The 143701-nt window shown below is 39.6% G+C and overlaps 4 protein-coding genes across 10 annotated transcripts; 3 read left to right on the forward strand and 1 right to left on the reverse strand.

Moving 5' to 3' along the window:
• Nucleotides 1-20747: 20747 nt before the first annotated feature.
• On the reverse strand, nt 20748-50272 carry SEPSECS (Sep (O-phosphoserine) tRNA:Sec (selenocysteine) tRNA synthase). The gene is made up of 11 exons (XM_075023936.1): nt 50025-50272; nt 48528-48682; nt 46112-46230; nt 45866-46024; nt 43160-43313; nt 39068-39170; nt 36673-36802; nt 36428-36519; nt 28177-28270; nt 27438-27528; nt 20748-25429 (listed from the first exon to the last, which is right to left on the reverse strand). The coding sequence occupies exons 1-11, from the start codon at nt 50136-50138 to the stop codon at nt 25180-25182; spliced, it is 1461 nt and encodes a 486-aa protein (XP_074880037.1). The 5' UTR covers nt 50139-50272; the 3' UTR covers nt 20748-25179.
• Nucleotides 50273-53609: 3337 nt separating this feature from the next.
• Nucleotides 53610-75146, forward strand: PI4K2B (phosphatidylinositol 4-kinase type 2 beta). 2 transcript variants are annotated; one of them, XM_075023949.1, is made up of 10 exons: nt 53610-54016; nt 58303-58451; nt 63607-63807; nt 64301-64432; nt 65812-65965; nt 68123-68190; nt 68699-68798; nt 69841-69974; nt 71027-71086; nt 73686-75146. In XM_075023949.1, the coding sequence occupies exons 1-10, from the start codon at nt 53737-53739 to the stop codon at nt 73857-73859; spliced, it is 1452 nt and encodes a 483-aa protein (XP_074880050.1). In that variant the 5' UTR covers nt 53610-53736; the 3' UTR covers nt 73860-75146. The 2 variants fall into 2 exon arrangements, with proteins under 2 accessions (XP_074880050.1, XP_074880056.1); XM_075023955.1 differs by having other exon boundaries at nt 53610-53902.
• Nucleotides 75147-75556: 410 nt separating this feature from the next.
• Nucleotides 75557-89512, forward strand: ZCCHC4 (zinc finger CCHC-type containing 4). 2 transcript variants are annotated; one of them, XM_075023967.1, is made up of 13 exons: nt 75557-75691; nt 76007-76125; nt 77493-77575; nt 78266-78541; nt 79044-79124; nt 79439-79511; nt 81124-81274; nt 81685-81785; nt 85234-85355; nt 85981-86056; nt 86572-86623; nt 87380-87524; nt 89196-89512. In XM_075023967.1, exons 1-13 carry the CDS (start codon nt 75580-75582, stop codon nt 89338-89340), a joined length of 1536 nt encoding a protein of 511 aa, XP_074880068.1. In that variant the 5' UTR covers nt 75557-75579; the 3' UTR covers nt 89341-89512. The 2 variants fall into 2 exon arrangements, with proteins under 2 accessions (XP_074880068.1, XP_074880078.1); XM_075023977.1 differs by lacking the exons at nt 85234-85355; nt 85981-86056; nt 86572-86623; nt 87380-87524; nt 89196-89512 and adding an exon at nt 83346-85221.
• Nucleotides 89513-90425: 913 nt separating this feature from the next.
• Nucleotides 90426-111470, forward strand: ANAPC4 (anaphase promoting complex subunit 4). Of its 5 annotated transcripts, none has more exons than XM_075024011.1 (29): nt 90426-90619; nt 91296-91401; nt 92464-92596; nt 93877-93951; nt 94093-94119; nt 94222-94266; nt 95931-96015; nt 96421-96531; nt 97105-97188; nt 97447-97533; nt 98244-98308; nt 98402-98444; nt 98555-98631; nt 99074-99174; nt 99256-99307; nt 99614-99669; nt 100919-100968; nt 101898-101954; nt 102115-102171; nt 102722-102815; nt 104474-104571; nt 105078-105139; nt 105223-105261; nt 105349-105450; nt 106603-106680; nt 107451-107621; nt 108846-108969; nt 109355-109587; nt 110426-111470. In XM_075024011.1, exons 1-28 carry the CDS (start codon nt 90512-90514, stop codon nt 109568-109570), a joined length of 2403 nt encoding a protein of 800 aa, XP_074880112.1. In that variant the 5' UTR covers nt 90426-90511; the 3' UTR covers nt 109571-109587; nt 110426-111470. The 5 variants fall into 5 exon arrangements, with proteins under 5 accessions (XP_074880112.1, XP_074880103.1, XP_074880094.1 ...); XM_075024002.1 differs by having other exon boundaries at nt 109939-111469; XM_075024032.1 differs by adding an exon at nt 90889-90955 and having other exon boundaries at nt 90508-90619; nt 109355-111464.
• Nucleotides 111471-143701: the final 32231 nt, after the last annotated feature.

A 143701-nucleotide genomic window follows, 5' to 3' on the forward strand; every position in this document is an offset into this window, starting at 1 on the left:
GGGAAGTGGTCACAGCACCAAGCCTGTCAGAGTTCGAGGAGCATCTGGACGACACTCTTAGTCCTATGGTTTAGTCTTAGGTAGTCCTGCAAGAAGCAGGGAGTTGGACTCGATGATCCTTATGGGTCCCTTCCAACTCAAGATATTCTATGATTCTATGAAAAAAAAAAAGGCACAACAATAGTTTCCCCAAACAGCAGCAAAGTTGTGATGTTCCCATGAACCAGACATTTCTCCATGAAGCACGGCTGCTGTGGCCATCCAGGGTTGCCACTTTGGGAAGCCTTTGAAGTGTCCACCCTTTCCAAGTGGCACTCAACACACTGTCAGGAAACACAATTTCAGGGTTTGATATTGCTACAGGGTTTTAAATGTCTACAAATGCCATATTGGTATGCAAAGCACCTTCTCTAAAAGATACACACCTGTTTCACTCCAAAGAGTTTAGGACCCCAGTTCCACAACTCAATTTGGCGGCTTTCACTCATGAGAAGCCATTTCATGCAGACCTCTCAGACTCCCAGGACACTTCAGAAGGCAAACCTGTATACCTGCCATCACTGCCCACAATTAATTTTGCAGACAAGGTGTTTTCTGATTGAACTAATTTAAATGCACTTTATTTGGCGATCGTCTCCCCCTCTCCAGGGAAGAGGAAAGAGAATTTTCTCCCACTGTCCCCACCTGGGGTGTTTTGTGCAGCTTTGTCTGCAGCAGCCCTGCTTCGCTCAGTGAGGGGCTGCCGGGCACGGACCACCCTCTCTGGGGGTCTTGGAGGTGTCAGGGAGCCTTCCTCGTGAGACAGAGGAGGATGAGGTGGAAGGAGGGGCAGGTGCAGCGGGGCCGGGGTACTGCGCAGGAGGGAGCCGGTAGGGAGAGTGGAGGCTTTGTCAGAGGCTGAGGAAAGAGCCTGGAGCGCCAGCAGGACGCAGCAGACGGCCCTGTCTCGCTGAAATTAAAAATGAATGATTGCTTTGGAACATTCACATGACAGAAAACAGGTGTGTGGGGGGGTTAGAAATATAAATATGCATATACATATGCACATATAAATTTCCTTAAAAGAACATTAAAAAATTGCTTGCTCTAAAAAGCGATGTCTACTGTATCCGTACAGTAGCCCTGCAAAAAAATGAAATCCTCTCTCTTCTTTGAGAAAAAAAAAAAATGTTGAAGTAGAGTGCCAAAGAACGAGAAATAACACTGAAATGTGCATTCTGTTGCTTTCCTTCAATTCCAGTTTATAGGCTCAGGTGATTTTTTATGTAGCCTTGCAGGTGCATCCATTTAAGTCATGCCACAAATAAATGCAGTCAACTGCATATGAATGATTGTGCTATCAGATACCCATAGATAAAATGGCATTTCAAATGGGTAACACAATCAAAGAAGCACTCAGACAGCATGTCAATGGGCATGATATAAAAATCTGAACAGATTCGTGAGGTGCAAAGGATATGCCATGTCTTTAAACAGTCACCGTAACCGAGTGTGTAGGGGATCGTGCAGGTCCCCTGGGACACCGCATGTACCCCAGTGCAGACACGTACAACGGTGCACATGATCCTCCAAGTGGACGTTAAATGGAAAATATTCTGATTCCCAGGTGAGTACGGTTCAGATGTCTTGTCATTTTGATGCATCATGTTATCACCGTCATTTCTGCTAACACGACGACTCTTTCTCTTTTCCAAGATCTCGGATATTTATCTTGAATTGCAAAGAGAAATGGAATCAGATGAACATTTAGGAGCATATAAATATTAAAATAAATACCCTGATGTGAAAGTTGTCAGCTCTGTTTCTTCAAGATCAGGAAGGTATTTCTCACACGTTCTCATTTTCGCTTCTCAATCCCTTTTTCATAAACCTCTGCTTTATTGAGTAAATATTAACATAAATGCTTTCACTGCATTTTTTTCCTGCAGCTTGACAGAAGTGGACAGTAGTGGACAGAAAGCTGCTGATCAGCTCACCCCATACAAAATGAGAAGAATAGAAGGGAAGAACACTTCAACCTTTTGTCTGAGAAGATTTAATTTCTAGGTTAATTTGCAAATAAAAATGAGTTTTGTTGGATCACAACCTACCACCTGCCCAAAGTAAGAAATTTGAAAAAAATTGTGGGTGAGAGGAAAGTATGTCAGTGGAAGTGTTCCCACTATGAGGACTCTTAATTGCTTGTGACCCTGCTGTGGGAGGCGGTATGGGAAAATTAATGCTCTGAGCAATATTCATCTTGCTGAGTGTTTTCCTTTCTTTCTTCACTCATGGTTGATGTGACCTTTTTGGACTCCAACTGCTAGAGGAGATGTACTGCAACATGCAGAGTACATTATTATTATCTTGAATGTTCTCCAGCTTTCGTACCAAATGTTTAGTCTGCTTGGTCAGGATTAAATGTCCTTTGCTTTTGACTTCTGAAGGTTTCTGGTCCAGATCGCACACCTGGTACGTTACCACAGTTTTCCTTTATAGACACACAAAGGCAGTTTTCTTTGCTGAAACGCAGCACTACAAGATAGGCTTTTATGAAAACTGTTTTTAAAAAAATATTCTCAGAAATCAAACAAAAGTACAGCTTGCCAAATCCTACTTTGGGAGAGCTGGCCAGTCCTGTGCAGCGACACCCTGCTCACCAGCCCCGGTCTCTTACACCAGAGGTGTGCTGTGTGCCATGTGTGGTGGAGGTGGTTATTCACATTACACCGGAAAAAGAAGACTTGGTCACATGTACTGTCCTTGCTTTCATGTTTTCCAAACAGCCCCTAAAGAGGGATTCACGTTGGCTCCAAACCCTCAGATCTGGAAAGGACTCACTGTAGAAAAAGGGTCAGGCAGAACAAGTTGGGGCGCCCCAGAGGTTTTCACACGTAGCTTCGCCTACGGTCCTATCCTGCAATAAGTCTTCTTGAGAAAAGGTACTAGTAGTATATTAGCACCATGTATGGAATAAAAACTTAATGGACGTAACAAAAGAAGTACCTCCAGCTGGTGCAGTACCCTGGGTGTGCCGAACCCAGCTGCCACCAAGCGCTGGGTACTGCAAAGGGTGAGCAGGACGAGGAGCGACCGAGCGCTCCTTGCCTGCCCCTCAGCTCTTCTTCCCACCAGCTGTCAGTGGGAACTCAGGATCTCTGTGTCCTCCGTCCTTCTCTCCAAACTGGTTCAAACCGAATGAGCTCAAAACTGTCAAAGGGTTCTGGCAAACAGACACAAATGCAAACAGACAGTGCAATAACAGAAGTCTCATTTCTTTAGGACACCAGGCAAAAGAAAAACCCCATAGACAGGATGACAATTCTATGAGAAAAAAGAAATTTTCATATTTGCAGGATGACTGTATTTCATTATTTTGCTATGTGAAATTTGCTATGCTATTTGACCACCTAGCATCCCCCAAAACCAAGAAGGAGTTCTAATTTTTCTGTTTCCACCTTAAACATGGAAAAAAACCCCACCTAAATTAGACTTATAAATGAAAGTAAAATTCACCCTTTATACTCTTAAGGACAGAATATCCATAGCATATGCTACAGAAAAAGTGGTCTACTTGTGGGTGAATTATGTCCTTTGAAAACAATGAAACAGAATTACTGTATTTTTTTCTATATATGGCTAAAGCTCAGATAACCTACAGTCCCTCAAAAGCATAGGCACTTGAAAATAAAACCTTAGATAATCCATAATTTCAGTTAACCCACAAAAAGAGACAGGGAGACTGTGGGAGAAGGAAAGAAGGCTTTGTGGGAATCATGGCAGGGGACTATTAAGATACAGAAGGCTAGATTTTGCCTTGTATATACCCATTTACTGACAAAATGTACAATCAGCTAATAAATTTTAATGCCATTTGATCAACTGCAGTTCCCTGACCATTTCACCCCAATTCCGCTTATTGATTACATGTGCACTGAACCACTTCAAACCTTGCCATTCAAACTAGGATTGCTGGGTACAGCACCCTTACAGAACGAACAGTCACTACATTTTAGAAGAGGACCCAGTTCTCTGCAGTCCCAATTTCCCTGAAAATGACCCCAAATTGGCTTCTGCACATTTGAGATGAAGCTAAAGATAATGTCCGTCACACAACAGACATTGCTCAGCTTGGAGGTTGTGAACACCAGGTTGTAAACACCAGTCAGACTTAATCTGACACAGCTTTTTTTATGCTAGAAAGTGCTATGATATTTTCTGAATCTCAGGAAAGTCAAACCCCATTTTCTCAGCAAAGGAGGACGGACAGAACAGTCCAAGATTACCCAAAGAGATGCGGAGCAGCTTGGGTGTTTTGGCAGCATAGCATTTGGTGTCATCTTTGCTAGATTTTACTCATCTTCCTTCTCATTTCTATGTGGTTTGGGTCTGTTGTGCAGCCTGGGCAGGCTAAATGCTTCTGGAAGTGTGAAGGGGCAGTGCTGACCGAAGGGTAAGGGGCCTTGTGAAGCTCTGCCTGCTCCTTTCTCTCCCTTGCAAGTCTGTCCTGCTCCGTTTCCACTACAGAATTTATACACTGAAATACTTGTAGATGTTTCTGCTCTCTCACCAGCTCTTTCTTCATAAAGCGACTACCTGAAGGTGGTTTGCTCGTTGCGGGATGCCCTCCCACTTGCCGTGCCCGTGTGGAGAGCGTCAGGATGGAAGGAGGCTCCTCCGTTGCTGTTTATACTTAATTCCATGTGAGAGTTCCTCCCTTCATTTTCTCTTATCCCGCTCCCATGAAAATCATGTGTGGTAACCGCTGTGCTACAGGGTGTAAGTAGTATTTTCACTATGTTCTGTGCTTAATGATGTTACGTTATGTTAAAATATGTTTTGTATTTATAAAATACTTTTATATTTTACTACAACATACACCTAATCCAATGCACTGAAAAGCTTATCCCAATGTACAATAGGCAGCAAAGAAGGCAGGTTTAAAACTGCAAGTATGAAGTAGCTGGAAATCATGATATGGAGACCACTAGCTTACAACAATCATAACATCATTTTGCCTTATTTGGCAAACTATATCACAGACTAAAGTTTAATTTAAGCAAAGGATAAAATTGCCAAGTCCATCCATATTACCTATGTCAAACAACTGAGCGAGACTCATTTAAACTGATTTGAGACAGTACAAACATTCCCCTGTAACAAGCTCAGGCTTATCCACATGTAGCGGCGCATGCATGGAGAGCGCTGAGGAGCTCAGCGCTTACATTGCTGTTCCCCTCTGAATGCAACGCGAAGTCCGCGTTCAGGCTTTGAGCGGGTAAAAGCTAAAACTGACTTAGGTGATGCCTTCAGGTGTGTAACTCCAAGTGCACTTTTCCCACCCCTCCTCTGCCCATGGCTAATTACCCAACTCAGGAAAGCTTCCCGCCATTGTCCAATAAGTTTTTTAAAAGCTGTCCAGGTTTTTCACCCAAAGTGGTCTTGACAAAATTTGAATTTTTCCTCTTGGCTCTCGGACAAGGCTGTTCCCTTGCCAGCAAAGGGACCCTGCCCTCTCAGTTTACCCCCCCACCACAATGTGCCAGGAGTTACCTCAATCTGCTTACTCCTCCCTTTGCTCCAACAAACTGAATCCAGACCAGCCCTGGCACTTCCCAGTTGCCACCATCATGCCAGGCCTCAGCGTTGAGTGGCAGGGTTGGAGGAGGAGATGACAGCGGTAGGTGAGGACCGAGTCGGAGATTTCAAGAGAACTCAGCCCGTAGGTGTCCATGGGACCTGACGGGCTGCATCCAAGGCTGCTCACAGCGCTGGCTGCTGCCCTTGTGAGGCCACTCTGCCACCTTTGAAAGGTCTTGGGGAGCAGGAGAGGTCCCCAGGAACTGGAAGAAGGCAAATCTTGCACCTGTCTTTGGAAGAGGCCAAAAGCACAACGAGGGGAACACAAGCCAGTCAGCCTAACTTTGGTCCCTGGGACCTGTCTGGTTTAACACCTTTATCAATGACACCATGAGTGCGGTCTCATCAAGTTCACGGATGACACCAAACCGGGGGGACCAGTCAGTACACTGGACGGCAGGTCTGCCATCCAGAGACACCTGGGCAGGCTGGAGGAATGGGCCAGCAGGCATCTCCTGAAATTCAACAAGGACAAATGCCACATGCTGCGCTTGGGAAGGAAGAGTCCCCTGCAAGGACACAACTGGGGCCGATCTGGGCTCGAGCCGGCTGTGCGCCCTAGAAGCGACAGCGGCCAAGAGCAACCAGGGATGTACTAACAGGAGCACGGCCAGGAGGTCCGAGAGAGTAACTAAACCCCTTCACTCAGCGGTAGCGAGGCACATCTGCAGTCCGTTGTCCAGTTTTGCTCCCCTCAAATAGAAGAAAGAGGATGATCAGCTGGGGTGAGTTCAGTAGAGGGTCCCCAGGCTGGCCAGGGGCTGGAGCACTTCCCTGGGAGGAGAGGCTGAGGGAGCTGCGCTTGTCCAGCCTGGGGAAGAGACGGCTTTAGGGGCATCTAACAGCAGCCCCCCAGCATCTACAGGGACGTCACCGAGGAGGCAGGGCCAGGCTCTTCACTCACAGAGATGCAAGGTAGGAGAATGAGAGAGAACAGATGATGAAGATGGTGAAAGAGGAGAGTTTCAGACTGGATCTACGGAAAAAGTTTTTCCCCAGGAGGACAATCAGACGGTGGGACAGCTGTCCTGGGAGGCTGTGCAGTCTCCATCCTTGGGGGTTTCAAGAAACAACTGCCTCAAGCCCTGAGCAATCTGGTCTGACCTCAGAGCTGTCCCTGCTCTGAGCAGATGTTAGACTAGCGACCTCCTGAGGTTTCTTCCAACCTGAATCACCCTGCGATCGTGTGAACCTGTGGTAATGGAGCCTTGTTTATAGACTCCATAAACAAGGAGCCTGGATGTAGGTGGTGTCACTGAGAATAAGAAATGCAACTCTGATTTTTTTTGCCTTCCCTATATTTAAATTCTCATTAAAAATGATGGATTATTTCACGTTTTTTTCGTTTTACATCACCCAGATATATTTATACACATGCACGTCCTTATATATAGAAACAGAGAGCGCCTGTGCATTTTCCTCTGTGTATTTATCCACTAAATGCATGTTTTATAATCCTCGGTGTTTTGCAAGACTACAGGGTAATCTGCTTCATTCAGTAGTTACTCTTGCTCAGGAAATGCACAACAGTCACAAATGCTCCACAGCTTGGTTTCTGGGTAAACGGTAGCTCATTTGTATTCAGCACCCTGCGTAAAAGTGATAAGAAGCCAAATACTCCTAGGAAACAGCACAAATGAAATACAGCACGCAGGAGGCGAAGTATTTATAGAAACAAAATATCAGCATTTTCCACACATTTACACAAAGCAATTTCAGTCTTTTCATAGGAAAAAAAGAACATCTCTGGCACTCATTTACTCATTTCCCTGCAGTCATATATTTTGGCCAAAAAGCACTGACTACATAGAAAACCTTCAGGTCACAGCAAATTAAAGATCAATGACAACCTAAAATAGACGCTGTCATATTTTAACTCCTAACGTGTCTTTGTAATAAGAGCATTGTTTTAGTAAGTAAATAACGTGACATTTCTGCTTGAATGGGATTTTAGCCTCTTGGCTGAACCCTGCCCGCAGATCCCCAGCCTGCTGTGAGAGGAAGAACTACATCTGCGTTTAACTCCTTGGGACTTCTGGATTGATTAGCTGAAGTCCGTCAAGTGCAAGACAGAGGCTTGCTGGTCGGAAAAGCAGCTGGCCACATCCTCCCTCGTGCGCGCCCCTCAGCCGTGTCTCTGTTCGGGACGGTGAAGCCTCGCTGCCTTCGGGTGCGATGCCCACCTGCACCCCCGGGGACAAGCCCCCTGCCCCACAGCAGGCGCTGGACCGGCTCCGGCTGAGGGCGCTCCCAGCGATTGGGCCAAAATGCTTCAGCCTAGCTCAAGGAAAGCGAGGGGAGGACCGCGACAGCCTTCTGAAGGACTGAACGTTTGCATCCCGCTTGTGTCGAACCGGCTACGCTGGCAGGGGGAGAAGCGGGCCATGCCGAGCCCCCGCCGCCTGCCCGTGTCCGGTGGGTGCTGCTGGCACTTGCCCACCCATCCCCTCCCCAAGGCACGGAGCGCAGCACCCGCGCCCCTGCCTCCGGCGCCCAGCTGGCAGAGCAGCCTGCCCTCTGTCTCTGAATGAATAAGTAGGAATAGAGAACTATTTTTAAAGCCCGGGCGGTTGATTCTTAAATCTAACGGTGATATTTTAAGACTCCGATTTCGTTACGTGTCCTCGGCCCTCCTTGTGCGTGTGGCTCATATAGTCTTATGAGTAGCATTAAGCCTATGCAATAACAGGGACCGGAGCAAAAATACGGTTGTTTAGTCATTCCACAGTAAAGTAATAGAATAGATAACAATTTTTGCAGGAAGCTTACAAAATAAGCACCTATGCAGCTAAGTCCGAGTATTATTCCCATTTGGCTAATAATGTGAGTAAAGGCTGCGAGACACCATCAGCCGTACCTTCTGCTATGAACCCTAAACTTAAATCACTACTTCCTGTTTGTGGATTTTGGGCGTGGGGATTTACGAATGCATGAAAAATATATGAAAAAATCCCAGCTGAAGAGTGAATTTATCTTTTATTGCTGTAGTTTTTATTAGGAACGTTGAGAAATAGGGAAAACAAGACAAAATGTTCAAACCTTCTAATACAAAGCAAAGAAATAGAACAGTGAATAAAAGAAAGCACCTGAACTAGGAAACAGCAGAAAGACATAAAAATGGCTTTTCTTGCTGCCATAGCCTACAACTCAGTCAAAAATATGTTAGACAGAAATTGTCTTATCTATTAGTAGAAAAGACAAGAAATTCAATGGTACTAAGTAATCTTTTGCACACCTCTATTTTAACCTTTCTCTTGAATCTCTTGACAGGGTTAAATAAGTGACTAAACACGTAGCGGTCAGTACATGCCAGTGATAGACAAACAGCGAAAGGTAGGCTCGGTCACCAGTGGACGCTGTGCGGCAGGAGCCGTGTGGTGCTGGTGGCTGCACGTAGTTCAACAAGGTATTTTCTTGAATCCGTTTTCTGTCTGTATCTACACTCACAGTGTGTGCAGGTAAAGCAAATAAATAAATAAAAAAAATCATTCCTGCAGCACAGGTTTCTTGCTCAACAGGACAGCAACCTGCAAAGCTTCAAATCTGTTCCTACCTGGCAGAGGAGTGACAATATGTACCAGCCATAGACAAGCCTGATAAAATGGAATAAACTGGGGGAAAAAAGGATGCAGTTATAAAATGTTTAAAAACCTGATCCTAAGGCAGCTGCAAAACAGCAAATCAAAGACTCTTTCTGGCCAAAAATGTGGAGGCCTTGCAAGTTACCATGGTTAGGAGAAATTGATGCAATGCTGTTTCTCACAAAATTTCTGAGCACTGTTCCTTCAGGCATTGGAGGGATTAAGAAAACAGAGGCAGTTTCTTGTGCTTCTACCAAGTCTCTTCCAGACAGCATATTTCCAAACCTGCCCCTCTGGGCTTTTTTCTCAGGGTCACGCTTATTTAGGGTAGTTCTGACTTTCTGCTCAGTTCTGTGTTTTTTTCTTCCCTTGCATCTATAGTCAAGCATCAGAAAAGTTCCTCTTCCCTGATGATTCAGTTTCTTCAGTGAATTTACAGATGTCTTATACTGTGCCTGGTGCAGATACTAAGTGAAAGATGGTTGCTTCACCAACTTATAGAACTTCGGTAACACAGCTGGATTAGTATAAAACCTATTGGAGACAAAGATGAATATTCAAGCTTAGGACATCTGTTTCACCCTTCAAGACACTTACTGATTTACTGAGGTCTTTAAAATTAATGCGACACTCCATTATATTTTTGATCATATGGTTAACCTGATCCGATTTCTCCAGAGCTGTAACAAGGACATTAGTGTTTCCAATTTGTGTACCCAAACAGCATCTCTTTTCCTCATATCAGGTTTCTACCTCCCTTGCTAGGATCCTTGTCTACATTTCAATACTCATAAATCATACTGATGCAACAAAATAATTTCTTTTATTGTGAAGTGTCTTACAGGGTCAGCAAAATCTTATCTAGAGCACTGCACACATGTCAAAAGCTGCAGTTTAGGAGTTGTACCTTTCAGTTAAAGAAAAAAAGACAAGCTAGGAAGGTAAGCCAATAGCTCTCTGTACAAGCTCTAGGTGCAGAACACTGAAACCTCAGCAAAGTATCAGATGGACCTTGAAGGCCACATGAGGGAGGGCACAAGACTCTTCCCTCCCACTGGCAGGAGGATGGATCAGTAACAGCAGCTAACTCAGGGTAGGCTGGAGGGGAAAAAAAGGAAAACTTGATGTAGAGGTGCTAGATTAAATGATTGAGGCATCCGTTCTTGTGCCTTGACCTTTCAGAGAAGAATGATTCCATCTGAAGTCAAGCAGGCTGCATAGCTTGGGAATTTGAGCATCACCCACAGAACACGGTTTTCAGTAGTGAGGTGGCACCTCTCAAACAGCTTGTTGCCTCATTCTGTTGGGTCCTAAGTTCAAAAGGTGTCCATGCCCAAAACTGCCCAAGACTTAGGGCTCCAGTTCAGGCATACTTAAATTCAAAGGAGACGCAGAAACAGGGAATTTCTTTGCCTCTGTCCCCATGAAAGCCTTGAGCCACTGTTTTCTTAGAGCACCTGAACATCCCATGGGATCAAGGCCTTCACGAAATACAGTTCCAGCCACCACTTTTAAAATATTATTATAAGTGCCACCTTCCCTGAACAGCTTTCTGATCACCATTTGTCAAGGAAATGACAAACCTATTCTCAGTTTTGCCCCAGGTGATTCTCTAAGCCTCGAAGGAAGAGTCTTAGCCTGAGGCTTACAGTCTCCTCTGGAAGAAGAGGAGGGATGTACTTCATCCTTCCAGGTGTGCCAAGGAGGGAAAAAAAAATCCCCTCAATGTTCATTAAACTGAGCAGGAGGAACAAATAAGTTGGTGACCTGTAGCCCCACGACTCGGGAAGGAGGGGGCAGCGCTCCAAGAGTGCCACTGCTCTTCGAGTGGTGTAGGTGTCGGTGCCCCAGCTGAGGTCTGTCCGGGGAGATCCCGGGGCTGCCCGCACCTCCGAGTGAGGCACCCTGGTCCTTCAGACGTATCATAGGGCTCAGGGTGTCTGTATTTTCAGGTCAAAAAGACTTCTGGTAGCTTCTTTATAAACACTATGGGGGCTGTGGATGCCATTCAAAGGGGTTAGGGAGCGCAGCATCGCACTTCAAGGTACCCGTGTCTTTTTCTGTTTCTGACTGTTAGGAAACAAGCCCCCAGGGAGGCAGTCTCTTTCCAAAAGCATTCTGGCCTAGACATACCCTCCAGCAGGAATCAAGAGGCAGCTGAGGGATGTGGCCTGGCCATACTGTACCTCAGAGGCGCTGGAGATGGCAGCTTTCCTCCTCTCATAGGTTACGCCCTACTCCAGACCCAGGCTGGTAGACACAAGCCAGAAGTACCCCAGTTAGCACATTCTCAGTGTTAACTCTATTGCTTTTTATAGACAGCACCGGAAAAAAGAGGCTTAGCAAAGCCATTACAAATGCAAACACGTACCCTGAGTATCACAGCCACAAAAGGAGGTATGCCGATCTCCGGTGTGGAGGCTTGGCTCGTGCAGTCCCTCTCTGGTCCAGCAGTCCCTGGCACTTCTTGGCTCCTGCACAGGGCTTAGGACCACGTAATCTGCAATGCTGACAGCTGAATAGTGGCGAGCCTGGTTCTCCCCATCAATGCAAATTTAACTTCATGACTTGCATCGGGAGAATTAGCACTACAATGTCTGCTAGCTGGACTACCGGGATATTGCTCTGAACCAGACAGTCACTGAAAACAGAAAACATCTATCAGTTTGAATTCTGAATCAATGAGCTAAAAGAATACCCTTGCTTAAGATAAAAGACTGAAGTCATCAGAGTTATTCTATACCATTCGACTGACTTTGCTTTCTATTTGTACGACCTTTTCCTTTCTTTACATTTTCCCTTTTGCTTTCAAAAGCAGAATTTTAAAAAAGTTGTATTAAAGATGAGTGTGAGTGAAAATGATTTATTTGTTTTGGAGCAATGTTAAGACCCATTTCCAGAAAGAATGGAAAAATACAGTCAAGATCAAAGAAGCGTGAACAAAGACAAAGGTAAGCTCTTCGGCAGTGCAGACAAAGCTCTGGGTGCAGGAATCACCGCTCCCAGAAGTCCCTGCTTGACAGTTGGCTGCAGCCAACTGGAGCATCGGGAAAACCCAAAGACCAGCATGCAAGAGCGACTAAAGGTCATAGCAGCAAAGAAGGAGTATGAAAAGATGAGATTAATCCATCGGGAACTGCATACATATCAAGAAAAGGCTTTGAGGAAGATCTGCCAGGAAGTTGAGGCAGGCAGGAGAACTTGCTTGAGGAACAAACGGGAAGAACCTTGTATTGAATTTGGAAATAGCTAGCATGACCTATCGGTGACCATTTTAGGTGAGAAAATGCTGGCATATTCCCAAGTACGCTTATGCAGATAAAAGAGAAAAGCCTTTGCTACTGTGATGTTTGCTTTTAGAACAGACACTTGAAATATTTATAAACATGGGATTTTTAGTTGCAGTTCTTGTGACATACTTGAGGTTGATTCTCAATAATGCCCTAAGTACTTGGAAAATACATAGGTTTAAGCTTAACAAGATATGATAAGGCCAGCATTAGATCTGACCTCATTTCAATTAAAATAAGAGAAAATCCACTGAAAAGCCTTTCCCATGTCTCTCGCACCTATTAGCATTTAAAAATACACGCAAAAAACTCCATATGCACTAACAAGCAGGAGAGTGGAAAAGACTACAAGATAAATATCTGTAATAAAGAACTTGGTGCCTTCTCTCCAAAGCTGGTCTAATCAATCAAAATGTATTTTGCTCTGCATATTTGCCTATTATATTTGCTGACCTGTGTGAGTAAAGCTTACAAATATTGGCAGTCTTGTGCTTTTCCGGAAAGGAGATTTCAAGTAAGGCACCATCCATCATAGCATCAGCACTCTTAGGAGTTGTTTAGAAATAAGCTAGGACTTCTTGGGTTGTTCTGGGGCTTTTAGTTAAAAATTGTCACTGTTATAGGAGTGGTTACCAACAAGCAAGCTATCACTATAACGGCACATGTAACTTGGAGATGGAGTGACACAGTTGCTGCCCTAGTAAGCCTACAATTCAAGTGCATTAATTTGTCTATTTCCCGCGCTCATCTTCTTTTATTTGCCTTTTTTTGTTTGTTTATTTGGGCTTGTTGTTAGTTTGTTTGTTTGTTTTCTTTTATTGCTAGCCTGTTAGCTAGAAACCTCCACTCGGAGGAATCAGACTTGTCTGCAGTTTAAACAGGTGAAACATTATTGGGAAAAGCCTATGTGGAGGGAGCTGATTAAGTTCCACCAGGAGCGGCGGTCGTTGCCCAGGATGGTGCCAAGTACCAGCGAGAGCCTCAGCTTTCCCTGAATTTCATTTGCCGGTTGTCAACAGCCGGTAGGATCAGGCCCTTCTCCTGCAAGCTCTATTAACATATAATTGGATTTGTTCAAAGGCTTCCCAAACAGCGCTGTTTTATCTCATGCCTTGGTTATCTTTCTCGCATTTAACAGTCGGTTAAATAAAGGGCACAGGCAAGAGCGAACAATTCTGCTGGGACCTGCCGGTGCTTGGCCCAGCTGCGTGGTGGCGATCAATAACCTACTGATGTTCCAGCCCTCGCACAAACACAAGTTGGCTTGAAACGCAGAGCGCACAGCTTATGTCTCTGTCTACTGCCCGTGCATGTTACTTAGAAGGAAAAGCAACTTAATTTCCTTATGTTTGACATTTCTGAACGCAGTTGTTATTTCTATTAATTATTAAAATTATCTGGATTTCACAAAAATCTTGGAAAGGTATTTGTGTACTGAAAGCATTCATGTAAAATGTGAAATCATAAGGGAAATTTTGTGTAGGTATGGATTAAGTGTGGCTTAAGTGAACAGATTTATGGCAGCTATTTTTTACCGAGAGAATAAAGTAAATTATTACAATTTAAAAAAGAATGTCTCAGAAATGATCGATTTTGTTAATTTTTGCCTTTAATTTCAGGTATTTTTGTATGCCTTCTATTTATTTTATTATTGAGACTTTGCAGTAAAATTGAAAGCAGAGCTCAGCAATGCCCTAAGTTTGGACAGAAATTATAACCTCATTGGAAAACAAACCATATCTCTGTGTAGATGCAGGGTATGCTGCTGCTGTTCTGCACTCTCTATCTGTTAAAATTCAAAGAAAAAGATCTACTCTGAGATAGAACCAGAAAGAGAATGTTTCCAACTAACTGATAGTGCTGAATTTTTTGCTGCCAAAACCTTATTTTAGACACATTGTTTTCTGGAAACCTACAAGTAACACCTTTAAAAAAAAAAAAAAAAGTTTTATAATATGACCAGGCTTCCATTGCATGTGGATAAGTTATTTACTTAACTTTAAGTACACAGTATTAAACTTACCTAAAGCCTTAGACTTCAAAGGTAGGATTGGCAGTGTGCAAGAGGCTATGTAACTATCATTGTTGAGGTACTTCAAATACTTAAGAAAAATATCTGTTGACAGGCCTGAAAACTGGCATTTTCTGGCAGTGCATATTCAGTGCGCTGAGAGCTATAGAAACGGTGATGGCTCAGTGTCACTTCCTTGCTCCTCCACTGTACCTCTGGAAGGAAATCAGAGGTCTTTGTATTTTCTAAGCTCCTTTTATCTTAGGCCCTTTGAAATTATCAAAGGAGCTAGCTAGTCAAAACCAGCCTGGAAAGTGGGAGCTGCTGATTTTACCCCCATACATGCCGTAATGTGGTATTTAGTCTCATGAATCCTATAGCAAACCTTATTCAGGCAAAAATGTATTTACCCTTGTTTAAGTAGAAAACAGTTAAAAACAGAGGAGTTGAAGTCATCTGCACCTTAAAGAGAGAGACACAAGGACAGGGACAGCATGTGTCCTGAGCTACCTGTCTCGGGCATCAGACTTTGACCTGCTACTTCACGCTTTCTGAGACAGAACCTAAGGGCATAAGCAGCATCAAACGGCACAGCTACACAAAATGCAATCAGCACTCGGAGGTGATCATTCTGCCTTTACTTTCTTACCTAGAAATGGGAAGGATACTCACTTAGCTCCATCTCACAGAATGATGGAGAAATCCATGCTTTCCATTTCAGGCTTTGTAGACCTCTGGCAAAACTAAAAACACACACAAGTGTTGTACAACCAAGGTCATAAAATAAAGAATGAAACTGAATTTTCAAATGAAAAGATTTAGGGGGGTTTTGAATGTGTAACGGTTTCTTGAGATCAGCTTTTTTCCCCTTTTTATGCCAGCTGCTAGTTTCTACTGGTCTTTTTGGAAGGCCTGGAAGCAAGTCTTTCATGACGTATGTGCTTTTAGCCTGAACCAGTGACACGATCAATCTTCTGAGCCACCGTCATCCCCTGCACTTTCATGACACAGTGCTTACACTGCTATATTTTACTGAGGAAATGAGGTCACCCAAGACTCACAGACTCCTAAATACAAATGCCTGTTACTGTAGAGCGAGGCAGAAAAACAGGAGCAACCTCAACCCCGGCGTGACTGGAGAGCAAGGCAGCCTGAACAGCCCTGTCACGCAGGACATACGATCAGGATATACTTGTGCATGGGGCCACCTAGCAAGACCCATAGCACAGGATTTCTGCCAAGGAAATCCGCTTCTCTCCATCCAGCATAGGGATGAGGAAGAGAGAGAAGAGCTGCAGGACTACCCCGTACATGCAAATAACGTCAGCACTGCTGTGGAGGAACAACAAAACTGGAGCAAACAGTGGGGAGGGGAAAGTTGAAGCCACCTTATCATTTAATAAACTCATGCCTAATCAATAAAGAAGCAAAAGCAAATGCAAAACCCCTGGAGTCCCGCCTGGGGCTTGAAGTAGGGCTAGCCCCTTCACAAGCTCTGGAGCTCTAGCCCACACCGAGTTTCAGACCCATTTAAACTTCCGAGCAATTCCGATCGGCACTTCACGGACACCAGCTGGAGCCGTGCTCACTCCAGCCGGGGAGGCAGCACCGCCTGCGCCTCCTCCGGGGACGGGCCCCACCTCGACGGAAGGTGGGATGCAGCGGAAGGTGGGATGCAGAAGGCGGGTGCAGCCACAGAAATACAAAGCAGCAGCATGCAGAAGAATAAACCCGTAAGGTAAAAGTCCGAAGGAGAACACACAGCCACTGTAAGAAAAAAGGCAGGGGGTGACAGCAACCTGGTAAGCTAACAAAGGAGGAGGAAGGAGGAACTGTTAGAAGGGCAAGAAGGTTTATCATTAAAAAAATACCCTGCTCTTCCCGATGTGTTTATTTTGGGAACGCATTCATTGTGTATGTGCAGCTTATCTCTGTAGCTCAGAGAAAAGTATAGATCAGCTCTCCGCTGTCACCTCAACTGACAGACAGCTGCTGCTGCAGCGGAGTGACAGCTGAAAAGCTGTGCGATTGATTCCAATACCGTCTTGCTCCATTGCAGCTAACGAGAGGCTTGTGTTCATTCTGCTTTTATTGAAGTGATTTCTTCTAATTGCCTATTTAACACGTTAAAAAATACCGTGAGATACAGGTCAGTGGTCCAGTGAGCTGATGCTCGGGCAATGTTTTCCAGGTACAAATGAAGATTTGCTTATGCTCAACACAAAGGCTGCAGAGAAAAAAATTAATGATCTTATCAGGTAAAGCAGGTGTTGTGGTCACACCACCAAGGTCACTAGCATTAACAAAACACTCTGAAAACAGAATTGTGGCATGTTCCCAGCAAGGTGCTGGAGTGTTGTAGAGATAATGTGCTCAGCCTCGAGGGGAAAAAAATATGATGCGCTAACACTCACTAACAGCTGTTAATGGCAGAGTATTGTGGACAGGAGAAGGATGTTTGACCTACCAGTCCTTTGGAGGAAGATGTAAACAACTGGCTTGATTCCCTGCTGCCTTGCCCCTGCTATGGCCTTCTATGCTTGTGCCAAGTAAATGCGGCATATATGCTAAATGCTCTCACATCGAAAAAGCTAAGTTTTACCACCACTTGCACGGATGTAAAAATCTACTGAAAGTGCAAGGTAGGGGAAAATTAGGGCCTGGAAATGCAGGAAGAGAAGCTTATGCTAGTACAAAGTGAACAGGGAGACTCAGAAATGCAGTTATATAGCGACCAAATGAAAACAGCATCTTTTAACTCCGCTAAGTGGTGCCCCAGAAGCCTTGTGAGTCACAGCTACTTGCTTCCATGACGAAAATACATTGTTATTGCCTCTCTTTCCTGAGCCTGCTGCAGAGCCCTTGCATCTAGAAAAGAGATAACACAACTCCCTTCTGGATCAGCAGACCGAATAACCCAAGGCCAGCTGCACAGTTCACTTCTGCCGAGCTTACACCCGCAGAAGGGTCGCCGCAGCCCCTGCCTCACTTGGCAGTGAACGGCATTTCATTACACGGAGCACAAGGCATACCGTCACTGGAGCTGGGACACCCTTAGCCCTGCTCCACTCCGTTAACAAATCCACACGTGCCTTACAGCCTTGCTGAAGGCGGCAGTAGTGTTTCACCCACCACAACTTCCACAACTTTAATACTGATAAGGGTGTACAAGCAATAGAGACGCGTTTGTCCTGGCCATCTCGGTGTGAAAAGAGATCAAAAACTATTTACCTGTAAATGAGCACATGGATCCAGAGGTCCCTGCATGAAGTCACCACAAGGTCTTATCAATTAATATGTATAATATGACTGAAATAACCAAGGAGCTGCTGAAGTCCTGTGTACAGGCCCCATCAGTTAATATGTAAAATAGGGAGAGCTTAGGAACTAACTACTAGACAGTGGGACTTTGTAAATAAGTAGGATGTTTAAATCAGAAAAGGTAAAGGATTGTGGTCTGGTCAATAAATCTTGAAGAACTGCCCGGAACTGCCAAGATTAGGGAAGAAGTAGGTAAAAGGCAATTCCTACAGGGGGAGATCATGACCGCTGACTCATTGACCACCTACTCAAATGATACCACCTACTCAAAAGAAGACAATGAAGGAAGAAGACAGAGTCTGCGCACTAATTTACATGAGGGGCGAAGAAGAACGAACCAATCGTTAAGGAAAATAACAATGAATATGTATTAGTTAAGTGTATAATTATGAGGATTTTTGAAACAAGGGTCTGCTGTCTTGAGACAGGCACCCATTCATATGCATCAATGAAATTAGTTTGAAAATACCTCCACACTGTGTGTTATTGGCTTGCACATTGGGTAAACAAACCCTGTTTGTGGGACAACAAAGGCACTGTGAAGAATGTATGTAGCCTACAAAGACCTCCAGCAGCCACAACAGATTCTTTCTGAAGACACAGAGTCACTGAGAAATATCCCACTTCAAAAGGCCTTGGAGCCAATGAGGCTGAAATTCCTAAGCATGACTTCAGAGAGGGGAGAGGAGCTGTGTGGGGCCTGACAAAACCAACTACTGCTAGAAGATCAACATGGTGTGCATCTTTTCTGAAACCCAAAGTGCTGCCCTGACACAGATTTAACATTCAGCTGAAATTTTTAGAAACAAAACAGAAGAGAAAACCAGAGCGTGACAGTTTGTGCCATCTGCATGGAATATGAGCTTGAGTTTTAATAGCATCAGTTATATCATTATTAAAAAAATATTTTTATATTCAAATCCATTTACTGATTATAAACCCTTGAACAAAAAAAGCTAGCGGCACGTGCATTTGCACCTGCTGCCTTTGTGTGCTCCAGCTGACTTCTTGCATATGAAGTTCTGCATCAGTGGGGATGGCAATACCCTGGTAGGCATCCTTCCCCCTTTCCCCATCCTTTTTCTGATGCACTAGTACAGCAGAGTCTGCTAAAAAAAACCACCCAGAAATACTCAGAGGGGTGAGGGGAGAATAGAGTACTAGAAATTAATACTAGTAGAGGGCAGGCTACTATTGTGATGCAATGAGAGCTGTATTTTGACAGTATCCTCTGGCGCTTGCACTGTGCAGCCAGTCAAGACTTTACTACGCATACTCAGATCTTGCTGGAGACTCACTACCCCCTCAGCTGCACAGCCAGTATTTCAGGCTATTTCTATTTTTATAAACTTCCTAGACACTTTCCTCATCTTGCATTTAAAAATGTTATCTTTAACTGTATCCCAAGCCCCTCCACCTACTAAGCCATTTGCAATTCCTCTACCAGTATTGAAATAAATGCTGTATAGAATCACAAGTCAGAATCTGCATTACAGCTTCATTACAGAGAGAACCAGAAGGACTAGAGTAGTAAGACAACTTGTATTTAATCAAGAGTTTATACAATATGTTGCAGGTTTTTTCCCTTTAGTTACATTTGATAGATTCTTCTTCCCTCCATAGCTACATTCCTGTTCGACATATTACAGACCAAGCTAAGCACTCTTTCCATCTGCAGTTCCTCAGGCTCCAGAAAGACTAGTTACAGGATTAACTAACTGCTCAACAGTATTTGCATCTGCAAACTAGTTCTACTTGTCACATCTGCTTGGCAGCCCAACATCAAAGCAAAGCGGGAACGCTTTCCCCTGTTGGGCACCGAATTCTCCTCCTGCAGCCAGACCTCGCGGCTGCATTAGAGCGCGATGGGTCAGCTGCGGTGCCGGAGCAGCGTGCCCTGCCCCACCGCCTACGGAGGTGTCACTGCACTGAATTCAGTGCAGAAACACTTTAGGTAAGGCGTGAGAACGGCTGCAAATAATTTTTCAAGAGTTTAGACAGCAATAGGAGCTTTACACATAGCAAAAGCCAAACACGCATAACCAATCTATAAACCTTCCAAAAACGTTGGAGACCTTGTTCCTTTTTTCCTGTATTTTGGCCATGTGCTCCTCTGGTACCCTTCGATCACAAGAAATGCACCCGAGAAACAGCTTTTTGAGAGAACGGATCAATAGAAGCACTACGCGTTGCTCTTGAATTCCAAATGAAGTGATGTGTTCCTACTTGGGATGCCTAGAGAAAGATTAATAATGCACACACCTCTGTTGCTGTCACGTTATTTGTACAAGACTAGTTTCCCTGCTCCCCCCCCGCAACCAGCAGTAAGTATAAGATGGTAGCCTAATGTTTGCAGCTCTCTGAGAACAAGTAATAGGAAAGGTAGCACCCAGCTGAAACCACTGTATTCTTTCTATTCACATTAGGTTAAAATAAAGCAGTTTTGCAATAGCTGACTCAGCCTGGATTTGAATCCAGGATCTAAAGGCAAATTAAATTTCACCATACATGTTAAGAAAGCAATTCAGCTTCTGAACTGGATCAGCTTTGAAGCCGCACTAAAGAATTTAGTTGAAATACGGTATGATGAAAGACTCCTGTTCAGCAGTAGATATAATTATCACACTGATCTTAATTAGATCATGAACTTGACTTTAGGATTCCCAAAGTAGTACTGAAAGCTTGGTCCAGTTACACTGAACTTGGTCCAGAACACTGAAGCTTATCCATCAAGATAAATATATTACTAGTTCTTTGATATGACAGATGCTTGACGAGTGACAGAGCAAATGCCTTTTTAACTATGATTTTTAAAAAGAATTCTTAAACTGCACTAAAGTGTATGCTGTTATCTTTGAGGAAAAAAGTATAATACATGAAAAGATTATTACAGAGCACAGAGAGCACAGTTTTTCAAGCACTGGTTTCAGAATTAAAAACATTTGAACACAGGTTCTCTCTGTGGAGAGTCACTTTGTAACCAATTCAAGCCTTTAAATAGCTATTGTTTTAAAAAATTGTCAGCTACAGAAATTGTTTTTCCTTCAGATTCCAAATCCTGTCAGGCCAGGTTGATTAAAACATTGCATTTAAAAAAAAGGGGGGAAGGGAGGCAATCTAATCACCCCTTATAAAAGTGAAAACAGCAACTCAATTTTTAAAGCATCATGAACAAAAGGCCCATCTATCATTCACATATGGATTCATGTAATGATTCTTCAATTAGAATTATTATCTATACAGCAGCTGAAGACTGAGAACTGCTGATACACTGCAGATGAGAACATTTGCTAGTCTCTGGGCTCCAGCCTTTCTTAAAAAATGATGATCGCACAATATAGATTGCTCGGTTTATATGTGTATTAAGCTGCAATGCCAGCATTTACATTTGCAACATTACAATTTTGCTTTCTTAGGCTCAAGAGAATTTGCTGCATCTGGTAGATTTTATTTGCTTTGTATCTTAGGCAATCGTTATGAACAAAGTGTGAAAAGACGGGATTATTGCTCAAGCAGTCCTTTGTTTTGTTCATTATCTCAGATACTACAAAAGAAGTAAACTAAGAGTGGGCCTGTGAGATGGGTCATTCAGTGTCAGTTTGCTTGCACTATATTATCCCAGTGCTATTTTTATAAGGCAAGTCCATCTGCTCCTTCATTCCTTTCACCTATATAGATCCACATAGCATAAGTTGTAATATCAGAGGGAAAGAAAAGCATCTTGCAGAACAGTTAGAGGCACCATAAGGGAGGAAAGTCACTTTGGCGATTCAAACTTCAGCAATCTGAGGGGTCTCTGCCTAACCACATACCCTGCCCCATTGCCAAATGCTACTGTCTTCAGAAGCAGGTATCAACAGAATATATGTTCCGAAGAAGCAGAACGGGAAACGTGCTAGCTCTACAGCCACCGTTTTTCATACCTGCAATGCTCAAACACACCTCAGTTTCAGTATTTGTTAATACACTGTATGAACTGTGGCAGCTTCTGAGCAGACAGACAGATCACTTTGCTATGTCTGCTACAGGGCAGTAACTTTTGACAGAGCAGCAGACTAGGTAGCAAGAATGGTAACCTCCTGAATTTCTCTTTCTGAATCCTCAGCTCTTCTGGAATATTTCAAGTGCTTGCCCATTCCTATTTCACAGCTGGTAATCACATGGTGTGACCTAGAAGATGACAGAGATAGGTAGCTACATAAATAGTAGCTGTGAGATAGCTGTACTAAATGGGCATGTGTTCTTGGTGCTTCTACGGAGTCTTGCTGTCTGAACCCCAAGTATGTTCTGAAGCCCAGGGAGCCTTCCTAGAAGTCTCACTAGTAACATGGACGCTGGAGACAGCAAGTTGGCTTTTGCAGATTTTTGAGGTATGCGGAAACCTTTAGTGACATGTGCCTATGTAGAGATTAGGAAAAGGACTGCAGTTAATCAAGAAGCTTCTTACTTCACTGTACAATCTTAGAAAAGTCTTCATAGAAGGCAAATATTGTCAATGTATTCGTTTTACTCTGCATAGTTTGACAAACCTATGCCCATCCTATGACCATCTTTCACAGTACTACTTTTAGTGGGCGAGACGTGCCATAGCCATGAGAGCTCCCCATATCTCTTATACAAAGGAAATGAAAACTCTGCTAATGGCTGTATGTTCCAATATTATTTCACTACTTTATTATAGCTATTAGTGAATAGAGAATAAGTGATTTATACTCTTTCTTGGAAAATACTTTTTATCTACTGAATCTCCTAAATAACCAATTCTTCTCCATTTACTTGAAAGTATATTGCCATTTGAATTACTTAAAACTTCATTATATTTATAGTGACATTATATAATGTTTCCATCTCTAAAAAAATACATTTAAGGGTCAAAGCAAGCAAACAAAACTGAAAACTGGTACACCAGCTTACCAAACTTAACATAACACAAATATTTAATTCAAGAGTTTATACACATGATGGGGCACATTTCTCAAAGTATTTTACATTTCCTGACTTCAGGTGGCACCACTAAGATTTGCGAAGTGATGTAATGACACACAAATTAAAAACACGGGTCTTTTTTTTTTTTCAATTAAAGCCATCATCTTAAAATTTTATTTTAAAGTAAAAAAAGGTTTAAAAGGTCAAAATCAGAACAAACCACTTAATTATTTCCCTGGATACTTGTTTATAAAGCTTTGTTGAAATTTTCAGCTTGATTTCAAATGGGAAACATTTTGAAGACAGGAGAAACACTACCTGAGAAAGCAGTTCAATCTATAGTAGAAGTGAGTGAATTATTTGCAGCAGATAATTTATTATGAGAACATAAAAAGTAGAGGTTTATTCCTCTCAGAGAAGGCAACTGCTGTTTTCTTTATTCAGTTTCAGGATATTATTCATCAAATGCTTATTTTAGCTGCCACCATAACTATACACCTCCCTAAACTCTCGTAACAATAGTTCTAATGTTCGCATTATGTGACTGGTCACTTAAATCAGTAATTTACACTCATTCAGGCACTGAACAACAACATCAAAAACCAGGAAGAAAGGTATCACTAAGGCCTTGTGGTTTTCACTGGCTGCTCCAATATACTGAATACTGAGGCAGTGAGCTGCAGAGTTTTGGCTCCCAAGCTTGCGGATGAGCTTTACTGACTGGAAAAACTGACATATAGCATACTCTTGATAAAAAAAAAAAACAAAGGGGGGGGGGGCAGGGAGGAAGAGAGAGAGTGGGAGACAAAGAAAAGAAATTTACATCTCCTTATAGCCACAAGGACTCAGTGGCCAAGTTATATTACATTTCTCCTAGGATGTGTTTGTACAGCAAATAACAACTGTGACTGTAGTCGGGGGAGCCATACCTTCACAAGCATTAATCAATCTAACATGTAACTGTAGCAATAACAACGTAGAAGCAGCAGTTCAATTTAAGCTTAAGATACAATGGACCTCACTAAATGAAAGCACCTTCATGATGATTAGCATACTAATAACTTCAGCATATTAACACCACCTCTTGTATCAATTCATTTGAACATGCTGGATAGACAATCCTTTCAAAAACACCACTATTTTGATTAAGCAATTTACACAGGGCTCTGAAGGATACATGTCTCAGATCCCACCAAACAAAGTAAATAGAGTATTTCCTGACATTTAGAACTCATTAATTGTGGTATCCCCAGTATTACTACATTACAGACAGACAAAGAAAACGTCTTTGAACATTAAGCTCACTTTGAACAGTAAATGACATAAAAACTACATACAATGTAGTAATTGCATTTAATAACTAAAAGTTTTGCAACCTACAGGACTGTCACTGTAGTGATATGGAACCTTTGTTTTATGAACAGACTCTGAATCTATTGTTTGCTTAATGAATTCAAATCAGCAACTGCACACAGCCACAGAAGCAACAGTGCCAATGGCAACAGACACTTCAGAAATGGAGTCTATAAATTTTAACAACAATGGACTAAAAATGCCAAAATACCCTCAGGTCTCACTGGCTCTTGAAACTGCTGCATTAATCCCACAAGGCATTCCTCCTTTTCAGTGGGTCTCTGACCTGACAGCCCTATCAAAGAAAAGATGAAATGGAAAAAAAGACAAAAAAGATGACAAAAAAAAAAAAAAGACAACTGTACCTCTCCACTCCACAACCTCTTGCCTTCATTATTAAGTTTTCTTTGGGTTGCTGAACTATGCAAATAGTTTCCAAGAGCTGAGTACTGACAGGATGTGAAGTATTCTAGGTTTTCCTTTGCCACTGGGGGCTGGTTTGCTCTAGGCAGTTCATGAGAGGCAAGAACACCTGAAAAACACTACTATTCCAATTATCATTTCCTCATGGAGTTTCAACACTGTATTTAGTAAGGGCTATCCCAGCACTTATATAGATCTTCAAAAAGAAATGAGAAGTGGCAAGTATGCTGATGGGAAATGAGATATTTTGAGAGCACTGAAACATTTCTTGCTGGATGGTCCATACCTAGGAAGGAATTCAATCACTGCCACAGAAAATCTTCTTAATTAAAAACATGTGAATACGCATTCTGTGATTTGCTGAACACTGGTCCAAATAGTCACCCAGAGACTGAAAGGAGAGCTTTATGAATGTAAAGCTTTACTTTGGCAGATATTAAGCACATTTATATGCTGCAAAAAACTTGTGTCTGGGCCTCTGTCTTGGAAAGAGTATCACCTACTTTCTCTAAAGCTGAATTGTGCCCAACTTTTTTTTTTTGTTTTCAGATCAGGAACAAATTTTCTGCACTGCAGATTCACAATGCTAACCCAATACAAACCTGACATACTTCAACCAAAACCGTATCTCCCTTTATTACTAAATCTGTATCTTCTAGTCCTCAAGTTGTTCTGTGCCTGTATTAGAATTACTTATTTCATTTACACTTTTTTCTTTCTTTGCTTCTTTTCTAGAAGTCTTCAAACACTTGTCGAGTCTTTTCAGGAATACATCTACATCTTGCTTTTTAATTCCAATTGCTGAGGCAGCATTGAGGTAAGCACAGGGATAGTCATTTGCATGTGACATAAAGCCTTTAAAAGTGTAGTTATTCACTGTTTGTACAGACCCACAGGGAACAACCCTGAAACAAACAAACAAAATTGTGATTCAGTTAAAGATGCCTTGGATATTTTATGTGATACCCTACGATTAACACATTTACACAAGTTCCTATACAGTGTAGTATCTGCTTACTCTAAACAAATTAATATAAGGCAGCTGAGATCAGGCATTCTCCAAGGTAGTGCCCAGGCATCACTATGAGTGACAGTAGTAGCAGATCCTGAATTAGCTCAAGTCTGTGTGCATATGCATATGTCCCTCCCCCCTTCAGTTAAATTATTAAGGTATTTACCACTGGTATTTATGAACTCCCTAGTGTGGGGGGACAAGACACCTGCAGCAAACTTTCTGATTCTATAACAAGTCCTAACTATCTGACCTGCTCTGTCTCTGACCTGGGTCAGTTCACCCCTCCCTAGGCAACCTGATGACCCTGATCTCCCCGGGATCACCGTATTGGCAGCAGCCTTAGTGCAGACATTTGCTTGGCATAGTGTACTGCAGTCCAAAATGTCTGGGTTCAAGTGACTCAGAGGGCTCAGAATCCCAACTTTTCCCACCCTGCCCCTTCCTCTATACTGTATCTTCCTTTTCCTCCCATCCTATGATCTTAACTTCATATTTATTCCCTCCTTGTAGTGGATACTTTTTGCCACCGCTTTCACCTCTTTCTCATACTAACAGCCCCTACCTATTACACCCTATTTCTCAACACTTTCAGTACATACCCATTCCCTGAAATCAAGACCCTAATCCACATCCTTACTTGTTAAAGGAACAACTTGCCTTGTGGCTATAGTTAAAGCCTACAAGAGCAGTTGACACCAATCAATTGATAAGAATTTACTACCTCTATAGAGACATTCCCTGCAGTTTGTAAAAGAAACTGCATTCAAGTACCACTAGGATTAGCATATCCTTCCACTGTCCAAGTGCTCTGACCACAGGTTTTGCAAAAGGCAGTAGGCTACTGAAGTAGGGAGTTGCTATTCCTACCACTGACGTTCAGCACTAGCATAACATTTAAAATCTGTTGAAATGCCGAGTCAAACAGTGTATATGCTAAAAATTAATTACTCGCTTATGTAAAAAAAGGAAAAACCTGATACCTTTATATCAGGCAAAGAAGTGGAGAGTTTTAACTTCAAAAATTGAACCTCTTGAATCATTTCAGCCAAAGATGGCTGAAATTGCAGGACAAGCCAAGGTTAGGACAGGGAAATTAAAAAGAGCATCTAACTACAGTACATACAGATTTACTGTCATTCATCTGTGCAGGAAGTGGAATAATCCAAGCTAATGAAGCATACCTTCTGATGTGGAAACATTCAACTCTGCTACAAAAAAATGACATTAAGTCTATGGCAGAAGTTAGCATGGCAGCAGTAATATTCAGATTAAGGAATCCTGCCAAAACAAATTTTAAATCATTTTCTTCTTCTAAATGGTTTGAACCAAAATCATTAAAAATTATTTGGCTTGCATTTCCATGTACCAGTGTCTCTAAGAATAAATTCAGCTCAGATGGGCTCGGGTTGTAGATTTTAAATTATTATTTTTTTTTTTTGTAAACACAGTTAGTTCCGGGAAGCAGGATTTCCTTCCATGTGACAAAAGGCTACGTGGGGTATTAAAAGCTTATTCCTCTGACATCCAGCACAACCATATTTGTGCTGCAATAAACAAAACAAAGATCTGCCCTAAGTAGCTTACAACTTAAGATCAGACAACAGCTGGAAACTAAATGAAACCAAGGGATACTAGGGAATATTGACACTAAATTAAATGGGCATAGATTATCTATTTAGCCTACCAAAGCTAACAAAGGGGGCCTCATTGCTAACTCGGGCAGGTTGACATTATTAGCACATAACAGTGAAGAAGGCGGGTGTATTACTCTCTGACTCGTTATTGTCAGACTGTAATCTATAATCATGAAACAATTGGTACAAAACAAATATTATAGGATTTCATAAAATATATGCTAATACAACCCCCCAAATTTTTCAACTTCATATAATCCTCACCTCGCTCCAGAAACTTGTCTTGTGAAAAGCATAGATCCAAGCTGTGTAACAGCAGCATCATTATTTTCATCTAGATTCTTCAGTGACATGGCTAAAGTAACAAAAGGTCAAGTTAAAACTACTACAAAGTTTCTTTTTCTCCAAAGAAGAACCACAGAGGACGAGCTGTTTCCCAACAATAAAAATCTAGCCAAATGTTTGTGTTCAGATACAAAGAAAAAAACAAATATGAATACTACATTTCATAATTTTTAGTTTTCCCACAAGCTGCCACAGATTACTTCTTTGGTTAGACTGTATGTAAGGTAGATTCTGTACAGGTAGGCAATATTACCTTGGTGTTCAGCAGAATTTTTGGTTAGAACAAATACCTTGAGTAGAAATTCCATAATCTCTTCTACAGCACTATAAGATGATGGGCAAAATAATTATAACCTAACTGATTTTTAAATCTACTTTTTTATAAAGTATTACTGCATGCTAACACCTTCTGCCTGTCTTGATTACAATAAATATGTTGGACAGGAGCAGTTCTGTAAAAAAAATAAAGGGCCCAAGTCACTACTCTTACTTTTATAGTAGGTTACCTTATTGGGTTCAACGGTTCCATATCAGCCTAAGAACAATTTAATGGAGTGTAGTGAACAATGTTTAATATATAGGAACTGTATGTGAAAGTGCATTATGAATGCACAGTATATTGGAATTTTTAAAAAAAAAGATAAAAAACAACAATTACCTAAGGAAATGGGATTATGTGGTGTGTCTAACAGTCTCTCATTGTGGTTATCTGCCAGCTTCTTCAGCTCACTTGAAAGATAGGAAAACATCTCCTGGAAAAAAAGATGCAATATTTTTGTTATTAGCCATCAAACAGAGAAAATAGTACCTATTTCACAAAACTGTTAAGCCTCCATTATAACCTACAGGTGCCCAGCTGATCCTCTTTTCATGTGTACCAAGTAAGTGGACCAGGCAATTCTCTGAAATCATTCTATAAAGAAACAGCTCCATTTCCTGAACACTGTTATTCCCCCTCAAGCTGGTACAAAGCTCTCTATCTGCTCTACTTGGGATGTCAGTCATTCTCTCCGTAGTCCTGAAACCTAGGAACCTTGAAGAGATTCCCACTGCACAGCAGGTCTTACCCCACCCCGCTCCCGCAGGAGCTTTCCCCCACCCTAGCCCCCTAAGCCACAGAGAACAAATTTACCATCACAGATGGCCACATTATGGCAAATTACTCCTTACTTTGTTTTCCCTCTATTAATACATTCCAGACTAAGTAGTGCATTTTGTTACCATGTATCACACAACCATAATTACCACTAGTGCATAGACTTTTTCTGTATGAGAAGGGCAAGACAGTCTCTTAAGGAGATGGCTATGAGTACACATTTGAATGTATTTTGTTTCACACAATATATACTCTCCTGAATATTTAGCTCTATTGTGTAGCCAGTCCTCTTCCTGGGACCAACCCCTCCTGTTCAAGCCTACTAAAAGAATGGAGATATCTGAATTTCTACTATCACTTAGTTATATTGCACCTTTATTGTGAAAGTGTCATAAAACTGAGATTTATAAATCACTTGGCTCAGATACAAGTCACACTGCACATAAAAGGCTGCTTCTCTTACTTTATCCATATTTTATTTCCCCCTTTTTCCCCAGTAGTAATCTATGATAATTGCTCATGCTCTTCCTCAGTTTAATATCTTCCTCTTCACCTATCAGCTCAGAATACTTCTGGACAGAGTGAGAATAAACACTATTCTTCTTACTATATTCTTTGGCTTCTCCATTCTTTTTAATGCTTAGTCTCTCATAAAAACTAGCAGAAAGATACAGACACTGGGTGGTCTTTTTGAAAGATACTAAACACCAGATTTTTCCTCTTTCTGGCCATAAAGATTGTGCTGCTCATCTGCTTCAATGTGACTGCCTGTTTAAGCATCCTCATCAATTTCTGGACCTGACAAGTGATTTTTCATTCTTTAAATAGTATTGCCTCTTCTGTTTGTAGACCAGTATCCTGTTCTGACCTGTGGACTCTGACAGATACAAATTACAGCTTGTGATCAAAATTATGTTTTTGAGCAGAACCTCCCAAAGGTCTTATGAAACCAAATGAGCTTTGTGGTAGCTAAGTTAAAAGAATGTTACAGCTGCTTTTCTTGAGCCACTGCAGTGAACCCAGTCTCACTTCATGAGTGACCAAGTGAACACAGCTCTTTACCTGTTCTTCCTAATACCACAGAATGAATTCAGTCAGAGAGGAAAAAGTACCATCTTACTGTCTAAACAAATTAGGCTATTGATTCAACAAGAGAATAAAACTTCTGCAATACTTGGAACAACAACAAAAATTTTGGGAGGCATCTATGGTTAATTATCAGAAGTTGAAATTTGTGAAAAATCATTCTTATTTTTCAGAGGTGTTTGTAAATCAAGTGATTTTATGGTTTCAATTCAGAGTTTATTTACAGTTCACCCCGTGAAGCTGAAGAACATTTATGTTTCAAATGTTCAGACATTTTTGCCTTCTTTCTGGTCCCTCACTGAATATAAACACATTACTCATTTCTTATTTGCTTTCCACAATAAACATCACCAATGTGTTAGCCATTTTATTAGTATTTTTTTGGAATCCAAATCATAAATTAATTTGTGCTCCCTCTGCTGGCTATTTACTTCTACAACTGAAGCAAAGTATTACAGAAATACACATAAATTGCGTCAACTATGGAGATATTCGTGAAATTAGTACTGAGAAAAACCTGTACTGGAACAGGAAAAAATTGCCAAGTAATTAATTTTTGTGTGGTACCTCTGATGCATCTCTTACAGTATTTATTACTGAAAGCACTGCAAGTTGGTATAACCAGTTACCCACTGTATAGATGTATTAAATTAACTTAAGATTAAATACCTGGGTCACAGGGTGAGCCTTTACATACATAGGAATTTGTTAAAACAAGGGAGAATGGAGAGACAGCAAAAAAACCCCACACCCCAAGTATGTATTTTCATCAGTTTGACTGAAGCCACCTGAAGACAAATCCAAAACTTCCTATTTTTATGAACGACACTATTTTTCATCTTTCCATTGGAAGCCCTCTAGATATTTTATAGTTTCAGAAGTTAAGCAGTTTGTTGCAAAACAGATTAACGGCCTTTCCAAAAAAAAAGGAAAAAAGCAGTATTTTTGTGAGGTCAAATCTATAACCAACCTCTATTATAAAATATTTCTGTTACATGGAAAATTTATAAGCACCCTAAGCAATTATATAAAAATGAGCTCTTACATAATTGATTTTCTGTGGTAGGCACTCAAGTTTTCTCCAATGAAGCTATTATGCTAAAGTTGCATTGAACAACCCAAGCACTAAATGTCAGTTAAGTTTCATTATTTAACTCACTCTTTCCCCTTAGAAACTTATCACAAAACCTAACCAGGCTAGTGAAATGAATGCTAAACTCCATGAAGACATCTTGCACTTCTTCTGGTCTTTCTAGCACCTAAAACAATAAAATACCTCAAAAAGTATGAAGAACAAGTCAACAATGGTATATGTATCAAATGTGCCAAATGACTCAATTATTTGGACAAAATGGCCTACTTCCACATACATATATAAAAATGTTTTCAAGTTTTGTAACAGTTATTAAAAATATTTGAATCATACTGTATTTACATTATAAAGCTATTTTTTAATAGAAACTACACTAATATGGGTGACCCTTCATTTGTTGTTCCATTGTGATAGGCACTGTTCTTCCAACTGGAAATAACTAGAGGGAAACAAGTAAGGAAAAAGCCAGTAACTCCAGAAAAAAAGCAGAAGAGGGGGGTACTAAATATGCCATTAGTCCCATATCAGTGACAGACAGACAACTAATGAAGGCCAGAAAACCTTTTGTGTAACCACCCAGCTTGCTTACGCTCAGAGTCTGTAACACTCTGCCTTCCTCCCTACTTCAGTCTTATCTGAAAAGATGAGTTGTCCTCAGAGAAGAGCCATATAGCTGTTCACAGCACTGAAGAAGACAAAGCAGAAGAGTAATTTTATAACCTCTTTGTACTAGATACAGACTGCCAACTCTCATATGCCATACCTGAGACTGATCTGGTCCCATCCTAAATTACTTTGCAGCAGCAGCTGTTTATAACGCAACCATCATAGCCTCTCTTCTGCTTTGCGTATTAGACTGACCAGCTCTATTTGACCTGTGAACTGATCAGACCACTTGGCACACCACTTCATGCAGACAAAGAGAGGCTGCTGTGCTGAGCATGGAGACCTGTTAATACATGCCCCAGAGAGCCCCAGTAGAAGGCTTACTTTCTTGAAATGCAGCCAAACACGACAGAAACTGTTCATGTACATGTGTGATACTTACATATACCACATACCCTCATATATAGATTCTTCTGCACTGCAAGATCAAGAATTTTGTTCTGAATTTATAATATACTGGAAAGTTTTAAAAATATGAAATTAGTTATGGAACTTTTAAATCTTTGTATCATATAAAAGTAATCCAACAGAAACTGCCCAGCAAGTCTTGCCAACCTGATACGGTAACACTAATGCTGACAATCACCACACTCTTTTTTTTTAAAAGGTCTTTCTTAACAACACCAATCAACATATTTTTTTCTTCAGCACTTGTAAGACCTTGCGATCAGGCTCCTTGTGGACCATAGCTCTCCAATACATGCTTTAAGTATGTAGGCCTCTTTGAAGCTTCCATGCATAGTTGGCATTTGTTTAGCTACACAACATCATTTAAGATAATGAATACATTCAGTTAAACTATCTTGCCTCCAGCCACTCTAAACTTTGAATATGATTCCACATATTTCACATGAGGAAAATCCTGCAATATTCCCACGTTTGACAAACTAGTGTAGCAAACTGACTAGACAAAAAAAAGAGTAACAAATGTCTGTCTTGTAAGAATATTTGATTTTTTGTAATTTTAATATCCAGCATTAAATGGCTTTCTCCTCTTCTTCTTAAACTCAATCACAAGTACAGCAGCAATATAAACTCACACTGAACTGTACAAATAATTTATTCCTATCAGAATAATTAAATCAATGATAAACCATGAAACGTAAACCCAGTATTTTACTGAATTGTAAAACCCAAACAATGTCCTCTTACTCAGGGTGATTTTAAATATTTTAGATACATACTCCATAAGGACATAAAAGTTACTCCAGTTAATCACTCTTAGAAAGTATACAGACAGATGGATACAGATATAAAAAGCTCCATCACATCCCAAGTAACACAGAAATACATTTAAGAAAATCAGAATTATCTTGATCATTAGATTGTTAAGGAAAGTCTAATGAGGAAATTTGTAACTGCTGAAAACAAAATGAAGCCATCATGTCTTCAGTAATATCAGTATAATAATGACTTAAATGGATTAAATGGACCACATTGGAAAATAGTTAACAGGTATTAAACCTGGTATGTAGGGTCCTGAACGTAGGGTCCTTGCTCTCCATCAGTTCTAAGGTGTCAATTGAAGTCTACTGTTTATGCTATTGCACAGTGTAACCACTGTATCTGCTCGAGGGTAGGAAGGCTCTACAGAGGGATCTGGACAGGCTGGATTGATGGGCTGAGGCCAATTGTATGAGGTTCAACAAGGCCAAGTGCCAGGTCCTGCACTTCAATCACAACCCCATGCAGTGCTACAGGCTTGGGGAAGAGTGCCTGGAAAAATGCCTGGCAGAAAAAGACCTGGGGGTATTGGTCAACAGCCAGCTGAATATGAGCCAGCAGTGTGCCCAGGTGGCCAAGAAGGCCAACGGCATTCTGGCTTTTATCAGAAATAGTGTGGCCAGCAGGAGCAGGGAGGTGATTGTCCCCTGTACTCAGCACTGGTGCTCGAATGCTGGGTTCAGTTTTGGGCCCCTCACTACAGGAAAGACGTGGAGGTGCTGGAGCGTGTCCAGAGAAGGGCAACAAAGCTGGTGAGGGGCCTGGAGCACAAGTCCTGTGAGGAGCGGCTGAGGGAGCTGGGGCTGTTTAGCCTGGAGAAAAGGAGGCCGAGGGGAGACCTTATCGCTCTCTACAACTACCTGAAGGGGGGTTGTAGTGAGGTGGGTGCTGGTCTCTTCTCCCAAGTAACAAGCAATAGGACAAGAAGAAATGGCCTCAAGCTGCACCAGGGGAGGTTCAGGTTGGATATTAGGAAAAGTTTCTTTACTGAAAGGGTTTGTCAGGCATTGGAATAGGCTGCCCAGGGAAGTGGTTGAGTCACCATCCCTGGAGGTATTAAAAAAAAGCACGTAGACAAGGCACTTCAGGACATGGTTTAGTGGGCATGGTTGATGGTTGGACTCAATGATCTTAAAGGTCTTTTCCAACCCAAACGATTCTATGATTCTATATTTGCTACATGTGGCCTGGTTCAGACACACAAATACATACATGAAAATAGTGAGTTTTAAGACCTGACAATGCAGAATATGGGACACAACATAAACTGTACTGAGGAAGTCAAAGGAGTTGCTACAAAATCATAACCTTTAGATAAAATGAGTTCTTTAAAAGCAAAGATATTAACAAATTTGACTACGGATCAGCTGTCATTATCTGGATTAGAAAAGGACCTAGAATTAACAGATTTGACTACTGATCAGATGTCATTATCTGCATTACAAAATGACCTAGAACCCTCTACTCAGATCAGAAAACCACTGTTCTAAACTCCACATAAACATATAAAGAGGACTACTGAAAATTTGGAACAAGTGAGAAAACATTACTGTTGGTGGTCATCTTCCATCCTTTCTCTGGAAACATCAAGGCTAAATACGACTATTGAAAACATTCTTTATTAAGCTTTCATATATGGCAACCTTTATTCAGACACTTGGACAGCATGTGTGTTACTCCCTTGCTCTTCTGTCCTCAGATACATCGCCCCATTTTACTCCTTCATAGCATAACACAATCTCATACTGTTGGACAATTGCACACCCCGCGACTGCCAGCTTGTCAGAAAATCCCACTCCATGTACATGCTCCTCTCCCTCATACAATCTCTTACCTTCCTATATTAAACAGTTCATCTGTGTAAAAGAAAATCTGAGTGGACTATTTCTTTCCTTGGTTGTGGGAGATTAATCTCTTCTCAGTAATATTCTGGTCTTTCTGGCTTGAGCTCAAATAACCTGAAGTAACACTCATGTGAATAAGGATAAGGTAAGAAGAGAAAGAAAAAAAATACTTGAAGTTTTTTATAGCTGTCTTTTTGTGTGAGTAGGTGTAGCTGCACCAATATAGAAAGGAGTACTCAATGTCAAGCTATAAATAGCTCCTGCTGGGAGCCTAATAGCTCTGCCTCTGCTTTCACAGAGCACAGGCAATAAACTATCACTATTACATTTTTACAATTCAGGAACAAACAGATTTAAGCAAAAAAAGGTTTCTATTTCTACAGCAAATTCAATAAAAGAAACATATTTACACCATATATAAGGCTGTGTTTATAGAGTATACTCACATTTGAAATAAAAAGACCTGAAGTTGTAAAAATATAATGCTTTATTCACTTTAGAAATCTACTTCCAAGAAAATGACATGATTCAAAATATACAGCTATTCATTAAGACATTTTATTTATGAAAGAATTATTATTTATGACTTGGAGAATATTTATACTGCCCATTATGTACCTGCTACCAGTGTAAATCTAACATAAAAATCAGCTTTGCAGAAGACAGAGATAAATTCACTTGAGATTCTTTTGGAGATGAGAGTGAAGGGGGAAAAATACAATTTGCTTTTAACGAAGATACAAACCGTACCTGGCAATACATACAACAGTCCAGAAAAAAATGTTAGAAACTGTATCGCAATAGTGGCAGAAGTGGTAACTGCTTTCAGTGTTTCAGAAGCCATGCTTTCACTTTAATTGCACAGATCGCTTCTTAGTCATTGTAAAGCCACTAAGCTGGTTTGGTTTTCTATAGTCTAGCTATTCCTATGGGATCTCAATTGCAGCACAGAATTTCTGGATGCCTCTACAAGGAACTAGAAGCAAGTCACAGCATCCAGCACTATTGCCCTGCCAGGTAATCAGAGCAAGCTGTCAGCAGCAAACAATTGTAACGTAGTTTCTAAATAAGATAATGGAACAGATCATGCATGATTTAAAACTATTAACTTAACAGTACTTAATTCACAGCATTTCCTTACATAAAACCCTCTACAAAAAGAATCCTTTGTGTTTATATCTAAAGATAGCAAAATCAGGCCTGTATTATGTCCAGATTTAAGGACAACTCAAGATGTACAGGTTCCAACCTTAGACCCCTTGAATGTTTGTGCAATGCAGTTATACCCAACATAAAACATATAGTCTATGAGAGGCAGAGAAGAAACCTAGCTCTGTGTCTAGGTGAATACCTTAAATGGCATTATTTTTCTCTTTTTGTGGCCATGCGTAGTATTTATAACCTAACCAGAAGCTGTGATTCTCCAGAGAATGTGGTACACAAACACTTAATTAAACACCATCATAGCACAAAGGCACAATAGGGCCAAATGAAGAAGAGCAGAGACCCCCGGTTACCTCTGACTGTCCGATCTGATGCCTTAGTCCTGGGAGCAGCATGACCATGATGACACAGCACAGTAATTCTCAGATTAAGCTTTTGTGGGCAAAATTCCACTGTATTAGTCACACTTTAGAACAACAAATATGAATACTGTACAAGATAGTACAGGACTCAGTTTAGCTTTCTGGATTGGAAAACAACACAGAAACCAAGCTTACTCATGAGCACCATTTAGCCAAGAAGTAATTATATCATACTGTCTTTCCAGATTCAGAGCTGTGAGCTCAGAAGTTCAATGGCTTTCTAGACAGAAACAGGCTTTACCACAAAAAGCAGTTTTGACCAAGACTTTGTTACCAGGTGACTTCAAGAAAGTGCTGCTTGCTAGAAAGCTTACCTTTCTTTCTTTCAGTAACTGTTTGTAGCCACTGGCACCGAGAGACAGAAGTGTAATGAGGACATCTAAGGAAGGAGACGCAGATGCTCTTCCTGAAAAAAAAAAAAAAAAAACCCCACAGAAAAACCCAAACCCAATATACAGATTAAATTGGCAAAAATAAGTATTATGTGAAAGCAAGCTGAAAAGCAAGCTTTCTGCAGTTATTTGGCAGGGATGAAATGGGCCCACGAACCAGTAGTTACCTGGATACATTTTGCTGATGTCCTGAATGAAGGACTCGTTGAAGCCAGCAATGATAGCTCCACCTACTGGAACCATGAAATTTTTGTCCAAGCTCTGCACAAAAGCATCTATCCTGCCTACCCGAGCACCCTTTATCAAAAAGGAACAACAACAACAAAATAATCCACAGCATACGTTAGAAAAAAGGAAACAAGCAATAGCATGATAATTACACAGCAATGTAATGGAAATAAATATAATTGAAACTCTCTCCAATATTGCATTTGTGATGAAAAATGAAAAAATCATAGTACTACCTTTTCTTAGCATTGCTCACTGTTATTACCATTATCTGCTTACATAGTACCTTACAAATTCCTATTTTGCTATTATTTAAAATATTGATCTTAGCTCCTGAAAGTCTAAGTGTAGCTTATTTCCAACAACAACCAAAAAGAAAACCCTTGGAATTTAATGGGAATTATACAGTTAAAACTGTACGACCCAAAACATTTCACAGATTCTCACAGTAAAAGGCTACAGGTTAATGCTTCATTAGAAAATAAGCAGCTTTTTCTTGATACATGTATAAATTTGCATTAAAACAAGAGGGCTGTGACAGCACTCCTTCTTATAAGGCTGCTTGCCTTGTAACTTCCTATGGCAGATTTGCCCACTTCCCAGAAAACAAAACATCCTTATACCTAACCACTCAGATATTCTTAAAGGAAGAAATGTAGATTCTGCAGTACTTCTTCAATTTGAGTAAGATGCTACTGTGAACTGTACAATTAAAGTATGCAGCATAACAGAACCTGACAGGTATATTAAAGAACATACATATTAAAGTATATTCAAATACATACATATTAAAAGTACTGCAAACTAAAACCAAGAAATAGAAACAGAGTTAATACCTATGGCAAAAAGGAGTGAAAAAAGCAGATCCAACTAAATCACAGTTATTATTTCTATGTTTTAATAGCTTAGTGCATGGGAGATACGAAGAAGCACTCCGAGTTTGTCAGCTTTTTGATGGCAAGATGAATGCCAGCAGCTATCATTTGATTTAATTGACAGGAAACCACCAGAGGAAAAGCATGACAAATGAAATGGTCTCAAAGGCTCTTTCCCATGATACTCTTGCAAGTTCTGTTCACACTGTGCTCAGCATGTACATACTCCTAAGTATTCATTAATAACTACTTCCTTACAGACAGTACATTTTCTATTGCAGGAAATAAATTTTTGTAAATAAATGTAAAACAAATCAGAGCTCAAATGTATACATTTGCATAACCAAAGAACAAACAACCACCCCCCCCCAAACAACATATCAAGAAGCCAAGAAGAAACATAGAAACCAACACAATAACAGTTCTATTTGCAGCTTTATAGTCTGAAAAGATTATCATTAGATACATTTCATGCAGTAAAAATCAGCAATTCCACAGCCCCCTTCATGTTAGAATTTCACTAAACTTGTGCAAGTTAAATACAATAAACATATACAAATAAAGCATATTCCATTTTCTATTTCACATATCACTTCAAGTTTTGTCAAAATCCTTCAGTCTCTCAAGATTTAGAAATGCCAACATGACATTACTGTCATAATTATGTATCAAGTCAGTCTGTGCCCAGTTAATAACATAATGTCTTCTTAATTATAAAAAACAAAAACCCAAAAAAACTGGCATATTTTAAATTCATGACAGTTCAGGATCCCCTGAATCCAGTTAAAAAACATAGCCACCTATTCTTTTGACATGGGCAACTGAGAGAAAAGAGAAATATTGAAGAAACAGTGCACATACATTGCAATGAGCAAAAATGCAAGAATTCTAGGTTTCTTGGCTGATCTTAGATATTAAGCAACCCCTTCTTCAAACTAAATGGCAACAGAAATTAAACTTTTTCAAACATAACATTGAACTTAACCCAGTTTCCTCAGCCGTTCTCTGTACCAACAGTATTTTAGCAGTGACAGCATCTATAAAGTGTTGCTGTAGAATCTTGTACCTTCAACTGAAAATCTGTAACTCACATTCTGTTGAAGGCTTAATCCCCATTCAAGTATGACCCATTATTTTATTTTTAATCAACAAGTTCAGGAAATATTTTAAGAAAGCTTATTAAGGACATTTTTCCATTATGGAAGACACTTGAACATAAACAAAACCTAAATAAATTTGGGGTTATTACATAAAAAGAATGTAATAGAAATAACAAATATTATTTTTAAGTTCTACCTCCCTCTGTTCTGCTTTCTTAGAAAATTGTTCAAATATCAGACATGCATGGGATTAGTCTCAAAGCTGTGAAACATCCGATAAAATTTGCTAGTGTTGTCTACAATCAGAGATTTACTTACACTTGTTAAAAAAATTATTATTGAAAATACACAGCTCCTACCTGCTGGATAAGATGCATACATTTTGAAGATTGAACTCCATATGCATTGTTGACAATATGGGGAATGTCATAATTAGCACAAATCACAGCCAGTTCCTCCAGCCTATGAGCATAAAATTGTAATTTAGAGAAGCATTGATAACTGTAACTAATGTTACAAATCAGACCATTAAAAGACTGAAAGGTCTACAAAGAAGTCAGAATGCGAAAAGAAACTTTTTTGATTAGTGCCTCAAGGCAGCACTTGTCATCTTAAGCTATAAAGGTTAAGAAGAAAATTCTGTTAGCTTTTACATACACTACAAATTGTTGACCTGGGCTGAAATTTGTCATCCTTCACTGAAAAGTTTTGTCTGTAAACCAGTAAATAGATCCCAAATCATTCTGCTTCAGATATAAGCATTTTTTAATACTACTTTAATGATAACTAAAAGAGCTTTAGCTATTCATACTTTTTTTCCTTTTCTTCTAATATTCAACCTGAAAATAGCCTAATGGAAGTTTCAAAATGTGTCCTGGGAATCAAAAGTATCATATAACAGGAAGTTTGTACATGCTTCTGTTTATTTCACAGAACTAATATTTCAACCCTTCGGCTGAAATCTCACTTGCATATTTCAGAAAAACTGATTAACAGAAAAGATATTCTTCAAAGGAATGGAAAGTCCTAAAATATCTGAATGTGGAGATGAACGAATTAAAACTTTGTTCAACTGTTTACTCAGAAACAAAGACAACTCTTTACTTGCCTTTAGAAACCCCTGAAATCACAGTGAGCTCAGCCTGGATTGATTTCTCAGTCAAACTAGAATTTATATGGGTACATAGGTCATTTTGGGTAAGGGCTTTCAGCATTTTAAACACATGTACTTAGTACCCTTTTCAGAAGCACTCCAATCACGCTCTATTTTTTAAAAAAAACACTTGATTTTCCCCAAACTTGTAAATATATTTTAGAAATAAATCTAGTTGAAAAAATAAGATAATATATAATAATTTAAAGTGATGATAAAGGTAATATTATTAAAAAAAAATCAGGAAACTCTAAACCTCCAATGCATTTTTACTCTATCTCCTTCTCTACAGCCTCTCACTGTAATTTACTGACATTCATATAAAATGTGACAGAGTATGAAAACATTTTCCAAGAGGTGACATTCCTTTGCATTCTATTTCTATTACATTGCCTAGTGTCATTTTGCAATGCAAAATCAGCTGCAAACCTCAGATTAAATTTTCTGAACCTCAATCCTTAGGAAAACATCATCATCACTGTATTATCCCTAAAGAAATTATAAGTATTTAACGATTAGCAAACACCAGTAGTATAATGTATGTATTGATCTTCTACATTCAAGATATTTGTCAGGAGCTGCATGTCCAATAATTTTTCACATTTATCAACATCCCAAATCCTGAACTATGTAACATTAACAGAATACTTGGAAACATAACACTACACGGGAAAAAGTTTTTGCCTTCTGATCTGCTGATCTTTATCAGACTCATTCCTCACCTTCAACAGACTCAAAGAAAAACAGTGCCCGTCTTACAGACTTCTTTTCAAGTGCAGGTTGAGAATTTCACCAAACTGGAAACATAGAGGGTGTACTGCTATGTATGTTTGTCTTTCTCACCTCCTGAGACTTAAAGGAGCAATACACTAGCTTCTACAAGTACTGAAAACAGAAAAGTCTCTTTATTTTTCCTAAAAATATTCTACTGAACAATCAGGTCCATATTACAATACAGGATGAGAGTGCTACAGTTTGAAAAGAACATGTGATTATGCAAGGGAAGCAAACAATTATGCACAGCACTTGTCTGCTTCCAAGGCTTAAAATGAACCATTAGAAGTGCTGCTAGTCATATCAGAAAAATAAAGCATTCATGTAAGTTTGGCTACTACTCGAATTCTTAAAAGTTACAAATAGGACTTACAGAAATATTTTCCAATTTATTCTTTCTTTCTCTCCTGTTTGTGAAAATTCATAAAAAGAAAGCTTTGCTCTTTCTTCTAATATTAATGAAAGTAACAAGATACAGAGTTCTGCTAAGTACATTAACTAAAAAAGGCACTTTTTTTTCCCTTTAATTCTCTTTTAAATACAATAGTTTTAGACACAACTCACAGCAACAGCATGTAAAAGGCTGTCTGAACTGATGTCTTTCCAAGGAAGGGGTTTATACACTAGTGAATTATTCCCACAAAGTTAAATAATAATTCGAAGGAAAGCTATAGGTACACAGGCATAAAAAAAATCTTACCCTGACCTTTTAATGATTCTAAGCTACTTAAAATTTTAAAACACCACCACCACAAATACACAAAGCCTTACAAATGCAAGATATTTAAAAATAGACTTTTAAAATGGTACACTCCAGAAATGCTGTAAGGGATTTTCCTTCCTGCAGGAAGATGGATCTTATGGCCTTCAACAGTTGACAGTACCCTTTAAATAGAAAGTGCGTTCAAATCCTCCTATATCTGTGGTATATCATAACACAGTGCCACTACCTAATAATTCATCTCTTAGTTGCAGAGGACAAAACAATTGCATGTCAAAAAGAGGAAGCAGATAAGGAAAAGATTCATTTACCCAAGCTATAAAATAGACCACTCAATTTTGATAGCTGTGATTTAAGTTAGCCAATAAATCTGCAAGTCAACTTCAAGCAATGTTCATAGTATTCTGACAGAATTATATGGTTTTAACTTCCCTCTAGCAAGTGGGTTAACCTATGATAAATACTGGGGTTTTTTAAAGGTAGGAAAACAGTGAAACATATCTTTACTTGCCATGTTTCAGAGTCAATAATGTTTCTTTCCTACATTTGCAAATATTCAACTAAATTTTCCAGATAACAAAGTAATTAACAAAAAAGCACGCACTGCAGAGGAACTCTAAACATAAGTCTTTTCAATTTTGTTATAAATTAAAAACAGTTGAAGTGGAACAGCTGAGACACTACATTCAAAACCATGTTAAAAAAAGACATCTTACTAATATCACATCCTTCAGTGTACTACATACAGGTCCATAAAAATATACCTGTTCAATTGTAAAACCTAAGGATTTTGCTTCTTGATACTTATTTTTGTAAGCAATAGAGAAAGCAGTTTTGCAAGTAACAACGGTGCTCATTTTGAACAAATGACTCAATATACCAAGTACTTTAGGCACCTCTACTCCAACATGTCATTTTCAGATTGGGAAGTTTTTCAAGTATTTCATAACCAAGCTACACATTGAAATAATGTCTCAGATGCTCTATTTCCCATCCATAACTGTAATGTTCATCTCAGCTTCAGCTAGTGCTTGAATGACATCTTCGTAGCAACTATGCAAGTTATGTACATGGACACATAATCTCAGGAAAGAATGAAACGTATTTTAAGTTTCTTTTAATGATGATTTAACAGCTGGAAATTATAAGAAGTAGTACCATGCAATCAGGCAGCAAATGTTCAAACCAAGATAACTTACAGCAGGGGAAATCATATGTTATATAGCACATCTGCCCTAGATACTTCCAAGAGTTTTCTTATATCAGTATATCTTAACTAGCCCTATAAACATCAATATAATACAGAAAAGAGTACCTCAAGCAAAGATTTTAAAATTAGCTGTAGGGCTTTTTTTTTTTTTTTAAACTGTATTAACAGCCTAGGAAAATTCAGAATTGGCTAGAGGAGAAGAGTAGAAAAGGCAACAGTAATATTAAAATGTGGCATTAGCTATGGAACTACATTTCCTGGACTACATTTCTATGAAATTCTACTACTACTTTGGTGAAATCATAAGAAAACCACTGCCAAAATGGCATTCATTTCACCATGAGAGATCATCATTAACCTCAGTTATATGACAGAAGGAAAACCACCTGCATTATTCTCACTTTTTAAATAGACTTTTCTGAAAGTACAACATTGTTTCAACCTGCCATTTTCCTTAAGCAAGGGGATTAAAGTATCTTTACTAATTGTTGGCAGTAATTAAGCAATTTTAGGAAGATGGACATTCAAAACATGGAAGTTTTGTTTGTTTATTTTACAGTAACAAATAACACGCTTCTTAAAAGATGACTTACCTATCAGGTACCCTTGGAGCAAAGCAAGACGTTGTAGAATGCACACAAAGAATATTTTCAGCTCCAAGAGCCTTGATTTTAGCCTCCACTGCTTCAATGTCTGTCCGTAGCTCATCGCCTTCTAACACATTTTCTATCACCACTGGCTCAAAACCTGACCAAAAAAAGCAAGACCTGAATGTATATCATTAAATCTCTGACTAATTGTGGGGTTTTAGTTCCAGTACATATCTGAAAAATCTTCTTCCTTCCGTTGTTTCAACAGATTCTTTCAGACTTGGATTAAGAACACAGATACATAAACTGTTCTATTGTACAATGTCCATATAGCTAAAAACTACAATAACATTCTTGTTAAATACTGGACTCCAGACAAAAGCTTACCTTACATTCTTTCCATGCAACAGCAACAGGTTTGAAGATTGTTTTAAAAACATAATAATTTCTTCCCTTCCAATTTAAAAAAAATATGTTTGAGTGGCATTCTTGTAAAACAGTAGCATACTAAAACAGCGTCTCTAAAAAAGGATGCTGTTAGATGTAGCAATGCTATAATGATCATTATGAATTGGCTTTCATCATAAGCCTCTGCCTTATTCAATTCATAAACTTCCAAATTACTTCTTAAAAGATAAAAATGTCCACATTTGACTTCACTTTGAAAGTGAACTTTATCATATCAAAATCCAAGCTATTTCCCTAGGGTTTTTTTTTTTAAAGTTTCCAGTTTAAGTTTGTATGTAAGATGTACAACAGCTGAACCTTGTAAGGTTGTTTCTCAAGGACACATATGAGAAACATTTGAAAAAAGGAATCTCTCCCCTTCCTTTAAATGCTGGAATGTTTCCAGTTTTGGAATGGGCTGCTCAGGAGGGATGTTGAAAAACCAGAGAGGGTCCATCAGAGTGCTATCAAGATGGGTGTGGTACAGTGCACACAGCTTAGAAAGGAAGGCTGTTAAGAGCTAGAATTTCAAGTCTGAAGAGGCTAGAGAAGAACATCCAATAACAGCCCCCAACCATCTGAAAGGGAATTACAAAGACAAGAGAGCCAAAGATTCAAAATAAACAGCAAGAAAACCCTTTTTTTTTTTTTTCGTTCAGAGGATAGCACAGCACTGGAACTGCTATCCACACAGGCTGTGCAATCTCCATCCTCAAAGATTTTCAAGATTCAGATAGACAAAGGCATGGTTGACCTAACCTAGCGCTTAAAGAGTTTTCTTTCTTAAAGAGGGAAGCCTGTCATGCTAGTTGCTCAAATTTCTAGCTTATAAATAAATCAATCAGAAAGGTTTTGTTTACAGAATAAAACACTGGAAACCATATATTCCCTTCCCCAAACAGGTGTGACACAGCAGCAACATCATGCCAGCTGAAGAGGCTATTACTGTCTTAAAAACAGAGATGTTCAGGTTACTGAATGAATGTAAAGAAGAGGGCAGCAGAAAGCAAAAGGGTGATTTCCAAAGCAGTGTAACACGGCAACAGCTATGTGAATTTTTCTTTCATGGCTCAACACCATGCCTTAACACTGACTAAGTAAGGCTCAAACTCTACAGAAGAACTCGGACTAGAATGATTTATTGACATTGTTAGCCCTAATCCGGTTTTCAATTAGTGATCTAGAAGACAGAGATTACATTTAATAGATAGTTGTTAGATACCTGATACCTGCTTCTCACTTATTTTTAGTTGATAATTCTTTCAATTAATTTTGTGATAGCTGTCTTTACTAGTCAAAAAATTAATAGATCAATTATATTTCCTCACAACTATCTCCACTACAAACATAATTTCCTTAGCTTGATGTTCTAAATTGAGCATAATATTCCAAAAACACTCCCACTTCTCTCATATATATGTTCTATTTGTTCTGATCTGATTCCTTTTAAACACCTCTGCATCTTACCTGGACAGAATCCCGTCCCTTAGTCATTTTTATGTAATGATTCTTTTATGCAAAATATAAATGTGTCCTAGGAACTAGGACCAGAATCTATGCCACCACCTGCAGGTATGTGCACTGAGCTGGAAAATTATGGTCTCCCTCACTTGCCGTTTCCTTGGTCCCATGCATCTGTCTACAAGAGGGGACAGCTTCAGTGCAGGGATAGATTCTACCCTTAGCTTACTTATAGACTGATATACAAGGAACTCCATTTGAGAGAAATTAAGGTTTGAACTAAGAAAGACACCAAACTCATTTCCTGAGCGAGCTGAGTGACACTGCAAGATTAAAAACAAATAGGGCAGCAAACACTTCCCATGTTCTAAAAGAAAAGAATGTGCAAATCAGACAGCTTGTCACCTTCTGATCACAATTCCTAGGACACATATGCTTTTTGCATAAATCTAAGAGAGAAATTTGAACCGTGAGCCTTGGTTTTACATAATTCTCAGGACAGCAAATTAGGCATCTAACTCTGAGAGCTAACTGTAACTTCCTTAGCATTGTGTTCTCTATTGACTACTTTAGACACCTCTGTACCTCAGCATACACCTACATTTCACAAGGCATTAGGAAGATAACTCATACATGTGATTGCATGTTAGAAATCAGGAGTGTAGAAATAAAGCAGTTAGAACTACTATGCATTACGCCTTTTCTGTATCTGACTGCAAGCATATGAATTGATCACTCTGCTAGATGAAGTTTTATATCCGTTAGAATAACACACCGAATAATCAGTCAGTTCCTTCTTACCTGCAGTTATCATTGACTTAAAGCAAGATTTCTGGTCTATACGTGGCCAGATAATGTATTTTGCCTTTGGTCTCTTGTGCCGCAATGTTAAAAAACACAGAGTTAGACTCATGCCAGTTGCCATAGGAACCACAAAGCAATTGGTCACTGTCCGGACACCTGCCCATAAAAAACAAGTCAGAAATTGACATGAAGAACCCATGACATGCCCCCACAAACGAGAGATATTTTCAGATTTACACCTACCAGCCAGCTTTATAATATCCAGAACTACTGAATTAGTAAGTTTGTTCAAAAGGCTAGACCCTGCAGCTTTAGGCTGGACTGCAGAAATATCACCTGACCTTCCAATTCCATGGATCAACCTAAACAAAAAAGTTTGTTTACAAATCATACATCAAGGTTTTTCACATCCCAAAACAATAATTCTTGCTGACTGAAAAGAACTTAATTTGATAAACAATTGTGGAAAATGCTATATCCAATGCAACATCAATATCTGCCATAATGAGTTCCATTGTAACAAACTACGTGTATTTGTATGATTTTTTAAATTTTTTTTTTAACAGTAGATCAACAATGTCCCAGTATGCAAGTAAAGACTTTGAGAAGACCTATGGCAGCAACATCTTTAGCATCTGGCAGGCTTCCTTTTAGGCGCGCCTCAGCACTTCTTGATGTCTGTTGGATTAGCATTATAAATGCTGACATGTTCAGACACAGAGTTCCAAGGAAAACAAAAATCAGTTACCTATAGTGTAGCATACCACAGGCATAGTGGTATTATACAGAAACTCCCCTTGACAAATGCTTCACCTCCATTGGGCAAAGAAATAATATATACTGTGACAAAATGTTCTGAAAGACAGTTAGGTTAACGTATCACTTTGGCAATCTTTTTCTACATCTTCACTTCACCTACCTCATTCTACTATTCAATATTATGTATCATGCAATACCATCTCTCTCTGCATTCTGTTTATAAATTATGTTTATAAACTGCGTTTATAAATGTTGGATATTATTTAGCACCTTTCAGGAGTGCAGGATTCTGAAATTGTTCATAAAACATAAGCTTACAGAACTAACTTTACCCATGGCTGAAATGGAGCAGCTGCTCAAGTAAGGTAGTAACAATACACATCTATTTATGGCTTTAATTCTGGTTTTGTCTTGGGAATAGAGTAAAATGTAGTCTGATGAGTGTATGGAATTTGGAACTTCTTGGAGCATAGTTTTACAGCTTAATTTTTTTTTCCCCCCATTTCAAGCTATAGGTTGAAATCAACAATAGCTTGATAATTAATTGAAACTTGCACATAATCCTCACTCCATCAAAAATATTTTCTTCCCTTGTTCCTGCTGCTATGTTCTTAATAGCTTTCTCATGTTACTACTTTCTTTTCTGCACACACGTAATCCTTCCTAAGGAGCAATCCTCCCTAAGACTGGCCTTAGAATTTATTAAGCTGAAAGAAAAGACAGCTTGAGAACCACCTCCTGCTACCTCCACCACTCCCAAAGTTACCTGTAAAACTTACTGCAAAAATAAGTGGTGTGAAGGATGCCTCTAAGCTTTTCCTTGCTATTGCCGACACTCACAGGTGAAGGTGAGATGGCAGGTGACAGAGCTGCATCAGACCAACAGTAGCTAAGTGCCAGCCCAGGCTCTCTCTGGCCAGTAGCTGGGCATGCTTTGTCCAGCATTGTCAGAAAACAGTACTTCCTCAGATACTGTCCCCAGTGTGACCCTCCACCTCCCACACCAGGCATATCCTAGACTAGAGAGTAGTACAGAAAACAACAACAAAAAAAAGCCAAACTGATGTATTACTGGCTTTGTTCATTAATTTTTCATGGTACTGCAGGGCTCATGAAAGCCATTAAGCCTAAGTAATTCAACTTCCATATGGTAAAGCTTACTGAACTTCTGGTCTCTAACATGCTTTGTGTTAAACTTTCAAGGAGAAACATTCCAAGAAATTTCACTTTGTTTCATTCCTGTTAGATAAAACATCACAGTAAGGTACTCAGAACAGAACTCTATGCAAAAAAAAAAAAAAAAGTATATTCATAAAGAAATTAACACAGAGCCTCCAGAACTATAGCATCCAACATACCCATCAAGTGTCAGAAGGGCTACAAGCTTTTAAAAGCTTTTCTTGTCTTTACAGATCTCCCTACTTCATATAAAATCTATTACAGATGGACTGGGTTTTCATGTGCATTATCAGCTAATTACATTATAAAGATATTAATGAATATAACAAAATACAAATAGCTGTTCACTAGGAACATTCGATACTTTACAACTACAATATGCAGATGAAAAAGATGTGCAGTATTAAAAAAGGCAAGTAATGCATAGATTATTTTAAAACAGGAAGATCTCTACTTCCCTTGCATGCAGTTAACTCAACATCTTAAGCTTCTACGAGTTCAGCATACAGGACATAACCCTGACAAAACATTTTTTTTCATTCAAGACTTTCCAATAAGTTATTAATGAAAATTCAATACAGAAAGTTGTATCAATTCAATAGTGCATTATATTGTTTTTCTCAAATGCTGTCAAGGTCTCCGATAACAAAACACAATAAAATATGCCATTTGAAAGCTTTAGTAATAAATCTGAGCAATTCAAATTGCCAATAATTTGTACCTGTAATGCCTTCGGGCAACAAGTCCTGATGCCACTCTTCCTTCTCTCTCACCCACACCACAGTTGCCCAGAAAGTTATTGCTATCCATTATAGCAAGTTCATGAAGAAAGAGCTCAATGGTGCTTTCATCCCATCCATCTTCAGGACATTTTCCCTTAATAATAATAAAATAAAGGTAAATATGAAACTTGGAAATTAAAAATGAACAAAACTTTATGCAACTTGTTTGATTAATGTTACCCTTCTTTCCCACTCTGAACAGCAGTTTGTATTTTCATTATGCTGTTTTATATGATCTGTTATGAACCTGTATTGAGAGAAAAGTTAAATAAAGACTTTTCCATATATTAAGTGCAATTACATTAGCATATCCTGATATTAAAATAGTCAGGATATTTTTCACTTTCAAGTACTCTTTAAGGCACACACAAAACTACTGCAGCACATACACGTTAATTACTCCCTAGAAGACTATAGGTTATTCAATGTATTCTCTAGACAAGAATCTACTACTACATGAATTCAACAGAGAAAACTGGATGAAAGGGAGAAAAGTGTGTATTATAGAACCAAAAACATTAATTATGTGCAGAAAGGAAAGAGTTTCACTTGTAACACATTTTCCTATCTGCATATTTTCCTTTCTAGTAGATATCTAACAGGTAAGGAAACCACTTACAGAATATAATGTGTCCAAACCTTCAACCAGAGACATGCTCTTTCTTATGCTCTTTACTGCATTAAGAACTGCACTCATCTTTGCAAATTGCAGAAAAGATCCTCAGAGGAAAGGTACCTATGAAGCATTACTATAGCAGCTCAGCAGTTCAGAGGCTTTTTTTTTTTACACGTCCCAGTAACAGTAAAATTCATTCAGTAAAACTAATTCACTTCTGAAGCGTGGTATGAAAGTTAAGTTTGAAACAGGGGATGATGTGACTAAGGATGTTCAAGAACTGAAACACCTGAGAATTCATCCATACTGATTTCTGTACACTGCAGACAAAGAAATGCATCGCCTTCGCACCTTACAACTATCATTTTTTACCTCATGTAATACGTTAGTAACCTATTGTTTTAAAAAAAGTTTCTTTAACTGTTTGCTGAGCCCTTCTCAGCAAACACACAACCTTAGGCACTTTTTTTTAATTTTTTTTCTCTCTCCCAAGCGCGGCCTCTCACGTTGGGGCTCCGCAAGGCCTCTGCCCCGACGGCAGGCCGAGCCGAGCTCTCCCCGGCCACCTCGCCCGGGCCGTGCCCCTGCCCACCGGCAGGGCGGCTGCCGCAGGGCCGCGACACCGCTGGGGGAGCCGCAGGGGCAGAACGGCCCGGGTGTCCGCGGGGCCCGGCGGGCCTGCGTGCTCCCGGGGCTGCGCGGGGACACTCCGGCCGGGGCCGACCGCCCCGCGGCGGGCGGCTCCGTGCTGCCTTCCCCGAGGGCAGGGCCGCGGTGCCGGGCAGGGCCGCGGTGCCGGGCGGGGGGCGGCCCCGGTTACCTGCTCCAGCAGGGCCCGCAGGCGCAGCTCGTGCGCGCGGCGGCCCTGCGCCCCCTGGCGCACGTAGGCCGCCGTCACCAGCCGCTCGCTGGAGCCGAAGTTCTCCGCGTTCATGGCCCCCAGGAGCGGGCGGCGGGGCGGCTCCGGGCGGCACCAGCTCCTGCCGCCGCTCCCCCTCAGCGCCGGCGCGGCGCTACCTGCGGGACCCGGCCGGTTCCCGCCGGAGAGGGACGAGGGGTGATGTTGCGCAGGCGCCGCCGACGGAGCGCCGGGGCCCCTCCCCTCCCGGAGGCTGACCCGCGCCCGCCCCGCCGCCGGCTCCCGTGCCGAGGGGGGCCCCCTGCGGGGCGGCCTGCGGCCGGTGCAGGCAACGGGAGGCCTCGGCCTCTGGGCGGAGCTCTGGGCCGCCCCCTGCTAGAGGGACAGAGGCCGCACGGAGCCGCCGTGGGGGGAGGCTCCCTTTTCCGCGCTCGGGGTGGGCCCGCCACAGGCGGCGCGGCCTCCCGCAGCCGGCGGCGTCCCTGCCTGAGGGGGCGGGGGAAGCCCACCACAAACTAGACTTCTTGGCTGTGAAGAACCCGTTGGTGAGGGGGGTGTGTGCGTGTCCCCAGCCCAAGTTCAGTATTAGACTGTTGGGAACAGCAGCGTACCTTCCCTTGAGGTTCCTGTCGGGCTACGAGCCTTTTCTGCTCCTCACAACGCTTCTGTGAGCAAAGGCGGTAGCGTGAGTGTCCGCAGCAAATAACGCCAATCTGGTCCCTTGGTGCAGCTGCAGCCCGGCCTACCTGCCCGGGGTGTGGGGGCAACGCAAAAATTCCATTACAGGGAGAAGGACATGCAACTAGGAGAGAGCTAATTTGCTTTCTTTTTTTTTAAGTTACTTGGGAAAAGACAGTTATGCCAGCAGGAAATCTGGGACAGGCATTGCACCTCTGCTAGGAACTGCCAGCGAAGCCTCAGCGGGTGGAAGGTGACCTGGAGCGCAGGGGCTCCTCGGGGCGCTGGAGTGGCCGTCTGCTCTGCTGTCCTTTGCACTCGGGCAGCCATGGGGGCTGGCAGATTGCCATCTGCCTTCCTATTTTAGGAACCAGCAGCAAGCGAGAGTGCAAAAACTGAAGAGGTGTGTTAAGTACATGGTGTGTTTGTTCCAATGTTTTGTTTTAACCAGTCTGTACCTGGTCAACTGAATTTGTTTATGAAGTCTTACCTGATCCTTCTGTTCTACAGATTTAAGCTCAGGAGGCTAATTAACATGTGAAAAGTACATAGTGACCATCCTGCTTCTGTAGGTTTATTTAGCCTGATTAGGATCTTTCAGGAGTTCTGACAGAGTGGTCTTACACACCTGTTTGGCTTGTTGGCTCAGGCTGTAATTAACACAATTTCTTAGTCCTTTTGAACATAAAGGCTTTGCAAGTTGAATTGTTCCACTTCTTAGTCCCCGTAGTCATCCTGCATCTGGATTGTTACTATGTGTCGTGTTGCTGTTAATTTGGAAATAGCGAGCAGCTCTTCATCTTGTTCTTTATTTTAAAATACCACAAGAGGGCGCTCACCTAAAGCTAAAAGTGCACGATTGTCCCTGTATTGCCTTTTTTCTTTTGGTCTGTTTTTCGACTCCAATGTTTCGACATAATGCTCGGATATATATCATAAACAGATGAGAAATTATGCTCTATGGATTAGAATGACTGAGACAAAAGTGTTAGCATGAGGAAAATTATCCAATTTATTTGCATGATGTAATTGTTAGTAATTTTTAACCAGGTGGCTAATTGAAAGTATTAGCTACTCAGAATTAAAATTAATAGTTTGTTATTAACTACGATGGTGATGTGTATTTAGTTTAATTATGAGCTGTCATAGTGTTTGAACTCTGCACTACCGAAGATTGAGGCAATGTAAAGGCTTTGTTAGATCAAGACCTGTGAGCAAGTTACAGAATTCCCATTGCAGTAGAAGATGAAAACTAACAGTTAACTGTGTTTAGGCATATGCTAGCATGTGTAGTTGAATCCCTAAACCAGAAGGAATAACTAATGAGTTATTTCTTGTTTAGTTTATTCAAGAGAAAGAACTTTCAAATGTTTAGAAACCCATGGATGAACTGTTTAACAAGAACATTATTGAAACAGCCACAACTCACTTGTAACTAATGCAGCTGAAGGGAGATGGCAGCCTTCCTTAATGGTCTGCTGGGCAAAATGTCAGACTTCTTCCATTTTAGTCTGATCTTTTTGTTTGCTTCACACAGGAATTAACATTGGTATAATTTTCTGTACAGAAAAATTACATCCAGTCGCTGTAACCTTCATATACTTGTTTACTGGGCATAAAATGGCTATTCATCTGGAGTCGCAGTTGACCGAATATGTTCACTTTTAACAGAAAGGGCTGGAAACAGAAATGCAAGTGTGAACAGATTTTATCAAATGTTACAGATATTAATAGTTATGTAAGTAAATGACACTCAACTTAGTTCCAAAGTCCACTGGCTGAGAGGTAACCCGAGACAAAACAAACACAAGTCAAGCATTTCAGTATGGTTTTACTTTGTCAGTAACCGAGCAAAGTAATTTTCTTTCTGCGATCCAGGTTATGTACAGAATGAATCCTTATATAATGCATAATTATGAGAATAATGAATAATAAATATGTGCAATTACTATTTCAGCTGAGAACTGACTTGGTCCCAGTACAATCCAGAATCCCATTTCTATACCAGTACTTCATGCGTGTATCTTTCTCCCATATTTCACCAAAATCTTTGAGTACTGCACTGAGGAAAACCCCTCTTCTACGGGGAGGTGTGGGGGAAGGCAACTACGTCAAACTCTGATGCAGTGTGCTGGGGTTATAGTTGTATTCTCTTTCTTCCAGTTAGTAACACAAGGATGGCTGTGGGAGCATGGAAATATGACAATATTGTTTTCACTTGTATTATTTTTAGGCTTCCTTTTGGAAATTGCTGCGATGGTGTAGAACAATGTCTTTTAAAGTATGGGGAGGCAGAGCAGCTGGCTAGTGGAAAGTGGTGGCCAGGAGACGAGCCTGTCTCAGATGTAAGAAATAAAGCAAGTTTGGGGGACGTTTTCGGTAAATCACTGGTAGTGAAAATACTGCAAGCGTGGGGGCCTGTAGCTGTGATTTCCGGGAGGAACGTTGAGCAGATCCTGCCGCTCTTAGCCTGTCTCGAACTCGCTGCAGACTGACACCAGCCGCCCGCAGCACCCGATGCTGCCCCAGCGCTGGCAGCAGCAGCAGGACCCCCCCCCCCTCGGCTGACCAGCGGCGGGGACTTCGCTGGACGGGCTCCGCGATTCCCCGAGGACAATTTTGCCGCGAGGCGTGAGCTCCTTGCAAACTGAGGTGCCGGACCCGTGACTGGCAGCTGTCCTGGAGAAGGCTTTGGAGCCCTTACCGACCCCTCCGCCGCCACGCAAGCACACGGGCTGGTTTGGGGACGGCCGCGCAGCCCGGGGGCGCGGGGGCGCCCCGCAGGAGCCGCTCGGCGCCGCGGCCCCTTTAAGGCAGGTAGCGGCGGCGGGGGCGGGGTGCCGGTGCCGCGCGCATGCGCAGGGCCGTGACAGGAGCCGCGGCCGCGGAGCGGGCTGTGGCGGCCGGCAGCGCCATGGGCTGCGGCGGAGGGGCCTGAGCCCGCCCGGCGGCGTCCGCCTGCCTCCCTCCCTCCGCGCTCGGCCCCCGGCCGCCCATGGCGGAGCCGGGTGCCGAGGAGCCCGACGAGCGGCTGCTGCTCTTGACGGAGCCGGCGCCTCAGGCAGGGCCACTCTGGCGGGGGCCGCAAAGGGTGAAAGCCGCCCCCGGCGGGGCCGTGAGGCTGTGCGGGGAGCTGGGGCTCGAGGAGGAGGAGGAGGAGGGTGAGGAGGACTCGGGGCCCGAAGGGGATGGAGAGGACGAGCCTCTCCTGCGGGCGTCGGGCCGCGGCCGCCGAGCGGGCGCCGCCTGGGACAAGGAGCCCCGCGCCGCCGCAGGTACGGCCCGGGGCCGCCGCCGGGCTCGGCTGAAGGCGGAGGGGAGCTGCGGGGGGAGCGCCGGCGCGGCTCGGGGCAAGGTGGCTTCGCTCGGGGAGGGCTGACGGGGTTCGGCTGCCCGGGTGTCTCCGGCGGGAGAGGTGGCCCCTGCCCGGTCCTGCCCTGCCCTGCCCTGCCAGCGAGGCTCGAAAAATACCTGTAGGGACTAAAGTACGCTCGGTGTGCCGTGCCCGATGCCTCCTTGAGGTGTCCCTGTCTCATAGGGAGCTGATGGCGAGCTTTTATGGGAAGGCAGGGTTATCAGCGAGGGGCAGAGGTGCGTTGCCCTCGCTCGGCTTGTGGGCTCGCTGACGAGCAGTCTTTGAAGGGAAAGTGCTGTGGATGGCTCGAAATTCAAATGCTTCGTCTTTGTGTGCAGGGCTGCACGAACTCATTTACGTCTTCGTGAGTGTCTCCACTGTTACTTGTCCTTGTTCTCTGTCTTCTGTTTTGCTGGCCTTTGCTTTGTTTGTTTCTGTCATGTTTTTTGAAACTTCTGGCTTTGCACGTTTTGCAGACTGTTCTGTGATGGGGCTGGCTGCTGCTTCCTGAACACTTGGCGAACTCTGTCAAGTTTTCTATTTGTCAGGTCTATTCCAGCAATTACTTGCTGGTGACCCCCATCTTTTCATCCTGTAAAGAAAACTTTACTATGTTTCTGTTCTTTGCTCCAGTCATCTCTTCGCTTCTTTGTACCATCACATGTGTTAAGAGTTTTAGATGTGGACTCTTCTGTCATGTTTTTGGTTTTCATCAAAATTTATCTGCTTTTCATGTTTTGAAATCCAGTCTTGAAGAGAGAAAGCAATGTGATGTCAAAATTCAGAAATGCAGGAACTTAGTTATCAATTTGAAAAGAAGCATAAGCGTGCCTGTTATCTAATTCGAAATATAGGGGCAAGATGATAAAATTCACTATTTATTGCTTACTTTTTTTCCTTTAAACTTTCAAGTTTTCTGATTCTGTGCGACTTTGTAAATAGATGTACATCTAGGAAAGGTTGGCTGACAGAAATCTGTGGACTTCTATCACTTAATAGTGTTTGCTGTTGTAATTATACCATAGGATTTCTTGCTGGAGACAGGTAAAAATTGTTCCTTTTGCAACAATACTGTATTAAATAAAAAAAAAAAAAAAAAAAATAAAAATCCCATCAATTTGAGCAAAATAAGTTTTGCTAGTAACTTTTTTTTTTGGTAGCCACAGAGAGCTTTTGCTGGTGTACTGTGTTTAACTATAAGAAAAAAAAAAAATCTTGTCTTTTGACCAATGGCCTCAAGTGCAGACCAGCCCTGTAATGCAAACATGCCATTAAAATGTTAGAGTTCTCATGTCTTGTTCCCACAAGACTTAAGATGTGTTAATGAGACAGTGCCTCTAGCAAAACATAGTAGTTAATGCTTCATAGTGGAGACTAGAGCCGTGGGTCTGGCACCACTGGGGCAATTAGGATGGTGAATGCAGAGATCCCTACTTGGGATCTGCCCCAAGAGTATGTAAGAAAATCTCAGAACTGTGATTGATCGCAGCATCTCATCTCTAGCTCTTGTTTCCTTGTCCTTACCTTTTCTGTGTGTCTAACACTTGAAGGTACAGGATTGTTTCACGTCAGGTGGAACAAACGTGCAGCAGATGTTATTCATGCATGTTATTGCAACACGGAGAGTGTTTTTATAATGGAATTATGGTCAGAATATGAGACTGTATAGAAGAAGATGGAATTGGTTGAAGGGACTACCATTAGTGTTAAAGTAGTATAAAGCTAGTTTAGTATTGAAAGAGTTCATACATATTGCTCTTGTAAAGTGTATTAGTTTAGCTTATGTTAACTTGACGGAAGAACAGGTTGAGGTGTATACGTGGATGATAGTATTCATACCTTCTTTGGCATATCCTCATCATTCCAGTATAGCAGCTTCACAGCCTTAGGCCTTGTCCAAATTAATGTGAAAAAAGTTATTGAGCTTGGTGGTTAGACTCTGTGTGTGTGTGAGCCCTGGTCTACTGAGTGGGAGTTTAATGAGAAGAGTAGTTTCAAGAGCGGTTGCAAGAAAAACCCTGATTAGTTATAATTGTAAGTTTAGAGACTGTAATGGGAGTAAGTTGTGACCATAACATGCTTTCACAGTGGAGAACTTGATTAAAATAATTTTTGAAGAAGAAACCAACTCGGAAAACCCTGCCATATTCAGCAAATACAAGCTTCAATGAAAATGGCTTATTTTCACATGGAAAGTGTTGATAAAATGAAAGAAAGCTTCTTAAAACTGCCAGTTTCCTTGTTTTCAGCCCATATATTTTTTGTACAGCCACATCACTGTGGTAACGAAGGATTTCCAGTAGCACATTAGCAATGCTGAACAAATCGTTAGTTTCAAAAATTATTTTTTGTTTTTAATTTGATTTTTAATTGAATATATTTTTCCTGCAGTTATCTTTTATGTTAGAAAAGACATGATTGAAGAATTTCCTCAAGGCAGTGAGACTTCTTATGGTTTTAGCTTCTGGAATGAATGCACAGAAATTAAAAACTGACCTCTGAGAAAGTTGTCTTCCACGTATACAACTTCAATCCCTGTGATATAAAGTTCATCTGTAGGTCCTCTTCATCTGGAAGATTAATGTGCAGAGCAACTTAATATGGATGTTGTATTTCGTTTGGTAACAGTATAATGCACAACCTTGATTTTGCTTTCACTGACAGAAATACGTAGTAGTTGCAGCTCGGCAGTGTGATGTGATGTTTCTCATGTAGAGATAGTTGAGGCTTAAATATGGAGTAAGAACCACTGCTTTAAAGTGACTTTTCCCGTAAGTGTATTGTGGGGTTTTTGGTTTATTTCCCTAACTCACTTAAGTACTTTGTGACAGGGAAGTCTTAGAACCGTTTCCCTCTCTCTTGGTGGCTGACTCTATGAAATGTGATTTATTGATTGTCCCTGACAGTCCTAATGAAAGTCTTAAAATTAAACTGTAGTTTATTGCAGAAGTATTGGCCAAGTAGTCTAACAGATTCTGATCCAATGGGCTACAGTTGTTGATCCTTAAGAATGAGCTGTTGCTAGTTTTAAGGCTTCTCTTCCTGTTGCCAACTTGTATTAAGGTTTTCTGATGTTTTATGCTTTTTAGTTGTTTTTGTCTGGAAGCCATGTTATTATTTGTGAGTGGTTCATGCAAGCAAGTGGTAATGCCCTAGAAAACTTCAAAGAATGTGCTGTGCTACAAAAAGGAGTTCCAAAACATCAAGAATTATTTTTTTATTATTTATTTTTTTATTTGGCTGTCCACATACTGTTTAGGAGTACCTTTTTTGAATGGATTCTGTGTCAGTTGTCAGTTCAGAATAATGTACGTGTTTTGTTTTATCTTGCATTTCTTCAAGTGCTGAAATGGGAACACAGTGACTTCATCTATGAATAGAAATGTACTCTGTAAGAATGTGGATTATTTCTAGCCTTAAGTAAGATACAAAAATCTACAGTTTCAAAACTTGCAAAGAAATAATTTGAAAAAGTTTAAAGAGCAACAGAAGTATTAAATCCTGACAGCTTCTTTTCTAGTAATCTTTCTAAATGTTTGCATAGAGTCACAGAGTTTGCATAAATGCCTGCATAGATTTGATCTTTTGGTCAGTATGTAAAGAAATTCTGCAAGTAATTGATAGTGTTTTAATGTTGGAATGGTGGTGGCATGCGGTACTTCACTGGGATATTGGTGCCGCTTGTCAGTGCTACATGTAACGGATTGTTTTGTGAGTAACATTATTGTGTCTTAGCAGATAATGAACGTTAGCCAAGCTGTTAAATGAATGGTTGTAACAGTTAGTGGGTGATGGACAGTTTATGTTCAGGTAGCTTTCTCTACAAAAGGACACAAAAATCTTAATAAAAGTGTTATGTAAAATCTTCAGCATTTTTTTTACAGATATGATTTTGAAGGGATTTTTCTCTTATAGTCTTCCTTATGTAAATAAAATTAAAAAAAAAATCCTTGAAAAGTATAAACACTTTGTAGGGGTAGTCTCAAATTAGTTGTTGCTGATTCAGCTGATTTACTTTAAACAAAAGGTTGATTAGATGTGGGTAGGTCAGTGGGAAAACTTGCACTGATTTAATGGACCAGATTTTTCAGCCTGCTATTGAATGGACATTAACAGGAAAGGCTGTTAGCTTTTCAGTATGTTTACTCATGTTGTTAATGCGTAGTAAAAATTACACTTAAGGTTGCTTGTTTTCTTATTTTTCAGGACATACTGCTGATATGAATATATTTTTAGATGATCCAGAATTTGCAGAAATTATTCTGAGAGCAGAACAAGCTATAGAGTGTGGAGTTTTTCCAGAAAGAATCTCTCAAGGATCCAGTGGGAGTTACTTTGCCAAGGATCCAAAAGGGGTGAGCATGTTACTGCAAAATCGGAGACGCTATCAGCAACAAGTTTACAATGGAAATTTTAAAATTCTATTTAAATGGAAATTCACTTAAATAAGTTGTTCAATAATTTATGGTATGCCAAAATCCATGTTGGAAAAAATCAAGGCAAATAATATTTAGATTTCTAATTATGTCTTGCAGCATAAGCTAAGTCCACGTAACTATTATTTATCTGTTGCAGTTTTATGATGTTTTGAATGTTCTGCATCGAAGAAATATGGAAGAAATAAAAGGGCCTCTAACATCTGAAAACAATTCAGAAATTCTGTTGTTCAGAAGCTAATATTTTGGGTTTTGTATGTTTTAATTGATTCTTGACACAACTGAGCTTCTGATTTGGGTACTGTTTAGGTTTCTATATAAAAAAATCCAGCTTTTTACTTGTACTTGTCTGCTGAATCTTAACTTGAAGATTTGGTTTCCCTTCCCTTAGTGGTAAATGGTACCTTGAATAGTGATCATCAAAGAGGTGTCCTAAGGTTACTTTGAGACAGAGAAGTAACAGTTACCTGAATATCTTGCTTGAAAAGTTACATTTGGTTAGCATTATTTAGTAAGAGAAAATGTCTCTGACATCCTTTCACATTGTTTTCTTTAAATCAGATATACTTTGTCTGCTTACTGACCTGTTCCAAAAAAGAAGACTCCCAACCCCCACACCTTCGTTAATATGTCATATCTGATTTTATTTTAAGCTCAGTCAGCAGTCTTCAGGTCTTAGGTAGATGTAAGTGTTCATTAATCCTGAAGGTCCCAGCTGTGTTGGATGTGGAAGTTGTAACACTTATAAGTGCCTAGGTTTTCAGAATATATTCAGGTGGTTGTACTTACCTGCATCCCCAAAACTGTCATTTCCCATTTGTTTAGGAAGTATTATTTCTTTGTTTAGCTTTTATTCATATTATTGGTCATTACATATATTCCTGTTTTGCCACTTAATTTTCATAGATGTTTGGTTTGGTTTAATGCTACTTTTCTGGTGGTAAGTTTTTACACTTTATTGAATGAGTGATTTTTAGAATAGTTACCTGACTTAGAAATAAATTCATAAATTCACGTATTTATTTGTATTAAGATGGAAAGTGGCAGAACTACCCCTTCAAAATCTTCTGCACATTGCAGTTGATACTCCGGTGTTCCAGGAACATTTGTTAGTAATGACCCCCTTCATTCTGGTGGAGGAGAGCCAAAGTAGGTTGGGGAGGAAGGTCTCTTTCTGGAACTGGAAAAAAAAAATTCTTTCTCTAATGGCTTTGTGGGATTCTTGCTGTCACGTACAATGCTGTTAATATGAAAACCTGTTCAAAGTTTCAGCAGACCTTTTAAACTTCAGGTCACTTCCCTACTTCAGTAGGTTTTCAGGTTTTGTGGTTATATATACATATTCAAAACTTATACTCTTTTTAAAGAGGTATTTTAAATTAGGGTTGTATCTTATTTCATACGCAATAGGAAGAAGTCTTAGTAAGTAACCAAATACTGGTTTAAATCGATACTTTTTAAAAAATCCAGTGCATGATGTGTCTAAAGAGTATTCTACAGTGTTATGCTAAAAATGCTTTAAAACTGGTTAAGTGGGTGTTTTTGGAGTTTTTCTTAATGCTGTGTAATTGAGATCTTTTAGTCTTAGAAAGTTAGTTAGTAGGGAAATTACTAAAAAAAGACTCATACTTGTTCTGGATTTCCATATGTGCAAATCTGTTTTGTCTGAAGCCTCTCCGGGCTGATTTTGCAGTTTTTTGGTGACTAGCAAATGCCTGAGAGACTCACTGTGCCCTGGGGCTAATGAGAGAGTACTTACACATTATTTTTGTAACCAACAGTATTTTGGATGGAGCAACTTATTTCCTTGTTTCTTATGTGGTGATTTTCTTGTTGGTTTTACTTCTGGTTTGCAGTGAAGTGTTGTTTTTCTTCCTAGTTAAGTTTGTAGTAGTGACTTGCCCTCCCCCTTCATGCAGGTCATTGATTTGAATGTAAGTATTTAGGAGAAATAAAGACTAAAAAAAACACCTTTTTTTTTTTTTTTATGTGGACCAGAAAAAATTCATTGCAAAATATGAAAGTATTTGCCAACATGGGATTGTGAGAATAATGATACAGAGTTCCTAGCTGACTTTCAATTTTGCTTTTATTCTTTGCACTAAATTTAGAGTTTATCCATATTTGTTACCCATATTTAAAGGTCTGATAAAACTTCATTTTGTCAATAGTGCAACTGCTATTTGTAGAATGGATTTCACATTCAGTTTGACAGAGTATTGTATCATTCTACTTCGGACCAGTTTTGTGACTTGCTTTCTCCTATTCTTCTTGAGTAATCTCTTCCTTATGCTGGGGAAGAGTTTATTGAAGACATGCTAAGCTGCCTTACTGGTCAGTTTCTGAAGTGTTTACCCACACTAATATCAAGTTACAGGTTATACATCTTGTTCGCTGCTTTGGGTCTATCAGAAAGATAAAACTAAAATTGCCTAACTAAATTATTAACTTTTTGTATTTATTGGCACACTTGTATACTGATATGAAGCAGTTCAGTACTTAAGCAGCACAATTGCTGAAGTGTTGAATATTTCTGCATTTGTTGTTCATTGTATAACCAATAAAGTAAAAGACATTGTGTCTGTTACGAACTGTTCTGCAACATGTTTTTGACAGTTTAGCTGTTGGCTAATTGGTAATGCCAATGGAGTCAGTCTAGAAATTAATTTTGACTTGCAAAATTACGACTGCCCTTGGAAGCTTGTTCTACTTTGATCCTCAGCAGCAGTGGCTCTGCAAAATTTAGCAAGGTTCTAACTTCAGTGAAACCTCGAAAACCATATCTAGATTTGATAGTATAGCACAGTCCAGTCCAGGCAAGTAATGGAATGAGCTAAGCTCCTTTTTCAAATGGGAAGTTTGTAGGAAGTATTATCCAAAGAACAATTCAGAAAAGAGATAATTAATGGCTTGGCATATACCACTAAATACACCACTATATTTCTGGGAAATGAAAAGCTACTTGCTTTGTTTTGAGCAGGTAGATACCTGTGATTCAATGGGAAAAGTTTAAATAACTCTAACAATTCTAAACCTAACATTAGAATTTTGACTAAACTAGTATACCAAGTAAATTCAGTTTCCAAAGTGTTGTGATTAAAAAAAAAAACAAACTAGTGTGTTCAGAGAACGTTGCAGCCTTTCACATTGCATAGCATATTTATTGTAAGTGTAACCTTTTGTGTATGTCTAAATTGAATTGTGTCTGTGCAGTTGCATAGAACTTGCTCTTCATTTTGAATGTAACTGTAGAATCACAGATAACAGCATACTGAAAACAAAAGAATTTTTGTCAATTTGTTTCCTGCCCCTGTTCATAGGAAACTTATTTTATAGGATGAATGCAAATAATATTTTGTGACTTATTTCTCCTGGTAGTTGACGGGAATGAATCAAAACAGATGGACAAGACAGGTGGTGCTACTAATGCCTAGTGTCTTGTGTAATCTGTTTACAAATGGAATGAAGTTCTCTGTAGTTAGTTTGTCTTGGACAAAGCAAGATTGTCGTGGACAATCTTGGACTAATTAGATTGTCTTGGACAAAGTGGGTGAGAATTCTCTAGAAGCTAGAACAACTAGTCAGGTCCTCTCCCTAATCTGGTTGAATCGGCAGTTACTGAAGCAGAATGCTAGTTTCTGACTGCCAGCAAACTTGTTCATGACTTAAGAGTGTAAATTGGCTATGAGTGTTGGTGCAACACCAGGTGTTATTTAGCTTATTGAAATAATAACTTTTTTGTTTAATAATGATTCAGGAAAGTACTAATACGGGAAAATGCTTCTTAAACAGTTGTTCTTAAATATTTATTAGATACAAATTTGATTTACTTACCATGGTTCTATGGGAAGGAATGAAGATACAGCATTTCACTTGAGCTATGGAAGAGTTATTACATGGACTTTATGCACTAGGCTAAAGTTTATCAAAGATAACTGGAATGTTATGTATTTTAGTGTGGTAATAACCTTGTGGTTCCAAGTTAACAAATACAAAATCACGTGTAGGAGGCACCTTGAGAAATCATCTATTTAATACCTGTGTTTGTGGAGCAGGATCATTTTAACATGATTCCTGATGAATATCTAACCTGTTGTTGGTGCTGTCCTATTTTGGAGACTCTACAACCTGGCAGTCTGTTCCAGTCTTGAGCTGCTCTTAAAGTTCAAAAGGGTTTTTTCTTTCCAACTTCTCTGCTGGGATTTAAGTCTATCATTTCTTGGCTCGTTAACAGTAAATGTGTTTTTCTTCTTTTCTCTATAGCAAGCTATTACCGTAGTTCATTGTGCCCCATTTTCTCTTAGGCCAAACAATCATAGAGTCTTTCATTATTAACATTTTTTGTGCTTATTCTCATTTTTTTTTTTCAACTTTCTCCAGTTTAACAGATTTCTTGAAGTGTAGTGTCCAAAACTGGACACAGTACTCTGAGTAATTTTAAGCTTTACTGCGCATCTCCAATGTAAATAGTAGCTGATGTGTGTGTGAACCATTGTCAGCTTTGAGTTGAGGAATCTATAGCTGTGGTAAGAGACACCACCTTTTGGAATTGCAAAGTGCAGAACATTTTGATCCATTCAAACTTAAAGCAATAAATAAAATAGATATAAAACAGAAAAGGTAACATCTGATTATTGGCATTCTGTATGTTTGTCACTTTCCTGGAACCATTATGTCTCTGAAATATCTTGTCGATGAGTTAATTGGTGGGCTGAAAGTGATTTTTTTAAAACTACTTTTACAGCGTCCTTTTTAAAAAACTTAGACTATAAAAAAAAATTGTATTCTAAAATGCAGCCCTCTAATTTTGAAAAACTAGTAAATGTTAGCTGGTTTGGATTTTTCTCTTATGAAGAGCTTATTTTGAATTGGTACTACTTCTAGACAAGCATTTGATGATAAATTTATTTGGAATACCATTTTGTTAGTTTTATTATTTTGTCATCTAAAAAGAGCAACTGTAAAATGTAATGTACAGTATCTAATCAATACTTTCAAATAACTAATTTTTAAAATAATTTTAATATTTTGCAACTCAAAGTATTTATACCTAATTTTGTATTGTTTATCCTAGAAAATTATTGGAGTGTTCAAACCAAAATCTGAAGAGCCTTATGGACATCTAAATCCAAAATGGACCAAATATTTTCACAAAGTTTGTTGTCCTTGCTGCTTTGGGAGAGGCTGCCTTGTTCCAAATCAGGGATACCTCTCTGAAGCTGGTGCCTATCTTGTGGATGACAAGCTGGGGCTAGGAGTTGTACCTAAAACTAAGGTAAAAGTTAAAACACCTAAATTATTGAATGCAAAAAAAATATATAGTGACAGATTTGTGAGTCTCTGGACTATAGTTGTGGACACATCCTTGTATATCATGCATTATCCCTAAGTCATTTATGAACTATTCCAAGTCCAAAGGCACAGTGGTTTGGTGTAGAAATAATGACTGTAATTTTTGTTTTAAAGGATAAGTTTGAGATCTGAATTGAATCTCTGGAACCACTTCAGTTTCTAGCATGTTCTGACACTTTTGTGCCTCGTGTTTTGATGAGATGCAAAAATTGCAAAAAGCAGCATATAAAGATTCCCATTTTTGTTTGAGATAAGTAAAATAGCAAATATTCACCTTTTTATATAAAATTTGTCTTTTGGAAATGCCTGATGCTTCCTTTTTGCTTTTTTTGACAACTAAGCTTAAAATTTACTGTAAACTTATAATTGAAATAATAAGGAATTCTGAGCCGTGTTCTTAACTTTTATATTTTAAGGTTGTCTGGCTTGTCAGTGAGACCTTTAATTACAGTGCAATAGATCGTGCAAAGTCAAGAGGAAAAAAATATGCTTTAGAGAAAGTGCCAAAAGTTGCTAAAAAATTTAATCGAATTGGACTACCTCCTAAGGTAAGATGAAAAATAAGTAATCTGTGCATTTCCTGATTCTTACACAAAACTGAATTTAAAAAGAAAAAAAAAATTATAGGTAACTTCAACAGTAGAAGAAAACCCTTGTTACTTGTTGAAAATTATCTCTGAATGACTGAAGTTTGATAAATATGACTGTTTCTACGCAAAATCTATCCCACTTTGTTACATCATTCCTTCATTGGAACTATTTTAATAATCTTGCCACTTTTTATTTCAGTTTGCAGTCTAGCTTTCTGCTGGAGGAATAACATGTTAAGATGTTGTACATGTCTCACTGTTCTTTTCTTTCATTTTCTTGACTGCTTAGTATATTTCCCTTCAGTGTCATGTTTTTATAATGTCTAATTGTTTCTCCCCTGTAATTTATCTAGTTCTTTCATTTTTCCTAAATCTTGATTATTTTTTCCCCCTTCTATTGTTTCTTTTATTCTTTTAGGTATCCTATTGTGTGTCCATCCTACCTTCCTTTCATCTTGTGTGCAGTGCTCCACTGACTAAAACCTCACATCTTTCTTGCCTAATGGCCCTTTTTGTAGCACCAAAATATCACCACAGTGTTCTACTCCTAAACTTTTAAAACACAGGTCATGTACAGCTTGGGTAATTAATTTGTGTCAGTTTCCAGCAATTTTGATCCATGTGACATATGTTATGCAAGCTTGTATTAGCATGGTTATTTCACATGCTATGTGTTTATCCATGTCTCTGCATGTGTGCATCTGCATTTCACTTCTTGAATATAGGTCCTCTTTTGAATTTTAATCTTGAGCACCTTTCCTGTTGCCCACACATATGGAGCCTATGCCATCTGTAGTTTTCTTCCTTAGACTCTTTTGGGAAATGTATTTCAGCCATTTTCATGCAAAAAGTGTCTGTCTCAAAAATGTATGTTTCATTCATGAGAACAGCAGCCTTAAACAAGCTTTTCAGAGAGGAGGATTTTTCTCCTGTAAATTTTGGTGAGTTTCCTACGAACTATTGAACCAAGTGTTTCCAATGAAAAAGAGAATAGATGTTATATCTTTTGCTTTATTTCAAATATTGCTTGTGATACTGAGTGTTCTTTTATGTTGAGCTGTCTGGCTACGTTTTATTCCCAGTGAACTCACTGAGTGCTTAAATAAATAAAACCCAACACCAAAAAACCTAGGAAAAACCCTCATGATTTTAGTCTTTTTTTTTTTTTTTTTTTTTAATTTAGGAATGCAAGAGAAACCACTTAGTAATTTTTTTTAATGTCATGCTTCCTGTGTTCTGAACTTTGAAAGTATATAATCAGGTTTTCTGTTAATGTTAAGATTAGTTATATGACCTATCCAAATGCATTTTCCAAAAGCAGTTTCTTAATGTTTCAGGTTGGCTCCTTTCAGCTGTTTGTTGAAGGATATAAGGAAGCTGACTACTGGCTCAGGAAGTTTGAAACTGATCCCTTACCTGAGAACACAAGGAAAGAATTTCAGTCACAGTTTGAAAGATTGGTTATCTTGGATTATGTCATCAGAAATACAGGTATTTGTTAGTGTCTCTCGGTATCTATCTACTTTTGTGAGGCAGAAATGGTAAGCAATGCTGGCTGAAAGTTGCTGCTGAAGGCTTTTAATGCATTTCAAATGCTTTTCTCACAATTGAAGGCCAGAATGTTGCATTTGGATTCAAACATTAAATATTGCAATATGACGAAATCCAAACAACCCTTTTTGGCTGTTACTTGATACTTTAAAGCAATGTAAGAATTCAAGAAAAAATACTTTATGCTTGAATTCTAATAGTAGGCTATTAACTGTCTGTTTCCCCTGATTAGGATAAGGAGTGGTGGGGTTTCAGGAACCATAAGAAAAGCCATGACTACCATTCCTTTTATGCTGAGGTGGAGCCAATTAACAGCACAGTTCTGCATCAGTGCAAAATAGTTCATATTGTGACTAGGCACTGAAGTACACCTGTGATATATATCGCTCGGTTTTCCTCCATTCTTGTTTCTTTCACTCAGAAGCTGGGATTCTTCTGTTGACTATGTAGGTGATTTATTTCCTCAAGAATCCAAAGGCAGTTTTATATTTAAAATACTTCCTTTGCTGCTTTGTCAGAGGTAGGCATCTTTACACTTCTTCAGACATACCAGCTCTAGTTAATTTTCCTTTTCTTAAATTCACTTATTAGAAAGGAATCCATGTGAAAATAAGTCACTCTAACCTGTGGCTTTTTAGAAGCAAAATGAAAGAAAGAGTCATGAGAACGTGTCATGGTTTAACCTCAGCTGTTAACTAAGCACCATGCAGCTGCTCGTTCACTCCCTCTTCCACCCAGTGGGATGGGGGAGAGAATTGGGGGGGGGAAGTAAAACTTACGGGTTGAGATAAGAACGGTTTAATAGAACAGAAAGGAAGAAACTAATAATGATAATAAAAATAATAAAATGAAAATAATAAAAGGATTGGAATATACAAAACAAGTGATGCACAATGCAATTGCCCACCGCTCGCTGACCGACCCCCAGTAGTTCCTGAGTGGTGATCTCCCCCACCCCAACTCCCCCGAGTTTATATACTGGGCATGACGTCACGTGGTATGGAATACCCCTTTGGCCAGTTTGGGTCAGCTGTCCTGGCTGTGTCCCCTCCCAACTTCTTGTTCCTCTCCAGCCTTCCTGCTGGCTGGGCATGAGAAGCTGAAAAATCCTTGACTTAGTCTAAACATTACTTAGCAACAACTGAAAACATCAGTGTGTTATCAACATTCTTCTCATACCTAACCAAAAACATAACACTATACCAGCTACTAGGAAGAAAATTAACTCTATCCCAGCTGAAACCAGGACAGAACATAACACTTTCTAGCTGCTGCTATGGTCTTTCACATTTATCAAATAGATCCCAGCGTTTCCAAACAAATACTGTGTCCTGGGACTTTCTTAAAATTGTAAGAAAAGTACTCAAAGTGCAAAACCTCATTACGTGGATGATTCTACCTTCATCTAATACATCTAGTCATGATGGAACATGAAAATCTTCTGACGGATGTTTAACTAAGCTTAAGGGAGCACCTTAAGATGACAGAAGGACCTACAAATTCATGCAATCATCCTTTATCTAAAAGACCTTGTCAAAGCCTTCAGTGTCTCAATTTTGTCTGAACGGTGCAGATGTTTTCAGCTTCTGAAAGGCTCTTCAGTTTTCCCCCCCCTCCATCTTTGAAGTCTGTTTTCTCCATGTAGTCAAACACCACACAAATTTTGGAGGCCTTCTCCCTTTCCCCATCAGCATTAAAAGAAGCTTAAAAATTAAGTCATTGTGGTTGCTGCTGCTGACAGGTTTTTTTTCCCCAGGAAAAGTGCACACTACAACCAATCTTTCTGTATAAAGTGGATTAAAATAGTTTCTTGTAGTTTTCTGGATACTTTGCTGTATATTCAGCCAGCTGGAGAAGCTAAAGCAGTAATACGTACCTAAGAGCACTTGATAAATTTTTGTCGTTTCCAGTAAATCGGTTGCCTCATACATTTCAGTAAAGCTAAAACACGTGTATAGTGATGGAAAAAACTTTTTGAACAGTTTTGCCTGACTCCTTTGGTAAATTCTCAATTTACGAGATTAGTCATTATATATCACTTTCGGTAATGATTTCTTTATAAGTGACATGTTGTGACATGCATTTTCCTGTTTAAAGACAGAGGTAACGATAACTGGTTAGTCAGGTATGAAAAACAAGATGATGGATTTGATCTGTCAGATAAGGTAAGAAAATTATACTCTGAAACTTATATTCTTTAAATTGTTTAGTTTTATAACCTGGTCTTGCAGGGGATTAAGTGCATGACTTTAATCCTGGGGCGTGGTCTCAGGAATTATGATAACTGCAAATTATTCTAGACAAAATGAATGGAAAAGCTATTTGGTTTAGACTCATCTGGATAGAAGAGTGCTAGAAGTTATTTCTATTGTTCTGTATTTTTTTTCTTTACTAGCTTGCGCTATAATAATAATAAAACTGCTACTGTTGCTCAAACACATTTGTTCAGCTACTTACGTGCTCTGCTTATCTTGTATTTGGGGGAAGGGCTCCTTTTTAATGGCGGTAGAGTAAGAATTATAAGTGCTGGAGTTTATTTGGATACTGCTTTATATTGTTTAAGTTGACTTTAAGCAGTGAAGCTAAAATATATATTATTTAGTATTTTTAATGTATTTCACTATTTTTGTAAGCACATAGATATCACTTATTTTTGAAATATTCCTTCTGTAGGATAGCCAATGGACAACAACTGAAGAATCTACTATTAAAATTGCTGCAATTGACAATGGTTTAGCATTTCCTTTTAAGCATCCTGATGAATGGAGGGCATGTAAGCATTGTATTCTTCAATAATCTTCCTTTTGGGAGTGTAACTGCCAAAGAAGTATTTTTTTTTGTGGTGTGGTAGTAAGAAACTAAGAAATCATGACTGTAGTTATATATTGAATTTTTAAATAACGTACTTTTCTTCAGAAAGTTAGCAACAAATGCCATTTTTGCAATGGCATATGTGACTTAGTCCTTGTTCATGTTTTTTTACCTTTATACCTTTAAACAATATTAACACATGGATATTCATAAACATACTACTGTATGTAAACTGATGGTGGAACTGGAACAATTTAGCAACACTTTTCTCATGTGCGTTTTCTTGAAAAACATGGTGGAAAATTACTTGAGTGCAAGGATATGCAAGTTTTCTCTCAAATGGCCAAATTTCTATTTCAAAACAAAGGGTACTGTTGTAGGTGAACAAGTAGACAAGTTAACATGTTATTTTTACTTGTTCTCAGCTTTAGCTTCCTTTGTAGAAGTTAATCTTTGGTGTCTTCTTTAACATCTGGTAATATTAATTACTCTTACAGTATCTTTTGAAAAAGCTGTTTAATAGCAATTATGTGAAAAGTTAAGAATGTTTGCTTAGAAGGCGGCATTTTAATAAACTAAAAATGTTATTAAAAAAAAGTAGCTACCTTTTTAGTTAATTCTTCAGTATGAGTCAAACATGTGAAAGATTTCTGTTTGATTGTAGCCATTATTTTACTCCAAAGGAAGCTGTATTACTAAACTAGGATAAGGCCTCTACTGTTGCTTACAAGTATTTAATTTATATACCTTTTTTACTTACTGCTTCAACTAATTTTATCTTATTACTTAAAATATATTTTCACTGTTTGGAAAAAAGGCTAAGTAGCTGTAAAGCTGCTTTTGTAAATGTAGCCAGAAAATGTATATGCGGTAACAATGTTGTGAAAAATGGTGTGTTACTGAGAACTTCCAGTAGGCAGCAGAGTACTGTATCAGTGGTAAGTGCTTGAGAATTTCATTTTTACCTGTTGTTAATGATTAAGTGTACTGTTTTTCTGCACTAGATCCCTTTCACTGGGCTTGGCTTTCTCAAGCAAAAGTTCCTTTCTCTCAGGAGACCAGAGACCTAGTTCTTCCTCGCATTTCTGATATGAACTTCATACAGGATCTTTGTGAAGATCTTTACGAACTATTTAAGGTGAATCGAGTGCTTCTTTGAATTGAGCATTACTGAAATAGCTAATAAATGTAATGGAAGAGTTAGATGGTTTTTCTTTCTGTGAATTTAACTTCTGTATGTCATGATACTGTGCTATTTTAGCTTTAACATTGGCATGGTAGAAAGGGTTTCTATAATTGAGGAAACTAATGTGGCTAATTGATAGTAATCAGCTCATCTGAAAAAATAATTACGTTTTATATATCTAAGGTTCACATAATCAGTTAAAGCTAGTTAACTTTTATAGAACAAATCTTTGTGAAAACTCCATTTAATGTACCTGTGCGGTGTGTATACACTTAAGATAAACTGTAGCAACCTGAGAGAATCATGAATGCTTAATTTTACATACATATATTGTGTGAAGTTGATGCTGAAATCTTGACCATGTCTAAAGTAAGTCAGACTTATTTTAAAGATACCGAAACTGTGCTACAGTATTGACATGTAAAAAGAATTGATCTTCTCTGAAACATTCCATAAACAATTGTGTCAGATGCTCAAGTGAAATAATCTAAATTATCAGGATGGAAAGAAATGGAAATATCAAACTTTTAATGAAAATGCAGCTGTAACGTCAAAACTAGATCCTGAAACACATTCGCAGTATTTGCGTCTTTGACTCAGTTGTATTCAAAGTGAATTCTGGGTTTTCTGTTAAACCCAGTGGAAATTGAAGTATTTAATAAATCTGAAGGAGGAAGTATTCTTTTGCCAGAGTAAAGTGAGAGACAGAGCAGTATGACATTATGTGATTGTATTAAGCCTACCTACCAATGCCCTAAACTGGTATCCACTGATGTATTTTACTTTTATGATGTGAAACATCCTTCGTTTTCACATATGTAAACTTGCTGCAATAAATAGACTTTTTTGTGGGTCATACTATGATTATTTGAAGCTTCTGAAGATTATTATAATGTTGGTAAATATGACTGTGTGTTATGAAATTGATGAATTTGCATGCTAAATATATAGCTAAAAATAAATAGGTCATTTCCTATAATAACTGTTTGTTTTCTTTAATGAAGACTGATAAAGGATTTGACAAGGCTACTTTTGAAAACCAAATGTCTGTTATGAGGGGGCAGGTAAGACTGCTTTTTTACATTTTTATTTATGTATTTAATTTGTCATCACTTCTCAGCTGTTTTTTCTAGAGCTACAAAAACTGACTCCTATTGAATTGAAAGACACTTGACAGTATTTTAATCTGAGAAGACTAGATTTCTCTCTAGATTTTGTTCCTATTTGCGTATAGATGAGACAACAGAAAGCATGTACTGATCTTTATTTTTTTATAGAAGATGATTTTCTTAAACAATGTAATTGGGTTTCATTACTTTTGTGGGGGATAGGGAAGGACTTCATACCTATATATTCTTAGAAGGTGTTTTAAGAATGAGACACTGGAGAAGAACCGTAAACTTGGATGGAAAATTTGGTGGGTAATTTTGTTACGTTATTGAAATAAATGTGACTTTATTTTGGAGCGTTAACTTGATCACTGAAATACCTCTCACAAGAAAGCGGTATTAGGGGTAATAAAATTTCTTCATCCTAGCAAATGTCAGAACCATACTTGGAACCAATCCAGCCATTTTCAGATTAGAAATTTGATGATAATTAAGTGTTGGGGGTTTTTAACACTGAAACAAGAGGGAATGGTTTCTCCATCTTCTTGCTGTTCTAAAATTTAAGACTGGTGTGATATACTGGAAAACAAGCTTTAGCTAAGAACAAATTATTTAGTTCGTTGTAGGCATAAAACAGTGATTTGTGAAAATGTAAGGGCATTGGACTAGATAAATTAATAGTCTCATTTGCCCTGAATTTATTGAAACTAACTTCCCTGTGTTCATAAAATCAACATGGATAGTTTAAAGCCAGACATTCACATTTCCTAGAGTGGCTTAATCCGACCTTTTCTCTGTATGATTTCCTCTATCAGGAAGTACCTTGCACAAGACTGCAGCTCTGCTTAGTCAAACATCATCCCAGTTAATGTTAGTTACGTGTGGTGGCTAAAAGCCAGCAAACCTTACTTATTAAATTGAATTATAGGAGTTATTTCTGAAATAACTTTTCTGAGAAGTTTGTGCAGTCACTGGAAGGTCACTTCTGAAATATACATCCATCTTAAACTGTCTTAAGTAGCTTTTCTGTGATGAGACAATTGGTTACAGGGGATCTGTTATTTAACAGAAAGCTTAAGGAAAAAAACTGATTATATAATTGAGAAAGATCTAGATAAGGTTGTCTAAATTAATTTCCCACTATAAAGGCTGCATCTGGACCCTTTCGTCACACCCTTTCCCTGAGGTGGATTTCAACAGAGATTTGTTTGTTTTTTTTTTCTTGTTGTTGGTTTGGGTTTGGGTTGGTTTTTTTTGTTTTGTTTTAAAACTCTCTTTAGCTATACAAGAATGTGTTTCACTGTGGGATATGTCAGGTTTTCAGCCATGGTTTTAAGGAAGAAATGCAGATAATGAGTTATTCTTGGATGTGATTAGAAATACATCAGCAAGTGATGCCTTTTAGCACTGATTTTAGACTTGTGTTTGGTGTAAAACCAAAGTATGTTACAAGGGCATTATAGAAGAGTTGGATATCTAGATCACATAATGGATTCATTCAGTTAAGATAAATTTGCGGGATAGCCAAAATGTCTGTAAATACATCCTTAAAAATCAGAACTTTAAGAATTAGAAAATGAAGAATCTAGTACACAAAGATAAGGAGGCTGAAGAGAAATATATCTTGCACGTATGGGGGGAGGCCTTTAAATTTAAGGTACCAAAAGTAGTTAGAAGCATATTTTTGTCAAGCGGGGAAAAAAAATACTGGGAAGGTTTTCAAACCCAAGATAAACAGTTCTCTCAAGAACATGGAAACTAAGCAACCAGGTAACACAGATCTACAAAGGATTACCTTAGAACTTAGAAAATGTAAATGTCAAGTGGAGTTGCTGGAAGAGCCAAATTGCAGTAAACCGTGCAAAAAGACTTTATCTGTCAGGGTTCTTCAGCCATGAAAGTGCAGAATGAGCAGGGGATCAGTAAGTCACACAAGGAATAAAGGGGCATTGTGCAGGGGGAAAAAAAAGCCTGATGTTAAGGATAATGCAAGTGTGTCACCAAAACTAAATTGAATACTTGCCTCAAGTTTTCAGCAGGATAACATTGAATGTGGAGTAAATTATCAGGGTGGTTGATGAGCACTGAAGTTTTTGGAAGGAAGATAACAGACTCCTGGGAGCTGGGGGCTGAATAATATGGCTTCATATCTTCTGATATGAAAATAATTTGTAGCTAAACTCCTGGTAGATCCTGTGCTAAATACCTGTTGATTGCTTTCTTGTAGGTTTTTTTTCATTAAAGGTGTAATGCTCTTAAGTGATGTGCTAAACTTAAAATGCTCTTAGATTTTTTTTGTCTCTAACATTTTCCAAAACTTTGAAGTGGATTGCATGAAATGTTAAAAAAAAAAGATAGAAAGGTAGTCAGGGGTAGGATGTCATAATGTTACCAAATAAATAAAATACTTCTATTTGCAATAGAGTATCTTTTAAAAATAATTTGACAATGCAGTCCTCTACAGAATTGATTTAAGAGTGGCATCTAAATTTATATTCCTGTTAGCCACAGTTTTGTTTGTGTGCTCTCACCTTACCTGCTTTTACTCTTTTAGATATTAAACCTTACTCAGGCATTAAAGGATGAAAAAAGTCCCATTCAGCTTGTTCAGATGCCACGTGTGATTGTGGAGCGAAGTAGCACTGGAAGTCAGGGCCGAATTGTTCATCTGAGTAATGCGTTCACACAGACCTTTCATAGCAGGAAGCCTTTCTTTTCCTCCTGGTAGCAACAAAAATACATGGGAATCGTAAGTTTCTCTTAACTCTAGGAAGCTACTTCTGTGTAAAAGCTCTGCAATAACGTACTTCTGCTGTATACCAAGAGGTCTGACTGCCGACACCTCAGAACTTAAATTCTAAAGACTTAAGAAATGTATTTTGAATGTAATAAAAGTTTACAATTTTTGTGTCAAAATTGTGAATTCTTATGTCAGGGAATGAGAAGAACTTGTCCATACTGTATTTTTATAGGCTAAATTAATGTATTCTGAATAAGGGAAGATACACAGTTTGCATATGCTGAGAAACTACTTTTGAATACAACAGAAATTCTTTTTGTTTCATATAAATGTGAGAACCTATACACTATCAATTTCTTTTTGTATGGTCTTTTAAAAAAAAAGTGCAGAATGTTATCTTTGATTGTGAAAATTATTTTCTTTGGAATTTCTTCCTGATATTTTAAGCTGTTCATAGATTTTTGTAGGCTAGTTACTTGAAATGTCATACACATACAAAAAAAAAAAAAAAAAAAAAAAATTCAATCTGTCCTTGACAAAAAAGTGAAAGAAAGGGAGAAGGGAAAAAATGCTCCAAGTAGGTTTTTTTGCACGTGGGGACCAAAAGTAGTTAAACAGCTGAATTACAGCAAAATTCAACCTGAGTAAGTGCACACAGTTCCTACTGTGACAAAATCAACTGAGTGTACGTTTCAGACGTTGAAATTTCACCTGTGGCTTTTAGAACTTGTGTATTTAAGCACATGTATGGAAAATTGTGATATTTCTTTATAGATCCATCATAGCGAAAGAATTGCACCATGTTGTTACAGGTTTGTTTTGCCATATGGGTATAAATGGGTATAAACCACCAAAGTGGTTCTCTACTGTTAACAACGGAAGCACTAATGTGTTCGTCACAAAGCCAGTCTGCCTTCTAAATTTCTATCTAAACACACTGTTATTTTTTTTTGCCCAGGGAAAGGGGGGAAAGAGTAATAGAGAGCACAGAGACTTACTATCGTGCCCTTAGCAATGTCATGCTCATCTGCCCATTGCCATTTGCATTTATGTTTAAGTTACATGGTTTAAGGCATGATGGTCATGTTTCTAGATCTGTGGCTTATGTAACATGGTAAATATTTTTATTTGATTAATTTTTTGGACAGTTAAGACCAGGAACGGGAGAGAAACTGCTGCTGTTATGAAACTTTCAGTATTTCAGACATTGCTGGATTTTGTAATTCTAAGCAATACTGTTGAACTCAAAAATAATAAAATGCTTGTATTTTATATAATTTGGAGTGGATGTAAATATTAATGTAGCTTGTCAGCAATTCACATGACTAACTGGAACGTTTAAGCCTTAAATGTAAAACTCGCTGTACGGTGGAGTTCAAAGATTGAAATGACCACCTTTATAAACTTCCCCTGATTTAGTTTTTATCCAGACAGTTTACTAAGCAATGAAAGACGGTGTTTATGTACCAGACATGCCTCCTGAAGAAAATAAACGTCACAGTCTCCAAGGCACGGCTCCTGGGCTCCGCTGTGTTATTTGCCGTGCCGAAGCAGACCCCGGTTTGGGTTGATTTCGTCCCTGTTACTAACGGGAGTTTTCTCCCCGGGCGGCGGGGCCGCCGCACCGCTGGGGGGCGCCGTAGCGCCGGCTGCGCCGCTCCTGCCTTACCCAGCGGGTGGCCAGGGCTGCCGGGAAGGAGGCGGTGACATGGCGGCCAGCGGGGAGGGTGACCCGGAGGACTTGTGCGGTGCGGAGCGGCCGGGAGCGGGCGGGCTGGCCCTGCTCGGCCTGGCGCCCAGCGCTCCCAGCTGTCCGCACGGTGAGCCGGGCGGCGAGGAGGCCGCTCGGGCGGGATGGGGGCGCGGGCCCCGCCGAGGGGAGGAGCGGGGCCGGCCGGGGGCTCTGACGGGCCTGACTGAGGTGGCCGCCGTTCCCGGGGGGTGGGGGTTTGACACCTGCCTGAGCGTCTCTGCTGCTCGTCTGCAGCTCCTCTCTCGGCTCCCCTGTGAGGGGTTGTGCTTTACGGTAGCCTTTGGTAATGCTTTATTCTGGAAGCGTGAGACTTGCAGCGGAGGCATTAAAACGGATCTGTTGGTGTCCCCTGTGTCATCGTGTAATTACGTTTGTCGTTTAGGTCCTGCTCTTCTGTTTGTAAAGACCAGCCAAGGAAAGGAGGAAGGAAGAAGATTTTATGCGTGTTCAGCTTGTAGGGATAGAAAAGATTGTAACTTTTTCCAGTGGGAAGATGAGAAGGTAAGAGAGCGCTGCTTAAGGCTATGGTAAATATTGGCGATTTTTTTCTCTATTTAACAGAAAATGGCGGGGACACACAGAGTATATTTTGTTCTGGAAATGCGTGGCAATTGCTGTTTTGTAAGCTTTGTCTAATAGTTTGTATTTAGCAGAGCTCTTGTTTCTGTCAGGAGAACGTGTTGCAAGTATAACTTTCAAGGAAGGCTGTATACATTTTGAGCAAAACTGGCATTTGTTTCTGTATTGCCAAAACACTTAGGTATTTGAGTTACGAAGTTTGCGAATACTATGCAATGTTGAATAAAATAGGACAGTTCTGGTCCCAAGATGTTCTCGTCTTCCATGGTTAAGACAGAGAAAATCTGGTGGACACAGGCAAACAATGAGATATACAAAATAGTGAGATGATGGGGATCAGCGTGATGCTCAGTAGTCTCAGAATATCTGCAGCAGTTCCTCTTTGTCTAAAGAACTTTGGTCAGATAATTGTAGGGTAACAAAATTGGGATTGACATGTATTCATGGAGACCTTGCTGCAGTTTTTGTCCATTAAATTTTGTGTTGCTTTTTCTGTTTCCTAAATGAGTATCTTGTGTTGTGGTCATTGCTCTCAGCAGGTTGGCAGGCTGGAATTTAATTGCATTCATAAGCGGTTCATTGCTGGGCTGGTTACTACTGAAAAGTTGCATAAAGAAAAAATGAGGTGGTTAATCACTTGGTTGGGTAGATATACATGATATTCCTAGTGAAATTTCATTATAAATTTCACTTGTGTCATGGTGTCTTTTGTTCTATTGAATTTTACTGTCTCTGCCTTTAAACAAATCAGTTCCATAAGTTTTGCATGAATGTCTCGAAACTCTATTGACTGTGAAACCCTAAGTATGTTTTGTGGGAACAAAGTAGAAGACTCAGAGAAGAGCATGTTATTTTAAAATAATCACACACAAAAGACTTGGGCAACATTTCTACTGTCATCAGTTGTTCAGTATCAGATCATAGTACTTCAGAGGCGATGCAACTGCTGGCATGCATTAATGGAAAGTATACCTCTTTCCATTTTCATCATAATCATGTTTTGAGTTTTTCTCTGAGTATGATATGTAGTAGAAGAATGAAATTCTTCTATATATTTTGTTTGCACAGTTTAAATTCATGAGAGACTCATGTTGTTTTGCAGCATGCTTCTGTGCTGCAGTCGTGCTTGTTCTTAAGCAACAATCCAAAGGATGTGATAATTTTTCTGTGCAGAGTAACTAAAGCATAAGACCTTTGATGCACCCTTTTTGTTTAATATTGAGATTTAATGTAAAATACAGAGTGATATCTGTTTGTTTTGTAACTTTTTATATACATAAATTTTACAGGTATCGGAAACTAGGCTTGTGGCACGTGAAGAATATAATAGAAATCATCAGCCGCCTTTTACACACAGGCAGAATGTGGAAAGGTATTGTTAAATATATTTTCTGCACTAAAAATCAAGTAATACAAGTTTAGGTACTCTGAATGTAGAGGTAATATCTCAGGATTCTTTAAAATACGAAAACATACCAGAGGGATTTGGAAGAATAAGAACTTGTTGACTGCAATGGGAAAATAGCATGAAACATCTAATTAGAGCATGGTGTTTTCAACCCAGGAACTGTTTTGGTTTTTTTTTTTTCTGTGTGTGTATAGTTCTTACATTAGTGCTCATTATGCGTTAACAAGAGGTCAGTACTAGTTTCAGTTCAAACAGTTATTCCTGACTTCAGTGTGCAAAAGTAACAGGCTTAATATTGTGAAAAGAAGCAAAGGTAATACAGCAACAAATAATGTCCAAGTTTTCTGTATAAACATACAGGACTGCTTGCTGGTAGTGAATATGGAGTTTTCACTCTGTAATCCAGTTATTTTACAGGGAATCTCAGTATATTTGGCCAGCGTATTATATGCTTTTTAAAGTGTCCTTTGAATATTTTTTCATCAGTATTCATTCACGTGTATATAATGGAGTTTTGCAAGAGCAATTTAAACTACATTGCTTGTTTAAAGGCCTGAACTCTTAAAAAATGTGAAACCCCCTTCATTGTTCCCCTTCATATATTTTATAGAAGCTTTTTCAAAGTTTGTTCCCTATTGTTTTTTGTATTTAAAGGTACAAGAATTTTATTCTGTTGCCATTATCGAAGAGGAGGTTTTGCCAGGAATGCCAGCAATTGCTGTTTCCAGCTGAATGGGAAAAACACCTGGATCACCAGTTCCTGTGTAATATCTCCATTGCCCAGTTAAAAAGTCCCAGTCAACTTCTGTATCCACTGGAGAATAAAAAAACAAATGCACAGTATTTATTTGCAGACAGAAGTTGCCAGTTCCTACTGGATCTTATTATTGATTTAGGATTCAGACGAGTGCTCTCTGTTGGAACACCCAGGTACATCAGTGAGAATTGTTACACTTTCAAATAATATTTCCCTCAACACTGTGCAGCTTACTAATTTATAAATAATCAAGGATTCTCCCATAATAAGAGGTTCACCATGCTTTAGTTGGTTGGGATTATCCAAGCATCTAGTGGGGTCTTTGAGCTTGTAAGGTACAGGAGAAGACTGTAGCTAAACTGACAATAACACACATACACACTTTAAATGCCCTGCTTTGTTTCTTACAGAAGTGACAATGAGTTTCTTTGCTTATGTTTGGGGTTTTTTGTCCATGGTGATCCAGTAGGCTCCAGTGACTTTTCATCTTTTAAGACTAACATATTTTTCTAACTTTGAATATTAGCTAAGTGGAATCATCCAAATTCAGATTACTCCATTTTCTCTATCTGTTTGGTTTTAGGTTTAGTAAAGTACGAGGCATTCTTGTCTTGCAAGATTATTTCTGAAGCCAATGATTATGTGTTAAATTTCTTTGCTCCAATTATACTTCAGGCTTCATGAAATGATCCAGTCAAAAGCATCACAAGGAGAAGATTTCAGGGTTAGAAGCCTTCTGCTAGATATTGATTTCAGGTAGGTTTTGACAAATGTTTTTCTGTCTGAAGAGTATGTACAAAGATTTGTGTTCTTATTGCTTTAAAAGATAAATTGGTGGTTGTTTTCCCTTTCCTGTCTCTGCATCTCTGTTCCTGCACACATACACAAGTGACATCCAGTTTATGAGAAAAGTAATTATACTTAATAATTCTCAGCATTGGTATGTGTTGTCAGTAATCGGAACCCAAAGATGTTGTTTTTCTTAAGGCCTTGTTTTCACTGTAAATGCCCCTTAGGGCAGGCAAGAAGTTGTTTATATTTTTCTACCACTATTAAAACTTGTTTTACAGGTATTCACAGTTTTACACAGAGGATGAATTCTGCCACTACAACATGTTTAATCATTATTTTTTTGGTGGAGAGGTAAGGCCAAGTATTTCTTGAGTACTTTGTAAGGAAGTACATGTTGTTGATGCAGAATTTTGTAAGAAAGTCATGGCTAGTCTAGTAGAAAACAACTATCGTGAGACAAAAATGGTCAACAGTACTGGAAATCAAAGAGTAACAGTGCCTCTTCAGGAATTCTTTCCCCACTTGATTCAAAGATAAAGTTGCCGATTAAATTTATGCTAACTAATGTTACTTACACACATTAACTGCTGCTTTTATTAAAATGACAGCTTGGTGTGAGTTGTTGCATTATATAAGTATTCATTAGCCCTCTTCCTGTGTTGTTACAACAGAATTAATTGTTTTATTCCCAGCCTTTAGAGACCCAGTAGATGCCATGGGACTTGTTCACTGGTACTTGAGGTGGGAGGGAAGAGGCTGTTTTTCTGCTTTGTTCCAGGCAATCAAGGTCAAAAGGTTAACCTTGTCATAAAATGAGGTTGAATTAATATAATTGTTAAAGAAAATGCTGATTTTGTTTTTAAATGCCACATTGGGTGCTTAATTTTGATTTTATTAGGTAACCTGCAGCTGTAGTTGGACATTTATTGTAGCTTCGTACAGAGAATCACAGTGTAATTCAATTCCAAACATTAATTTCAAACATTTATCCCAATAGTATACTCACTCACTCTTTGCTCTTCCACTGCCATTATTAGTAAGCCACCACTGATTTGCATAAACATGTTTATTGCAATACCTTTCATACTATGTAGGTAATTTTCAGATTTTTTCCATTCTAAAGGCTAATTTTGAATGGTATCTGGAAAATAAAAAGAATTGTCTAGAATGAAATGGGAGGCTGGTCTGAAAGCCTTACCTTTGAATGTTTTTAATCCATTACTGTATTCAAGTTTTGTATTTTTCAATTAAAACAAAAGACTGTTCATCTGCATTATAAACACTGTAGTGTTATTTTCAAGGTGTGAAAAGGTGACATCTGTAATGACACTGTATTGCAGCGTATTCAAGGACTGAATTGCAGCACTTTTGAATGTGTATTTGTGTTAAAAATCTGGTTTTGGAATGCAGTTGAATCTAAGTAATAGATGAGAGAACACTGCAAGAAGGCAGTGAATACATACCTTTTTACATTTCCTTCAATAATATTGAGTCCAGGTTAGATTGCTAAAATTTGAACACGATGTATTTTTATAACTAGTATGGATTCAACTGGTTTGCAGGAGACTGAATTTTTTCGCATTATTTTGATAGTGCTTTACAGAATAAAACTAAAGTTAAAGGGCATAAATAAAATGTATTCTGAGCCTGAACTTTGCTTTCTTGCTATGAATAACATCTTTTTTCCAAGTAAAATTTAGTACCCTTAGGAAGAAGACTATCTTAGGAAGCTTGAACTGCATCTGCCCTTGATACATTATCTCTAACTGAACAGGGCACTTGTTTTCAGTGCTTCAAATCTAGTTTTTTTTGAATGCTACACAAGAGGAAATTCACCTCCACAAGAGGAAGTAACTTCCATCTTCAAAGTTGAAACTTCTAAAATAATAAATTACAAGGAAAGTATTTTTACAGTTCCAGTTCTTGAATCTGTATTTCTGAAATTAACCTCTGTTTCTTACAGGCTGCACGTGAAGCTTGTAGGAAATTCTTACATCAAGGCAATGGTGGAAGAGTCATTATGGTAACTGATCCCCCATTTGGAGGTTTAGTGGGAGCACTGGCTGCTAGTTTTAAAAAACTGATGGCAATGTGGAAGGAGACAGGAAAAGAAGGTATGTATTACAACTGTGATTCTTGCTACTTGGGTGAATGTGAACACATATGTTATGATTTCTAAAGATGAACTACTATATATCTAATTTACTCTCCTGATACTTTTAGTTTAATAATACCAAATTCTCTAAGTCTCTCTCAAAAACTTTGCAATTAAAATGGACTTTAAAGGTAGAGAAGAATAAGCTGTCAAACCAGTACCATTTCTTACCAACCTAGGCGGGTGACAAGAGCTGTTAGTTAAGTGGAGCTTACAGTTCCGCATATACAAAATATGCCAAAACTTTGTCGCCTAAAGGAACTAGTTCTTATGCCCAGCATGAGGTTACATGTATTCAGAATGTTTACTGTAAATTTTTCATGCTTCATGTACCTTGTTTTTCTTTAATGTACATCTTTTCATTACTAGGTCATAACAACCAAGAGATGCCCATGTTCTGGATATTTCCATACTTCTTTGAGTCTCGTATTCTTGAATTTTTCCCAAGCTTCAGTATGATAGATTACCAGGTAAGACTGAACGCAGTGAATCTGCTAAATTTCAGTCATGTGCAATGTGAACAGGAATATGAATGAAAGCAGATATAATGGTAGCGCTAGTCTGTAGATGGGCTGCCTTCTTGAACTCCAGTTTTGACTTGGAGGTACTGCAAACCCTGTGGTGCTCATCAAGTGAAGCCCAGATTCTGTATTTGTATTAGTCACACCTTTGACAACTTTGTCACACTCCGACAGTTTATATGTATCTTTTAACTTACTGTCATCTGTCCATTAACTCATATCTTCTGCTGGGTTTTCAGTTGTGGTCGGTTGACCCTGGCTGGATGCCAGGTACCCACCAGAGCCGTTCTATCACTCCCTCTCCTCAACTGGACAGGGGAGAGAAAATATAACTTGTGGGTCGAGATAAGGACAGGAGAGATCACTCACCAGTTACTGTCACGGGCAAAACAGACTCAGCTTGGGAAAATTAACTCACTTTATTACAAATCAACCACAGTAGGGTAATGAGAAATAAAATCAAATCTCAGAACACCTTCCCTCCACCCCTTCCTTCTTCCCGGGCACAACTTCACTCCTGGATTCTCTACCAACCCCCCGAGTGGCACAGGAGGACAGGGATGGGGTTTACGGTCAGTTCACCACACGTTATTTTCTGCTGCTTCATCCTCCTCAGGGGGAGGACTCCTCACACTCTTCCCCTGCTCCAGCGTGGGGTCCCACCCATGGGAGACAGTCCTCCATGAACTTCTCCAGCGTAGGTCCTTCCATGGGCTGCAGTTCTTCACGAACTGCTCCAGCATGGGTCCTTTCCACGGTGTGCAGTCCTTCAGGAGCACACTGCTCCAGCGTGGGTCCCCCACGGGGTCACAAGTCCTGCCAGAAAACCTGCTCCGTGGGCTCTTCTCTCCGCAGGTCCTGCCAGGAGCCTGCTCCAGCACGGGGTTCCCACAGGGTCACAGCCCCCTTCGGGCATCACCTGATCTGGTGTGGGGTCCTCCACGGGCTGCAGGTGGATATCTGCTCCACCGTGGACCTCCATGGGCTGCAGGGAGACAGCCTGCCTCACCATGGTCTTCCCCACGGGCTGCAGGGGAATCTCTGCTCTGGCACCTGGAGCATCTCCTCCCCCTCCTGCTTCACTGACCTTGGTGTCTGCAGGGTTGTTTTCTCTTATATGTTCTCACTCCTGTCTCCTGCTGCCATTTCTGTCTGTCCCAACTTTTTTTCCCTTCCTAAAAATGTTATCCCAGAGGCGTTACCACTATCGCTGATTGGCTCAGCCTTGGCCGGCACTAGGTCTGTCTTAGAGCTGGCTGGTATTGGCTCTCTCAAACACAGGGGAATCTTCCAGCAGCTTCTTACAGAAGCCACTCCTGTAACCCCCCTGACTACCAAAACCTTGCTACACAAAGCCAATACATGCCTAACCATGCCATTGTATTTAATTCTCATTACTGAAATCCGTTCTTACCAACACTTACAACTGAACCTACATACTTAAACCACTTCTATACCCAACATACAGATTTATACATTCTTATTAATTACTCTCCCCTGTCCTTTAAGAGATAGATATTCCATGGGCTTCTTCCACTCGTCCAGATGTTCACACACAGGTTATGACGTGGGCCCCATCCGTCAGGATGAGTGATCAGGACAGGAGAAGCAGTATGTTCTATCGTTGGGCACCAGCACCGGCTTGGTTTGGGTCACCGATGCACTTCTCTGGTTCCTTGTGAAGTTCACTCCTCTGCAGTTCAGGTCATTCCTGCTACATTACTTCCTACAACATACAACTCACATCACAGATTATTTTTCCCCCAAGGTTAAATGTCCTTGAGGCACACACTGGGTCTCCCCATCCTTCTGCATTACCCACCAAGTACACCCAGGTCCCTGTTCGGGCACCAAAAAGGACTGTGGTGGGTTGACCCTGGGTGGATGCCAGGTGCCCACCAAAGCCGCTCTATCACTCCCCCTTCTCAGCTGGACAGAGGGGAGAAAATATAACAAAAGGCTCGTGGGTCAAGATAAGGACAGTTTAATAAAGTGAAAGCAAAGGTCACACACAAAAGCAAAGAAAACCAAATGATGTTATTCTCTACTTCCCATCAGCAGGCGATGTCTAGCCACTTCCTGGGAAGCAGGGCTTCAGTACATGTAGTGGTTGCTCTGGAAGACAAAAATACCCCCCTTTCTGTCTCCCTATACTTAGCTTTTATATCTGAGCTGATGTCATATGGTATGGAATATCTGTTTGGTTAGTTTAGGTCAGCTGTCCTGGTTATGTCCCCTCCCAAGATCTTGCCCAGCCCCAGCCTGCCATTGAGGGGGGGGGGGCAAAAATGTTGGAGAGACAGCCTTGATGCTGTGCCAGCACTGCTCAGCAGTAGCCAAAACACTGGTGTGTTATCAACACCTTTCTAGCTACTGATGGCAGAGCACAGCACTACGAGGGCTGCTATGGGGAGTATTAACTCCGTGTTAGCCAGACCCAGTACATCAGTGTGACAAAATTTGCAGGTGCAAAATTTCGACAGGTGCATATTGCAAAGGTGAGAGGTAACTTGAAGAAAAGTGTTTCATTCTTCCCAGATGTTGAAATGTCAGCAGCATGGTGGGTAATGCCCAGCCCTAGTCCAAAAAAAATTTAAGGTCTTTCATCTCCAAAACTGCTGGGACCAGAGTAGAATTACAACAATGGAAAATTTTGGAATTAGGTAATAAATGAAGTTGTCAGTGATAAAGCAATAATCTGTCATCAACTTCTCCAGTATTGTATCCATTCTGTAAGTTGTTTAAGAATGCGTACATCAGTGACTTTTGAGAGCTCAATCGTGGGTATTCATGGTGTTAAAGTTTTATTTTCTCATATAACAACTCTGCATAAAGTTTGATGTGGGTGTTCTGAACAACGTATTTGTATCTTGTAGAATGGAAATTTGTGCTAGGCTAGACTCTGCATTCCTGCTAGTGGTCAGAGATGAGAATTTTTGTGACAAGTCTCTGAAGGCAGTGCTGGAAACAGCAGGGATGATTGGATTTGCAACTTTGTAATTATTCTGAGATTAAGATGCATGTCAGCTTTGGTACTGCCAGATAGACCAAATGGTATAGTTCCTTTTTTTTTTAATGGGTTGCTCTTTTGTAGGGCAACTGCAATGTTATTTTAGATATCCCATGCAAAAGAGCAAAAAGGGGTAAATAAAATAGGGTTATTGTAGTACTGGGAACTTAGTTTCTTGAGTCTAGCCTGATATTATGGTTGCACAAATTTAAAAATAAGTGAGACAGAATACTTGCTGTAGAATTTGTAATCTAATTTGGGGTTAGAGTCTTTTATATAAAAATTAAAAATTCATAAGGCACATATAAAGATGATAAATATGTAAATAGTTCTGCCTGTGCTTAGCATTCAGTTTAAAACTCTTTTTCTATGGTTTTATTTTTCTAGGTAGACTATGATAATCATGCACTTTATAAACACGGTAAGACAGGTCGTAGACAGTCTCCTGTCCGTATCTTCACGAACCTCACCCCAAGTATGATTGTACTTCCTGTAGAAGAGGGTTATAGGTAAGATGTGTTAATGCTCAAGTGGATGAAAGAGTGTTTGTTCTTAATTACGGCATAACATCTCTAAAGGACTTTGGGATGATGCTTTTCAGTATCATCATGCCTAACTTTTGGATGCCAGGCTCAAGAGCACATTTGTCTGTCTCATTCTAAGGTTGCATGTTCTATAAACAATGTGTAGGAGAGCTGGGCACCTAAAAAGAAAGTTACATTTTCCAGTGTGGAATGATGAGATTCCTCAGCTTGTCTGTAGGAAATGTTGTGTACACCTACGAGAGACATTTACAGCTATGCCTGATAATCAGCTTGGTTGAGACAGTAGTTAATAAAATGAACACTAAGAGAAGCATCAAGGACAAAGGAATGGATTTGGTTTGATTTACTGCTGATAGTGTTGCTAATTTGAATTCAAGCACCTGAATTTTACTATTTGGAGGTACTGTGTCTAAATGATTATGAGGCTCTGGGCCTAAGTGGTGATTTTATGCATCAAAACCAACAACTTTAATTTAGCAAAGTGATTTTGCAATCCTTGTATTTATTGTTGAGCTTGTATAAAATTAATTTATACTGCTTTGTGAGTGGACTAGTGGACTAGTACATTTATAATTTTTTTTTTCCCCAGGTTTTGCACTATATGTCAGCGGTATGTTAGTTCTGGTAACCAGCACTGCGAGATATGCAATTCATGTACGTCAAAAGTAAGTATTTTGACTTCTTTCTTGATGGTAGTTTTAGAAGTAGTCAGATAGTAATTTCTGTAATACCTGCTCTGGTAAAAACCTATTGTGATATCTATTTCCTTGGGAAACCCCAAAGAGTTCAGTTTTGTAGACTCATTATTAACTTCACAGGACATCATTCATAACCCACTGGAAGTTAATTTCTCTTTCCCCGATTCCTTTGTGTTGGAAAGAAGACAGGAAAAGTTTGCTACTTGCCTCTTACACCATACCTTATTCATCAGTGGTCTGTTGACACATATATTTCTTCTTATGTTTCGGAAGTTGTAGAACTTGCCAATTTCAAAATGCAGCCATTTTGCTGCGATTGTCACAGATTCTCAGGACCGCTGTTTCTAAGTTACAGTCCTTTCTACAGAGGACCTGTTTCCGTAAATAATGGGGACCATACATCAGTGGTTCAGTTTTAAGATGGCATCAGTGTTTTTTTTTAAAACAAACAAACAAACAATGCATTTATTCATCTTTTGTAGGATGGTAGACGATGGAAACATTGTGTTCTTTGCAAAAAATGTGTAAAACCCTGTGAGTACAGAAAAATACTTTTCTAAATAAAAGTACACTTATTGTTTAAGCTGTAGTCCAAAGAAACTGAGATTACAAACCGGAAGAGAAAATATTCTGTAAAAGAAATAAAATGTGATCATTCAGAAGACATAGAGTAAAGGAAAAATCTCAGTTTCACATGAGTAGCCATTCGATAACTTACGTATATTTGCACTGTGTGGAAACATGATAAATTCTTGTCAAGGCATACTACATCCCATTTGTATTTGTTACCGGAAAACTTAAATATTTTGATTTGTCATATAAGTGTTTACTGGTTTTGTAGACCTTTTCATTAGAATTTCATAAACAAATAGGCAATTACTAAGATGTTTGAGAGGGCATGATCAAATTATGTTTCATACACAAATGAAGTTGTATTTATAGCTGTGTTTAAATAGCTGAAGCAAATAATTTCTGTTACTGATACAGAAATTGCAATTTGTAAGTCCATTTTAACATCTGGACTATTTTTCATGTTAAGATCACATAGAGGATAATAATTCTAATGGCAAAATAGTTCAGTTATATTGAAATAGTTACGCAGTATATCTAATGAAGAAGCACCTGGCTGCCTTATGAAATGTGGTAACGCACCAGAAACTGACTACATCCACCTCTGTAAAACTAAAACAAAATCAAAAACCTGATAATAGAGCCTGTATTTAAAGCTTGGTGTCAGAATGATCATTCTAAACCTTTTCAAGATCATAGATCATGTTCCTTGTTTTGCAGCTTGGTTTCACTGTAATAATTGCAACTGCTGTGCTCTACAAAACCACACTTGTGAGAAGACTGATGCTGGCTGTTTTGTTTGTGGCAAGGCAGGTCACAAGCGCAGTACCTGTCCCAGTCTCTCCAGCACCAGAACAGCTTGCCAGTAAGTGTAATATTGCATTAATATAATAAAAGATAGCATTCAGATGAGATTAGATCTTATTTCACAGAAACAATTTAGAAAGAGATGATTTTTGGCTTTGGGTGCTGATGTCAGCTTTCACTATTGCCCGCTTGCTGTATTGCTGGGGAGTATATACTGAAGGGAGGATATGATAAAAACCAGGCAGGTCACTTACTGTGGCTCCCAATTCCTTAACTGTGGCTTTTCTTTCAAAACTGATTTATATGGATCCCAAACTTGGTGAATGGTGCATGGGGATAGCTCTGTCAAGAAGGTTCAGTATTAAAGTAATGAAGCACTTTTATCCCTATCAGATTCCTCATGAAAGGGCAAAGAAAAGAGTCACAACACTTTTTATTGCTTCCTGGCTCTTTCGCTGTGTTGTGGCATCTTTTTCTTTTTTCCTTCTGGTATTTCAGGTGATCTCTGTAGTATGGTCTAAATCTCCGCCATGTAAGATCTGCATTAATGAGGGTCACATTAAGTACTTCCATTCTGCCATGATTGTGCTTCTGTAACATACACAAGCACATACTTGTATATATCAAAAGACAAAAAAAATGGTGTGTGATGGTCTTCAGATGGATCTAACTGAAAAGAGGAAAGGGGATTTGCTAAGAGATGATCCAGCAGTTGGCTCAGTCTTTCCAGTTTGGGATAGGTGACCCGCACTTTTTTAACTTCCTCTCCAGAGTGCATGGGTTTGTTTGTGATTCTTGACTTGAGTGGCTGTAGCAGTGGAAATACAAATCTTCTCTCCTGAAAGACGTACCTCTGTTGCATAGTGAGATTCAGATAGTTAACCTCCTGGATCAGCATCAAGAGATTCATCAGATGCGTGCGGGATGGTAGAGGACTACAGCTATATTGCTTCATGTCCTGCTGTGACATTGATTTGAGTTTTGGTTATGGAGTATTAGAGAAAAAAGCCAGCAATATTTCATTTTACATATCTCTCTTAAAAATTCCCTCCTTGAATGTTTATTTTCTTTGCTTAAAAAAGTAAAAAGGATACTAAAAGAAATGCATGAAACCTCATGTTTCTTCTGTCAAGTAAGATGTTATTCTGTCCATTGTAGTGGAACGGTTTAGTCCTTTCAGGCCATCAGTTATTTCTTTTGCTGATTTATTGCAGAAGATAACTTTGGTTTCTTTTTCTAATAAAAACACCTGTATGTTTTATTTGTTAAAAATTATTCCATGTTTTGTCCTTTCTCAGAGACAGAGAACAATCCATTTGCTAGTTATATTTAGGTCCTGTATTATTTGCAGGAGTCTTCATAATGTTGTTAAACCTGATGTAGTTTCTTCTAAGCCTTTCTGTTATATATTCATACATTATATATTGGGCATGAAAGTCTGTATGTGCTTTTTTTGTACTTGGTGAGTGGCCTTTCTTAAATTTTCCACATCCATTTAAAGGTAAACGCTGAATAAATACATAAATGAAAATTAATGGCAGTAAAGTGGACAAACAGTTTTAGGAATATTAAATGTCATAACATTGTAAGATGAAATGTTCCTTGTACTTTTTGTGACAGTACTTCTGAGTTCATACACTTACCTGGACAGATTATTTAAAATACAGGCAAATGTAGAAGTACCTTCTCCATTTTATTCTAATCTTTATGTTCCTTTTTTGCTTTACAGAGTTGATGAAAAGCAAAAGCAGAAAACTCTAAAGAGGGTAAAGATGGGGATCTGTAAAAGATCAGCTATGAAGCATGCCATATTCTTCAGGAAGAAAGTAAAGAATAAGAAAAAAAAAGATGTGACTTCACTTGCTGATACATAGTTGTTAATATTTTTTTTGATGGCCAGCCTTTGATTCCATTTTCTAAAAATGTTAATATTAACATCCAAAATAAAACCTGATTGAATAAAAGGGACAATTCTTTTATTATACATCATTACTGGCACAAAAGACCCGCTAAGTAAACCATACACTTACCACATATTTGTATAATTAACAGTTTTGTGTGTTTAGGATTAGCTATTTGTCTGATTTAGTGGGAGTCTGAAGTTAAGGGAGGAGTACTGCTGAGAGGCGAGGTGTTGGTGGATGCTGTGGTTTTGCTGTAGGTGTCAGGGGACTTGGGGCAAAGGAGGAAGTGAGGTTGGGTGACGGGAAGGCACAAATTCTTAGGAATCCACTCTCTGTTAGTTCCAGTCCTCTTACAGAATGACTTTGGGGTTTTTTTGAATATTGTCTCCAAATGGAAAAACACCTAAGAGCGAAAAAATAAAAGGTACTTCAGAAGCTTAGTAAGTGGAAAAAAATTACTTTGTAAGTGTGTCTAAATTTAAAGTACTTCCACGCGTTAAATGAAGAAAAACCATACTAGTTTGAGTGTTTTGGATTGGCACTGCTGCCGGGTGGGTTATCTTGCAAAATTGATTGAACGGAGCGTCGGTGCAGCCTGTTCTTGGGCGTGAGCTGAAGACGAACGAAGGTTTGTATTGCGGCAGGAGGGGACGACCCTTCCGCGTTGTTCGCTGAAGTGAAACCGGCACCGCTTCGCGCTGCGGGTAGCCGAGGCTGGCCTTTCCCTCGCCGCCAGCCGTCAAAGGCGGCCGCCCCCGGCCGGGGCCGGGCCCGGGCCCTGCCGCCGGGCCCTGCCGGCCGCCCGCACGTCCCTCAGCCCCGTGGGGGAGTGAGGGGCGGGAGCCCTGGTCCCCCGCCGGGGGAGAGCCCTTTCCCCCCGCGGGGGACAGGCGGCAGGCGGGGGCCTTGTCCCTGCGGGCAGAGCCTGGCCCGCCGCTCCCCGGGCTGGGCGCTGAGGCGCGGGCAGCCGCGGCTGCCCCGCTCCCCTCGCGGCCCAATCCCCGCCGCGCCGCGGCGAAGCGCCGCCTCCGGAAGCCGGCGGCGGAGGGCGGGAGGCCGGCAGGCCGGCGGCGTCGTGCGGCCGGGGGGCGGCCGGCGGGAGCCGAGGGGCCCGGCAGCCGCCCGGAGCGCCACCGCCGCCATGCCCGCCTTCCGGCAGGTGGGGGAGAAGCAGCTGCCCCAGGAGGTCGTCTTCATGGCCTGGTCCCCCAAAAGGGACCTCATCGCCCTGGCCAACAGAGCGGGGGAGGTGAGTGCGGGGGGCGGCCGAGCCGCCGGGCCCGGCAGCGGGAGCCCGCGGCCGCGCTGGAGGCCGCTTCTGTGGGCTGGCAGGAGGGGCTCTGAGGAGGGGAGAGCGGCCGCTGCTGGCGGGAGAGCGCTGCCTCTTCTCTGCGGTAGCCGAGATGCCTTTGCTGCTGTCTGTGGCGAAATTCTTGTGAGCTTAGCCGTGCGTGGAGGAATAGCAAATTTTTTATCGAGCTTCTTATCGCCCTTCCTCTTTTACTTTCTAATTTCCAGGCAAATTCGCTGATGATGCTCTCATTGCCTGCGCCTGGGGGATTTTAAAGCGCATGGAATTTGCTGTGTAAATTAAATCTATTTTCAGATGTTTTTTTCCTGGAACTGCTGTACGTGGTCACGCATGAAGACAGACTGCTGTGCTTTCAGGCTGTCTCTGCTGGAGAGGCGTGGGTAACCCCTGGTGGTTAGAGGCTTCTGGGTTTATACAAGGCACAGCTTATTTCTCTGTATTGCTGTATAGTTAATAGTATACTGCCCTTTAAAATAAGTTGGGGGAGCAGGTGATATTTAAGACACAGGAGTTATTAAAAAACGGTAAAAAAAGTGCATCTTGAATGTATTTACAAACTGGTATTAGTGGGAGAATGTGGTTTGGTTTTGTCTTCAGTGTGTTTGCTTTGTAGGTTTTACTTCATCGGCTTGCAAACTTTCAACGAGTGTGGAGCTTGCCTCCAAACGAAAATACAGGAAAAGAAGTCACGGCCCTTGCTTGGAGACCAGATGGCAAAAGTAATGTCAAGTATATGAGGTGATAGGGTGCAATAAAAATCCCATTGGAAATCAGTGAAAGTTGTGGTGATGATACCTCTTATCTGTGAAGGAACTTTTCAAGTAAATTGTGTTTGGAGAGAAGGGTGGCTTAATTTTATGTAGGTTTATTCAAAGTAATAGAGAGATTTACACTGTTGAAAGCAATTGCAAGAAAGATTTGCAAGATGGATTCATGTCCAAAATACTGCTTTGAAAGGTATAGCAAAACTTCAAGCTCCTAACTAGGCAGAATATTTTTGTATGAACTACAAAATTTATTGGGAGAGAAAGAGGCTCTCTGATCAGGGTTGACTGAAGAGCTTAGCCTATTTAGCAGAGGCTAAAATTGCTCTAATAATACACCAGAGAAGAAGAAAAAAGCCTTTTCCTTATGAACAGAAATGTCGTTGAAATTAGTATCTTAATAAATCTAGGCTGGAAATCAGTTAATTTTTTTGACTCATTAGAAGTGGGAGAATGGGAACAGTCTTCTTCCGCGACATGTGGGTAAAAATACTTATATTGTTTTACGATGGAGTCTGAGGAGTTTAAGAAAATTCTTTTTAAGCTTGGTTGCCTGTGATTACAAGGAAGTAAGCACAGAAACCTATGCCTAATATATGCTTTTATGGATGAATAAAGTTAAGAAGGTGATGCAAAAGTTGCTCAGGAAGTCTTAAATTGTATTTTGTTGTAATAAACGCCAAACATTCCCAGTGGACAGTCTTTATATACAATTTTGGCCTCACATTTGCAAAAAATGAAGCCTCTTGCTTTATTAGAAGCGTTAGAAGCGTATTCGTTTCAATGGGTAGATAAATAATTGTGAAATCAGGCCTTTGACTTAAATCTATCACCTAAAATGTGATAGGAGTTCAAACTTTCATTCTAATAAGTAGATTTCAAATGAGAATTTGGAAGGACTCTAAATAGAAAATTCTGTCCAGTAGTTGGCTTTGAAGATGCATTATTTTCTAGTTTAATATAAAGTACAAAGTTTTGCACATTGGTTATTTATACATTTTACTCATCTTTCTCTAGTTTTGGCTTTTGGCCTTACTGATACCAAGCGGATTATTCTGTGTGATGTAGAAAAACCTGAAAGCTTGCACTCCTTCTCTGTGGACTCGTCTATTACATACATGCATTGGATGGAAGTAACTGAGGAAAGCAGGTGAGTCTGAAAAACCCTAGAAGTAAATTACGGGCTATGTAGTGCCACCTTGCTAATAATTTATACTTAGTATATTACAAGCAGTCATATAAAATAATATAATATTCCGTAGCTGTGGCTTTTTTTTTTGCCACTTGGCTAAAATTTTCCTTTTTGTCAGAATAGATACTTTTCATACGCTTATTTTCAGTGCTGATATCTTAGTCTTGTGGTTCTTTAGACTATACACACAAATTTCGGCATGATCTTGAGCGCTCACCTCTTAAAAGCTGCTAAATCTAGTGTTAGCTTGTACAGCCTGTCTTCGGATCCAGTTTACTTCAATACCAATTAATATATTAAGCTAATTATGACAATGTTGTTAGGTTCATCTGTTTTGTTAGTCAGAATAAGTATTGTATTTAAATCTTTCTTCACTTGTGTTTTCAACATCTTTAGTTTGATGCTTACATCTTTCATGATGTGCCTTTGGTGTTACATCCAACCCTACTGGCAATTCTGTTGTGCGTGAACTTGCTTCAGGAAGTCAGATTGCCACTAGTGACCATGAGCTCTGTGGCATTATACAATTCTCAGCAGCACTTGTGAGCTGGAGGATATCATCGTGGTCCCTATTTCTGTGGTCTTACAAAAACCTCTGATATGCACCTTATTGCAGTGCAAGACAATAATTAAATAAAACATTTATTTAAAAAAGGGAGGTGGTGTAAGCCTGACTTGGGATTTCCCCCCCACCTCCAGAAAAAAACAGTCTTAAAATAGCAAGAAAATAACTGCATCTTAAATGACTCTAGCATTCTTCTCCTGATGGGAATAGACTTATTTCCTTATGGGAAATCTCATCCTTCTGGCATCTTTAAGGTGTGGTATTAAGTATTGCACTTTAGTCTTCCTGTCAGTCTAACGTGTCTTTAAAGTGAAGCTTTTTGGGGTGTAGGTAGGTTGTACTGCAGGGTTGTACAGGGTTTAAACAGAAAGCCCCTGTTAGTAACTGCATTACAGATGATGAGGGATTTGGTGGCAAGCTACTGAGCCAGCAGATACAAACTTTATATTTTCCTTCAGTGGAAATAAAAAAAGATTTTCAGATTTCTTTTATTAATTTGATCATTTGATAAATTGTAAAAGGCCCTATAAAGGATTACCCTCTGATATTTGTAATTCTAGTATGTATTGACTATTGAGTATATGCTGTAACTTTGAAGTTAGAAAGAAATTCTCTTCCCCCCACCCACATTTTTACATATTGGGTGTTAAAGACAGTCTTACTTCTTTTCCAGTGTTCTCACTTCCTTTTACAATGCTGAGGATGAATCAAATCTCCTTTTGCCTAAATTACCGGCGCTACCAAAAAAGTAAGCATTATACTAGTAAGCTTGCGAAGCTACAATTTGTCATTTATTGTCATTGTTTTGGTTATTTGTCTTTAATGCACTACAGATGCTTTGGATTAGATGTCTTCTCATTGTTATTGAGAATAATTATTTTGTTTTTAGTTACAGTACCACTGCAAAAATTTTCAGGTAAGAAATTGTTGTCTTATATATCTCTATTTTTTGTTTTATTTTATTTTCTGGTATTGAGACATGCTACATAAACCCCAATCATATGTTTTGTGTTTTCAGTGAAGAAAAATCAGATGAGATTATGAAGCTTCTGGGTGATGTGAGGTAAATTCTGTATGTGGGTTGTTGTGGGGCTTTTTTGTTGGTTGGTTGTTTTTTTAAAGCATAAAATAATGGCTAAGTGGGTTTACTTTTAAGTTATCCATAATCTGTTTTTAAGGATCCTGGAGAAAGGATATGAAATGTCTCTTTTTTCATGTACAAAGATAAAGTTCAAAGAATATATTAAAAAAAAAAAAGTCTCCATCAGTTTACGCCTTTTCTCCTCAATTTAGAGGGATTATAAGGCACTTTATCAGCAACTGTTGTTGGTGCCATATCTTCTTTTCCTTAGAAGATTTCTTGGGGTGGAGGCATTTTTTTAATGCTTGTTATAGATGGGGAATTCCTGTGGGTTTGCATGAGTGTGACAAAGCTAAACTTAAAATTATCTCTGAAATCAGCTGTATTAGGGTTACTTGAAAATAAACTTCTCTTACTAGGAAACACATGAGCAGTAGCTGGAGGACCTGTAGTTTGACAGACTGAGACTGGCTTTGTGGAGTGCTTGTAGTGCATTTTTGAGGAGGGCGCTTAATGCCTGTGCCTTATTTTTCCATTTGCTTTCTTTCATTGTTCCTTACAGTCTCACCACTAAGAATCATCCTCCTTATTTCAAAATCTACATCTCTGTCTATCACCAATTATTGCTTTTTAAGACTTGATACCTCTTCTTACAGTAGGAGAGACTTTCTAGAAAGAGAGACATTGCAGCTGTCTGTGGTGTAGGAGCTTTCTGGATTCTGTGCTCTTTCATCTATTCAATTAATCAAACCAAAAGTTTTTCAGATAATGTTTTATTAAGTTCCATCTTGGCTTTAACAGAAACATTGTCCTTTAACATCTATTTAGGAATGTAACAGGCAGAAGTTGCAGTTAATTTTCTTCTATCAATAAGGGGATATGTAAAACATTCTCATTTTTTATGTTGGAGAGCAGTACTGCTCACTGTAATGTAAGCAAATATATGTAGTTGAAGATGTATGGGTATATGACAGCAATAGACAACCTTCCTGTCCAAAGTTTAAAGTTTTAAACATAGACAGAAAGGGAGGGGTCACAGAGAAGTATTTTCCCAAGTCATTGTAGCAAGTTGGTTATAATAAGCAAGCAAAACACAGACTTGTCTGTCCCAGACCCTATTCTTTGCACTGGGTTTCTGTTTCTGATGCTGTTGTTGTTTGTGACTGTTCTTTGCTGCCGCATCCATTTCAAATGTTTATTGCCTTTGAGGTTTTGCTGAGGAGTGCCACTGAGTGACTGTGACAAACTTACTCTGCATGTAGTTAGGATAAACTTCTGGGAATACAAAAGTAGCTTTGTAAGCTTTGCAGCCTGTGTTGGTAGGTGGACTGCTGCTAGAAACTGTTACTTTTTTTCTTCTGGAAGGTATAAAGTCAGTGAAGAAGGACTTCTGTGCCTAAATTGTGTTATTTATTCCCTATACTCTTAAGTTAATTTAGTAATTGAAACTTCTCCTCTAAATGTTAGAGGCAGGTCTTATCAATGAAATCCAAGCTAATATTTTTTTTGTTTTTAAATTTCTTGGGTCATAGACAGTAGCACAGTGATTCTTTTTGTTCAGTGATTCTTTAGAGGATGTTTCATAAAGGGGTGGTATTTAAGAATTATATTTGTATACTCATCAACACATTCTTCTATTTTTATAGGCTTAATGCTCTTGTCCTTGGTGGAAGTTCAGGATTTATTGAGATTTATGCTTATGGAATGTTCAAGATTGCTACAGTAACTGGGGTATGTTACATTCCTTTCCATATTTTTTTCTTCATAATATACCAAATTATAGTTGAATTGAATGAAAAAATACATATGTATGTTTACACATAAGTGAAACTGGGTTGCTGAATTTTAAAGAAAAGAATGGTTGTTTCTCTCTATTGGGTTGTGTGGTTATTGTTGGAAAGACATTCTAACTCTGGCAGTTTTAACGTCTTGTTTCAAATGAAACCAATTTCAACATTAATCCACAGTAAAAAGAGTGTTTTTGTTCCTGAACAGTAGCTGAAAATTCTTTGGTTTTACACTTTGTTTTTACATGTCACTGACTGCAGTCTTCTTTGTATATGAATATGTTAGAGCAGTAAACACATCTTAGAGGAAATGCAGTATTTCATTAATTTTTAAACTGGAATCCTTCAGGTGGCAGGTTCTTGTCGTGGACTATGTTTGTCTAGTGATTTGAAATCACTATCAGTTATTACAGAGATACAAGACTCTTCAGACAGCGAAGCAGAGATAACATATTTTCAAGTAAGTAAAGTAATTTTAAAATGTTCTTAAAAAGTAAAACTGCTTTTTTAATTGCTTCCTGGTAGCTTTATTGCTTTCCTGTTATTTGCAGAAAACCCACAAACTAGTATTTCCAGCCTTTCTGAAACTGACCCCGATTTAGCTTTTGGATTTATCATGTTAACATGCAGTTTCACTGATGAGACTGATGATGACCTGAGCCATTCTTTTAAAATATTACTTTAAATATAACATTCATTTATGCAGTTACAGTTATTCAGATTTTCTTCATTCTGCACACAAAGACATAGCAGCAATGCTGTTGATTATCCAATCTATCCAGAACAGTCATCCGTAAAACTATTACTGTTAGAACTCCAAAGTGGGGAACCTTATCAGGAGTTTTTATAGATGTATTAAAAATATTTATTGCCCCTTTGAATTAAATGTATTTCCCTCTTAAAATCAACTTTAAGGAAATGAGAAATTACAGTTTTTCTATGGGTCTTCCCAATCTGTCTTTTCAGTTCTGTAGTCTAAAGTTTCTTAAAAGACAAATCCTCTGTTAACTGTTGCTTGTTTCATTTGTTATAGCTGGACACTAGTCTATTATCCAGTTACTTGCCTGAGGTAACTCGAATGGCCCGGAAGTTTACTCACATTTCAACTCTGTTACAGGTACAGTTGTGTTACAGCATCCTTTTAATATCACAGTTCTTAGAGGCTTTGATATTCTTAATGCAAGTAAAATAAATGTTTTCTGGTAGGAAGCTTAAGCTGGTTTTAAGTAAATGTAGAGCTCTAACTTGGAATTTGGTGATAAATTTTATATAATATCTACAGTATATCTTCCCTTTGTATTGTAACATCCAGTTCTTGCACATGTTTTGAAGGGGGGAAAAGGGAATAACACTAATATCTGTATCTGTATTATAGTATATAAAGTTGTCATTGACATGCATGTGTGAAGCATGGGAAGAAATATTGATGCAGATGGACTCAAGACTAACAAAGTTTGTACAGGTACTGTAGTATTAATCATTCTTTTGGAAGAATGTTTTTTTGCAGTAGCTCTGTTGTTCATGTTAACATGCTGCATATCTTAATGTTTAAGCATAATGACCCCACATAAAAATCTCTAAGTTCAGAGGCAACCTGGAAGCCATTGTGTCTCAAGTGCTCTGATGCTGAAGATACCCAAGTACAATCAAGCAGGATTGTATTGTGATACTTCTTTATATTATTTATTCTAAGTTATTCAAAAGTGATAGTTTCCAGCTTGCACATCTATTGATAAGTTGATTTCTATTTAAGGTTGTGCTCTTTGTACTTTAGTCAGTGATAAACTGAATACTGTAAATGTTGAGTAAGAGCCCACCAGCACTTACAGCCTAGTTCAACAGAACATGTATAACAGCCATGATTAAGATGCTCTTGGATTTGCTTAAATTTTGTGTTCATTGACCATGGATAGAAGTTAATTGAATCAAATAATTTATTTATTTTTTTTAGATAGATTCTTGGTGATGGGAAACTGCTTAGAATTTTTACTGGGTAATACAATTGAAAATAACTTAAAATACTAGAAAATTTCCAATGATCAGTAGTCTGATCTCATCATTCAAGGATATGGGTAGGTTTTCCGATATACTTTAATTGAAGTGTTTACAAGCTTATTTGGTAGCCTGGATTTAATCTCTTCACCAATCTGTTTCAATCATTTTGACTGACAGGAAAAGAATACAACCACTTCTGTTCAGGATGAGTTTATGCAGCTGTTGTTATGGGGCAAAGCAAGGTAGTTACTGTTGTTTTATCTGAGTATGCATTTGCATTTGATATTGAAATACAAAATGAATGCATATTTGGTTCTCTCCCCCACCCCATTCAGTCTGGAACTTCAGGCATTACTAATGAACCAACTGACAGTAAAGGTATGTTAATATTTTTTAACATATTAAAATAATCTATTTCAATATCTTTTAATCACTGTTCTGTTAAGTTAACAGAACGTTATTATATGTTCATATTTCTTTTTTACCAGGGTTTAAAAAAACTTGGTCAATCCATAGAGTCTTCCTATTCCAGTATACAAAAGTTGGTCATAAGTCATTTGCAGAGGTAAGTCACAGAATGTCCAATGAATTATAGATAAAATGACATGTTATATGCTTTGCTAAAAGACAGTATGCTATATTGGTGGTTCTTTGTATGTAGGTATGCTGGTGCAGAGACCATGATCATGGCAAAATGTACTATTTTGCTTTTGGGTAATGGAGAACTATTGAAGTATTTTGAACAGTCTCCATGACACATCACCTGTATATCACTGCCTGGTGTGTTTATGAGATATATGCAAAATACTTAAACCAACTTTGTGTGGTGGTTAAAATCATTGGGACAATATTTGGTTTTCTGTGAAGTGATACTTTAACTTTTACGTGCCAGACCACCTTATAAAGCTCTCTACTTTGCATATTAAATGAGAAAAATGTAGCATGCAGTAAAGCAGTGAATTTCCAAAGTGTGACTAAGATTATGCTTCTTTGCTCTGCCTTCCTAGTGGCTCTGAGGCACTGTTATACCACTTGAGTGAATTGAAAGGAATGGCTTTATGGAAACAAAAATATGAGTCCCTGGGATTAGATGCATCCGGAATTGAAGGTACAGTAGTGTGTGTGTGCTACTTACCCACTCTGATTTCACTTTTGAAACGTTGATAATAACAGTTAGCTCTTTTTGCAGAGGCTATTACTGCTGTTGGTTCTTTCATCCTGAAAGCAAATGAGCTGCTTCAGTAAGTATAAAATCTGGAGAGTTTAAAAAACATGTCTCTTGAGTTTTGTATCTAAGGGGAAGCGTGTGGCTGGAAACAGAGGAGGTTGGGAGAGCAAGGCTTCTCTGTTGGTGGTGAGCTTTTATCTTGTCTCACTGCATCTCATAGACTCACAGCCCAAAAATAGTCTTACTTGGAAGTTTGCATTGGGCATTTTTAAAAAAATGCATAGTGCTTGCAGGCCTTTCTATTGTAAAGATGGGACTTAAGCCTGGAGCAACTTGTGACATTTAGATCTGGTAATTTCTTTTCTTGTTTCTTGCTCAGAGTTATCGACAGTAGTATGAAAAACTTCAAAGCATTTTTTCGATGGCTGTATGTTGGTAAGCTTGATGACATAATAAGCGTCCAGTATCTGTTTTGTATTGTAAGCATTGAAATGTCGGCAAGTAATTAAGCCAATCTTAGTTATAACCATCCATTTATTTCTATCATAGAAAATTTCTGGACATCTAAAAGGTTACAGCTGATGAGGCAAGAATAATTATAATATTAAACACATAGGTCATAAATTTTATAGTTCTTAATTAAACTTAGTGTATGTACAGTGAGTATTGCATATACCGCTGTAATGTTACTCCAAACTGTTGTTCTGCTTTATGAACAATTTGCTGGTCTTGACTTGGAGAAATTAAAGGACTTTTAGTTTACACCAAATTTGAAGTATAGTTTAGCTCTCCTTTACTCTGTCACTTGCTGTTTTCTCCTGTGCAGACCTAGTTAGCTGTAAAGTTATGCACAGATGTAAACAGTCTTTGAATGTCTGGATGCACTTAATAGTCACCTCCAATAGTAGCTGAGTAGTTGCAGGTAAAATGTTAGAAGGAAGTGCAGAATGCTCTATTTTAGCCTGCTTGTTTTTATAAAGTGGTTATGAATAGGTTTATAATTTTTAATTGATTATTTTAGAACTACTTTACAAAAAACTAAGCAGTCTTACCAGGTACTGTAAAAGCACCAGAAATGCAGTGTTATCACTTACTAGCAGGAATATAATAATTTAAAAAATTACTAGCACTTACTAGCAGGAATATAGTAATTTTAATTTAAAAAATTGCAGAAAGCAGAACTATCAGAGTTCTCTGTCATAGCTTTAGAACTTTTATTATTTAAATGTTCACTGTGTTTGCTTGTGTTGAAACTAAACAGAACTGTTTACTTAAGCCTCACTGATTTAAAATTACTTCTGTGCAATTCTCTTAAAACATTCTGGGCATGACAGTATTCATGTATTTTTTATATATATATCCATTTTACTACTTTTAGTATGTACATGAATAAATTCTTATGAATGCTCTTTATAATAATCTTATCTCAGTCTTGTACAGAGTGCAATGCAGTTGGAAAAGATTAAAGATGAAAATTCTCCAAGATTTGTATTGTAAGCTTAGTGGGGCAAATGAGGCTTAATTTCAGTCTCAATTCATAATTCTTCATTCCAGACTTTCTTGCTTCTGACAAATTAATCTCTCCTATTTTATCAGCAGTGTCTTATTACATAGCTATGGAAAATTAAGAATATTAGGAAAGCCTATTAATATTAATAAAGTAAGTATATAATTTTTCCCTCAGCCATGTTGAGGATGTCAGAAGATCATGTGCTTCCAGAGCTGAACAAGGTAGTAGTAACATTTTCTGATAAATGGTGGTATACTCTGTATTCTGCTTGACTTGAGCACAAGATTAAAGTTTATTTTTGTTCCAAAACTTGAAGGATAGTGTCTGTGTCATTTCTTTGAGAAAGTTGATGCCTGCAGATTCGCACTAATGTGCTGTCTCATGTGAATTACTTTTTCTGTTTTCTTTGTTAATACTACTCTTTTTAGTACACTGTATGTGAATGTGAGACCTCTGTGTATAGCAGCTCTTTATATGCCCTAAATGACTAAGTTAACCGGAGTGGGATTTTAACATCTGTACTAACACCTTGGTAGAGAAGATGGAGTACACCTGCATCAGATTTGCAGACACCATCACACTGGGTTAACCAGTTAATACGCTTGAGGGCAGAGGTGCCCACCAGAGGGAAGTAGATAGGCCGGAGGAGTGGACAGATAGGGGCCTCCTGAAGTTCAGCAAGGACAAATGCAAGGTTCTGTCCTGGGGCAGAGTAACTGCCTGCAATTGCACAGCAGGGCCTCAGCTGGCTGGGGAAGCAGCTCTGCTGAGATGGGCTTGGGGATGTTGGTGGATGTAAGCTGCGCACGAACCAGCAGTGCGCCCTGGCAGCAAAGGCGGCCAAGAGTAACTGGGGCTGTACTAACAGGAGCATGGCCAGGAGGTTAAGGAAGTAGTTACCCTCCTTATTTAGCACTCACCAGATCGCATCTAGAATACTTGCTCCAGTATGGGGCTCTCCTGTACAAAACAGACATGAATGAAATGGAGTTAGTTCATCAGAGGGCTCCCAAGCAGGTTGGAGGCTGGAGCACTCGCCCTGTGAGGACAGGCTGAGGGAGCTGCACTTGTTCAGCCTACAGAACATGTGTTCTGTGCTCATTGAAATGTATTTCTTAGCCTTAGCTTTTCTCACCTTTTTTTTTCCTTTTAGATGACTCAGAAAGATATCACGTTTGTTGCTGATTTTCTTACTGAACACTTCAATGAGGTAAGTTATATTGGTTTGCCAAGAACAGCGTCAGTGTATTTTTGCTGCCAAGAATTGAATCTGAAAAATCTTACAATAAAATAATTCAATCATCTTTTTGTACACTGCTTCTCATTAACTTCAAGTTTAAATAATGGTTTTGTTTGCATTATTTTTTCAGGCACCAGAACTTTACAATCGTAAAGGAAAATACTTCAATGTGGAGAGAGTTGGCCAGGTAAAGAAGTAGGGAATAAATGGAAAAAGAATAAATGAGAAAATCCTTAATGGAGAAGGTTTTAAAGCTGTGCCCACTTTTCTTCTCTGTCCCTTTTGCTCTGTGTTGCACGCTCCAGTAATGGTAAAGGACAGTATTTTAATTACTTTCCCCTATTATTAGGAAAAGGAGCGTTTAAAAACATATCTTATGGTTTTACCTTGTACATGCTGTATTTCTAGGAAAAGGGTCAAACTTCTTTGCAGCCAGCAATAGTAATGTAAAACTGAAATGTGTTTGTTGTCTTTATGCCATTAATCACTGGATTTCAAAACATTTGTGCTCAAGCTTCATTTAAAAATTGGTTTCTTATGGAAATATCACTATGTGATCTTAGACAATAATTGATTTTTCTTATGTTTCTAGAAGGGGTGGAATATTTAGTTTTAAGACTAGGGCATGTTAAATTAAGGAGAAAGGATTAACAGACTCGTGAGGGGCAGTGTTGGAGGTGAATTCTAATGTCCCTTATTCTTAAAATTAAATCTACAAATGTCTGTTTCTTTTCTAGTACTTGAAAGATGAAGATGATGACCTTGTATCACCACCTAATACAGAGGGAAACCAGTGGTTTAACTTTCTTAAAAATAGCACTCATCTAAAAGGTAATGTGTACTTTAGTAAAAAGTGCAAGTGAATCAAAGATATACTTAGAATGTAACAAATACAGAAGAGTAATCTGTTTTTTCACGGTTACGAGTTATTTCTATAGTGTTAGTCATCTGAGTAGAATAAAATAAATGGGCCTTGTTATTTTACACAGTTTTTATGTAGCTGCTTACCCAGTCAATTACCATTTTCTGGGTACCAGGAGTTTCTACCTTTTATGTACCAGTCTCGGAAATGTGGGCTTGGAAGGAATCCCAGGAGATGTCTGTTTTAGTAGATCTTAATTCCAGTTCAAGGAAGTAATAATTACGCTTAGGTCATACCTGGAGGAAGTGTCCCAGCTTGTTCTCTTTCATTGGAGTCTGAGACTATTTTGTTCATTAGTGGTGAAAAAGAAGTAAGAGACTAGAACAAGCTGATGGTGAAAATTATTCTTGTTTAACTTTAGAAACATAGACTCTAAAACTTCTACAGCACAAGCTATCTTGTAATAGAATTTGCTATAGCTGCCTTTTTCTGCCTATTTAATGCCATAAAAACGGGGGAATTGGTAGCATTTTTATTTGGAAAAGTAGTATTTAGAAAATGTACTTTTAGACATACTTTTGAAAATATGTTTGGTACTTTAAATGTGTAGACTACTTGACTGGTCATTTCTGTTACTGTCTAAGTAAGATTTGTTTGTAGAGATGGTTTGTAGGTGGTTTTGTTGGTATTAATTTGGCAAGTATTGAGATGTTTATAGGATCATAGGACAAGTAAAGCTTCTGTCATTGACACTTTCTACCTTTCTTTGGTGTTTTATATTGCTTTGTTGGTTGATGTAATTTTTATCATTTTTACAGCTAAAGATTGGAAAAGAAACAGGTTATGTACTTAAAATAAGTAATGAGATTTATCTCAAAAGCTAAATGTTTTATTACAGAGTAGTTCACTTCATAAGAACAAATCAGTCCTACTGAAGCCAAATCATAGCTACTATAAAAAGTATGGAAATTGTTTCCTTAAACAAGATACTTTGACAACTGTGTTTCTAGCTCTTGGGTAAATGCAATTCTGTCTTTTTGCAATTTCGAATGGGCTGTAAAGAAAAGCTGGAGGGGCAGGCAGGCCTGCATTTCTCATTCATTTATCTCGTTCCATATTGTAATCCAGTTAGTTCCTTGAGTTAGAATTTATAATCATGGAATAATCTAGGCAGTCACCTAATCCAACCAAAGCAGGGTTAATTTGGAAGCTAAGCTGGGTTGCTCAAGGCTTTGTGCAGTTGAGTCCTCTGTGTCTGCAAGGATAGAGATCCTGCAGCCTCTCTGGGCACCCTGCTCAAGTGACTAGCCAGTCCTTGTGAAAGCTTTTTTCCTTATATCTGATTGGGATTTCCCTTGCTCCTCTCCTTGTGTGCAGCTTTGAAAATGATGTCTTCTGTAACTCCTCCAGGCAGCTGAAGAGACCAATGGGTTCCTCTTTGTTAGCCCTTGTTTCTCTAGTCTGAACGAACCCAGCCCCCTCAACTTCTTGTAGAGCATGTGCTCCAGGCCTGCAACCAACTTATTGACCACCCCTTGGGCTCATTCCAATTTGTCACTTTAATAACAGTGTAGTATGTTTTTATAGAGATACAAGCATTTTTTAAATTAACTTTATCTGTTTACAGAAAGTCCACTTCTGTTTCCCTACTATCCTGAGAAATCACTGCATTTTGTCAAAAGGCAAATGGAGGGGGTCATTGATCAGTGTTTACAAAAGCCAGCGGTAAGTTCAATTTATATAAATGATAAATTTATTTTAGGGGTAGCAGTCAACTGAACATAGTAGTCATGCTTAGTAAGGCTTGAAGTTTTAATTTTTGCCTTTGAGTGCCTACAGCTTAGGTGGTAGCATGTAGCCCAGCTTCACCACTGCCAGGATGTCTCAAGCCTTTGGCTAGGGAGAGCATAATGGGGGATTTTTTGTTTCATGTCTTCTGTTCCCACATTATTGGGTTCCATTTTTAATGCTAATTAACTTGGTGTATGCGCTGTGTACTAGATAACTGTGTTAGTTGGCTAACTGTGCCAAGTTAGTTGGCAATACGTTAGTCTATGTATTACGAAGAAACATGAAACAAGTGTATCAAGTGACAGTAGTGTTTGCATTAGGGATGTTTATTTCAGCATAAATATTGGTGGATTTTTCTTTCAGATGTGCGCTGGTGTTTTTGTTGGTTGGGTTTTTTGTCTGCCTGCATTTTTTTGGCTTATTTTCATTATATTTGTTAGGATGTAATTGGAAAGTCAGTGCGTCAAGCAGTCTCCATGTCTCTCTACAAAACTTCTCAAAGGTATTTCTTTACGTTCTTTCTGAAGCTCAGTTGCACAAAATTACAGTAGCATTTTATAAACTGGTTTGGTTTTTCCTTTTCAGTGAAGATTCCACACCTCAATTATTTAAACTACCATTTCTGTAAGTATGCTGCTATTCTTTGTTTTATGTCATTTACCAATTAATAAAACTTGATCTAAATTTTCATTTCCTACCCCCCCATTACAGGTGGAATGACAAAACATCCAATATACATTATGTTCTCTTCACCATATTAGAAAATTCTATTTCTAAAATATACATTTTGAGGAGACATACTGATACTTCCAGGTAAGACAAAAAGAAAAAAAAAAAAAAAAGGAAAAAGTAGTTTGTGAGCATTGGCACATGTGTACAGAGACAATTACAAATTGAAGCTATTTGTAAAAAGGATTGAGCAGCTCAAATACAATCTTTCTTGGATACTAGAGAAAATGAGAAGGACATTAGGAAGTGCAGTTGGAAACTGCAGCAGGAGTTTGTGTTTTATTAGACTCAGAAAATCTGATCACAAGACCCAAGATGGTTTTATGCTTAGGAAAAAAAACAGGCTCCCTTAGTTTTGTTCCTCACAGAATTACTTGCTTGTGCAAACTTGTGAAAAATTGAAGGGAATCATGCTTTCAGCGTTCCTTTGTCTTACTGTAAATATTACTCTTGGATTAACCCCGTGCAGCCTGTGATTTAATACTCTAAGGAAAAATGGGAGGTAACTCATAGGTGCAACAAATAGAGTACATCTCTTTGGGATGTAGCTTTGTGTACCTGGAGGAGTTTCTGTTTCCACGATGCAGTTTGTCACTGCCTAGTTATGTTGATACAACTGTTTAAGATGTATTCTGTCAGTGGGATCACTGAAATGACCTGGGTTTAGAAAACAACAAAAAATCCTCCTCTCTGTAAATTACTGATTTTTATATTTAAATATATTTTATTTATATTTTTCATTTAACTTGAGGAGATGATGAACTGTGATAGGTATGGGAATTTTTAAAGCAGTATTACTGCTGAAGAAAGCACATGGTGAAACTATCATTTGTGTTTCCATTTGAGAGCTGCTGATGACAAAATTACAGACTTGTGGTGTAGTTTCTATCCTATTTCCTCCCTTATAGAAGTCTAAATCTGTTTTCTGTAGATGTGAGTAACAAGTAGCTTAATGGACCTGAGACTAGGACAATTAAGCCTAGTTCAGCAAAGAACAACTGTATCCCACAAGCCAGACACAGTTTCCCATAACTGCATTAGTCACGTTTTGCTGAGGGGCAAAAGAAATCAAAAGGTTCCCATCCACCAGTTACGTCATTTTGGGATGTAGCCATGTATTGTGCTAAGCGTAGACAGGCTTGCACCATCTCTAACAGCAACTGTGGTAAGAGATTTTGGATTTTCTATGAATGGAAAAGAAATTGGTCACTGAGATAATGAACACTGTTCTTCTAGGTCTGTCAGTAATGGAATTCTTGCAGTAGAGTTTGGAAACTTCTTGAACAGCAGTATAAATGAGAGCTCGGACTCCAGGTCAGTATATTTGATTTTTCTTCCAGAATTGCAGGTTGCTAAATTTAAGACCATGTTTTCTAGTGTTTATTTTACATGAACTTCTCAGGCACTGTAGTTTGGCTTTTATCCTGAAAGTTACTACTTCAGATGCTGGACCAGCTTGTAGTCGCTGGGTGACTCAGGCTGTAAGAAATGGCACAGGTGCATGAAGCTGCAGGATTGTGGGAGTCTTATTCTACTTCATTCCAAGGTCAAGTAAATTTTAGTTTTCTAGTTGGAAACTAGAGCTTTAGCACATGTGCAAGAAACAAAGCTAGCTGGAAACAGCTCTTGATTATATCTGTGATGTTCTTTAAGTAAGATGGAGTGAGACTTGATATGCCTGAATGAAGGCATCTTAGAAGGCATGACAGACTAAGCTCATCCTTTTCATGTAGAAAGGCCAGATGTGATTGCCCTCAGTATCTTCAGTTGTGTTTCTAAATTTTCTTTGGTGTTTGTGTTTACTGTTTCTTATATTTCACCTGAAATGGGAAAAAATAAGATTGCTAGTAAGTTCTTCTGGTTTTTTTCCTTCAGAAGCATTTTTCCTGCACAATACAGGAGTCTGTCATGGTTATGGCTGTCTTTCAGTGTCTTAGCTGCATAACTGACCTTTTCTATCGTTTATAGTAAAGCTCACTGTTAACTACTGAATACTTTCTAACACGAATGCTGTGCAACTTAAAAATATTTTAATTCTGTATTCACTTTTATTCCTTGATGCTTTCTAAACTATTTTCCTATAGATGCTACAGTTGTTTAGATGCACACTTCTATGATGATGAAACTGTAACTGTAGTTCTGAAGGAGAGTGTGGAACAAGAGGGAAAGGAGAGAGTCTTGGCTCAGCTGCCTTTATCTTCAGTATACACAGATGAGGACCAAGATAAGGAATTAATCTGGGATTCTACTAAAAGGTAATGAAAGACTTCAAGCAAGTCTGAAAATGCAGAACTGAAAAGCAGATTAAGCAAATATTCTAACTGTATACAGTTACACATGTTTTGTGTGTGTGTAAATATTTTAAAGACAAGAATTCTTTTTGTGCCAGGGAGAGTGGGATGGGGAGATGGAAGCTTGCTAAACAGTTTTTGTGGGTTTTGGGGGTTGGGTTGGGGTTGGATTTGCTTTTTTGAGACTGAATACTGCCCATGCACATGGCTCTCATGAAATGGGAGGACCAATTGAAGACATCCTGTAGAATCAGAAATCTTCTTTTCTTTAGAGGATGCTAACTTTGCTGGTCAGAATACTTGAATTTAGGATGTTTTCAGCATATTTGCTCATATACCTCTGGCTTGCAATAAGGATACACAGATATTTCTTCATCTTTCCCCTGGCAGTCACACTTACAGCTATTGTCAGCTTAGCCTTGAAACATCAGAACTGGTGCCTCTGTCTGTGTTGGCATAGGGAGAGGAGAGCATCTGGGGGAAGTGAACACACACACAAAAAAGGCCAGTGTAGTTCAAGCGGTGAGTCCAGACTTAGTTGTTGTGCCTCACTTGCATTTTCTTTTTTCTCCCTATGCCTCTCTGGTGGATTGCTTAAGATAAATTTTTACCTCAAAATAAAGAGCCATACTGAACTGTAAATATATATATATTTTTTTTTTTTATGCCACAAAGAAATTGTGTATTGCAGAATGAACAGAAAACTTTAAAAGCAAGTGAAAACTAATCCTGGCCACTGTAATAGGCAGGGATTTCCTTCATACAGTCCCTATGAGTAGGGTGAACTGGAGTGATACATCTTTGAAAGGTCGTGGAGGCCAAACTTCTGTGTAAGTGGAGGCATTGCCTACAGGACTTTGTTCAGAAACTCCTCTTCTTGCAGAGGAGAGGTTTGAAGGAAGGCCATCCTCCTGCTGTAACTGGTACTTGTGGGAAGATGAGGCTTTACAATTCCCTTCTCACCTGCTGTAATCTTCTACCTCAGTTGAAACATGGTGTGTCTCCAAAGTTGGATCCCCCGCTCTAGAATATCTGTAGCAGTGTTATGATGGTTTCAAATGCTTATCTGCTTGTTGCATATGATATGGTAAAACTTAGACATAAAAAAATGGACTGACTGAGGTTTTTCTTAGTACTGAAATTATCTCTGATGTACTAGCTTTGTGCTTTTCTTCTTGCTATGTGCAGACTGGATGAGCAAAGTAGTGAGATATCCACACGTACTGTTTTCTTGGAGAATCAGTGGAGAGTGCTGGAGAATATGAAAGCTCAGTATGTTTCCGTAAATGGCATTAGAAAAGTTTCCTGTGTGGTAAGTACAGTAACTGTGAACAAGCCTGTAAATTATTAAAGAAAACATGCTATGACTGGAAAGAGTGATAACTTGTTTCTGCTAATTTAGTGAGATTTATCAAAACAACTTTTTTTTTTAACAAATAGATTATTTTCTCATAATCTAAGTGTTTCAGGATACAGTCATACCTCTCTCATAACACAACATGGAAAAATTTTAACAGAAGTTAATAGATCTACTTGCTTTACTTTTCAGCCTGCAGAGCAGTAAAAATGTTGCTAATTTCCTTGATACCTCCATTTCAAAGATAAGGCTATTTTCAAAGCTATTGGCTGACATTTAAAATGGTATTCGTGCTTTTATTTATTTATTCATTAACAGAAACTTCTTGATGTCTCCATAGCTGAGTTCAAATCTCCGTCATGTGAGGGTGTTTGAGATGGATGTAGAGGATGATGGGGAAGTTGAGGAAGAAGAGGAAGAAGAAACAACTCAGATTGCAGCTGGGGAACCTGATGAGCTAAATCAGTCTGCAGATAACCAGGACAATGTGTGTGGTGCATCTGCTGAAGAGCTACCTGATGAAACTGAAGAACACGAATCAAGTCTGGATCCTTAACATAGGCTTTTATACTGGTAAAGGGACAAGACTGTAATCTAATTTCAGGCTGCTGAGATGGTATATCCTGTACCTACTCAAGCAGCTCTAATAGGATTTTGTGTGTCAGAATTCTGTATTGCTTCTCAGCTAAGACTGTTCTAGAGTGTGTTTATTTGACCCTTTTTTTGTCTGGCACATGGTTTGGTATGAACTAAATTTCCTTGAGAGCTTTTCCATTTGCAGTTTTTTTATAGGTGAGGAGAAAAAGAAATACCAACTGATGTTTTTGTAGTTAACCTGTTCAGCCCTGAATACTGTTATTAAGATAAAATGAACTTGTATGTGAAAACAACAAAACTCAGGACTGAATTCTTTTTTTTTCTCAGACTTCGTGTTCTAGTAATGGGTACAGAAGCTTCCTGCAGAGCGAAAATCTAAGAGTGTACGGCCGACAACAAGCTTCCAGATCAGCATAAGACTAGTTAGACAACAAAATTTAGCAATTGTTACTTAAATACATACTTTTAAAAACTTTTGATAACATCTGTCCTCAGTAACACAGTATTTCAATCTGTGCAGTTCTTTAGTCCTCAGTGCAACATTTGTGTGTATGTGTGTATGTTTTGTCAAATGTTTGCATGTCTCAGCCTGCCTGGTTTCTGTGAGATTGTTCCTGAAAGTCTGTCTTTTCCATCTGGTATTTTTGTAATAAAAAGTTATAACAGAGAGTATATTTTTTTATTCTGATGTGGCGTTGTATGTCATGCATAGGCTTCAGCAATATATATATTGCTGTAGGAATGATGTAATGCTAAGCAGTAGAAGCTAGAAACAGTGTTTAGGAATCTAAAATATTTTCTTCTTCCTTACTAGCTGTCAGAGTCTTAACTGACTTAAAACTCAGCTCTTTGAATGAGCGATGCTGCTAAACACATGATCTTTCTTCAGAACAGTGAGTGTACCTTGTATTTGTGAAGAGGACCAGGTCTCATGCATGTGGTCCATTCTGTATTTCAAAAATAAATAAATCTTCTGAAATTGCTATTTGGCATTGCAAAAATCAAATAGTAGACTTACCCTCTTTTTCTTGTTTTGAAATACGCCCTTTTTTAAGTAACTCTTTTAAAGTGTACTTTTGAAGTGTTCGGACTGTTTGGGGGAGACCCTTGTAAACAAAGCTGTTCAGTTTTAAGAGAGACTTCTTATTTTTTCCCTTCCTTGCCATCCTCCTTGAAAGCTGCTTGCTGTTCAGTGTTCTCATCTAACAGATGCTAATGGTTGAAGGCACAATGGAGCTGTAGGACAGGAGGGGCAGAAAGGCCCATTCAAAAATGCTGTGGATTTTCTGTGTAGAACAGTTACTCTTGATGAGAAATTGCTGCTACAACAGAACCTACTCAGCTTAAGCCTGGCCTACTGTTCTTCCGGGAAACTTTTGCTTCTGATCTAACTTTAAGAATTGTCACACTAGAGTGCTTGGAAACAATTGTTTTGCTCTGCTTTCTGCTAAGTAGTTTTAGTCCATGAGCATATGGAAATATGATCTGTCCTGCCCATAATTGTTTCTAAATTTGTGTTAATAGCAGGTGTGTCCTGTGCCACAGGGGCATGCCCTTCAGAAATCTCCCTGATGTTATTCTGTGCATCATTCTAGTCCAGTCTTGGATGTACTTGAGTCAATGGGAGCTTTGTTTCTGGCTTGGATAAGTACTTGTGCGCTTTCTACAGTTCACAGTGACACAATATGAATGCGCCAGTTTAGGTCAGTGCTTCTGAATGCATTGCTGATTCCTTCTGTGAAACTTATTTTTATTTTGTTACCAGATTTCTGTAATAATAAATGTGTCAGGAATGTGCTTACACATCTGTTTTCAAAAGAGTGATAGGAAATACATGATCTAGAAGTTTTTCAAGATTTTGGTGGTGTTGACACAGTGATCTCACTTGACACTTTGATCTCTTCATCATCCTTTTTTTATGCTAACTGAAAGCTCATTCAATCTTTTTCTGCGGGGAGTTCTCATACTTTCTTGATAGTTTTGTAGTCAGAAGAACTTGTATATTCTTAGTGTGCACACAATCCACTCTTTGTAATACTAATCTTTAGGTCTCTTAAGGCTCATCTATTGCTGCCTCTTTTTTAACATCTACCTGTTTTGTATGTGGCATTTCTGTTTTTTTAAAGATATTGGGTAGCTTTTATTTTCTGCTCTTCACCTTGTGTAGTCCCTTTTCCGGACCTTTTGTCCATGTATTTTCTGCCTGATCTGCATGACTTCAAAACTTGCCACATTGCCAAGTTTCTGTTTCAATCTCTCACCATTTGGTGCTGTTTTGCTTCACAGCCTGGGCATGCCGTGGTACCATTGCCTCCCACTTACATGGATTTCATTGCACACTCGCACCTGCCTTCATAAATGACCACTTCAGCTGCTCAGAAAGACAGGAGATGTGGATGGAGAGAAATAGTGAACAAAAGTTTGCTTTAGTTAACTGTTTCTTTTTGCAGAGCGGAGAAGGGATGTGTATTTTTGTAACAATACTTACAGTTGGTCCTAATGCTGCTTTGCTTTGAAAAACCTACTTAAAAAAGCTTTAAGCCCATATGTAAACCTTGACAGAATGGGAAAGCCATCTACGTAAGTACTTAAGTTCTTCAGTAAGTTTCTGCAGCCTGTGTTTAATACCTGTAGTCAGAGTTGGCTCCTGTGTCTTGTTACACATTGCAGTAATATCTGAGAAGATCTCTCTTGCTATCTTGAACTAGCCGTTGCTCTTAGAATTGTGACTCTCATCAAATTTCTTGCTTCACAAGCTGGTTTAGGGGAAGAGCTGGCTTAGCTTGTGCCATGGAGCAGTCTAAGAAGGACATTTTGGAGAGGAAAAGGAAAACTTCACCATGGATCACTTCATAAGTAGCAGTAAGAAGAATGTATTGAATGAGGAGAGAGTATGAAAGGAATTGTCACAGGGTGAGTTTCAAGGAGGGAGATGCAAAATAACATAGGGATCTCTATGGAGAACGCCACTGTGGAGGAATTCTAAGGAAAAAACCACCTCTGGAAATGGAAGAGAAGAGATGCCACTTGTGGGTGAATAAAATGCATTTAACTATACCCTTAGGTTAAGTAATAGAGCTGCTAGCAAATCATTCTGGAGACCATTGGTGCCAGCAGAGTCCAGTGTTGAAGTAAGTTATAATGGGATAGAAATGTAGTGTGGGTGTTCCAGCAGTCTTCCCCCAGGGGGTATTATATGGCTACTGCTCCTGGCTGGCAGTTTTACAGCTCTGCTGGCAGCTCTCTGCAAATTATGTAATCATGCCTGCTGCTGCGGATCAGAAGACCTTGGGTGGTTTTATGCAGTTCTCACACTTAACCTAGAGGATAAAGTAAAGAATCCTGTCATGTTTAGTTCTTGCAGTTCTCACCAGGAGCTCTACCTCCTACAGTGAGTCTATTCTTACCAGGAGAAAAAAGACGCTCTTAGGGCCTAGCATAGGAAATAAAAGACTCTGTGTTCAAATCCATACTCCTATTGTCATACAAAAGGAATTCAGTCCCATGTCAGTAGAGCTGTTGAATGTTGAATTTGGTGTTGGAGTTCTCTTACTAAGTCACTGAATCTGTTCTGCTTTGAACAAACCAATTATTTGCTTGGCTGAAAAATGTTTGATTCTACAGTCTGGAGATTAGGGTAAGTTCTAGCCAGCTGAGAAAGTGAGGTTCACAGCATTCTTCCAAAGTGACCAGAAAGTAGGATTTGAAGAAAACCCTCTTTTTCTCAGTCTCGTGATTCTTTCACAGATTTAGAGGTGCAATAATTTTTCCCTGTACATTTTTTTTCTTAAATTAGTTATTAACATAAAGTCTTCAGAGATTGACTTTGCTTCTTCTAATTCTCAAGAGAATTCATATACAAATTCTGTAATGAAGATGAAGACTTGCCCTCAGGTGCACTGAAAATCATTCTCTTAAACAGCCACTACAGATAAGACCCACAGGGGCAAAGGTAAGGAGTTTGTTCATCTGGTCACGTATTTACTGTAGACTGTTGAGGTAACCTGCGGTTTCCTGAGGATAGCACAAAGACCAGTGCTTTCAAATGTTGCAATAATCTGAAGAAAATAAAGTTTATCTTTCCATGTGTTGAATTAACTGTATTCCCTTCGTAGTGGAATCCTACCAAACTAGAAGCAAACGGACGATGCTTTTTGCTTTCTCTTTTAGAAATGCGTGGTATTTGTGATGTCCCCTCTCTTGCAGCTAATCTATAGGAGGCTCAACACTTCAGCTACTTAGCTAAAGTTCAGAATATTGAAATTGAGAAGGAGGATGGAAGGCATCATTGGGCACTGTGGTTTCCAGACAGTGTATATTAATTTTGAGGTGATGTTATTTTGATCACTTGCATGAAAAACAACATACTATTTGCCCTAATTTCTAGTTATTTTATTTTTCTAGGAAGTATTATTAAGGCAGGAAGATGAACTAGTAAGTAAAGCAGGTGAGAGTTCTTGATTTTTATTTTTTTTTGTGGTACCTAGAAATAAATCTCTTCTAAATCAGTTTAGTTTCTAGAACTTTTTTCAACATGTAGTAATCCCTTGGGTGAGAGAATATGGAGTGCATATGTGCATATGGTCTTATTAGAAGACTATTAAAGAAACTAGTATTGGAAGACAAACCATTTATAACCTATGGCCAAACTATGGTTAGTTCACTTCTTGCCTTAAAATACTGTGCAGTTCTGCTGTGCACTGAAACAATTCCTCTGCTTTGTTCTGCAGAGGTTTGTAATTTCTGTAGTTGTCTTTCATGGTTGGTGATTACTGAAATGTTGGAGAATTTTAATAGATATGTTAAGACTGGTATGAATGGGAATGTCTGGGAGTTGGAGATACCAGACGGAGCAGCAGCGGCAGAAGGGCTGTAAGAATGGCATGTTTTGAAGTCACTTAGATTAGCAGGTCATCAAAATCCTAGCATGTGTCTACGTGCAGGTGGTCAGGACGCAAAGGACCTGAGCAAATGAGAAAATCCTGATGACAGTTCCTGAAGGGTACAAAAAGGCCTATCCAAAACCAGCACACGGTTGCCAGCCTAAGAAGAGCCCGAAGTGGTAAGAACTCAATAGCTGGTGCCCCTTTTTCTCTGTGTTGTCACAAGGAGTCCTAGACAGACCTCCTGGATTCAGGAGTCTTGGCACCTGAATCTTGCACAGGCTACTTGGGACACACACATCCAGGTGCTTGTATGTGGATATGAGGGTGTGAGTGAATGAAATCACTTTGAAATAAGTTTCCCTTCTTACACTGCCTGGCTATGTGACTTGCTATGTTGCTGCTGCAGTGTTGATTACATAACAAATAATGGCAAAGAGGATGGATGTATGTAGCCAGGCATTTTTTAAAGATTGAAAGGACGGACCCAAAGGACAGACCCAGTGTAAAGAGAGCATGAAGGGAAAGTGGAGAGCAAGAACTGGATGCAAAGATTTTTAGCAGTCTATCTGATGAGATCATTTTGGAAGACTTAAAATACCATTCCAGAGTTTAGGATTGATTTCTCTGTGGTGTCTATTAATCATCCCGATGTTTGAATGCAACTTACAAGCAAGTTGCTTTGGGCCAAATTCCACCTTCAATTGTCCCTGTAAAAGGTCACTGGAGGCTCCTGGACACAATTGAAGGCAGAATTCTTCATTACTTTCCTACTATGTTTATGACAACAGTTAGATCAGACCTACTTCTTGGTCTGGTTTCTCATCAGAACTTGTGACAGAGATTGGACTTACCGTGGTCGTGCATGGTCAATGATACCATGACTTACCATAAATGGATAAAAAGAGTTCCTTGTACTTGGTATGAATGTCCAGACTACAGTAAAAAAAGATATAAACCAGCAGTGTTGAGTGCTTCATATGAAATTAAAGACACTGATGTCCCTAAAATGGTGCCCTACAAGTAACAAGTGACCAAGGCTTTCAGTTTCCCAACTATATGTTTTGCTTCTGCCTATGTTCTAAGTTGAAGCTCCCTGCTTAGTAGGTAAGTGTCAGGGTTGATCTCTGCCTTCTAATAAAAGCAGCCACAAATCTGAAATCAGAAGTGACTATATGACTGGGCTGTCACTTTTGAGTTACTTTGCACCCAGATGACTTTCTTCCTTACAAATTTTGAGTATTATTTCAGCTGCAGGGATATCTACAATGCTAGATGTGCTGTGCTCCCAAATAAGAAGACATGGTTTGTACCTGGGAGATTTGCATTCAAGAACTTTTGCTGGTGATCCATAAATACATGGCTAGTTACAATGTGTCTTGGTTTTCTCCATTTTCTGATCTATTCAATTTTAAAATACTTTTAAAAATAGAATTAATATTTTTTTGACGTGAAGAATCACTGTAATTGGCAAAAGTATTGAAATGATCACATGTCAAATAACAGATGCGATATCCTCTTATAAAGATGCAGTCTGTATTTTGGAGAAGTTTAAAGTTACTAAAGGTTGAGAGAAAGTAGGATCTGATTTAAATCAAGGGATCTGATGGCTCGCTCAGGAAGAATGACACTCTGAGAGTTGGTTTGAGTTGGTTTTCAGGGAGGTGATAGATTGAGATGACCAAAGTGTAAGGGATTTTAAACAAATTGCAACTGGAGGAGAGTGAAGAGACACTCCGTCCCCTCTTTCCTGTCTCTCCAGTATATTTTATCTTTGTAGATTACTGGTAATTCCTTGACCTGAAGCGTGATTGCTCAGTACTGAGTGAAGGAACAACCTTATCTGTCATGGTTGAGTATACTGACATTTTACTGGCACGATCTCCGCTCTAGCCAAAGTCCTGTGCCACCCTGTCCTTAACCCAACAAAACCGATCCAGGGTCAGCCTTTGGTTCTAAAGTCCTGGTCAAAGGAGATCTCCCAACAAGGGGAGAGTGCTTCCCTCCTGTCCTCCCTCCTAGTTTAATACTGAACAGCTACAAAAGCAAAGCTTAGAAGATGTCAGTGAACATCCTCATCTGACTAACTTCATAACATTAACATCAGAAGAAATCTGTGAGTCTTTACAGTCAGTAAGAGTCAAGGAGGAGTAGTAAACAAATACAAGAAAAATGTTTACAATTTGTTGAAATAAAGTGCATTAACAAAAGCGTCAATTACGTACGTATTTTGTAGAACAAAATCCATCAGGAACTCCAGTTGCAAAAGCTGTCTCTGACCAAAGTGAAGCTGTGGCAGAGCCCCTGCAGGCATGTTGGAATTGGGTTGTCTCAAAGTGAACCAAGGCAGAACTTCAAAACAAGTGCATCCCTGTTAATTATAATTTGGGGGGGGAGGGGGGGGATGGTCCTGAACAAATGTAGGTGAAATTTACCCCTTCCGTTTTGCCACAATGCTTACTGACTTTTTTTTCTTTTTCTGTGTTACAACTAGAAACTTTCAGATTTAAGGTTCTGTAACAGACCCAACCTTCCCTTTTAGTTTTTCTGCTTGCCGTTAGGTATTGTATTATTCTTATTCCTTAACATCCCTCAGAGATGCTAACATGCCTCTACTCATGACAACAGCACATGTGGCTCAGTTATTGCTGCATTGAATTTGTAATCTGAGTTGAATGTGACTTCCTAGAGTGGGATTGTCCAATCTGTAGTGAGCCACTTCCAGTAAAACACCAGCGAGGTTAGTTCAGTTTGCTGTGGTTGCGTTCCCTTTCTCCTATGCAAAGTATACACAAGGAGTATTCTTCCTATATAAAAAATAGTTCTCAGTGCTGTCATCTGGCTGGAAGTGGCATTGCTTGCTTGTTAGGTCATATTATGTCCCAAGTTGTGCAAGGTGAAGGCTGTTTTAAATGAACAGCTTGGATCCTTCAGTTGGTGTTTCTCTTGTTCATCTGGTGTTCACCATATACAGTGTGGTCGTAAGCTCTTGTTCATGGGTGGCACTTTGCTGTAGCTGTGGCTAAACTGCTGTCCTCTGCCCTGCAGCTCCAAAGTTGTGCTAGTGACAGTCTGAACTCACAAGGAAGCTTTTGTATCCTCAGACTATTCCTGAGTGTAATATTTTGATCATGTGAGAAGCTGCAGGTCACTCTTGGTGAACAAAGTAGCCCACATGCAGACATCTGCAAATGCTTTTAACAGAAACCTGTCTTCATTGTTCTTAATTCTCTTTCAGGCTGAGATCCTTCCACAGCTTGAGCCTGGACACATACTTCTCTTTATGCACACTTTGTGCCTTGGGGAGATAGCCAAAGTTTATATTCAAGTGATGGTATTTTAAAACAAGCCATTGAGTTAACATCAGAGAAAGGTTTAAATCTAGAAACTCTGCTTGCCTGACTTCCACGGAGCTTCAAGGAGAACATGCAAATTCAGAAACAGCTTGACTTTTGCAAAATCAACGTTTGATGGGTGTTCTGCAAGGTCCAGACTCATGCTCTGATTTGAGTATTACCAGTTATGACAACATTTTTTCTTACCTTTGGATGTCATGTGGTTTTGAACATCTTAGGAAGCTAGAAGTACACAATGAGAGAAACTTAACTTTATGGAGCTGTTCTGTGAATGTTGGGAGTGGGGCGTTGGTGAGGGGGGGTGTTTGGTGTGTGTGTTTTGGTGGGTTTTTTAAACTCAAATCACTTTTTGTTGTCCATTACAGTTTTATTTGTCATCTAGGTCTATGGATTTATAGCATGTGTGTTTTATCAGGTAATGTCATGACTTCGTTTTCAAATCTAATATGAAGGAGGTGAAGACGTTCAAAGCTCTAACAATCCTTAAAAAGGATTTGGGAGGCATTTCATAGCAAACTGTTGTGACTATCTCAGGAATTAACTATGACTGGATTGAGACAGGAGTCGGACAAGAGACTTCCAGGGGCTACACAGAACACTACTGGTGTTTTAAGGGGATAGCATTTTTCCCAGAAGTCCTCACTAAGGATTGGATGTAATGTTTCCCTTGGTAACTATATTAGCTTTCCAAGCTCTTCATTATTGCCCTCTTGTTTGTTATCATCACTTCTGGGATGGATTTTGTGATTGCTCCTTAGCTGATCTATTGCAAAGTTAGTGCTGCTTATACCACTTTCTATCCAGGTGTCTTTGCTCACAAGAACTTTTCTGCTGCCTGTGCTTGAAGAGTTGTAGTAAGCATGCAGGGAAGACAACCTCTTTGCTCAATTTAGATTCACAAGAGGATACCAGACTTGGCAGTAAAATAAAGCTTCATCATGGCATTATGTCACTAAGGTGTCAGCACTGAGAAGTGATGTCAGTTGAGATTGTTTCCTGAAGCTCCCTCTCCCAAGAGAGAGTTTTGTTTTAAATTCAATCTCTCTGCCATATACAGTTTGAGTTACTGGCGTTGCGCGTCAGCGCTTCAGCAATATCTGAAAATAACATCACTCTGCAACACGTTGAGGTTGGGAAGTATTATCTGTTTTGCAGGATGAGAAACAACTGTGGCAGGACATGGATCATGCCATACGTTACCTTCTTTGTCTTTCCTTCTTCCAACTGCTGCTTTGATACAGCAGACTTCCTGGGTGAAAGTCTGCTTCTCAAGCCAGGTCTTAACATGAGGTGAGGATCTGCCTTCTCTAAGGGCCTGGGTTTTGCCCGTGGGGAAACAGCAGTGGTGGAAAACCTGTACTGGTGTCTGCAATCAGGGCAGTGGGTTGCTGTTTTATGGTCTAATTTTTGGAGACTGCTTCCACTGTGTTTATCATAACCTTATTTAATCCTAATCAAGCTTCTTAGTTATTTACAGTAATGTTCCTAAATACCACACATCGGTATTGTTAACGCTTTAGATCATGGCCTGTGATTTTTTGGTTTTTTTTTTTGTTTGTTTTAGAGAAGGAAGACCTTTCATTCATTTAAAATCTTAGTACTCTTCCTACATATCTAGAAGACCTCTGAAAATGTGCGGCTGACACAAGGTGCTGTAGCTCCATGATAGTGGGAGGTCTGTTTTGAGATGTGAGGGAATGTATTAGTCATAGGTAGCCAGCAAAAATTTCAGGCACTGACTTTGAAAAAACATTCAGCGTTGCAGATGGCTGTGTAAGCTGCATAGGTGACACTCTTGTTTCAACTTCACTAGTTCTGTAGAAAATAGAGAAAATGTCATATGGCAAAAATAAGTAAACAGTGGTTTTGTAATCTAATGGGTTCCTTAGTTAACTTAAACTTTTGGTTACAGGTAAAACTCAGCTCTGATTTTTTTCTGTGTACTCCATGCTCATGTTCTCCAATTTTAATCTATCTAATAGTAAGGAGATGCTTATATAACTGTATTCTTGACAAAATTCTTAATTTAATGCTTCATTTTAAACACTTGCAGTTCTATAACAGATGATTTTGAAGGAGCTGGTTGTTAATGTGAAGGAAACTGCATTTCTGTTTTCAGAGGACTTCCTATTCCATCAGAATTGTGGGTTATTTTAAGTATTAATTATTTCCAGGATCTTGTTTTCTCAATTTATGAAAGTGTTTTAAATAAAATGGGAAATATTTGATAGTGCCAGTGAGACTAAGCATGTGGGGAATCTTTTTCATTCTAGTAGGCTTTCCAAGTGTTATTTTAAAATATTTTTCCAGAGTTGATAAATTCTCTAAAAGTAGTTTTGTTTTGTCAAAGCAGGAAATAATTTGGAAGCACTGAGAAGAAAAGATAAGTGAGAACATCCATGAGAAATGAAGGTGAGTACAAAGTCCCTCTTCCTACACCGATATTATCTACATTATGGTGAAAGAGTTTTTGTTCCAAATATTGCGATCCTCCCAGTGTCTTTAATTCCTCATTGCAATACCTGATTATGGGATTGTTTTCAGACATTTACTGAAGTAAGTATGTGAGGGAGGCACTATTTCTGTTACTCATTGCTGGAAGTTGCTTCATTGTTTGGATGGAATTTACCTAACATTTGCTCAGTAATGTAAACATTTCGACAAATATTCATAGTTTCACATAACTCAAAATCATTTAGCTAATAGGAGAAAAACTACTTACTAGAAGAAGTTGATTCTTTCCTAGAAGCTTGCAGCCAGGAGTGTTACAGATCTCTCAAACACAGTATTTGAGTTGCATGATCTCACTTCACTCTCGTGTTACTTGTGTTGCAGAGGCCTTCTGGAGAATGAAATTAGTAAACTAAGTTCTTTTTGTTTGTCTTTCCACACTTTGGATAATAAGCTGTTTAGTTTCAGGAAAAGCAGTAAATGCATGTTCCTCTCATATTATGTATTCAAATACATGTTTTTGAAGTTGTCATCATTTCATAAAATATGAAACACAGGCCATCATGAAGACAAGATAGATAGAAAAACTGTTTTTTCTAATCAAGAAAATTCCATTTCACTTGATACTGAGGTAGGGAAGGGAAAAGAAAAAGCCCTATGTGTGTATCAAATGTGTGCCAAATCTTCACTTTCACTGAAAAACTAAACCCACTTTGTCACTTGGGGAAAAAGAAAACAAATCAAGAAAACTATTTCAGTACTTTCCTTTAGCTAACAAAATATTTGTCTATATTGTCTGTATGTTACCAGCCATGTGCCAGAGAAAGGGTCAGACAGAAGGTGTGGTCAGTGTCATTTCATGTTTTCTACATATCCCTATAATCTTTAACAGTGGAGTGTTTTTCAGAACAGTTTTCTGGATGCTCTTGGTGGAGGGAAAATATTTGGTAGATACTGGCTCAGAGGTTGTTTCTAGTAACATGGGTGGGATATAAAAAGGTCCACAGTTGGGAGTGGATAAAGAATCCAAAAGGGTCAGTCATCAGTAATTTGGGCAGAGCATGGAGAGTGGGAGGTGAGTGTGGGAGGAAATGGGAGAGACATAGGTGGAGACAATATTAGGCAAAGCTGATGACACGAGACCTTGTGTCTTGAAAATGGGAGCCAGTGAAGACTTCTAGAGCAGCCCCAACTTGACAGATGCAGAAGGACATTTTGTGTCAGAGCAATTTGGTTCCAGTATGAAGTGTGCCCAGAGAGCTGCTACTTTTTCTGGTTTATTTCCACATACAAAAGTGACAATTAAAAAAAATATAAAAGGAAAGAAAGAAAAAAAAACCGTAAAGAAAAAAAAAGTAAATTTTCTTTAGCAGACTTCCATCAAGTAGGAGGTCCAAACACATTGCTGTTCTTAATAATGTTGATACAATTTGTCAGCAATTCTGCAGAATTTATTTAACTAATGGAATGTATCAGCCCTTGCTAAGATGCACCATTTGCTATATAGGAGGGGTAGGCATATGAAGGAGTATAAAGTTGCCTTGCATCTAAAAATAGAAGTTTCTGGCAGAAAGCAAATGGAAATCTGCGTCATACATTTTTATTTGAAGGAAATTAACTGTAAATCAGATCTGGACATAAGACAGGATTTGTCTTAAAAATAACACAGTGTTTCTATTTGAAGGAGTGTATCTGTAAATCATGTCTGGATGTAATGAAAGGTTTATTTTCAAAGTGTTGTAGGCAAATGCTGATAATACTAATGCAATGCCAAATATGTAATGCCTCTTTTTTAAACTCTGAAGTCTCTTACCTGTCTGGAAAAATGTGAATTAAAACAGAGCACACCTTTTTGGTGCCTTCCAATACCTGCCCAGTACTGTTTCTGCATGCTAATAAAGCTGTTGTTAGCTTAACCCTGGGTAACTCAAAAGGTTCACATAGGCAGGTGGGGCTGTGCTGTAAAAAGTCCTGTGCTGCATCACTTAATTAAAAAAGAAAATCTCAACAGTTCTCCTTGTTGTAGTATATGCAGTGACTTAACATAGCCTTGCATTATGCCAGTCCGTTAAATGCCAAACAGCCAAGTTAAATGCCGAAGTTCCTTTAAAAATCTGGACCAGTGTGTATGGATCTGCAAACAAGATACAGTATAGTGGTGGAAGTGTTTGGATTTATAAAAATAAGCTACTGGCTGGTGAGTGCCTATGCACACAACTCTTATTTGGAAGCACGTGTGAGGTAGCTACCATGCAGGGATAGTGGAGTCAGCTTAATGGCACTATGTAATAAGGGCATGCTCAAGGGCAGTTTTTGTGAAGTGCTTAGTGGGCCATAAATCCACACCCTGCCTTAGCTTACAGCAACTCGTTTAGGTAGTCATGTCTTCATATCTTTCTATCAAGTAGAATTGTTTTTGGTAAAAGAACAACCTGAACCTTCTTTTTAATATAACTCTAATGAGCACACAGAGAGTATGTGCAGAAAAAATGCTCATGTTTTCTTGGATGATGTAAATCTACGTTGGTTCTAGTTATTCCTGGGTTCACCAGGATTAACTGGATGTTTTGTGTGTCTGTGAGAGGTTCTGCACACCAGGCAGGTACCTCTGAAAATCTGGGCTTCAGTCAGGGAAGTTTTCCTGAGAATGGGACTGAAGCATTTGGGCACATGCTGCTATTGTTATGAGCACATCTGAAATACATGTGGACCTGATGCATGCTCACAACAGACTGGTGTAGCTTTTGGTGAAAGGCATGATTTTTATTTTTACTGCCTCTGGATAAAAAACTGCCAGCCTTCAACCTTGCAGTCACTGTGCAGACATTGTAGGGTTGGTCTCTATACACAGAGTGGCCATTTATCAAGGATTTCTAGATACTTGATAGCCCCATTGGACCAGCAGTTCCCTAACATGTAGAAAACACAGAGAAATGGCCAAACAACATACCCAGAGGGGAAGAAGAGGGTCTGTGTGGGAAGAAACCCTTAGAAGTTCAGTGGTACTACTTCCTGACTGCTGGGTAATTTGCATGTTTTAGTACATACAGCACTGCAATTATTTTAAAGGTCCAGGTGTTTGGCACATTCCTTACTTTCTCAAAGCCAGACTTTGACTTTGTACCAGGGGACAGAAACCATGAAAAGCTTTTTATACTGTCCTCTTTCCTTTATGTCATTTCTGTTTCAGCTGCAGATCATGTTTGTGACTTAAGATTTCTGATTAAACCTGTACTTTCCATTTCTGACTACTTGTGATGTGATGCTAAAGGAATATTACTGTGCCTTCTTGGCTGGTCCTTCAGCTGTTAGACTCAGCTAGGAGTAGATCTGGGATGGTTAAGAGTGTGAGAGCCCAACTGGAGAAGACAGAAGCATTTTTCTCTTTGAGCAGACGAAGCTGTTTAAGAAGAAGCCACGACATCCACTATTTTGTATGAAACAGGAGGTGGGGGAAAGGAGGAATTATATTGTGAAGTTTGATTTCAGAAACCTTCTGTGGGTTTACTGTGCTACTGGGGAGACTAGATGCTGGGGGAGCATGTGGCTGGAGAGAATATGGGCCTTAAGAAGCCAGCTCTACCCATTACTTTTATTACTTACATATTTTGACTACACAGAATTGCTTTTTCTTTTTTCCCTCTGCTTGTTTAGGCTACACTTGTTTAGTCTGCCTTCAGTATGTATATTTACTACCCTACATTCAAAGTGATCTCTTGGTAGTAATTGCTGAAAAGTCAGTTTCTAAGAATATTCCACCTACCCAAATTGTTTGCAATAATAAGAACAGAGAGCAAATGCAGACAATGAGAATACAGATTAGGTGGATTTGTTTTTTAAATTAAATGAGAGGAAAATATTTACAGGATTCGTTGTTCTCTAGCTGTAAAAGCTGCTATTGACTTCCTGTTTGTCTTCATCCTAAGTAAACATCTATTTCTGGGAGCCTTCAAGCAGTGTTTTTCTTTATATCAGATGTGCACTTCAAATGTCAGTGTCTTCTGCTTAATGGCCTGTCGGAGGCCTTGTTACACTTTCTCTATTGACCTAATCGTTATGTGTGGGAATCTTCCATTACAAAGGTGTGTAGGTCAGCCAGTGTCAGCAATCTTGTCCCATGCTTTGACCATTTGATCCTAAAAGTGCTTTGGGGAAATGTACTTTGCTTGCTAATGACTTCATTTGGCCTACGTAAATCTGTACTGTCTTCATTTGTGCAGTCTGAAATGCTGTGGCTGTATTATTGGCACTTCAGAAATACAGGTTTAATCCTCCTTCAGAGTTTGTCCTAAAATGACTCTTTGTATACTAAACTTATCATGATCAGTTGTTGCAGTGGTAGTTTTGATACATCTGTGTTGTTCTGAAAGGCAATATTTATAAGGAGAAATTAATATGTTTTATCAGACCAACAGATATAGCTGGAAAAAAAGCAGAGTTGCTTTAAGGAAGAAAAATGCTTCTTCAGTCCCTGAAAGTTTGTTACAGCAACTGATTGGTTGAAAAAAACCCAAAATATTACTTCTCTATAAAATCCTATTTGGCTTGCCTTTTGAAAAAGCTTAATGACCTTCTTCTGAGCGCATTATAATCTTCTACTCTACTCAAATAATAGCTCTAACTGAAAGTGGGGTTTGTCTGAATTAACCAGATCGTGAGGGGAGAATGATTTTACCTTTGTATGGATTCAGATGAAATGGCGGAGTTGTTGTGAGTTAGCATCACGTTCCCGAAGTTTGCGTCTGATTCAGTTGTTTGGTTGCTGTCTTAAGATGCTTTTCAGAAGAAGTCTGAAAGAACTTGAAGAAAAGTAGTATTCTGTGTGCTAGCACAGATAAACTAGAGCTGGTGGCCTGCGGGAGTCCAGAGATGAGAATAGAGACCCTACTTCTTTTTTTCCTTTCACTTGCACACAGATTTGCCTTCTAAGCCATGGCATGGGGTCTGCTCTTCTTTTCCTGAGCAACTGCTATGTTTTCATAATCTGTGTGAGCAGTGCTACCTTGGAGATAAGCACTAGTGAGGTGCAAAGAAAGAAAGACAAGCCAGTTTTCCTGTTGCAGATATACTGTGGTTCGTTCTTTCTCCTCATCTCATTCACCTTATGTTGCTGCTGTAGCTGGAAGAATAAAGCACCCTTCAGCTGCATCTCTTTGCTGCCCCAAAAAAAGAAAGATTGGAAAAATAATGCTGGACTCATTCTGCCGTCCTTTCCTGTCAGGATTAGTGGATAGCGTGTACTGAAAAATACTTTGGACCGAAGCAAAATAAGGTGATTAAAGAAGCTTTTTCTTCCTTTCCTGATAGAAACAATAGGGGATCTCAGCCTCGTTGTAAGGCTTGTTTTGAAAATATCTAGTAATTATAGGATGAATGAGCGATTTGTATTGCTTATTTATGATGCCTCATCTGGATTTGCCCTTGCCTGTGAAGCTTCATTTGGACCTCAATTAATTAGATGACTCTAATTAAAGGAAGGCCTTTGATTTGAGAGCAGGAAAGCATGTTTGCATGGAAGCTACACCCTCTTCTTTATCTGACAGCATCCTTGAATGTAGCAGCATGTAATAATTAGGCGTGTCAAGTTATGAGTTGATTCATCTTCTTTAAGTGGTCCCAGAGGAAGAGGTGGAGGGTGACTGTTCTCCAGAGGAGTCTGCAGACAGTAAGATGAAAATGTTTCTTGAGTGAGTATCCTCAATTCCTGATACTGCCTTAGAATACCTAACGGCTAATATTTAAGTTCTTGAGCTCTGCAACATCCCTGAATTGCAGACATGAAGGAGGCAAACTCTGCTAAAGTAAAAGATAGGAGAGTGAGCAGAAACACAGCGTATGCATCAAAGTAATGTATCTATGTTGGGGAAGTAGACCAAAATTAGTTCATTTTATAGAGATAAAACAAAATCTTCAGCATGCCAGTCAGCGCAGCATTTGCATCCCTTCCACCTGCTTTGTGTAGTTTACTGTGCATGTTTCAGCAAGTCCCTCCTATACTTAGTCCCTCCTGTGGCTGGTAAAAGTACTCAATGTCCTTTTGAATATGGAGCCCCAAACACCACAAGCTTTATGAATTATTTGTTCTAGGGGTGATTTTCCAGGGTCGCTAAGCACTGTTGATCCAGTGTTGAATTCATGATTTAAGCTAACAATGTTCTTTAGCTCTGATTTTGGATGGCACTCCGCCTATGTGTGGGTGCAAGTGCATCCTGAAAAGAAGCTGTTATTAATTATAAAGCAGACTCAAAATTCAAAGTCAAGTCCTTGGTTCCCTAGAGTCTGTAATAGCATCCAGAAGTGGCTAACTTTTCTTAGGATGTTGTAGCAACTTTCTGGTACGTGTCAAAAGGACAGCCCAAGCACAAAACTTTGTTCAGATTCCTGTGTCTGGGCCAAAGCTCCATGGTCGTTATCTTACACCTGATTTGATTTCAGCAGCTCTGGTACTAAAGAAAGAGTGGGGCCTTCAAGTACATAGGAGGGGTGATGGCAAGGTCCTACCTACAAGGTAGAAGAGCTTTGTTTCTGAAGAAGAGGGTGCTGCAGATAGGAGGAGAATGAACAAATAAGAGTGAGGTTTGTTTGTTTTTTCTGGCTCTTCTGAGGAGGAAGCCACTATGCGTTATCCAATACTTTGAGGTCTCAGTCTGAAGGAACCTGACCAGAGTGAGGGATGTTGCAGGAAGGAAACTGAATTAGGAATTTATACTACTAATTTCTATTTGTTTTATTTGCTGTTACAAGGAATCTGCTCCTGGAAATACAAATCCTAACCCATGTGTTTCCCTTAAAGGAAAATTATTTTTTTAATGGTTTATTATGAAAACGTTCACAATATTGCCATAATTTAATAAATAAATAAAAAAATAAAAGCTTGAAAACTTCATCACTGGAAGAAGATAGTTAAACATGGAAAAATTCACAGATAATTTTACTGATGTTTTGAACCTGTAACTGCTGTGAGATGAGCAAATGGTGTAGGATGAAGCCATGTATCTAGAATATCAGAATTTTTGCCACTAAATGAGAAGATCAGTCCCCAGAACAGAAGCTAAGTCCAATAATATCTTCTGCATGAGGTCAGGGTTCAGTCTTCAGATAATTCAGTGTGATGATAAGGCATAGGCATTGGTTAACAGTCATCGCGATAGGGTGTCATCTATGGAGTTTCTTCCTGCTCACAAAGCAAAACTAGCAACTTGTTTATCTTATTTTTAAGATGTTAACTCCAAACACAGCCAGGGAACACTGAAAGCTGACATAGAATTAATCGTCAAGAAGATTTATCAATATTAAGGTCACTTATACTGAGAAGAAGGTACTAAATGAAAATTACAATTGTAATGCTAATTGTAAAATTAATGGAGGGAGGGGAAGATGGGACCCAACCTTTTGTCCTCCTCTAACTTGCCTTAGAAAACTTCAGAACTTGGCCCACGCCTGGCTGACACGTTCGTGCTGTAAAACTTGTGTTCCCAGCTCCAGCTAATGGGATATGTCTGGGAACTCTCAGGCGAGGGAGGCAAAAGCATCTTGGAAGATATCCAGCTAAATATCAGCTGGGTTGTGTTCTACACTTGCGATACTTTTGTTTTCAGTCTCCTAGCCTTATCTAAAATCTTCCTAAATAAGCTTTTGTTTGTTTTGTCTTTAAGATCATTTGGCACGGTAGGGGACAAGGACTCTCAGGGCGATATCAACAAACTTTGCAGGCTGCAGATCTGGGCAAAAAAAAAGGATGTATTCAGACACCCCTGTGAGAGGGCCATGGTCAGGTAGCATGGGGAACACAAGGCCTGAGGTGGTTTTAGATCATAGCACAAAGGACAACACTGGGGCAGACCAAAAATGAATGCCTCTCCTGGAAGGGACAGATAGGAGAGTGACTCCCCATTGCTCTGGGGGAAACCGTAAACCACCACCTGAGGGGCTTTGCACAAGAAAAGGCATTCTAAATGTTGGAGTAAGTAGGGGAGGGACAGGAAAGTCCATGAAGATAAGGTAGGAAATAAAACTTGAAATTTTACAGGGCATCCTGAAATAATAAATGCCTTCTTTGAGGGGAGTGCATGATCCTCATCTGGTTTTGGCATAAGCATATCAGTGTGGGTTAGTGAGTAAGTACTTTTTTATGGTTGCCGTAGGTTCACTTTGTTTTTGTCCTTCCTGAAAGATAACAATCTGGACGTGCAGCTATCAAGCTGTCTTTCGCAAAGAATACTTGCACATGTATATGTAAGCATATGCATAGCAAAAAGAATTTGATTCACACCCCAAAAAATAATCACTTTGTTGTCAACACCGTTCCTATTTGCCTGCCAGGTATAAGGTACATATCCCAAGAACAACAGGAAAACTGGGTCCTCAAATTGTCATTGTGTGTTCTTAAAAAAGACTTTTTTTTTTTTCCTAAATGCAAGTGAAATGATTTCTTCTGCAAGTGAAACAGTTTTATGTAATACCTGCTCTCTCAAGCACAAGAGTTATTGGAATACAGGTCTTCAGTCGGTTGATATATTCAAAGGGGTCAGTCTTCATTGCTGATGTAAACTGATCAGAGAATAGGTTGTCACCAAGGTGAAGCCCAGTCCTTCTACCCCTGCACTGGCTGTGTGTCGTTACCCTGTAGGTAGATGTTGATAGCTGCTGGTGGCCAGACCAGAAAGACCATCAACAAATTCATCAAGCTAATGTCTAATTGTCCAGTTTCAGATGATCTCTTCTGAGCTCAGCTTCATCTTTGTTGATAAACAGTGATTTAGAAGTGCTTTCCTACTCTGATAACTGTATTTAATTCATTACCGGACTAATGAAATTAATAAACAGATTTGATTAATTATACTTTTCTGTAATTGTAATATTTTACTAAGATTAAAATAATGGAAAAAATGTTCTTTGCAGAAGCCAACTGTCTGGCATTACCTCTCATGGCAAACCAACTCCTGAAATAAACTTAATGTGTTATACAGCTTCCTTAACCAGGCTAGATGAATCATTAGATAATGTTGATGGTTTTTGTCTACAGTTTTTCAAGTTCTGCGTTCTTGTTTGCTATAGTGAGTGTTAGTATAATAAACAGCATTATACTTAGGTTAAAAACCACCACTTGAACTCAAAGATCAGAAAGGGATGTACAAAACCCCTCAGGTTTCTTGTAACAGATCCGTAACAGCTTTTGGGCTAGGTGGTGGTTAATAACACGATATGAACTAACTCCTGCAGGCACTCCCATTCAAAGCAAGTGTGCTGCCGTTTAAAATAGAAAGTAGCACTGTAGCTTGGGCACACAGAAAGGCCGAAAAGGCTCCTCCTAAGCACTGGATGGCATCCCAGGGGTTGAAGAAAAGTGTGTACTTGGTGGCACAGACTCAATTGCTCCTTCATCTCCAATCTCTCCCCAAGCTGGTCACGTCTTCTCTCCCCACCTCTCCAATCTAAGCCTGACCTAGCTCTGACCGTTGTGCACCCTGGTTGCTTTGTCATCGCCGCTGCTCTCTTTAGGTATCTTCTACCAGCCTCCTCCTCCAGCCAGTCCCAGGTGTCCCTCTGAGCTTACCATGGAAATCACTACCCAAGCTCTTTGAGCTTCCTGCCTGCAAATCTCTCCCCAGACACCACTCTCCTTTCTGGGGTGCCCTTGTCCTGTCCCCCATCAGTGCCCCAATATCTTTTTTCCATTATGCTTGCTTAGCTGGTTCCTGTTGCGCTTAAGTGCCCTTTTCCCTAATCTTTCCCTCCCTCTTGAGCGTAATTTCTTTCCTTAGTGTCCCCTCCATTCAAAGCTTTCCTGTTTCCTGGGTCTGTCTCACACTCTTTACCAGCCTTACCAGTATTCCTCCTCAGATCTGTCTCCCTTCTTGCTCACCCTAGACAATTCATTGGTTTCTAAACCCTAATCCCCTTATCTAGCCAACCCCGATGACCAGCTGTGACTGCAACTCCTGGCTATTAGATAATCGATTCTTGCCAGACTCTAATCTGTTTCCTCTCCCAGTCTGTTGTTTCTACACACCTTTGTTCAGGTTAAACGGCACTCCCTGCCCCAGTGGTGAGCAGTGTCACCGAGGCCACCGCAGCCGGAGGAGACCCGGCTTCCCCACTCCTAGCTCCAGTGCTGGTCCCGCTGCCGTCGCTCCTGCTGCTGTGGGCCGACGCATGCTTCGCAGTGCTGGAGCACAGAGTCTAGAGCTGTGCTGAGACGGAGCCAGCTCAGTTGACTTTATGTGCAAAACCCATTTCTTCTTTCTATTGTTGGTATTTTTATGAGGTTTTGTGTTCTGGTCTCTTTGGGAGCGCTTAGGGTTACTATAAGTATAGCAATACTCTTATCTAGTGCAGACTGTACGTATTCTATCAGGCTTCAAAAATAGGCTACCTTGGTTTTAAACATGACAATGAAAGGCTAGCTGGAGTTGTCAGTAGAGATTTTCATACCTGTTTCAGAAGGGCCGAGATTTGTCTCACAAGGGTCATAGCTTTTCATTCCCATGCTCATAAGACTCAAAGCATGGCACACTGCAGTTGTTTCTGTAGGTAACCTGTGGGTGCACTTCTCAAGGAATTAACTGAAAACATAAAAAGCCTGTAGCAAGTACTCAGAAGTCAAAATACAGCCATGTAAGCCTGCACATGTAAAATTTATGCTGCTGCTTGTTTACTTGTAAGTCTTTGTTATATAGCATACCATTTCTCAGATAATAAGCTATCAGGTCATGGTTTTTTCCCCAGACTTTTTGGGAGCTGGACTCGATGATCCTTATGGGTGCCTTCCAGCTTGAGATATTCTATGATTCTATGAAATTGAGGTGCATCTTATAAGACTGAACATGAATGAATTCAGCTCTGTTGTAGCTCTGCCTTGATTAATTTTTTATACTGTATATGAAGTTTTAGGGAAGTCACATACAAAGCCAGTCATCAAAACGTTGGAGAAGCTCTCTAACACAAGACACTATTTTTATTTTGCAAATGAGTCTAACTTTAAAAAAAAATAAATAAGACCTTCTCTACCCTTAGCACTTCAGTGGCATGGAAATTGTAGCTATAATTTGTTTGTACTTGAGATTCTAGGAGGAATTTTTGAAGGTGAAAAGAAATCAAGGTCAAAGACTGTAGGACACTAACAGAAAGTGGAGGAGAGTGGCAGAGGACCCAGAAAGGCAGACACCTTTTATCAGAACTATAAGAGAACTGAAAGAAAAAGCAGAAGGCTGGCAGTGAAGCAAAAAGAAGGCAACATACTAAGCAGAAGAGTGCAAGCGCCTGTGTCAAAGGCAGGTGGGAATGCAGCACCTAGGCTGAGGTCATTGCAAACTTTGGCAAGACAGGTTTCATGAAATTAAATATTGCATTACATCTGAATGTCACCTAGCATGAGATAGGGTGTAGCCCAATACCTTTTGCTTAGTAAGTATAGAAATAACAGCAACAACTTTGAAAAATCCTGCTTCTGGAGCAGCCAGCCTTTCACAAACCTGGGGCTGCAGCACTGGCAGTGTGGGACCCCCTTTACAAATCCTTTGCGGGCTCACCCGTCGCAGGGATTAGGGCGGATGGTTTCTCTGCTGTGTGTGGTGGGGATTTTTTGGTCTCTCCCACTGCAACATCTGGAGGTGCCTGGTCCTTGGCGGGTGCTGTGCAGGGGAGCCCGGGTACCTGCCTCGGGCTGTGCCGGTAGGGGCAGAGCTGCAGCACCCGTGGGTCTGCAGCCACACCACCTTCCTGCAAGGGGCAGGGGAGGGACTTTTCGCACCCTTTGTCTCTTCTGGGGCATCTGTGCAGTACATCTGTGCACTCGGTATTACTAAACTCCCCTTTGTTTTTATTTATATAAATACTTTCTGTAAAGAACAAAGAATAAAAAAGCAAATATAGTAACAAAAAAAGATGCTTGGTTGTCATCTGTGGATTTACAGAGGTAAATACATGACCGAGATTTATCATAATTTTACTTGACGTGGGAAAGGTCTGGCAGTAGGAAAGTGCAAGGTAAATAACAGAGGAGAAACCACAGAACAAAACAAATAGACATAGAAATTATTCTTTAATTTTTGCAACGGTTTTTCCTCCACATGATAGCACAATTTGTATTTCTTATCTGTGAACGTCTATTTGCAATTTTAAACCCATTTAAATTTATTTTCTGGTTATAAACATGCTAGGATGAATACAGAAAAAAATGGCTTTGTGCATGGATTTGACTATAGCATTCAGTTCTGAAGTAAAAAATTCTCTTGGAAAAATCACTTGCTCTGCCCTTAAAATCCCTGTTTTAAAATTCCTATGCAATTTTTTCAGTTTGGCAGGTTGGCAGATACAATTCTAAGTATGCTTAAGCTAGAACTTAAATAGTTCCAGATATTTAATTTTATTGCATCAAGAAAAATATTCAAGATCTTAAGGATGGTGAGAGAAAGGCTTGGAATACAGTTCACATTTTTAATTGTGAGGATCATTTACCCTGGAAGCAGTTAATTCAGGGACGTATTGGTTTTCTCATCGTCTAGTCTCTTTAAATGAAGACTATGTATTTTCTGTAAGCTAGATGCTTCAGCTTAATCTAGAATTGTGGGTTTGATGCAAAGTCATTTGGTCAAATTCAGAAAGTGCAGTTGTGCAAATCAGAGGAGATAAATAATTATTCCCTCTTATATCTATACAATTTTTTTTTGCCAGTTGTTGCTTTTATAGAACTCTACATGTATTCTCGAATGTATTTCAAGGATATAGTGCATGTTCTCAGGTACTGGAACAATTAAAATTGTCATAATTAAGCAACAAGGTATGGCAGCTGCATGGTTTGGAGGAGAAAGCAGAGCGGATAGCAGTCTCCAATCCATTAATAAACTAATGCTGGTGCCATTGCTTCTTTCTCTCCCAGGGACAAATTACTTAAATACGCTTTACTTGTTCTCCCTCTCTGAGTTACCAGGGGAGTCTTTCCTCTTGTCTTTCTGGAGCAAGTCCAGGTCTGTAAATGGAAAATACATCCATTAGGTTCTGATATTTATGTTGAGAAAGCTTTTCTATAGGCCAGGTGATTTAAATAGGCCTACTGTAGTGAGAAAGATGCTGCTTACTGTGAGTGCGGACGTGAAAATGCAGCCCTTTACTCGCCTCTCTTACCTGCAATGTGTGTTATGCAAACCAGGGCTTACTGCTTTGTACTCTCTCAGCTTTCTCCATTTTCCAAAATAACAGGTCATTCTTTAGCCATTCCGAGCATGCAGTGCTAAATTGGTAAGTGTTGCAGATACCTGCAGTTCTGGGTGTTACGCAGCTTTACAACTTGGTGTTCATTTGTCATTGTTCCCTAAGTCGTTTCTTGCAAAGGCTGTTTTATCTAGAGCCGTCTCTCTGGATATTCTTTTCTTTTTGGTTGCAAAGGCAGAAGCTTCAGCTCTTGCCTGAGGAGTCAGTGGGTGGTGAGCCTGCACTGCTGACAGAGAAACACGCCTTTTGATCGCTGGCCCAGGAATCAAAGATAGTTGGGTCCTATTATATGCCAGCCTGTGCCTGCACACGTCCAGTCAAGGCAGAGTACTTGCAAACTTCACTGGGGGTGTTATACATTTACTTGGGCTTACTGTTTCCGTAGTGCATAGTCTTCCTAGAACTAGGTTGGGGTGCTCTGTTGTCTGTTTGACCTTCCTTTCATTGTAGGAATGCGACTCTGCTTGTTTTGTTAATATTCAGAGAAGCATGTTGGTGGTGCTAAAAATAGTAATGAATAATCATGACTGCAAAGCCAAAGAAAACAAAGAGAGTATCCGGGAACCCTGAGTATGTAAGTCTTCAGGTTTGGTTGGCGTTTGTTTGGCCTTTTTATTTGGATTTTTTATTTGTGATCAAATGGAACTTTGATAGATAGGCTTGCAGCTAAGCTGACTTTATCTGAAAGGCTAACAGACTTTTCAAACAAAACACTTCTTTTTTTTTTAATTGGATCATAAAGCTGTCTTCTCTGATACTTCGCAGAAATGAAGCAATGTTAAATGTTCGAGAGAGGCTTAGCTGCATAATTTTACATTTTCGGAGGCCAGAAAACATCAAGGCTTCTCAGCTTCTCTGTCTGTCTTTATCTGCAGTTCATTGCCACCCCAGCTGGAGGCATTTGGTCATTCAGATACTGCAAAATAGAAGAAAAGTAGAACTGATGTAAAACAATATATTCTGGCAGACCTTTTTCATGTTGTTCTCCCATTCTGTGAAAGGAGGGAATCCATTAATGTCACTTTTCTACTTAATTATTTGCATCTGTATTTCAGCTCCATCTGCTTTGTTGGCTATGAGGCTATTAGCACAGAGGATAAAATACAAGAGCAAACCAGGAAGCTCTTAGCAAACCCCTCCAAACGTGAGTGTTATAAATGATGGAGAAAATATATTATCTGTGTGTAGTGAAAAGCTTAACAAGTGAATAGCAGGGCTATAGGGGCACAGAAAAGGAGAGGGTTGGTTCTGCAGGGGTTTTGTGCTGAAGTGCAAGCAAATATATGGAGCCTAGATTTTACTATTTAACACCACCAATGCCTTAAAAGTTAAGCCTCTCATCAGCTAATTATGAGCATCCTCTATGTTGCTCTGGAAACTGTACAGCTGCAAAGTGTGACTGGAGTCCTGCTGCCCATGCAACAATAGAAGTGTGGAGAGTTGTATCTCACAGCCTGCAGTCCCATCCATGCCTCTCCTTACAAGGCTAGCTTCTGGTTTTGTTCTTTTTAAAAAACAGAACTATTTTTATTATGCTGTGTGTATATTATTGTTATTATATGGTTTTATTATCTATTTTTAATTATACTCAGAGACGTGAAGACTGTTGGTGATCAGCCATATGAACAGCTATGAGAATAAGGGACACTGAAGAAGTACCCTGAAATGTGGGGTGTTGTGGTTCCTCATGTGTGCCTGTAACTTGACTGTTTTGGCCACAAGAGGAGTGTTTGTCACAGCAAAATGAAGCCCTTGGTAATGTCAAAACCAGTCTCATTAGCATCCGTGGAATTTGGGCTTCTAATTCACAGAGGACAGGTCCACACCAGCCGCTGGAAGATGGCACAAGAAAGACTTGAAGTAGTGCCAACCCAAGCTCATCTATTCATAAACAGTGTCTTTGCACAGAACTGCGTGCTTGGATCCAAAATCAAGGTAGCTGCATTAGAGAAATGCAGCACCCTATCACGTATGACCTGGTAGTTCAGACACTGCTTAGCACTGAGGTAGTGGCACCACTTAATCTCTCTGAATTGTGCTTCCTCAGAGTATTTCTTAATTAGCGCTACAGTGTACAAAGTTGGTAAAAGCATCTACTTAAAGTCTTAATGTTACTTCTGGAGTAATTGAAACTGCTTTAGAATACATGTTGAATTTTAACAGTAGTTAAAATAAGTATAAAAGAAGTTTGCAACATACACATAGATCCAGAGCAACAGGCATAGCTCCTTAGAGCACAAAGCTGATGCAACCTCCTTCAGGTTCTTTTAGAAATACTAGAAATACACTACAGAAAATCCAACCTAGAAACTTGAGCTAATGGGAATGGCGAAGCTGGGCTATGCTTTATATTGAACAGGAGCCTGTTACGCTATTAGTTTCTTATGCTTTTTTTTTTCTTTTAACCCAAAAAGTTCCAATAGTGCAGAAAGTTGCAAACAGTGACGTTAGACAAGGCATGCGTATTTTAGTCTGTCTTTATTTTAAACACAGTCGTCTTCTCACTTGTTTGAAGTCAAGCAATGTTGCTTAGGTTTGGCTTGGGTTTGGATCTTACCTGTATAGAGATGTAATCCCCCAACTACTTAAAAGGGAAAGAAGAGCTTAACTGCTGCTGCACCACAGGTTTTTTGGAGTTAGCCATTTTTCTGAGAATGGCATCTCTTCATCGATACGAAACATCTAACTTACCCTTTATTGGTTTTTTTTTTGTCTTGGAATCATAGAGCATTGGCTTGAAATCTCCTCATACGTTGCATGCTGTTTGTCACCAGAGGCAAAGCTGAGGTTTCTGTAGCACGTACGATCAACAGCCGAGCAATGGGGAATCTTTCCTTTGTCATGCTTTGCATGCTGTTAGGTTTGGGGCACTGTTACTTGCTTCCTTCTTGTGAGTTGGACATAAATTAGATAGAGTATTTAGTATGTTTAGATATCCCATGACATTTCTTTCCTGAACTGTGTAATTCAAAAGTCAACACCCAATCTTTCTTCACCCTGGTGATAACTGCTGATGTTTGCAAAGCGCTGTGCATCGTCCGAGCTCAACCCTCCAAGACAGGGGAGTGTGGTACAATGCACGGATGTGGCTGCAGCACAAGGGTACCTGAAGAGTATTGCTGCTGTAGGATGGCACTGTCTCCAGACTAATTACAGTGTCCTCTCTGCAGCACTCCTTAGGTGATGCTGTTACACTATTTCAGTTCTGGAGCTGGTTTGGCAGTAGGTTAACAAACCCAAATACTGACTCCGTTGGGCACGTGAATGTGTCTCAGACCCCTGTAAAGGTCATCGGTAGACGGGAAGCTCAGACTGCTGTCCAGCCTACATCATAACTGGAAACATGGTGGGGTTCCCCCCCCCCCCCATTTTCTTCTCCTTCTTGAGGGATCATCCCATTCATAGTACTTTGCTTCTCCTGTGTTCTGGCCTTACCCCACTGCCTTCGCTCAGGAAGCCCCATCTTCCCAAGGAGAAGACTCACCGCTGCTATGTCTAAAGTCATCAAGTCCTTCAACCTAGTCCAGTGGACAGGAAAGATGCTTATCACTGCCTTCTGGGAGCTCAAGAGACCAAGGTTATTCCCCTGGCATAACCCATCAGTCAGCAGGGGCCACAGTGTACCGATTTAGTTCACAAAAGGAGTTTAGGGAAAGAATTCAAATGAAAGAATGTCTGTAGGCTGCCTCTTCAATGAGCAGAGAAAAAACCTTTTTGCAGGAGTACTGTGGTATGTTGTTACCTTCTGAACACCTTCTGGAAGAGCAGGTCTCTCTCCATAAATTGTGATTGACTGGAAGCTAGCAAGAATAAGCTTGCGAGGCTAAAGCTCACTATTTCAGTGCTTCTCTTGGTTACCAGTTCTCAGAGGTTTTACATAATTTGTCTAATAATCATTTTAACACAAGCATGCAGCCATGTGCTCTTCTGCAATTCCCAATTGTTTCTCTCTTCTTTCTGGATGACAAATATTCTCGCTGGGCCTTTCTGTCTGCTGCATCTTCCAACTTACCTCCAAGACTTTCTGCAGTGAAGGTATATGTTCTCGGAACACACCCTACATGATAAGAAACACGTAATTCTTTTGGCCTGAGCACATTCAACATAAAGCTATATAAAGAACTGGCCTAATACCAGTACCTGAGGGTAGACTGGCCCAAGCTGATGGCAGGCTGATGCAGATGGACTGCTTCCAGCACCTTCGTGTATTGCTTAGTGCTTTTATAGCTTTCTTAGCCATAGGTTGAAAGGAGTCCTTATGTGGAGGTAAGTGAAATACAGACCTCAGGAATTCGTAAGGATTTACTTATTTTTTTTTAGGCTATGACAAGACAGTGACTATTATGCTAGTTTTCATTTCACTGAGCTTAGTTTTTGAAGAGACCAGTGGCAGTCAAAGCAGATCAATCTGTTTTAGATAAAGTGTTTTGTGAAAGGGAATGAAACAGCTTTTGGATATATCCATGTTTTTCCAGTGACTAGAAAGGAACCTCAGTGTTTCTGTTTCTCCAGTGGCCAGAGGGTCTTTATATCTGGGAGGATGAGAGAAAGGATGAGAACAAGGAACCAGCTCAAGAGATCTATGAAAATGTAACTTAGCACCTCTGTAGTTAGGTCCTCTTCAAATAAGGAAGCTGAAATTATGGAAATTAGTTACAGATCAGTAGCTATATCTTACAACTAAAATCCTGCTTTTAAACTTGGTATTCAGCATGTGTTTCCATGTATCAACAATGTCCTTTATTTCTGCTCTATGAGTGGAAGCTTCTAGGGGGCAATTTCCAGTATTGAAAGGACTGGCTGAAAGCTTGCCCTCTTTTTCTCTTCAGCTCAATGTTTTTCAAATTTTCAAGAACTGATTTTGCTTTGTCTCATTGCCTAGCATTTGATGAATACAGGATTTAAAAATATCTTCTTTTTCTGCTTCTCCAGTGGGAATAAGGATTTACAGAGAAGCTTCATTTTTCTGAACGGAGGAAGATCAGCACTGGAAAGGTTATGTACTTTCTTGTTGGTCTATATCACTGGAAATGCCAGCTTTTAATAATGCCATTAAACTATACAGATCTTTGAGTTCTTTGATGATACTCATCACATTCATAAGTACATTTTACGTCTTCTTGGCAATTGCTTGTTATTCTTAGAAACAGTCACTCTTAGATCTAATCAGATTTAAACATCTGAATCATATGAATGTAAAAGCAGTAGTGTTGAGAAAAGGGAATTCTAATGTGAATTAATGTTCAAAGAAAGGTGGAATTATCTTATAGTTTGCTTATGTGTCGGGAATATACAGCAAGCAGCAGCATGAGGGAGGTGTTTCCATGGGAGCATCTCTTAAAAGTGTTGTCCTCAAATTACTCCTATGAGTCAGTAAAAGAGACATGTTTAAGGAAATGATCAAAATTGGAAACTCTGTTGTGTCCATCTGTTTGTTTTGGGTTTTTAAAAGCACGTTAAGCTTTGTGTTTAACTACATTCTTCACGTGGTACTGTAATTATAGTCTACACCCATTATCTTTTTTTCTCTTCTCCTTCCCTTCTTTGAACTTCTAACTTTTAAACTTTCATTTGTTATGACCTTTATGTGTTGTTTGCCTATAAATGATTTTTTTTAAATTTCCCGAGCTTTTCTGTCACTTGCTATTATTAGGATGCAAAATTTTTTTCACATATGAGCCCTCAATTCTCTGTTTTCTGACCACTAAGTGAATAGAAGACATACATTTCTAATCTTATCATGTTTCCTTTGTAGTCTTACTCACCAGACAATTGGAGTTAAACTTGGTGTTAAACATACAAATTTTGATATGCTGATTGCTATTGAAAATTTTGGTCACTTCTCATTGTATGAAGGGCAACTGCATTAGCTAAACGAGGTGTATCTTCAGGCCCCTGCCAGATGGCTGCCTCTGCTCCAAAGCCAGCTCTGCTGCTGGGTTGCTCAGGTTAACTACTCCTAATCTTTTCAAGTGAAAATGAGCTCAAGTAGCTCTTGATCCCAGCAATTGCTATTCAAATGACCCTGTCCACAGGTGTTTGCGTGGAATAGCTGTGGTTAGAAGAGGATGTACAGTCAAGCCTTACTGGGAGTTACTCATGAACTAAACTTTCTGGGCTCACATCCCACAAACCTTTCCTCTTTTTTGAACAACAGTCCAATTCCCAGTCCAAGAAACGTTTCCTTCAGAAGTTTTATCATTATAAAATGTATGAATCACAAAGGGTTTTGACAAATCAGCATTCCCTAAGAAGTGGAAGGTCCCAAACACCTACCTCCAACTCTAACCACCTTTCCTGACTCCTTGGGGTTTTAGGCAATGCTTCAGAAAAGCAGCTTGAGTGATCTGCTCCCATTTCTCTTGAAGCGCTCAAATGACAAACCCCTGAATATATGGCCAGTGAGACACTGGAGTATTATGTTGTTCCATCAAGTTGCGATGAGTGGCTTGACATATCTGATTTCTGTTCCAAGTTCCTGATTACCTTTATGTACACTATCATTGAATACAAGCCTGTGTTTACTGTGCTGGCCTTCTACAAAGTCTAAGTAATAAATTATACAAGCTGGTTTGAATCAAATGTAGGAAAACCAAAGTTAATTGAAAGGGCTTAAAGGTACAGTGTGCTACAGTGGCTTCCTTCTTCTCCAGGGTCCCTGAGTTCTGCCATGCTGGTTCTCCTACCCAGGGATTTCTGTATTGGGCAAGGCTCAAGTTGTGCCGGCAAGCCTGAACAAGTTCCCGGGAAAGGTGGGAGGACTTTCCTGTGAGTTTTTCCAGCTTCTGGTTTTGTATTCAAGGGCTATGGAGTGGTTTCCTTCTCCTCAAAGGCTTCCTCTGTCCTGGCCTTTGCACCTCAGGGTGGGCATAGGAGACCTGCCACTGGAAGTGGAGCAGCCATCCTGAGCTGGCTCTGTTTGCTTGTGTCTTTGGCAGTGAGCAGTAGTCCTGAACGGAGCAGGCACCTTTCAGAGGCATGAGCTGTGTGACTTGGCACCGGATGAAGGCTATGCCAGCTGTTCTGCATGACACACTAAATAAAATTTCTCTGCTGTCAGGTAGGAAAGTATTATTTACTGTAATGACTGAAAGCGTCCCCCATTTTGTTTCTCAGGCGTTTTTGATGCACTGCTTTGTATGCAACTGCATTTGGTGAATAAGGGTTTCCAGTGAGTTCCCATGCTGCACATGTAATTCTAGATACAGTGTGCTCTTACATGCTATTATTTGATGTAACAGCAGCTGACGCAATGACACACTCTATAAGGCCGCTCTTACCTCCAAGATCTACGTAAAGAAACAGAATTTAAGAAAGGATTATTTAAAAGTGACACTGTGTTCAAAAGCCTGGAGCCTCAAAAGGCTCATGAGTGGAAAACAGAACGAATCCTCCATACAACCCTTCTCTGGCTGTGGAAATTATAGATGTGTGTTTTGTCTTTAAATAGCAGATAATTTGTCTTTGCTTATACCTCTAGCACAGGGAGGATCTACTCCATGATGGGCTTTAGTTAAGTGGATTTGTTAAACATTGCTCAGATGGTCTCTTCCTTTCTTTACCACTAAAAGAAATTTGGCTATGTGGGTATCTGTGTCTCCTGTTGATCACCAGGTTAAGGGTGCATCTTTGAGGGCAAAAAAGACTACTCTTCCTGGGGGAAAGCACAGGGCAGAGATTAGGGTCAGAGGTGTGAGAATGTATGGACCATACCTGAAAAGACAGCAAGAACTGCAGTGCGCTGAGGAGGCTGGTTACCTGTGAGCCAAAATTCTGAATTAATGGGCTGAGGGAATTGTGAGTCAGGTGGCTTAAATGTCTGCCAGTCCAAGGGGGAGACAGCAGGACTGGAAATAGCAAGCGTAGCATGTTATCCATGTAAGAAGGGAGAAAACGGTGATCAGTCCGATACAGGTATGTTGTAGTGTGCAAGGCCTCAGAAAAAATCTTAAGGCAAGAATTATTAACATATGGAGGCAAATAAAACATCAAGTCAAGTGCAGGTAGGTTGTGCTAACCCACAAATTTTTTGAATAAAAACATTTATTTTCTAGGCCTGCTGAATTCCTTATCAGTGTTCCTGTGAAACTGAGAGTATATTCTCAGAAAGGAAGTAATATCTAAATCTGGAGAAGTATTAGTGTGAGAAGTGTGATGTTGGTGAAGAGCTATTTGACATGTATACAGTCAATCAGTATTGACAAGGTTCAGAGTATCATACCAAAAAAACATGAGGGCTGCAATACTAGAAATCAGTCTAAACATATATAAAATACAAAATGGGTGGATGGCAAGAATATTAGCAGTCAACTGTTGTATGCATTAGCTGGAGAAGTAAGTCTAGGGAGAGTAGCTTATCTAGCCAATTCTGGCTCCCTGCTCTTCTGTAGCACTAAAGGAGTCAGCTTCCAACACTAGAAACTCCATTGTAGCTCTAATGCCACATTTTAACTTCTTGAATCTCAAGCCAAGGCTAAAATTCCTTTAGTGAGGCTTGTTCCACCTCCCAGCTTTACTACTGTGGCAGAAATGGCCTTAGCATCCAGATTGTCCTAATTCAGAACAGAAAAAAAAAGAAAAGGTGGAGCTGTATCTTGCAAACATTTCTTGCAATCCCTGCAATCCAAAGCCCACAAAAAACTATGAGTTTTCTTATCTGTGGACAGTTACACTGTATTGCTGGGATCTACGAACTAGACAATGCATCAGCAAGTTACGCCCTGAACCTCCAGGTCTGTGAACTTTCTTTCCTTCCGGCCAGTTGTAAAGTCTTTGTGGAGGATGAGAGCCGCACGTCTCACCCTGTCCATTAGAGCTGGTGAACGTTTCTGCATGGCAACAAATTACAGCACAGCTGGATTTGCTGCTGGCCGAGAGCGAGGACCAGATGACGCATTAACAACTGCGGCTGTGCAGAGAACACCTCAGCCCTCGTCCCCCTTTCCCTCCCTCCGTGTGTGCCTGTCCTTGCAAACCACGACCAAGCCGTCAGATGCTCAGTGGCACCGCTGTGCCGTTCCCCGGCTGTCCTGGTTTCAGCTGGAATAGAGTTAACTGTCTTCCTAGTAGCTGGTACGGTGCTATGTTTTGAGTTCAGTATGCGAAGAATGTTGATAACACTGATGTTTTCAGTTGTTGCTCAGTAGTGTTTAGACTATAGTCAAGGATTTTTCAGCTTCTCATGCCCAGCCAGGGCACAAGAAGTTGGCACAGGACACAGCCAGGGCACCTGACCCAAACTGGCCAACGGTGTATTCCATACCATGGGACGTCCCATCTAGTACAGGAACTGGGAAGTGGGGGCGGGGAATCGCCGCTCGGGGACTGGCTGGATGTCAGTCGGCGGGTGGTGAGCAATTGCCCTGCGCATCATTTGTACATTCCAATCCTTTTATTACTACTGTTGTCATTTTATTAGTGTTATCATTATCATTATTAGTTTCTTCTTTTCTGTTCTATTAAGCCATTCTTATCTCAACCCACGAGTTTTACTTCTTCTCCCAATTTTCTCCCCCATCCCACTGGGTGGGGGGGAGTGAGTGAGCGGCTGCGTGGTGCTTAGTTGCTGGCTGGGGTTAAACCATGACACCGGCCCTGCCAGCTCTTCCTCATCACCGAGCTGTGGACCCCCGGCTTGTTCCCAGGGGGTGGTCAGCCCACCTTTGCAGGCGCCGGCACGTTACGCCGGGACAGCTGCGTGGGGCGAGCAGCCCCAACGCGCCAGGTTGCTCCCGCGTCCCACGGAGGGACAGCCGCCCGCTGCACCTGCAGCGGTGTGAGCCCTGCAACCGCTCCTGTCTGCAGCGAATTCCCCCCTCCTGGCAGCACCGGAGAGCTGGGGGCTGCTGCGGGCAGGCTGCCCTGGGACCTGGTGCGGCATGTCCGCCTGCCTGGGCGGAGGAGGAGGAAGGTCTTTGGTGGGGGGGTGTTCGGCACTGACGGTGGTCTGGGGGTCCAGGTCAAAGCCCAGCGTCCCGGCAAGGGCTGTGGCTAGGGCAGGAAGGTTTCCACCGTTTCCTTGCAGCTTGCATAAGCCCAGATATTGTTTTACACGGCGGCAGCATGAGCTGGATGATGCTGTCGCCTGACTGAAAGGTGGCACGTCTTGAGCAACTCAGCAGAAAGTTTTTCAGCTTCCTCAAATTGGCCACCCCAATGTTCCTGTGCTTACTGGCATGGGTAAAACTG

This window comes from Buteo buteo, chromosome 1 (genome assembly GCF_964188355.1).
Source record: "Buteo buteo chromosome 1, bButBut1.hap1.1, whole genome shotgun sequence".
Lineage (NCBI taxonomy): Eukaryota > Metazoa > Chordata > Aves > Accipitriformes > Accipitridae > Buteo > Buteo buteo.

What these genes read in the sequence shown, in the direction of transcription:
- SEPSECS (XM_075023936.1), bottom strand. Translation starts at nt 50,138, where the DNA reads ATGAACGCGGAGAACTTCGGCTCCAGCGAGCGGCTGGTGACGGCGGCC. An exon ending in GTATGCATCTTATCCAGCAG is followed by an intron (nt 36,803 to 39,067) that starts GTAGGAGCTGTG and finishes TTTTTGATAAAG; the next exon opens with GGTGCTCGGGTAGGCAGGAT. An exon ending in ACATAATCCCATTTCCTTAG is followed by an intron (nt 27,529 to 28,176) that starts GTAATTGTTGTT and finishes TTGTTACTTTAG; the next exon opens with CCATGTCACTGAAGAATCTA.
- PI4K2B (XM_075023949.1), top strand. Translation starts at nt 53,737, where the DNA reads ATGGCGGAGCCGGGTGCCGAGGAGCCCGACGAGCGGCTGCTGCTCTTG. An exon ending in GAGTTGTACCTAAAACTAAG is followed by an intron (nt 63,808 to 64,300) that starts GTAAAAGTTAAA and finishes TTATATTTTAAG; the next exon opens with GTTGTCTGGCTTGTCAGTGA. An exon ending in ATCTTTACGAACTATTTAAG is followed by an intron (nt 69,975 to 71,026) that starts GTGAATCGAGTG and finishes TCTTTAATGAAG; the next exon opens with ACTGATAAAGGATTTGACAA.
- ZCCHC4 (XM_075023967.1), top strand. Translation starts at nt 75,580, where the DNA reads ATGGCGGCCAGCGGGGAGGGTGACCCGGAGGACTTGTGCGGTGCGGAG. An exon ending in TCCAGTGGGAAGATGAGAAG is followed by an intron (nt 76,126 to 77,492) that starts GTAAGAGAGCGC and finishes TAAATTTTACAG; the next exon opens with GTATCGGAAACTAGGCTTGT. An exon ending in TCAGTATGATAGATTACCAG is followed by an intron (nt 81,786 to 85,233) that starts GTAAGACTGAAC and finishes TTATTTTTCTAG; the next exon opens with GTAGACTATGATAATCATGC.
- ANAPC4 (XM_075024011.1), top strand. Translation starts at nt 90,512, where the DNA reads ATGCCCGCCTTCCGGCAGGTGGGGGAGAAGCAGCTGCCCCAGGAGGTC. An exon ending in TGGCCAACAGAGCGGGGGAG is followed by an intron (nt 90,620 to 91,295) that starts GTGAGTGCGGGG and finishes TTTGCTTTGTAG; the next exon opens with GTTTTACTTCATCGGCTTGC. An exon ending in AATGAGAGCTCGGACTCCAG is followed by an intron (nt 106,681 to 107,450) that starts GTCAGTATATTT and finishes ATTTTCCTATAG; the next exon opens with ATGCTACAGTTGTTTAGATG.